The 142,366-nt window shown below is 52.6% G+C and overlaps 2 protein-coding genes and 1 long non-coding RNA gene across 3 annotated transcripts; 1 reads left to right on the forward strand and 2 right to left on the reverse strand.

Moving 5' to 3' along the window:
- Positions 1 to 2,329: 2,329 nt before the first annotated feature.
- On the reverse strand, positions 2,330 to 17,487 carry KCTD15 (potassium channel tetramerization domain containing 15). The gene is made up of 7 exons (XM_060083562.1): positions 17,337 to 17,487; positions 15,621 to 15,716; positions 13,975 to 14,067; positions 13,147 to 13,322; positions 7,958 to 8,102; positions 4,976 to 5,281; positions 2,330 to 3,873 (listed from the first exon to the last, which is right to left on the reverse strand). Exons 3-7 carry the CDS (start codon positions 14,038 to 14,040, stop codon positions 3,715 to 3,717), a joined length of 852 nt encoding a protein of 283 aa, XP_059939545.1. The 5' UTR covers positions 14,041 to 14,067; positions 15,621 to 15,716; positions 17,337 to 17,487; the 3' UTR covers positions 2,330 to 3,714.
- Positions 17,488 to 21,585: 4,098 nt separating this feature from the next.
- On the forward strand, positions 21,586 to 23,233 carry LOC132480953 (uncharacterized). The gene is made up of 3 exons (XR_009530713.1): positions 21,586 to 21,810; positions 22,522 to 22,580; positions 23,120 to 23,233. It is a non-coding gene; the product is annotated as an uncharacterized LOC132480953 (long non-coding RNA).
- Positions 23,234 to 45,395: 22,162 nt separating this feature from the next.
- Positions 45,396 to 112,490, reverse strand: CHST8 (carbohydrate sulfotransferase 8). The gene is made up of 3 exons (XM_060085081.1): positions 112,361 to 112,490; positions 47,061 to 47,098; positions 45,396 to 46,502 (listed from the first exon to the last, which is right to left on the reverse strand). Exons 1-3 carry the CDS (start codon positions 112,488 to 112,490, stop codon positions 45,396 to 45,398), a joined length of 1,275 nt encoding a protein of 424 aa, XP_059941064.1.
- Between the last annotated feature and the right edge of the window lie 29,876 nt (positions 112,491 to 142,366).

Raw genomic sequence — 142,366 nt, forward strand, 5'->3', positions numbered from 1 at the left:
CCGCCTCCTTTGGGTGGCATGGGGGTGAGCAGAAAGAGGGTCAGCCATGTCCTCCTCACATCTGAGCCAAGGCCAGCGTTATGTGGCTGTCTTTGTGCTAAACACATTTGCCCACCCACCTTAAAGTCAACAGAAGTCGAGACCATCAAACTGTGACATCACAGTTCTTACAACATCCCTCATCAGCCCAGATATCAGGCTCAAGGGCAGCAGCTGTGCTCTCCAGCTCTGTCTAGAACTCCCCATTGGCTTGAACCAAGTGCCCTGCCTCGAACTGAAAATCCTCTGGCAGCTTCTGCATTTGAATGTTCCATCTTGTCATCCACTTAGGAGGAACTCCAACCTTGTGGGTCCTCCAGGGCCACCGCAGCTGTCATCCTGTCTCTGGGGAGTCAGGGGGGTGGACAGGGCCTGATGGGATGGGGCCATCTTGGCAGGTAGCTTTCTCCAGAGAACTCAGGTCTGCCTCCTGGATGGGAAAAAGGGTAATCTCCAACCCCGTGCTCTAATTAGGCTTTGCTGGACTCAACCAAATTGGTCTTCCCTTGGTCAGGGGCTCAATGGAGCCATTTCTCACATCCATGCTTCTCTGCCCCTTTGTCAAATGTGTTAGTGGTTTGGTTTACATATACACGTGCTCAAAATGAATATAGTACAAAAGGGCCCAACCCTCCACGGCAACTCCTCACCTAGATCAGGAAGATTCAGTATTTGGGACTAGGGCTACTCAAGGTGCTTATTCAGTGGACAAGCCAAGTCCCAAGTGTGGGGAGCAGTGGCTCAAGAGTCACTCAAGCCAGAGCACCTTCTTGTGGCTGCCTCGGTAGATTAGAAACGAAGTGCTAGAGCTGGGTGTATAATTTATAAAATATCCTTTATTTATTCTATGGAACACAGTCAAGTGGTAGCTTTAAAAAAAAAAAAAAAAGCTTTTTAAAAGATATTAGTGTCGTGACCCGACTTTGAGCTCCGTGTCATTAGGACAGTGGCCAAAGCCACCTGCTGTAGCTTTGCAGCGTTCTCTTCTGCACGGGCAGAGGTCTGGTGGGGAACAGGGAAGTGTTGGCACAGCTATTTGTCCAGTTGCTTATAATCAAGAATAATTTATGAAAAGCAGAAGTAACACTTATATCGCTGGCAACTGATCAAGAGATTACTTACAATATAGTATATTCATTCCAGGAAGCATAAAAATGTTTGTACTTATTGTTTATGGGGCCTATCTTAGAATTTTAGCATCACTTTGGGAACATGGTACTTCTCTACAAATTTAGAAATTCCCTAAATCATACTTCCTGGTTTGTCTTAATTAGTAAGGAGATAAGAGTAACATCCAGTAAGGTAGTTACTCTTTTTTTTTTTTTTTTTTTTTTTTTAGCACAATGGTTTAATCAAAATGATAGTTTGCTTGAAAATGTTAAGGAATCTCCACCGACCGGCAACCATGCTGGCTATCATACTATAAAAATCCATAAACACACGCGGCACTGAGCTGTTTCCACAAGACTTCCTTTCTAATAAACACAACACTCTCTCCTCTCAGATGTGAACCTCAGATGCCAAAATGCCCATGTGCTAACTGTAGGCATGTTGCTGAGCAAAGGAGAAGGCTGGCAAGTCTGTCCAGCAAATTCGATTGTACAGTGGGATGGCGACTGCTTTGCGGCCTCAGACAGCACGTGGCTGTGGCCCGTCCCCCAGGCAGGGAGAGCCTGGTGGCCCTTACTGGCATGGGAAAGGGTCCTGGTCAGTTAGAACATAAGGACTTTGAGGAAAAATACAAAAAGGCTCATTAAAATTGGAGGCCTGCGTAAGTACATTCAAAGTCCTTGGAAAGAGACGCATTGAGGTCTTGTGCTGAGCTAGGGTGACCTGTCCTCATGCGAAGGGCTGCGTGTTCCCTGGCTGGCCTGAGCCATGCATGGACCACCTGCCACCTTCTACTGCTCTGCGGGGCTCTAAAGAGGACGTCAACCTCAACCAAAAACCAGAGGGAGGGAAAAATCACAAACATTGAAGACTGGGTTCAAAAGCCCCTGGACACTTTGGGTCTGCCTTTCCCCAGCTTGCATCTGGTCAGGGGCTGTGAATCAGAATTCCGAATCTGTGCTGCCCAGGGGGCACAGGCACAGCCGTGAGGAAACACCCAAATACAATTAACAACAGCAAGCTCAGGACCCTTGTCCCTGCCCCACCCCCAGTTACCGCTGCTGGTTCTTCCTCATCTGAACTGAAGGAACCGAGGGAGGAATCCCATCCTCAAACCTCCCTGCACAGCACGGAATGCTGGAAGCTGGCTGCCGCTTCTGCACAGGATGGAGCCTCAGTCTTTCGCTTTATAGCATCATTTATGGCATGAACTAGGAACATAATGTGTTTACACAAACACGTGACAATTGTACATCAGCATCTTTACAATATTAAAGGAGTCATATACAAGTCTACAGGCATCGTACAAGGGGCAGTGCTGGCCAGGACGCCCCGCCCACCCAGCAGTTCTCTGCGGTTTCTCCAACCCGGGAAAGAGCCATCTCAGGAGGGGAGGGGAACTGTGACAAGGCAGGCGGTATCCATCTTTGGGCCTGTCACCTGAGTGGCAGCAGGTCTGTGAGGACCCCTCAGAGGCAGCCCTCATTGGAATCCAGGGCCAAGAACCCAAGGTATGACTCTGTCCGGGTCTTACTGGCAAGCTAGTGTAACAACAGTCTAATTAAAATTCAGTGTGCATGTGAGTGTGGGAAAATCAGAGTGGGGGACGGCTTCCTGAGCTGGGGACCCAGAGGATGCTGCTGACAGATGGGCCCCTTCACCATGGGGCCCATTCCTGAGGTAAGGATGTGGCGTGGCCCCGTGGCTGGTCCTGATGGGGAGATGACTTCTCTGGGAGCCCAGGTGTGTGCACGCACAGATAGGAATCGAAGGCCCTGGGCATTAGTTGGTCAGGTGGCTCTCAAGTGTGGCCTGTGCCCCAGGCAGCAGCAAAGGTAGGGTCTCAAGTGGTTCCACAGCTATCCATCCCCCACGCCTGTACCACCCTCCTCCCAGCAGCACAACCCCGTGGGAGCCCAGTTTCAGCCCCTGTGGCACTGCCATCCCTGCATCTGCCCCTAGAGCAGAGACCAGAAGTCTCCAAGCCCTGCTCTGCGGGCACCTGGGCCCGAGTGTCCGGCAGCTCTTCCACCCCCTCATGCAGACATGCTGCGCGTCCGACTGAGCTGAGCACCAGATAAAGAAGCATTGGTCCTTGTCGGCCTCTCTGACTTGTGCACTTACAGTTACTTCCGACTTAAATACTGTAGAAAAATAAGTCATCTCTGACGCAAGGAGACCCACTGGAGTCTGCTGTGTGGTGAAGGATGGACAGCTCCTCAGTGTGCACTGGGGAGGCCTCTGCTGACCCTGCCTTGGCACATGTGGAGCCTCGAGGACCGGACTGGGAGCCGAGGGGCCCAGACAACTGGTGGCCGAGTTCTCCCACCTCGGCATCTTTGGGTCACATCAACAGTCCTTCAGTGGACATGCCTCCAGCATCCCACATTCTGTTGCCATGACACATGGGGCCTTGGGGCTCTCTGGGCAGGCTTTGGACCCTCCAGCCCCACCCTCAGTCTCATGGCCACCGCTAAGCAGGCATAGGTAGAACTCTAGCACTGTTTCCTGGTCCCTGGGGGGTCCCCAGGGCCCAGAGGCCTCAGGTGGGCACTGAGGCAGGGCCTAGTCCAGGGGCTCCTGCTTTATTCGGACAGCAGTGGGCGTGGGCTGCGGTCGTCGTTCCTCCCGGCACAGCACATATTCACTGAACTGGGATGAGTCCACGCCACCCCCGCAGGATGCAGCCATGCTGAAACCCCTCTGGAACAGCCTCTCCAGGACCTGCCGGGGAAGAAACAGGGGTCAGTCCTGCCCAGCTGCAAGAGTCTGCCTGCCCTGCCTGGTGGGCAAGCGGGCACTAGTCAGGGCAAGCTACCTTCTCCTGTTAAGACATGTCTTGCTTGCTGACAGAGGTCCCTGCAGTGGGCCAGCCACAGAAGGGACAGGGGGCAGCCAAACCTGGATGGGCGACCACCCTGCTGCCCTCAGGGGTCCACAACCTTGATTGGGCCCCTCTCTCTCCAGACACATGGTCCCAGGTTCCCCTCCCTCACTGAGGCCCCAGTAATAGAGACCCTGCCCCCAGCCTCTGGGCAGCCACCTGCTTCCCTGAGCTGCGAGTCCCAGATGGTTTGTTGCCTGGGGGCCCATCAGCTCAAGGGAGCTTGGGGTGGAGAGGAGGCATCCTCCTGATGTTTGAGTCTCTGCAGGTCTCCGTGTCCACGTGGGCGGGCTTGCGCCTCTGTGAGGGCAGGGCCCGGTCACTGTGTGTGACACCTGGATCCTGCAACTAGCAAGTTCTGACGGACAGCTTGCGGAATTTCCCCCACAAAGTCCACTCTGTCCCAAGCCTGAAATAGGAGTCTGCTCTTGGGTCTGGAAGTGCTGATGGAAAATAGGGCTCCACTCCATGTGGGGCTTCCCAGCTCTTAGACCCATCTGGGGAAAGCCAGCCCAAACAGGCACTGGGCGGCTGTTTGGGTGCTGGTGGCCCCGGGCAGCATGATGAGGAGGGGGGCTCCAGGCCGCCGCCACTCTCAGCCTCTGACCTGCTGCTCCCACTGCCTGGGTTTAATTTGAATCCAAAGTCAGACTCTGGGTGTCAAATGAAGCACACTTTGTTGAAAATACTCTAGGCCATTTTTAGAGAACATCTTTTCAGGAAAAAAAAAAAGCATAGATCAATTTTTTTAAGTCCACCCCCCAGGCGCCATCATTTAATTATGAGCGGGACATAAATTATGCATCGACACATTGTTGCCTTTTCTGTTAAGATGGCACTGGAGGGCCTCGCCATTGCCGGGACCGAGCCTCCCTCCACCTCCCTCTGCCGCCGGAGGGCGCCGGCGAGGCACGGGGGAGGCAGCGGCCGGCCAGCCCTCACCTGCACCGAGTTGAGCCGGCAGTAGCCGTTGAGCGGGAAGCGGATGACGTGCGTGGGGTCCTGGTTCCAGCCGGCGTTGACCGAGTTGCACATGACGTCCCCAGTCTCAGGGAAGACCTCCTCGATGAGAGCCTTCTCGCCGCTGAGCGCGATCCGCTCACCCAGGTCCGGCGTGACTCGCACCACCAGGCAGTCGCAGGCCCGGCTGCGGCGCCGCTGCGCCTGCTCCTGCTGCCAGCGCTCCAGCTCGCGCACCATGGGCTGCAGCTGGTAGTAGCGCGCCTCCTCGTACAGCAGGCTGAAGTCCTGCGGGCACGCGCACACGGCTGGGGGAGGTGGGGATCTGCCCTGCCGGCTACAGGGGGCGCCCGTCTCACAACCCGCACCCCCAGGGCACAGTGTGGTCTGGGATGGTTTGTCCCCATTGTAGGGATGGGGAAAACGAGGCTCGGCTGAATGTGTGCCCCCCAAAAAAGGTCTTGCCTCCATCCAGGCAGCGGCTGGTGTGCACCTGTCCCAAGACCCCCTGAGCTCTTCCATCTGGCCCCAAGCACTGGGGGTGGCTTCATCCCCCTGAAGCAGAGAGAAGCCTCTGGATAGACCCGGAGGTTAGAGGAGCCAGAGGCTGTGCGGATGCCTGGAAACCTGCTGATTTGTCAGCAAGGCACTGGGCAGCCCCGTCCTCACCTGCCCTGGAGGAGCTCACCGCGGGGCAGGGAGGCGAAACAGACCTGTCTGGGTTGGATTTTCGGCATCATTATCTACCAGACCTTCTCTGAGCCTCAGTTTCCTCATCTACAAAATGGATGTAAACACCCAGCTCAAAGAGGGGGTGGAGCTTAAAGGACAACAAGATCGGCCCCTGCGCTCGCAGGCAGTGTGAGGAGGTGTCTGGGGGGACACCCCCCTCTCACCAGCAGCCCACTCCCGGGCTGGCAGGCTCGCACCAACCACCCCTCAGGCCCTGATGATCAGACCACTGCCCCGGTCAAACACATGTCCACCCACACCCACCCCAGCCCTGAGTAGCTGAGGACCCATGACCACCCCACTCAGCTTAAGTCCGGCTGGTGAGCCTGAGGACCCCTGGGGGGAGGCAAGGAAGCCCAACCCGCAAAGCCGGGCCCACCCCACTGTCCCTAAGTCCGTTCCTCCTGCTGACTGACCCCAGCTTTCGGAGTCACCCCAAGGGAAGCCTCCCCAGGCCTGTCATCAGTCAAGAATGCATCCTGTGGAGCTAGAGACTGTCATACAGAGTGAAGTAAGTCAGAGAGAGAAAAACAAATATTGTATATTAACACATGTATGTGGAACCTAGAAAAATGGTACAGGTGAACCGGTCTGCAGGGCAGAAATAGAGACACAGATGTAGAGAACAAACGTATGGACACCAAGGGGGGAAAGTGGCGGGGGGTGGGTGGGGATGGTGGTGGGATGAATTGGGAAATTGGGATTGACATGTGTACACTAATATGTATAAAATAGGTAACTAATAAGAACTGCTGTATAAAAAATAAATAAAATAAAATTCAAAAATTTAAAAGAACCCATCCTGTCCCTCCACAGGGGTTCCTCAGGGCACCATGCCGGGCCTCTGCTCTCATCCACGCAAGGTTTGAAATGATGTCTGCAAACCAACAACCCCACTTCCTTCCTCACAGCCCAGAACATCTCCCCCAGATGCCCCACCAGCTCTTCCACACAGGAGTGCGGTGCCTGTTCCCTGTTGTGCGGTGCGGTGCCCCCAACCTGTTCTACCCTGGGCCTCCACACATCCACTCAGGACTGAAGCTGCAGGCCAGAGGCACCCTCGAGAGCCCCCGACCCTCACCATCCACACCCGTGGCTTCTGCATCTTCTTCCTAAGCAGTGAATCTAATCTACCACTCTGTTCCACCTTCACTGCCTCTACCCTCCTGCTCCCCTCCGCATCCTTTTCCACACAACAGATCTGATGGTCATGCCCCTACTCACAACCCTTCCACTGCATTCAGGGTAAAAAGCCAAATGCTGAGCCAGCCACCAAGGTCCTGACACCAAGCAGCAGCCTTCCTTCCTGCTCTTCCCTTCCCAGTTCATATGGTCCCAGGCTGCCACCTATCCAGCTCCCTGCCCTCCCCTCTCCCCTCCCCACCAAGGCCCTCACACCTGTCTGAACCCATTCCTCCGCCATGACCCAGAGAAATAGCCTTGCCTCCAAACCCACCCAGGCCCCCTTTCCGCATGGTTCACCCTCACAATACTCTCTGCTTCTCTGAAGTGTTTGCCCCTGTGGAATTCAGGTGTTTCTTTGTTCATCATCTGTCTTCCCACTGGACCGTAACCACTATGGGGACAGGACCCATGTCTGCCTTGTCTTTCACTGCATTTTCAGCCCGAGTTCGGCTGTTGGTACCCAGGAACTGAATTGAATGAAGGAGAAAACAGCCCCAGGGCCACTGGGTCCTCTGGGTGCCAGCAGGAAGAAAGAAAGGAAGGACATTTGCTGGTTGGAGCTGGGGTAGCCCAGGCATGGGCTTCCTGCCTCCGGGATCCCCGTGCCGTGAGGGGCCTGGCACCGGGGGCAGGACTCTCAGAACCAGGTCGGCTGCCGCAGACAGGCTCGCCCGGAGACCTGGGGGCAACCTTTTGTTTAAGGGTGTTTGGTTTGGATCAGTTTTCCCCCTGCCAAGTGCCTACAAGGAACAGATCTGGGAACCTCTAACTCCTGTAACTCCGGCACATGACAGTCGTTCAACACGACAAACGTGGAACCAGGGTAAGCGCCACTGCCGCTGCTTAATTGTTGTTACACCCTGATAAATAAGCTAAAAATGTGAGAAAACAAAATTAGTTTAGAAAAACTGATTTAGCCCTCGGCTTCATTGTTTAAGTTTTTATGGTTGCCATGACAACCGTGGGTCCGTTTATTAAGTCACAGCCTACCCTGTGTAATGCCACCGCACAGGCAGGGTGCCGTGCAGCTGCCGGCTGCGGACTTACCTTGAAGTCATCTGGGAGCAGCAGTTTTGACGTCCGCAGGAAGCTCAGGACATAGCGGAAAATCTCCCCATCCCGGTCGATGAAATAATGTTGCTTCAAACTGTCCAGGACGATGGGCTCGGTGCCATTGAAGAGGCGGCTTATTCTGGGAGAGATGGGGGCGGAGATGTGGGATGGAAGGGCGGGTCCACCTGCCCCACCCCGACTCCTTAGAGCTCTCCCTGCTGGAGGGGCCAGGGGCCTTACATGGTGACTCTGGGCCGCGCCAGGACTGCAAAGGATGTCTGCACACGCCAGCGGCAGCCAGGCCACAGTCAGCCGGGACACCAGCGCGGCAACCAGCACGTGCACACGCCCCGCCTACACTCACAAGCCACAGCCAGAGAGAGGCACACCCAGCTCTGTACACCCGCCCGCCCGCTGACACAGGTTACAGGCCTGGAAAACTACAGTGAGACACAGACACGGCCACCTCGTCCCAAGCACACAAACCCTTGCCAGACAGAACTGCCCAGAAAACCCCCACTGACCACCAGACATGCCGGCTCACAGCCGCCCGCCCAGTGAACACATGTAAGTAAACCAGCTGCCACGCTCCCGGATCACACACGTCCATCTCGCCCACCCGCGTGAACGAGCAGTGGACAGGACACACCTGGGCAGCAGGCACGACATCACATGGTCCCCTCCCTCACAACACGCAAATCACAGGCAGACCCAGACACATCCCGGTGAGGGACACACCAGGCAGCTACGTACGCTCAACAAACTCACAGACGAACCACCCACAGCCCTGCGCTCAGGGAACCCTAGGGGAGAACAGAGGCAGGCACCGGGGAGAGCACGTGTGTGTGCAGCTACAGTGCACGCACGTACACACACACACATGCATACCCCAGTGTGTACACACATACCAGTGTGGATGCACACAGAACAGTGCACACACGTTCTCCAATGCGTGCACATGTGCTACAGCGTGTGCGCACCGGGGAGGGGACCGCGAGGAGAGGCCAGGTCCCAGCACCCCACCTTCTGAAGGGCAGTGGCTCTGACGGAAGCACAGGAGGCTCTTGGGGCGCCCTGATGCCTGGCCCTCTCCACTCCAGGGAGGAGGAACCGGGCCTCCCCACTTCCCAGGGCGGCAGGCTCTGGTTTGGCTAACTTCCCCTGCAGACCTCAGGCCCCGGTGGGGAGAGTTAGGATACCCCGAAGAGGGGTGGGGACAGCCAAGAGCTTGACTCGGGAACCACAGGGAGGTCGGCAGGGTCTCCCCAGGGGCAGCACCTCCAGACATCCTTCGGCAGACAGGCAGGGCCGCACACACGTCCCCAGCTGGACCCTGCACAGCCCGGGAGAAGGGTGGCCCCGACCTGGGCCCCAGGCCTTCCAGCCCAACCTGTACAAGCTGAGGCTTAGCCCCCTCACTCTCTCCCTGCACCAGCAAGACCTCCCAGGAGGGCTCCCCTCTCCCTCAGGAACCCCCTCCTCCATCTGCTTCAGGTCACCGCTCCGCAGGCCCTGCCCCACTCCGGCCACTGTGCGCCAGGGCAATGAGCTGGGGGGTCACGGCACCCAAAGCCTCTCTCGGGTCCTCCAGTCACTCTGGTGGCCTGGTACACTTCACATTGACACCAGCCACTCTGGTGGCCTGGTATACTTCAGGCATTGGCCAGGAGGGTCTGCTCAGGGGTACAGTGACTAACCTGTTCTCACTGTGGGGACATGGCCCAGCAGGGCCGTATAAAGGGTAAGGCTGCCTTGTAGATGGGCATGAGCAGGCCAGGGCCCACGGGGAGGTGTGGAGAGGCCCAAGCCTGCGGAACCAGTGCTACGGTCACCCAGATACAACTCATCTCAGAGCTCCAAAGGCCATGGAGCCCTATCAAGCCCCAGGCCTGATGACAGTGACACTGGGGAACACAGCCCCGCTGGAAAGCTCTGTGGGCTCCATGGCCTATTCCAGGCCTCAAGCAACCCCAAGACCTAACCTCAGCAGAGCTTGGGCATCCAGATGTCAGAATAAGGGCCACCCAGCAGCCCTGGAGACACACAGGACCGAGCGAGGCTGCCAGGTGCCATGGGCAGTCATCAGCAGACTGCTGAGGGACCCCACGTGGCACCAGCAGGGAGAAGTCAGAGCCATTTCCATAGGTTAGCCAGCAAGTGTGAAGCCTCAGCTTCCCTGCAGAATTTTCTCCACCCTTCTTGGTTGAGCTCACGCTCTCTGTGCAGCCAGCAATGTTACACGGCTGTTTGTGTTGCAAACCCTCCTGACATCAGGCTGTGAAGCTCCAGACCTGTTGGTCTAGAGGACTCCCAATCTACCACATTCCAGGGCTTCCTGGGTTCTAGGTTGTCTTATTGGTCCAAGGCTAGAAGGCTCTCAGTTTGCCTTATTTCAGGACTGGCTGGTTCTAGGTCTTTCCACGGGTTCAGTGTCTCTTCACAGACTAAGGCCTTTCATGCCCTCAGGGTCTGAAGCTATCAAGGACATGAGCAGCTTGAGGGAAGGTTAGGACAGTCACTTCAAAGGGAGCTCCCGACAGTGTGTGTGTGTGTCTGTGTGTGTGTGTGTGCATGCGTGCGCGCGCGCGTGTGTCTGTGTGTGTGTGTGTGTGTGTCTGTGGTCTTAAGGGTCCATTCCCACCCCAGGCCACTCTCTGAGGGAGGCCGCAGGTTCGGGGTACCAACTTCAGAAGTCTTCCACAGAATAAGCTGGCCAGTTCTGACCCCAGCTGATAGGGGTTGTCTTCTTTTTCTTCTTCTTTCTTTCTTTCTTTTTTTTTTTTTAAGCTTTGGCTCCAATTTCCTGCATGTTTCAGAGGCAGGTTTTATTAGTTCTAAAGTTCCTGGACATCTTAATTTGTTGCTTCCCACAGCAAGGATGAACGCAAGCGTGGGGCTGCCGTGGCAGGAGCTAAACGCGGTGGCAGACACAGGAGTCCACTCCCAGCCCCGGGCAGCTGGGCGGGGCCGGCTCTGGGTGAGGACCCGTTGGCGCTCCCTGCCTTGCCAAGAACCAGAAGCCCAGGCATAGCTCTGTGGGCACCGGGACCTGAGGGGCTGGTGGGGCTCCTGGCATTGCCCAGGGTGGGACTTTGCTGACATTCAGAACCCCGTCCACCCCGGGTGACCTTAACACAATTCTCCATCTCTAGGTGACTTACACATCGGTGACCCTGGGTGAGGGATTGATCTTTGTTTCCAGCATTAGTGAAAAACAGTTTTTTTATTTTAATAATTTACTCAAAGAAGGACGAGAGAGATCTGAGGGGCTCTGGCCAGCAGAGCTGCCCAACCCACTTCTCAGGCCTGGCCTGACCCACTGTCCTGACTGTCCTACAGGTCACACCACCCTCCCCTGGCCTCTAGGCCAAAGCTTCAGGCTTGAGGAGCAGCTCTCCTGTGAGCCAGAAGCCATCCAGGCAGAACAACAGATTCATCCTGAGGCCCAGCCCCAGGAAAGAATGCAGACAGCCACCCGCTCTGGGCACATCCTGCTGGCCCGAGGGTCCCACAGGTCATGGGCCGACAAGATGGCCCGCCCCATGTCAGAGCAGGACAATGGGTGAGGATGGGCTTTGGGTCTGGGAGGGGAGGCCCACCCCCTGCCCGCCCTGTTCCAGGCAGTAGCCTGGAGACAGAATGAGGAGGCTGTTCCCCGCGGGCCTGGGCCATGATTACTCCAGAAAGGCAAGTGTCTGATTTCGGGACACACTCTTCAGAGAGGTTGTGGGCAAGGGTTTTGTGAATTTCACTCGCAAACGTCGTCAACCGATTAAGGGATGATCTATCTCAAACAACGCGCGAATGCCGCAGAAGGCAAAATTGAAATTAAATAAGCAGAATCCATCTCCCATCCTAGACAGGGCTCTGCCAGAGAGTGCCAGGCCGACATAGCTGACGTGGCCTCCTGGATGCTGCCCACTCCGAGACCCGCAGGTCACAACTGCCCCAGGCCTAGCCTCTGTCTGCTGAGGGAGTGAAGCTCCAACCGCCACCTGCACCCGATTTCCCAGATTCTGAACGACACGCTGCATCCACCTCCAGCACTGCCCCCTGGAGGGCGCCACCCTGGCCTCCAACGAGCTCCCAAAGCGGCCACTTCCACACACTATGAATCCTCCGTGCTCTGAGCAGCCACACCAGCGACGAGGCAGCCTGATCAGAAAGCTTCCCAGAGCCGATCCCCCTCGGTGTCTGGGGGATTAATTAACTCCTCTTTTTATTTTAAATGTCTAAAACAGAGGTGATGCCCTGCAGCCGTGGCCCTCCCGCCGCCAGCCCTCAGTGGTGGCCGCCTCACTGTACCAGGAGCAAGCAGTCCCAGGCTCAGCAAGCAGCATGCAGCAGCATCTCCAGGGGATGCTCAGAGACCCATCCCACCTCTGGTCAGCCCTGCTGTTAGAGGGGGAAACCAGGTCTGCCCCTAGGAGAGAAATGCCTGAGAGGCAAAAGCAGGAGAGTCAGCAGTGCCCGGCGCCTCCCACAGAAGGAGTCAGGAGCACCGGGGAGCTGGGCAGAGTGTAAAGCTCCCTGTAGGGAGGGTCCTGGTCAGAGACGCTTTGCCCGCTGATGGCGGCATGTGGCTCATGCTTATCCATAGCTGTGGATATCCCCGAACATCATGGAATTCCTAGCCAGTCACTGCAACCCCCCCAAATCCAAGGGAGCCTGCTGCTAGCCCTTAGGGTCCAGCCGTGGCCACCCAAACAGGCAAAGATGACAAATTGCAGCTCCCCCTCACCCTTCCCCTTATGCTCTATCCCAAGGGTTAGACTCGGACATAGGATGAACTATTTCTCCCCAGCATGACCCCAAGAAGTACGCAGCATTGCTCACGAATGGTCCCCTGCAAAGGCCAGGCTTGAGTCTCACTCAAGAGTAACCTGAAGAAACATGAGATTCCCCAGCCAGCTGCTGGCCAGCTGCAGGTGGGGCTGGCTCTGAAAAGTGGCCTCTGCCAGTGAGTCAGGAACTCCCCCTAACACTACCAATGCCACCAGCTCAGGGTCACAAGTCCCTGTGCAAAGCAGCCACTGACAGGGGCACTCTGCTTCCTAAACCCTAGTTCCCCAGGTCTAGGAGCAGGGGGGCCTTGGAGAGCCCTGCGTGTTGGCTGGTAGCAGGTTACAGATGCTGCCTGTCACCACTGCACGCCCCGGTGCCATGAGGGGCTTGGCTCTTACCTGGAGTCAGGGTACTTGGTGAGCGTGGCCAGGCTGCTGGTGTACATGTGGCCGCCCACGTCGATGTGCACAGGCGCGTTGGACTTAGTGAGCTGGGCTGGCAGTGGGATCCCCTGGGCGGCCAGGGGAGACACAGGCGACCGGGTGAGAGACAACCGAGACATGCTTCCTCCCTCCTGGAGATGGAAACAAGGCACAAAACAAGGGTTTCTCCACGACGGAGCTCTGCACTCCTTTTATTGCCAATGTGATCACAGATCTAATCAGATCACTTCTGCCTGTGCCTGATCACATATTCAGCTGACAAATTATGGCCACCACTGTAATTAAGTGTATTTGCATCATTTTCTTCAAAGTACCAGAGGGAAAAAAGAAAGATGCTTATTAGCAATAAGAAATCAAGAAAAAAAAATTTTTTTCAAGGTGTCAGCCTCCAGGGGCATAAAACAAACTGCAAAATTCTAATTAAAGGTCGTGGGCTTATGTGTTAGATGTGAAATATCCCCTGACAAACGAATCACCAATTTGTGAATTGGGATTCAGGGGTTTTTGCAAGTTTGTCTCAGTAACGAGACACCTCTAAATTAGTGACTTCCTCAGCACCTAAGGCGTTGAGTTTTATACATGTAGTAAATTTCACATCAAATTAAGAGCATGTTTGTTTCAAAAAAAAAATACATAATCGTACGGCCAGTCAACAGCCATCTCTTGAATGCCACAGCTATGGCTGCGGCTGCGAGGAGGGGCAGCCAGTGAGCTGGCGCTTGGGAAGAGGGCAAAGAGGGGGACACCAGCCCTTGACCCAGCCCCCACCCTGCCGGCTCTCACCGCGGTGCCAGTGCTGCCGTGGGCGTGAAGCGAGGACCCGCTCGGCCGCTCCTTGCGGTGAGGCATCTAGGCTTCCATCGCTGCCCAGAGTATCTGTGGGAAGCAGCAACACAACCAGACAGGACTTACTCCTCAGTGGTCCTGGGCGCCACGTCTCCCAGTCAAAGATGCTTACAATCCTGCTTTATGAACATGCGTCCCAGGACCCCATGCCCTACCACACTGCCCGCTACTATCCTGTCCCCACACCCCAAAGCAAGCCTCCGGGCCATAGGAGATTACTTACACAGACACACACAGACACACACACACACACTCACTCACTCACTCACACATGTGTTTTCAGGGCAGCTCCATGTCTGCTAATTCAGCTAATGACAGAACTGAAACATATGCTCACCATTATTGCCCCCAAAATGTTTCAGAACAAATCCGATTTTCTTGGTATTTTGGTTTCAAGACACGTTACCAAGCATGTCTCCTCTTGCTTCAGAGGGAACCCTGGGAACCACAGCTCAGAGAGGATCCCCCCCCACCCTCCATGGGCTGGGGAGCCCCAGGACCTCTTTGAACACCATCTCTGCAGTGTTAAGATGCAGTTTGCAACTGGCTGGACACAGAGAAGCCAGGGAAGAGTGAAAGTCACTTAGGAAGCCACCGCTCCCCCTGTGGCTCCTTAGAGAAGAAAACTTGTCTTTGTTTGCCCAGCCTGCACCTCTGCAGTTTCTCCCCAGACCCCGGGAGTGGTCTTATCTGTGCCTAATACATGCCAGATCCCTTTGGGATCACAGCCCCAAGGCATTAGAAAGCTGGCCAGAAGGAAACAGCAGCTCAGCTAATGAACTCTCTCCTGCCTCTCCTCTGAGCCGCAACCACCTGAAATAAGACTGTCCCACAGTCTCTAGAAGTTGTCTGAGAACACTTTGCAGGCCCTATGCTGGAGAAGAGCAGGTTTAAGCAGACCCTTCCACTGACCTGGGGCTGGGGGAGACGTGCACAGTGACTGTCATCCCCCCCGCCCCCACTGGCTTCCATATACCTAAACCTGGACTTATCCGTTGCAGGGGTAACCCGAACCTCTCTCAAGGATTGACTTTGTGCCTTGAAATTCAACATCCAGTTTTAATACATGAACCAAGGTCCAATGAGAATCAAATCCTGCAAATTTAAGCCGGGTCACTCTCCCAGGATTTGTCCTGCCCTCGGTGTCCTGGCAAGTCCTCTGACAGGAAACCGGTGGGGGTGGCTATTAGCAGACAGTAATGTTTAACGTCTAGCTGTCCGGGGTCTGCTGCTTTGGGCATTCCCGAGTTCCCGCAAGCTTCAAAAAGAAAACCAGGTCACTTATCTCAAGGAGGTTCTGAGAAACCAAAACATATCTCAGGAATGGGCTATCCTGCCCTGGGAGGCTCTGCTAGGGAGGAGTCAGAAGGAAAGCCACGCTGAGGATAAACTGTGCTGGAAGGAATTCCGATGGAACGTCTATCAAAGCAGTCTGCACAATGCCGGCCCTACTGCCAGGACACTACTCAGAAGTGACATTTAACACCAAGAACCCGTCACAAAAGCTGCTCCATCCTGTTCTCACCCAGACTTTTCCATCGCAAGCACTACTACCTGATGTTCATGGCACACCAGAAACTCACCATTGGAAGCCCCAGGCTGTACGCCTTGCCGCGAACCTCCACTGCTCCCTCTGACAAACGCATCTGTGCTGGACAACGACCCTTTCCCCGAGACCACTGCCAAGGTCAGAAGCATAAAGTGGGTGCAGGAAGAGACACAAGTTCATTCCGCCAGCACCAGCATCAAACCCATGACCGGCCCCAGCTCGCCACGCCCCTCCCGAGGCTCAGCCAAACCGCCTGTTGCAGGGGCCTCGGCGGTAGTGTGCTGCACGGCCCGCGGGTCTCCAAACTGGCTGGGTATTGACCCGCTTCTCCAAGCTGCGTAGGGAGCCCGGGGTCCCGCGCCCGCCCGCCACCGAGCCCCGCCCGCCCGAGCAGAGGGAAGCGAGCAGAATGCCATGCTCATTTACACACAAAATGATTTTGTGTCCCATTGTGCTCGCAGTTGTTCAGCTCTCTGGGGGTGATTAAACTGGATGAGCTGCGGCAGCTTGAGACGATTTCACTAAATCGCTTCTTCGTGAAGTCGCTTCTTTGCTAAGCTGTTATTTTAACCATAAAAGGTAAACAGAAGGCGGCTCGAGAACTCCCTTCAGGTCTGCGCCCAGGGCGCCAGCCCCGGGCAAGAGGGCCAGGGGCCTGCAGAATTGTCCAGGGGGCGGGCCGGAAGGGAGGCAGGCGGGCCACCTGGCGCGCGCCAGCCCGGCCGCGGAGCCCGCCGGCCGGTGTGAACTTCGTTCGGGGCGGCCGGAGCCGGCTGGGTGCAGGCCGGCGGCGCCGCGGGCGGCGGTGGCCGCGGCACCCAAAGCGCCTGGCAGGACCGCGAGGGTGTGCGGCACGGGCGGGGCGGAAGACAAAGTTAAATCAAGAAGCAGACACTTAGAGACCACAGATGGGAAGGTCGCCTAATTAAGGACGTAAAAGCGCTTTTGTTCTCAAAGTTTATTGTTGCCGGGATTTAAAAAAAATTAATTGAAACTAATGCTGTTATTCACTCGTGCACTTAAATTCCTTCATGCACATTTGAGACGCAGAGTGAAAACTTGAAGCTGATCTTTATGCAGTCGGAGGTGGGGGGAGCGGGAGGACTGAAACGCGCTCCAGCTACGGGAGAGGGGGGCTGTTTGAGAGTGTGCCGGTGCGCGCGTCCAGGTCAAGGGGTACCGGCGGGAATCGGGGATCCGGAGGCGGCGATCGCATCTCCGCGCGGCCCGCCTGGGGCTCTAGACCACCAGACCGCCAGCCCCTCCCGCTCCGTTTCGGACTCGCGGGTGGGCGTCAGAGGACGCACATCTGTCCCGTTGGAGACTTTTTCTCTCTCTGATTTGGACACCAAGCCGGGCCCAGTCAGCCGAAGCCCCGGCTGCGTGAGCCGGGTTCTGACCCCGGAAACACGCCGGCCCTGCAGGGCGCTCGGCCCGGCACTGAGGCCCGAGTGCCGGGACGTGAACACCCCCTCACCCCCACCTCCCCGTGCGGCAGGAAGCTCGGTGCCCGCCCGCGTGGGGAGGGTCCACCCGGTGCCAGGGCCGGCCCACGTGGGCAGTCCCCCCCTCCCGCACCAGGCCTTTGTGCTGGGTGCCCCCGTGCCGCCAGCCCCCGCCGCCCTGCACCGGGACAAAGAAGCCGCCCCTCCCACGTCCGAATCACGGCCGGGCGACTTTCTGGCGATCGCAGCCACTTTAGGGACAGGGGTGCGCGTCGCTGAGCGGTGGCCGCCCGCGCGAGGCTTACCTCGGAGCCGGAGCGGCGGATCGGACTCGGGCGCAGCCCCCGCCCCGCGCAGCCGCTGGTCTCGGGCGCCGGGCGCAGCCTCGTCGCCTCCGCTCGCTGCGCGGGTCGCTCCGGTCTCGTCCTGGAGTTACTTTCTCTCTCGCCCCCAACCCTCCCCCCACCCACCCCTCCCGCCCCGGCCCCCGCTTCGCGCGGCCCCTCGCGGCGCGGCGCGCCGGGGCCTCCCCTCCCCGCCCTCCCCTCGCCTCCTCCCCTCCTCGCGGCGGCCGCCGCCGCCTCCTCCTCGCGCCGCTCTCCGGCTGCCCTCCCGCCGTTCCCACCTCCTCTCCTCCCTCCTCTCTCTCCAGCGGCCTTCCCCGATTGCTGGCGAGAAAACCAGCCCCCCACCTTAGCCCGTAGCCCGCGCCCCGTCGCGGCCGAGCCCGGACGCAAAGGGCAGCGATCCGGCTCCAAATTACCCAGCGCTGCGAGCGCGAGCGGGAGCGCGCGGCGACTCCTGGCTCGGGGCTCGGCTGCGCCGCGGGGCAGAGGATTAGAGTCGCAATTAGCTCCGCGCGCCCGCGCCTGCCGCGCTCGGCGACAAAAATGCGCCGTTTCCCTTCCTTTAGCCGGGCGATCACCACCCGCCTCCCCCGGAGTCCGCGCCTTCCCGTCGGGGCCTCCGCCAGGACCCTCCCGGGAGCGGTGCGCCCAGGCCCCCGCGCCCTCCGCCGCCCAGCCCCCCGCCCCCCGCCGGCCAGCCACGCGGCGCCCGGGCCTCCTCCGGGCTCGGGAGGGGGCGGGGGAGAAGCTGATTTTAATCATTGTCATTTCATCTGATGTAATATTTCCCCGGGCGCTTTCAGCTGGGCATAAATTTTCGGCTCCCAAATAAGTAACACAGGGCACGTTTCTCACATTTCTTGACTCCTCGGTTACAAAGAGGAGAGCAGCCGCCGCCGCGGCGCCCGGGGGTAGGGGCGGGACTCGGGAAGAAACTGGGCTGCGAGTCGGCCGGGGCTGCAGAGGAGCCGGGGGCCGGTGCCGCCCCTCCCCCTCCCCCTCCCTGGCCTTCCTCCCCGGGTCTCTGCCCCGGCTGCCCCTCTACCGGGGAGCAGCGCCGCCCGTGACGTCTGCGGACACGCGGTCGGCCACCGCGGGGGAGGGGCACACGGGGGGCGCCCAGCCGGCCCCCCGCCGCCAGACGCGCCATTTCCTTTACGCGCGCGGCGCGATGGAGACGTCTACCGCCAAGACTCCCCGCGGCGCTGAGGCCTGCGCCCGGGGCGTCCCTCCTGGTCCTCGAGTCGGCTGCCCCTTCCTCCTCCTCTTCTACCTCCTCCTCCCCTTCCTCTTTCTCCTGTTTCCCTTGCGCCCCGCCCGTCCCCCCTCCTCCTCCTGGACCATTTCCCGGCTCCTAGGAAACGGAGCGCGGAGCCTCCGGTGCAGTGCGTCCGGCCTGCACTGCGCCCCCGTCCGGCTCCGGGGACGCCCGGGCCAGAGCCAGGCTCGAGCTGGAGGACCGGTGCGCTCCGGCCGGGAACGGCGCCGGGGCCCCCACCCCGAGCTCCAGCCGGACCTGGACGCCCTCTAGCGGCTTCACTCACGGGAGGGGCGCTGGTGAAAAGAGGACAAGGTGGGGGCCTTCCTCCCTTGACCAGGAGACCTCGCGCGTGGAAAGAGGGCCCGCACCGCCGTTCTGTAACTTCTCCACGCGGGAATAAGGAGAAACTTTCCTCCTAAGGGAAGGTTTTATTTATTTATTTACTTTAGAGCTCGAACTACAGGAGAAGGGGGAAATTTTCTCATTAAAGTTACATCCCTGCAGTTAGTTCAATTACTTGATATATGCAGAAGATGTTGTTAATTTATAGATTTAAATAGCTTACAAAGATGCCGCAGGCCCCATCAGTTAATTTCCTTAATTTATGGATTCTTCGCTGCTCCTTGAAGAGAAAGGGGCCCAGGAAGTAGGTCAGGGATCTGTGCAGCGGCTCCCGCACGGCCCATGGGCTGCCCACTGCTCCCCACGCCCTGGCGCTCCCGGGCTTCTGGCTCCCAGCTCGGGCCTGACAGCACCACTGTCTGCTCTCTACATCTCGGCCAGGCCCAGCAGATCTGCTTTGCTCCTTGGTGGCTGCCCCAGTCTCTCCAGGGCTACGCAAGGCCAAGGAGCAGCAAAGCCCCCCTCTACACACACCCCACCCGGCACTGAAGGGATGGGCCCAAATAAGAAGTGAAACAAGTATCCAAATACTTTGATCTCCTGTGTCCTCTCTTAAATGCTGGCTGGGATCACAAATGGAGAAAGGCGCGTGTGGATACCCCAGACTTCTTCAGGGAAAGAAACTTCCCCCTTCTCAAGCCTTGGAGTGCTTGGCGGGGGAGGGGGGGGGGAGGGAAGCATGAGGAAGAATGCTCCAAGCTCCCGTTTGAGGAGCAGAGACCCACTGAAAACTTGCTTGTCATGGGGCCACCCCTGTGACCCCATCGCCCCTCACCCCTCACCCGCTAGGTGCCTGCTAGAGCTTCTTTGTTTTGTGTTCAATATGGATGAATATGTACAAATAAATTAATACTTAGAAGATGAGTATAAACTAAACTGTTTTAGGAAGCCACATGGCGATGTGATTAGTATTGGTATTCATGATTTAACATTTCTTTTCCCACTAGATGAAGTTTCTAAGATTTGCAAGGTACATGTCAAGGACGGGTGTATAAATGGATTTTTATTTATTCACAACTCCAAGACTAATTGCTTCTCTTTGCCTCAAGGCCATGAGATTGGTTTTAATATGACACTTCAAAAGTATTCATGGAACTACAGAGATACTAAGTGTCATTGTTTAAGAGACAAATCTCACTGTGGTACTGGTGACCCTGCAAAGAGGATGATGTTCCATTTCATTTTAAATTCCTCGATGTTTTTTTAAGAGTTTCACTTTATACCAACTATATTAAAAATGCACAATTTAATTGAAACAAGAACTGACCATTTTGAAAGACCTTTATTTCCTTAATATTGCTGGGAACTTTGTTTTCATATTCCTGAATCCTTTTATTAAAGAGCTGAACTTTATACGTGTCATTAAGAAGAGTAAGTTTGGGCCATAATTTATTCTCAAGTGTTTTAAAAGTTCCCGGCTAAATGTCAACCATCTTTTACATTGAGAAACTTGGACGTGGGCTGTGATAGGCATTTAATGATCTGTGGTATATAATGCAGTGGTGAGGTTTTGTTTTTTTTAATTGAAGATGTATAATTAGGACTGAAAACATACTGCAACATCTTGTGAAATACATCGTGTTTCATTACTATAGTCCAAGAGATGAAATTGGATGTGAGTCTAATCAGAATGGAACTTGCTTTATCAGTAGATTTGACTAGCACTTGAGCCATTATGGTTCACATATTTTAAAAAGTGGGTTCAAACCTGAGCTTGCTTTGAGGCTGCTCTGCATGAGCTCACATGAAGCTGAGGCGGGTCAGGCCCTGCATCAAGGTGTTGTGGACAAGACCTCCGTCTCCGGATGTTTCAAAGTGGCTTCCAGTGTGACTTTGTATTTTGTTGTTGCTGTGTGCAGACTATATTTTAAGGTCAAGACCTTAATGAGAAGATGAGGTCCCAAAGTCTGCTGAACTCAACCTTCTCAGGAAGTCTGTGACCAGATAGCAGATGTACAGGCTGAGACACAGCTGCTGCCGTCCGAGAGGGGAGAGTGTGAGGGTAGGGGGATGGGGAGAGGCTGGGGTGTTAGGGCTGTCTGCTCCGCCACCCCCAGGCTCTCTGGGGTGAAAGCCAGGCCCTCCCAGGTCTGCGCCCACCTCCAGACTCAGAGCTGGCCCTGACCAGGCTAGGACAAAGCCAGCCTGGCCCAGAGATCACAGTCTGACATCCACTTGGCCTCTGTCTCCATTCCAGGAATCCCCCAGTCTTCCCTGTAGGACCCCAGTGAATCTGGAAACTAAAGGGAGTGATAAAATGTGGGGCTGTTAGCTCCGCGCCCTGCAAACAGGGCCTCCTGACTGTCAGCCAGGTGACCGGCTCCCTGGAGAACAGCGGTCCAAACCTGACTGAGGGATGGCAGGTGGGGGCCAACTGCCTGTCCTTGAAGTTAATAAAACAAGACCAGCCGGCTCTCACGGAGCTCGGCTCAGTCCCCAGCACTGTGCTCAGTGGGATTTCTGGTTTCTGATGGGAGGGAAAGCAGGGCCTCTCTCCAGGGGCTACAGACCACCCCCTCCTTCTTGCCTTCTGCCTGCAGCCCAGGTGTGCTGCTCAGAACCAAACCAGCCTGCCCTCCCCGGGAGCCAGCATCAGGGTGACAGCGATGAGACAAGACTGCGATCTCCTGACCAGGAATCCGAACATGGTGGTGGCCTGTGGATGACCTCGGGGGGACCAGGACCCCCTCCCCCAACTTGATCAATACTCTGCATCTGAGCCTTCTTCCCAAGAGAAGTTTCAGCATGTTTACCAGATTTTCAGAGACGGTGAGTTTGGGTGCAAGTAACAAAACCTACCTCACAATGGGCTGCATGATAAGGAAAGTGGATTCTTTTGCATAATGGCAAGTGGGAGGCAGAGTGGTCCTGGAGTCCATTCAGAGACTCAGCGGAGGATTCAAGGGCCCGGGCTCTCTCCACTTTCCCCTGCCATCCTCTGCATGTTCTCCTGTCCTTACGCCAGGTCCTCTCTGGTCTCAAGATATTGTAGCTCAAACCTTGCTATCTCCCTGGACATGCGTGGAGAACAGGGAAGTGATCCAGTGGGCCTCACAGCCCTCTTTGGTGCACCATTGGCCAACTTGCAAGCCAGTCCCAGGGAAAGCGTGGACCAATCAGGTCTAGTCCTGGCCTGCGAGGGGCTGGGGTTGCTGCCCTGGGCTGTAGGGTGGAAGGTAGACCCTGCGCACAGTCAAGATCTGCCTTGGGGGAAGGAGGAGAGGATGGGCTTTGTGCTGGGGGCCCCAAAGGTGAAGAGCTGTTGACCAGAACCCTGAGCTGGAAGGAAGGTAGAAGCTATAAACAGGAAAGAGAATCCCCAAAGGGCACCTCCAGAGAGGCTGCAACAGAGATGATGCTCCAGATCCTTCTAGGGTCCCAGGAGACACCCGACCTGGCAGAGTATGGCTGCCCCCAGGCAACCAAGCCAGGCCACTGACCCCAGGCCCTCTGACCTCCTCACCTCTGGCTTTTTCTCAGGGCTCCTTCTCTCGAGCTGCATCAGTGAAGTCCCAAGGTCCTCCCAGCAGCCCTTCAAGGTATGGAGACGAGGCTGTTCCCTGCAAAAGCACCTGGCATTCATCAGGGCAATCAACATGTGTTGCTCTCTCCATGCAACACACAGAAAAGAATTCCAGAAAGATGAGGCTATTGCAGTTGCTGGGGGCCGGTGAGGCCCTCTCTAGTGTCCTCCAGGCTCTCAATCAATGTCAGGCTGGCTCGGATCCCTGGGAGAACAGCCTTCAATACCAAGTCCTGTCCTTAAATGACTTGGTGTGGCTGCCACTCTGGCTCCAGGTGACCATCAAAGTGGCCCTGGGGTCACAGGACTAGGGGCCCTGCAGATGCATTTATGTGGGCCTGAGGGAAAGCAAGAGTTGAGACAGTGAGGCAGCCTTTGATCAGTCATCAACCCTGTCCAGGGCTCCTTCCTCTGGCCAAAGCTCCATACACTGACCTTCTTCCACGTCACAGGCAATTCATTCGCCTTGGGCCTAGGCTTTAGGGAGACAGTCTATGCATGGCATGAACTTGGAAGTCTGAGTACAACTGGGTGACCTTGGGTTTCATCTCGCAGAGTCCCAGTATCCTCCCGTGTAACCTGAGAATAGCGATGATGAGGAGCTGATGCCCTTGCTGGGAGGATTCATGGTGAGAGCAGAGGCAGAGAACTCGGCTCAGGCCAGTGTAAGAGCTCTTGGAAGGGTAATGGTTGCTTCCTCTTCCAACTGACCTTCCTAGAATCTCTGGTGGGGCTGTAGTTACACCCCCGGATCCTACTCCAGGTGCTGTTGGCCCAACACCCACCTACAGGAGACACACAGAAGCTGGGGAAAATGAGAGAGACGGAGGCCCCTCGAGTCCAAGATTTGGGGATTGAAACCTTGTGATTGTATAATTAAGATAAACATGTATACGTTAAAGGGGAGAATGTAAAAGTTGCCTAACATTTAAAGACAAAACACAAAACTTCAGAGAAATCTCATGCTTGCTTTGGGCCATGCCTCTGGGGTGGGGCTAGGAAGTGTCCTCAGGCTCCTCTAAGCTCAGGGCGCTTGGGGGTGGATGGAATCACAGGTTGGGACCCAGGGGGCAAAGAGGAGCCCCAGAGGCCAACAAGGGTCTGCTGATAAATTCTTCTCATTTTTCAAACTGTGAAACTCTTTACTGTCTTTTTAAAAGTAATTTTAAGTTTCAGTAAACACTGCATGATCATTGTAGAACACACACACACACACACACACACACACACACACACACACACAGTGAAATGTACAAAGGAGAAACAGAAATTAGTTTCTCCTTCCCTGAGAGCAATGAGTCAGTAATTTGGTGTTTGTCCAGCCATTCGTCTTCCTGTTCATGTACACACACAGACACACAATTACACAGACTAGCACAGATATGCACACACATACACACACTCAAGGACACACAAACACAATCACAGACACATACAGCCACAGATACACATACAGTTGCACAGAGACACACACGCGGATATGCAGGTACACACACGATCACATGCAAGTGGCAAACACAAAGGGACACGCAGCATGCACACATACATAATGTTGCACAGGCACAGATACACATGGAGTCTCATAGAACCACAGACACGTCGTGTGCACACCATCCAAGCAGGTATGCAAACATGCACATGTGCACATGGTTTTTAAACCATGGCATCAAACTACTCATACTAATCCGCAGTCTGTCTTCCCCCTTCTGTGTATTTCAAAATATAGAAAATAATCTAACAAATACCTATACACCCACCACCCAGGCATGGCAAATATTAACAGCTCAAATATTTGCTTCAGATTCCTATTTTAAAATCAGATGAAACGATACAGACCAGTTAAAACCCCTCCCTTCTTCCCCCACCCTGTAATTGCTACCCAGAAGTTGCCACATTCCTGCGCACCTTTTTATACTTTTTGCGACACATGAATGTATTCATAAACAATGATGACCTTTGTGTCTGCTTTAAACTTTCACATAAGGGGTGCCTCCTCTTGCATTGTGTTTTGGCCACTTGCTCTTCTCACATCTCTGGGCCTGGTAGGTGCCCCCCCCGCCTTGCTGCCCCTTTGATCCATGCAGTGGCCTCTGCCTCCTGCCCTGGCCCCCATTCCTCAGCCAGCTCTTCTGTGTATATAGGCCAAGGGCCCCCAAAGGCCTCTCCCGTTGGAATTGGGTCTTTGATGCGTTTGCTGAAAACAGTGGTTTCTGGCCACTGTGGTGTCAGAGGTAAGGAACGGCCCCACCTCCACCTCCCACCTCCCAGCAGGCTGCTTCTGGAAGAGGTGTTTGGATGGGTGTGGTCCACTCCTCCCCTCCTCCTCCTCTCCCCCTCCTCCCTTTCCCCATCCTCCTCCTCCCTCTCTCCTCTCCCCCCTCTTCTCCCCCTCCCTCCACCTCTCTCTCTCCCTCTCTCCCTCCATCTCCTTCCACCTCTAGGCGATGCAAGCCTCTGGCTGAAAAGCTGGAAGGTCACCCAAGGAAGTGCAAAAAGAAAAGGCATCTTGATATATCTCAAAATATTATCTCCAGACTAATTCTGACAGTTCTGTTTCTGCATTTAGGTCTCTTACCCTTTTAGAATTAACTTTTGTTTGTGGTTTGAGGTCAGGATCTAAAAAAGAATTTGTTTTTCAAAATGTCTAGCCAGTCTTTCGGGTGAATCAACTAGTAAAAATTTTATATTAGGCTTTTGTCTGGGACTGGGGAGAATCAAGGTCTTATTTTTGCTTTCTAATAGAGGAATGTGGGTTTACAGGTAAATTGTAAGAAATTAAAACATTTGTTATTTTAGTAATTAGAATTAGTTACAAATTAGCCCCCCTCCCCTCCACACACACCCTGGCAATCTCATATTCCTCTTCCTAGGGAACCTCAGTTTGGCATGTGATAGATTAAATTATTGATACCAATTTTTCCCTGCCCTGTAGTGGCTTTAGACATCTATGCCCTTGCCATGCTCGGCAGAACGCACTCCACTCCCCAATCCTGGGTTTCACCAAAGGGAAGTTAGCAGGTGCAACACAAGGAGCAGAGGCTTGAAGTTGATTCCTGTAGCTGAGCTTGCCTCTCGAGCTTCTGCCATTGCAGTAGGAAGAAAATGCCCCAGGCAACTGCTGACCCTCCAGGTTGAGCCCCAGAATGAGACACGTGGGGTGGGGCTGCACCAGCAACCATCACACATGAGAAATAAATGCTTATTGTTGTATGCCACTGATATTGTGTGTTTGTCACACAGCAAAAGCTGACTGATACAAACTGTATGCTTTTGTGTGTGTGTGTGTGTGTGTACAATCTCAATCCAATCTGAGTGGGAATGTATATACTATATGTATATATGATACATTTTATTCTATGATTTATAATTATATATTTATTATAGATTATATATAACATAGAGAGTATATAAAATTATATAAGTGTGTATATTATATATGTTTGTTTATTTATTATACACCTTGGCCCACCCCTAACATTTGCAGGACCAGAACAAGAGCATAAATGGAGATCCACCTTTTTTATTAATTTTATTAATTTTTTATTAGAGAATAGTTGATTTAAAATGTTGTGTTAGTTTCTGCTGTACAGCAAAGTGAATCAGTTATACATGTACGCATATCCATTCTTTCTTAGATTTTTTTCCCATATAGGTCATTACAGAGTTTTGAGTAGAGTTCCCTGTGCTATACAGTAGGTTCTTATTAGTTATCTATTTTATATATAGTAGTGTGTATTTGTCAATCCCAATCTCTCAATGTATCCCCCCCCTTACCCCCGGTAATCATAAGTTTGTTTTCTACACCTGTGATTCTATTTCTGTTTTGTAAATAAGTTCATTTGTACCATTTTTTTAGATTCCACATACAAGCGATAACATATGGTATTTGTCTTTCTCTGTCTGACTTACTTCAGTTAGTATGATAATCTCTAGGTCCATCCATGTTGCTGCAAACAGCATTATTTCATTCTTTTTTATGGCTGAGTAATATTCCATTGTATGTATGTACCACATCTTCTTTACCCATTCATCCATCTATGGACATTTAGGTTGCTTCCATGTTTTGGCTATTGTAAACAGCACTGCAATGAACATTGGGATGCATGTATCTTTTCGGATTATGGTTTTCTCCAGATATATGCCCAGGAGTGGGATGCTTCTGGCCTTTAATCCCTTAAAGCCTTAAAGCTCTTTCTCAGGTCACCAAAGACCTACATCACCTCCATTTCTCAGCCCTCACGTTACTCCACCTCTCAGCAGCCTTTGGCTCAGCCAGCCACACCTCCCCTTCCTCAGCTTGATGGTGATCTGTGCCGCCCGAGAGCTCCCAGCTCTCTTCCTCTGTGAACTCCCTCCCTGCCTCCTCTGAGGTTAGGGGAGGCCCCCAAAATGCGAGACAAGCCTGAGGAGCTGTGTGCCACACCACACGCCTTCCCTGCCTGGGCAGTTGTGGAAGCTGGTTTTGAGATGGAGCCTCTATCAACCCAGTTCCCAAGTGACCATGATGAGAAGAGACCCTGCTAACCCACGTTGGCCCCAAAGAGTGAGGGAGAAATAAACTTTAGTCTTTTTCAGCCTTTGAGATTTTAGGGATATTCGTTTATGCAGCATCACTGCCCCTGGACTGGCTGCTGCACTTGACATCTGCAGAGCAAACCTCGCACCTGTTTCTTTCCCCTCTTACTCAGCCCACTGCTTTTCAGTTTTGTTTGCTGGCTCAGCACCCCTATCTGGCCATTCCCAGGCCTCCTTCTCCTCTCCTCTCACCTGTTATCCCTCCAGAATCTCACTCACAGCAGTTCTGCATGACAATGACTCACAGATTTACACCTCCTCCCACCTGCAGGTCCCGCTGCCTGCCCACCTGATGCCTCCTGGGGGATGTCCCAGAGGTTCCTCAGACTCAACATATCCTGACTCAGACTCATGATCTTGCCCCCGCTTCAAAGCTGGCCTCTCCCTGGTTTCCCCATCTTCCCCTCCCACTCACTTGTGCAAGCCAGAACCTGGGAGTCATCCAGGAACCTCCTTCTCCTTGACCCTCTTCTCCATTTCCCATCTCCGTCCATCACCAGGGTCTCTCAAATTACCCACCCACGTTTCTCTATCACCACCTGCACCACCCTGGTCCAGCTGCCTTCTCCTCTCATCTGGATGCTGGAAGGACTATCCTGTCCTCATTGCTGTCAATCTTGCCCTCACAATTTATTGTCCTCATGCCAGCCAGAAGGATCTTTTCAAAAGATCGTGTAACTGCTTGCTTAAACCTTGCCAAGACTTCCCTTGCTCTAAGAGAAGATAACACCACCCTCAGTGGTGCACGCGGACTGGCCCACCTCAGGGCCCCACTTCCCTGCTCCCCCTCAGGGAGGGCTCCTCCCTGGAAGCAGGCTCGGAGGTGGAGATTATCAAAGGAGGTTCCTTACAGAGTGCTTTTGCATCAACATTTGTGCAAGGGAGGGCAAGGAAGCAGTGGGCAGAGGGAGAAGTTGAGCTCTTATCAGTCTCCTCAGAGGTCTCAGCTGACCCCACAAGGAGCGCAGAGTTGTCCCCCACATGGGGCAAGTGTGCTGTGCTTCTGTGCCGCCATATTGGTGGCTGGATGTGTCTTTGGATGTGGGGTGTAACCTTGGGCAAGGCGTCTCTCTTCCCCCGAGGCATTCTCTGAAGGGAGCTGATGGCTAAAGGCTTTCTACAGGCAACGCTCCCAGAAGTTGGGGGAGTAAGTTCTTTCGTACTGAAGGGGGATTTGGTGGTGCAAGAAATGTCCGACACAGTCCATCCCTTGCATGACCAGGCTCTACTTTTTCAAAAACATGCAGGGAGCAGCTCCTCCAGGATTCTGGTGTGCCTCTGCCTGGGGGAATTTAGAAGAGAGGGTTAGTGAGATTAACTACAACCTCCACTGCTGCAGTTGGTCTTGAGGCTACAATCGATACTCATCTTCCCTTGCCTTCGTTATCAGTTCTGGATTCCCCCCACGACTGTTCTGGTCTTAATGACTTACCTGGTGGAGTAGCCAGACCCTCATCCCTGAGGGGTCTGAGACCCTGGCAAGTATGACCTTCTCAGGCCAGAGTTGCTGCCCTTGTCCATTGACTGTCAAAACTGGGCTGGGAAATACCAACAAGCAACTGGGCTAACCAGGCACCAAATCTATCTCTCCCTGCTCCCTACTGTATAACAAAAATGCTACCTCTTTCTGATGATCAGGGTCCATTACCCCTGCCAAGCTGGTGAATCTTCTTTCTTGCTGGTCCCTTGGCACAAGGAGCCTCAAGTGTCCAGGCAGCATCTATAGCCATAATTCACAGAACTCTTACTGTGGTCCTTGACAGAAGCATTCTTTATTAGAACCAGGCTCTCTAAGCCCTTAGAGCCCAAGACCGTGGGAAGTACACATTTCCCAAGTGTGAGGCTAGGAGTGGTGGCAAGCAGGACACTCTTACTTCCACTCCTTGGTTCCCAGACCCACCTTACCTGCAACGTAGTGTATTCATTTCCAGTTGCTGTTGTAATAAATTACCCCAAACTTGGTGAGTTAGAACAAAATAAATTTATTATCTTACAGTTCAGGATGTCAGAGCCTGAAACGTATCTCACTAGGCTAAAAATCAAGCTGCGTTCTTTCTGGAGGTTCTAGGGGAAAAGCCATCTCTTTGCCTTTTCCAGCCCCTAGAGCCTGGCTCATTCCTAGTCTCATGGCTCTTTCCATTATCGAAGCCAGCTGTGGCTGGCTGAATCTTCCTCACACGGCATCGCTCTGACGCTCTCTTGCTTCCCTCTTTCACTTAGAAGCACATTGTCCCCACCCAGATAATTCAGGATAATCTCCCCATCTCAAGATCCTTAATTTAATCACACCGGCAAAGTCCCTTTTGCCAAGTAAAGGGAACATATACACAGGTTCTGGGAATTAGGACATGGACGTCTCTGGGGGAACGGGTTGTTATTCTGCCGACCACACACAAGTAGACCCGTGTCGACCTACTGTTGATTTAAAGTGTACGCTTTGCTCTGGAAAATGGCACCCCATCTTTGCAAAATATTAACTCCGAGCTGGTGCTTTAGCTGTGCTTGTAACAGGCCCTTCCATTGCTTTATCAGATTGTCAGATTCAGGGTGATATAGGAAGCGTTATGACCAGTGCAAATGACAGTCGTTTGCCTCCCCTCATACCTCCATTGCTGACGCAATGTTTTGTGGGACCCTGTGTGGGTGCATCAAATACTCTGTAAGCCCTTGTATAGTCGTCTGGCTTAGGCCCTGTGGGCAGGAAAAGCAAATCTGTACCCAGAATATATGTTTACTCCTAAGAAAATGAACCACTGCTCCTTTCAGGATGAAAGGGATGCAGTGTGGTCAACTTGGATCTGTAGGTTGGTGTCCTCAAGGAATGGCACTGTGTGTAGGACTTAGCTTTGGCCTCTGTTGCTGGAAGATTGAACATTCAGCAGCAGCAGCAGCTGGATCAGCCTTGCTGGGTGAGATCCCCTGCTGTTAGACTTCTTCATAGCCTCCACCCTGCCACTTGTGCCGGCAGTGAAGAGGTCAATGACAGGAGCTGGTTGATGTCACTTGGCCAAATCATTCTGTTGACTTGGTTGTTTAGTGCCTCTTCCATGATGGATGCTCTCCAGTGAGAAAGAAAGCTTCACACTTTGTGCCATGTCCCATCCACATGATTGCCCCAGATAGCCTAGCTTCTAGTCAATCTCCTTCTAGTCTCCCAACTAGAAACCCTATTAGGTTTCTATTGAGCTTCTATTTCCATCAAAGAGGATCACAGGTGCTCTGCCCAAAGGTCTACAGCTCTACCCACTGGGAAGATTTCAGTCTACCATGCTCTCTCAAGGTCAATCCTGAGTGGGGCTGCAGTGCAGGCACCACTTATTTTTTTTACTTGCTTCCACATACCATGCCAACACCTCTGTGAACAAAGCTGGTCTTTCATCAGCTGGTCATACCCCTCATCATGTGGCCATAGGTGTGAATCAATGGAGAGGACTTGGTGCAACAGTGGTGGATAACAAGGTAGTCTAGGCTACCTGCTCGCACACCTTGCTTATGGCTTCTCCTCCTGCTCATACTTGGTCTTAGATGTTCCACTTCTGTCTTATGATGGATGCTGCTGGGTCCACTTGACCTTCTGACTTGGTGGGTCTGACAGAACTCAGCTCATGATGGGCAGCGCTACAGTCTGAATGTTTATGTCCCGCTAAATTCATATGTTGAAACCTTGACCCCAAAATATGATGTCATCAAGAGGTGGGACCTCTGGGAGATTCTTAAGTCATAAGGGTGGGGCCCTCACGAATGAGATTAGTGCCTTATAAAAGAGGCTCCAGAAAGATCCCTGGCCCCTTCCACCGCATAAGGACATGGTGAGAAAATGCTGGTTATGAACTAGAAAGAGTGCCTTCACCCAGGCATGCTGGTGCCATGATCTTGGACTTCCCAGCCTCTAGAACTGTGAGAAATAAATATTTGCTGTTTATAAACTATCCAGTTTATGGTATTTTATTATAGCAACCCAGACAGACTAAGACAGGCAGTTATGGCTGCATTTTCACTTGGTGTCCCATGGTCAGTCTATACCAGGGTCCATAGCATGCTAGGAACTGCTTTTCAAAGGATTTATAATTTTCCATATGGCATGGCCTTGTGACAGAACCTTAAGAGTCTGCATTGTAATCCTCCCCTTGGGGCTTGCCAAAAACTCTACATGGTATCTTTTCCCAGTGCTGATACCTCCAATACCATAGGATCCTCTGGGTCGTACAGCCTGAGTTGGCACCTCTTGCATCATAGCCAGACCTGCTGCAAATTCCTTTCCATCTCTGAACTGAATCAAAGCCAGCAGCTTTTCATGTCTCCTGGTATGTGGTCTGGAGTAGTCCAGACCACATGTATGTGGACGGTGCCTTCAGAACCCAAGGAGGCCTACCAAGCATTATACTTCCTTCGTTGAGGTGGAAGGTGCAAGATGCCATTATTTGTCCTAGGCTTTGGTTGCCCTGGCATGCTCCAGACCATTGCAGCTCCTAAAAGTTTTACTGTTACGACAGGCCCCTCAAACCTCACTGGGTTCACCCTCCTAATCTTTGGAGTGCATGGGTCTTACTTAGGCCCACAATGTACTAGCCACTTCTTGTTCATTCATTCTGATGAGCACAAGGTTATTGATATGGCAGACCAATATGATATTTTGCAGGATGTGGGGCCAATCCAGATCTTTGGGGCCTATAATTGGACAGAGGCCTGGAGAGTTAATGTATTTCTGGGGCAAGACTGTGAATGTACACTGTTATCCGTTCCAACTGTCTCATTTTTGCAGGGGCAAACTGGTCAGTTCAACAGAGCTATAATGAGGACCACTACCCTTAGATCCTTTAGCTTTTAAAAGGTAGCACCATGGGAATTCCCTGGTGGTCCAGTGGTTAGGACTCTGCGCTTTCACTTTCGAGGGCCTGGGTTCAATCCCTAGTCATGGAACTCTTGCAAGCCCCACAGTGTGGCCAAAAAAAGGTAGCTCCAATATCTGCCACCACCCTCCCCCTCCCCCAATTGGGATGCAATATTGTTTTTTGCTTTTTTTAACATCATTATTGGAGTATAGTTGCTTTACAATGGTGTGTTAGTTTCTGCTGTATAACAAAGTGAATCAGCTATACATAAACATGTATCCCCATATCTCCTCCCTCTTGCATGCAATACTGTTTTTTATATACTGTCTTGGAAGCAGACAGAGGGCAGTTTCAGAGGCTTCCTCTTTGCAGGCCCCACTACAAAAGCTCTCACCCCACAGGCCAAGGAGTCAAAGTGGGGCTTGTGACAATTACTAAGTCTCTAATTACACTTTGGGGAGTGGGGAAATGACCACTGGGTGAATCTGTGGACCCAGTGGATCCACTGTAAGCCAGGCTTGGGCCAGCATTCCATCTGTTACCTGGCCTGTATGTCCCCACTCTAATGGAGGGCCGCCATGACACATCAGAGCTCAGCATATCTATATCAAGTTGGACCCTGTCCAATGTCTTAGACTTACTTGGGTAGCCTATTTCCCCAGGATATCTTTGGAGAAGGACTGGGGGTATGATTACTAGATATTCTTGCTTTTTGTTACAGGCTCATCCTGGAGGCTTGATTTCTCCTTCAGTCATCGGGTTCCTGGTCTGAAAACTGACTTACCTCCAGAAACTGGGCAAGGAATCATGACATTTTTTTTGGTTGGGAGGATTGCCCTGAGGCCCCTGATTATCCATTCTTTTTTTTTTTTTTTTTTTTTTTTTTTTTTTTTTGTGGTACGCAGGCCTCTCACTGTTGTGGCCTCTCCCATTGTGGAGCACAGGCTCCGGACACGCAGGCTCAGCGGCCATGGCTCACGGGCCCAGCTGCTCCGCGGCATGTGGGATCTTCCCAGACCGGGGCATGAACCCGTGTCCCCTGCATCGGCAGGCGGACTCTCAACCACTGCGCCACCAGGAAAGCCCCTGATTATCCATTCTTGATTTCTTTGATTGTACAGATTGAGTGTAACATTTGTTGGCTGCCCACCTATTTTGCCTCCAGGGAACACCTTGTTCTCGAGGACCTGCTATAGGCCAGGTCACCTGGGGCCACTCTGACCGGACCACCCATTATAACAAGTGCATCCACCTCTCTTCAGATGGGTAAATGTCACCACTAGACCTCTATCTTTTTTGGGTTCTCTTGCCCTCATTGCTGTCAGTGACCCTTGTGTCACAAGAGCTGATCCTACCAGCAGCCCAGCGCCCAGAGGGGAGCCGTCACCCATCATCTCAGTGATGCTGGCGCTCCTCTCACGCACACATTCCCTGCTGCTTGGGTAAGTGGTGTGTCCGCCCCTTACCCAACATAGTCCTCCACCGGTTTTCCCTGCCTTGGGGCTTTAGCACATTCACTCTAGCTCGCCCACTTTGCAGAGCCCTTTAAGTCCCCTTTCCACCATGACTTTTTCCATGCTTCTAGCAGAATTTTTGCACCATCTCTCGTGGTCCTTGCTAGGGAATCTTGCATCCCAGGAAAGTGCTCTCACATTGATAAGCCCTCCAATCATTCCAACCTTACGTGTCTCTCCCTGCTCCTCCGTGGACTTTGGATGACGCACTTTCAAAATCCAGTCCCACCTGTGCTCTCCTGGCTCCTGCCAGGACCCAAGGGCTATAGTTCCTTTCCTTCTTTATCAAGTCCAGCACTGCCTTGGCCCAGTCATGGTGTGACTTGACCCCTAATTAATAGGTCTAGTGGCCAGAAGGGGAGGTGGGGGCAGATCCTGGAGGGGCTGTATAATGTCTTGCAGAGCAGAGATCTCTGCATTTCTTCAAGGAATAGTGGAGCATTAGTTCTTAATAGGGAAGAATGGGTCACTTCTGCAGGCTCAGAGGGTTCAAGACAATCTAGGGATTTCAGATTTGGGGTGCATCAACTCAGAAGTCCCATCTGAAACGTCAGGGTGCCATCCTCTCCCCATCAGAGTATGATCTTGACACAGAGCTACTTAGGTTGAGTTTAATCTTCTTTGCTGTAGCCTTGATCATTTCAAGGCTCTTTTGTTTTGGTGGCGCCGTGCGGCTTGTGGGATCCTAGTTCCCCAACCAGGGATCAACCGGGGATCGAACCCGGGCCCTTGGCAGTGAAAGCGCGGAGTCCTAACCACTGGATCGCCAGGGAATTCCCTAAGTTTAATCTTCTTTGGAACTTGGCTGCTCTGAGATTATCCACCTTGTCTGCCCTCCTGCTACAGGCCTCAGGGACCTCCTTTCGGCACATTGTAAATCAACTATACTTCAATTATTTCACACTTAACTCTTAATTGCTCTCAGCCTTTGGTTATCTTTTTTCAAAGAGTTAGTCAAGTTTGGCAATAGCCACCTAATTCCACCGATTTTGCTTTCCCCTGATATTTCTCAGGTGTCTGAATAGTTGCCCTCAGCAGTTGCATTTCTTTCCACAGGTAAACGATCTCAATTCATGAAAGGTGAAAGTGATAATTGCACCGTCACCTTGTTGTAAGAGGAGCTACCCACCTACCACTGTCACCAGGCAGGCGAGATGGGTGAATCTGCTCCTGAATCCCACCCCAGCACCTGCTTTCTCAGCCTCCTCAGCCCTTGCTGCTGTAGGTGGGGTTCTCCGGGAAGCAGAACTCATTAGCATGCAAGAGGTTTATAAGGGAGAGTTCCTGGGATCAGCGCTTGTGGAATGGAGGGGAAGAAAGCAGGATTAGATGGAGGGAGAAGTTGCGCTCTCACGCTGTGTCAGTTTCCTGTTGCTGTTATAAGAAATTGCCACAAATATTGTGCCTTAAAGCAACACAAAGGTATTATCTTACAGTTCCAGAGTTCAGAAGTTGAAAATGGGTCAACAGGGCTGTATTCCTTCTGTAGGCTTTAGGAAGTGTGTGTTTCCTCACCTTTCCCAGTTTCTGGAGGCTTCCTGCGTTCCTCGGTTTGTGGTTTCTTCCTTCCATCGCTCTGACCACTGATTCCATCGTTTTCTCTCCTCCCTGACTCTGACCCTCTGACTCACTTCATAAGGACACTTGTGCCCACCTGGATGAGCCAGGATCTTCTCCCCATCTCGTGATCCTTAACCGTAGTGGAAAAAATCCCTTTTGCCCTGTAAACTACCATATTCACAAGTTCTGGGGATTACCATGTGGACATCTTTGGGGGCTGTTATTCCATCCAGGCATGTGGAGCTTTGAGTCTGGATGACCCTTCAGAATTGTTGGGTGAGGACGCTGGGCCTTCCTATTTCCATGTTGATTAGATATTGGGTGTGCTGTGACCTCAGGCAAGCAGCTGTCTTTAGCCTAGACAATCCCTTAAGAGGACTGCCTGCCAGCAGCACTGCTGACACTGGAGGGTCTTTACTCCTGAAGGGGATCTGGGGGGCTCATCATGGCATCCACCACAGCCCCTTTGCTCCAGCCCCAGCAACCGTCTTCCCTCCCTCACCTGGCCACACAATCTTCACCCCAGGACATTTGCACATGCTCTTTCCTTGCTCCGCCACCTGTCTTGATCTTGGCTCCATCACCACTTCCTCCAGGAAGCCTTCCCTGACTTCTCTGTCTAGGTCATCTCCACCGTAGCCCTCTGAAGCTCGTGACGCTACACCTGCAGCATTCCTCCTTCGTTAGCATCAGACTCCCCAGGCAGAGCAAGCTCTGCAAGGCAAGGATGGGGTTTGCTTTTGCTCACTATTGTGTCCCCTTCACTGAGCACAGTGGGCCTCACATAACAAGTGCTCAGAAGGTATTTATTGAATAGGTGAATGAGAGGACCTACTGCTTTCTTCATTAGGTGGATCCGTCATATTTGGCAACACGAGTGGATCGCATTTGGTCCTTCTACTTCCCTACTGATGAAGATTCAGGCTGTTTCCAGTCCTTTGATAGTTCACATCATGCTGCAATGAACATTTTTCACGCATATTCTCATCTCCCTGCCTGGAGTTTCTGCAGGACAGATCTCTAGAGATGGAACTGCTGGGCCCATCAGAGTGTCCCTGAGGCTGGGACTGGGAGTCAAGGGGCCTGTCCCTCCCTGGGCAGCAGTCCCTCCCCTGGAGAGTTCCCTGCTTGAGTTTCTGCCATGGGCACAGAAAGAGCAGGGGAAGTGGGTTCACAATGGGACAGAGAAGCATGAAACAGCCCACCGAGGGAGTGGAGGTAAGCCCGATAGCAAGAGCCTTGGTGGCACTCAGGGCCCCAGGCCCTGGGCTTCTGCAGCCCTGCTGTTAAGTCCCCGTCTTACTGGACCCTTCATCAGGTCCTCCTTCACCTGAAATTGGTGCCAACAGATTTCTTATACTTGCTACGAAAAGGTCCCAGCTGTTATAAGTGCCAATTCTTGTCATTGCTGTCTAAATATGTGGCTTTTACATTTTACATTCCTTTCTTGGGAAATGAGGGGTGTGTGTGTGTGTGTGTGTGTGTGTGTGTGTGAGAGAGAGAGAGAGAGAGAGAGAGAGAGAGAGAGAGGGCGGGGGTGGGGATGGAGGGATCTGTGATAAACTTTTGTATATATTCCAGAGGTCTCTGAAAAGATGATGCATTCTCTGGGGGGTGCAAAGTTATATTTATGCTAACTATAAGCATGTCAGCGTGAGCCCCTTGTTGGCCCTGGTAGGGGGCCGGGCTGGGTCTCTGGGCCTGGCTCTGGGTCAGAGGGTGGAAAGAGGGTGACATGGCCAAGCACACTCTCAGACCTGGTGCCAGATCCTGTGTGCAGGGCCTGCGGTGTCAGCGGCTACAGCGGGGTAGGGTGGGGGATCGCTGCACCAAGGGGCCTGGGGTGAGGGGCTGAGGGGGAGCAACATCAGAGTCTGAGCAGCTTCTGGGGTTTGTGGCAGGGGCTGGCAGCAGGCTGGTCTGGGATATTCTTTTGTGCCCCGTGGGCCGCCCCCCCGCAGTGTTCCTGCAGGGGCAGCGGAAGCTCGAGTGACCCGTCTGAGTGGCCAAGGATCTATGAGGGGATCCCCACTCCCACTGTCATCCCACATGCTGGGCCCTGGTTCCGGGCGGGAGCACATGGGTGCCATCACCACGTGTCCCTAGCACGGCGCCTGGCACGTGACCATTCAGGAAACGTGGAGTGGATGGGCGCCGACGGCCTTGGCCTTATCATGGATCTGTTTTTGACATAGAAAACCTGTCGCATCTCCCTGTCTCAAAGCCTGGCTCCCCGTTGTTTCCAGCACAAAACCCAAATCTCCTTCTCGCGGCCAAGAGGTTCTGCCCTCCGCACCCGCACACGTGCTGAAGGCGTACACCCTGCCCGGACTCAAGCGCTCTCTGCCTCGGGGGTGGCCCCAATTCCTGTCCTTGGGGGCAGCCCTGCGGGGTCACATGCCCTCTCAGCCCTCGGGCTCCAGAGGCCTGTGATTGCGCCCCCTGGGGCCGGGCCCTCAGCCCCACCCTGACCCCTCCCACCTCAGTTCACTCCGCACAGACCCCCATCAGGCCGGCAACCCTGGCTGCAATCCCACGGAAAGCCCAAGCCCTGAAAAATGATGGCGAGCTTTGTCCCTGTGCCATTAATTTTCCTGTGACTGAGGCCTCCCCTCAGGGTGGGTGCGGGGCTGGGGGACGGATGGCACCTGCTCGGCCTGCCAGGACTTTGCCAGTGGGTGGTGTGGATGGCGTTTCCCAAGTGAAATGCCGCGTGGAGATGAATGACCCCTGAGCTGTGGGCTCTGGGCGCACAAGGCCTGGGTGGAGCTGGCGGGGGTGCTCCGTGGCCTGGACACCCCCCTTCCCCACCCCGCCCCCCGCCCGCCCCTTCAAGGAGGAGGGCTGCGGGCTCTTCACCGTCACCCAGGTTCCCAGGATCTCCCAGAAATGCTTGCCTCGGCTTCATGCCTGAAACCTCAAACACAAATAATTTCCAATTTGCCTGAGAGTTCAATCGCACAATCCAATGTTAAATAATAGATTAGATGCCTTGGGGAGAGAAACAGGATTTAAACAGAAGAAGTAAATAAAAGGAAAAGTAAAATTCAGCACATCGGCTCGGAGGGAGAGAACGCGAGCTTCCCCTGCTGACCTGCATCCGCTGCCCTGGCCTTTCCTGCCAGGCTGGGTCCTCTTCCCTGCGTCTGCCAGGACTGCCCTTGGCGCGCCTGCGTCTCCCCACGAGCTGGTGCTGGCTCCGCCCCTCAACAGCCTCTCCCACCAGCTCCCCCAATAGAGGCCCGGCTCATAGCCCAGGCAACTGCCACGTAGCCCGCGGTCACGCGATGGGGCTGGGTGCAGACACCCGTGTGGAAGGGTGGCATCTTTAGACCCAAGAGGAGGCTGAGGAAGGTATGTCTACGGGACAGGACTTGTTTACAAGCTCGGGGACTGAGGTCGCGTCTGTCCGGCAACCTTTCCTTCTGCCCACTCTGCCCTCCACACACCTCCTGCCACAGTCTGTCCCTGTCACACAGAAACCGCACCGTCCCCAAGGTTACAGATCCCCAGCTCCCACCTTACTTCCTCCACAGACCCTCCCACCTTCCCTCTGCCATCAGCCCTTCTTGTCCTCATGTCCCTCCTTGTCCACCCCAGATCCCTTGGGCCACTGTTTCTCTGTCCCCTCCCCTCTTTCCACCCCACGTGCCTAGGAGGAGCCCAGCTCTAACCTTTTCTGTGCTGCTAGAGAAGCGAGACACCACACTGGGGGACACCAGGGCCAAAATGCCGGGGTTTGAATCCTGGAACATCCTTTTAATAACTGTGTGAGCTTGAGCAAATTACTTAACCTCTCTGTGTGTCACTTGTCTCTTCTGTAAAAAAGGGGAGGATAATGACTGTATCTACATTATAGGGTTGTAGTGAGGATTACATAAGCTAGTATATACGAAATACATAAGCTAGTATATACGAAATACATAAGCTAGTGTATACGAAATACATAAGCTAGTATATATGAAATACATAAGCTAGTATATACGAAATACATAAGCTAGTATATACGAAATACATAAGCTAGTATATACGAAATACATAAGCTAGTATATACGAAATGCTTAGAGCAATCCCCGGTAAAGCAGTAAAACCAGAATTCTTAATGTTGCTCAGGGGCCTAGGAGGGAGAGAAGCGGCTTGGATTAAGATGAAGGCACTGGACAGAGAGCGAAGTACACAGATTGAGGACATGCTTAGGGGACAGAGAGAATGACACGTGTGAAAAGGAGGAGTCCAGGGCCGATCGGGAGAGATGGGAGGCTTGGTGGGGATGTGAGACGTGAGGTGCCCTGAGATATGCCGACAGAGGTGCGGTGTGGGGTCTGAGGTCAGGGCTGGAGGTGCAGGTTTGGGTGCCAGCTGTACAGCGGAGTGCAGCTGGCTGAGCTGGCCCAGGGAGTGTGTCGATCAAGGGGTGTCTGTCGAATTCAGAACGTGGGGTAGTCGGAGACTCCGAAGCGACCCATTTCCATGGGGGACGGGGCACTGGAAGGCAGACCACGGTGGGCTCAAGAGCAAAAGGCTGGGGAAGGAGGGGACAGAAATGGGCAAGGGCTGGAGGGGATGTGAAGTTTTGAAGAGGGAGCTGAAGCCTGAGGAGCCGGCAGAGAGAGGGCCTGTCTCTGAGGAGGAGACAAAGGGCTGGGATCCAAGAGGCGGTGGAGGGCTGACCCTGGTCGGGCAGCGGGGAGTGAGAAGCGGGGTCAGTGCACACAGAGCATCAATTGGACTTGAGATAGTGAAGGCCTTTCTGGTCCTCGCCTTTCCTTTCACTGCAGTAAGAGGCACACCGTGAGCTGTGCACATTTCTGTGTGTGTGTGTGTGCGTGCGTGTGCATGTCTGTGTAAGTGTGTGGATGTGTATCTCTCTGTGTCCCTGTGCACCTGGGTCTCTGTGCATGCTTGTATGTCTGTGTGTGTGTCTGCATGTGTGTTTGTACCTATGCCTCTGCGGATGTGTCCCCAGGTCTGGATGTGTATGTATTTGTGAGAAGGGGTGTGTGTGTGTGTGTGCATGTCTGTGTATGTCTGTGCCCATGTGAGCATGTGTGTGTGATGCAGTCACAGAAGGCCTGCGTCACCCTCATGGAGAGTGGAGGACAAATGCCGGCAGGTTTTTGGTGGCCCTGAGAGCTCTGTGACGGTGAGTGTGAGGACAGCCCAGTGAGCCCTCTCCTCCTGCAGTGGAGGGGGGTGGCTGGAGGGGGGTGGCTGCTCTGGGGTTTGCCAGGGGCAGGAGATGGGTCAGGATGTACCCCAAATCTAAGCTTGCCAAAGGAGGGAGTGAATCCAGCAGGGGTGATGGCAGACCCCCGCGCCAACACTCCTGGTGACACTTGGCCCTTCTGCTCTCTGTGTCCTTCGTGTTGACCAGTCTGTGCTTTCCAGGGCCTCCTGAAACCTTCTGGCCCCATTAGGCCCAGGAGGGGCGCTGGGGATGTTTGGTGTTAGGGCAGCTGTGTCTTCTGGAGCTGGAGGGTTGGAGATTGACCTCCAGGGTCTGCCCGGAGACAGACCTGGAGAGGCAGGGTCCCCGTGACCCTATAGATGAGAGGGACAGAGGGCAGAAGAGCGACGCGGTCTCCAGTGGTTCTGGGGGATGCTGCGACCCGCGTGAGCTGCACACAATCGGGGTGTTGCTGCCACCTCGTGGGCCTGCCGGGGATGCTCAGGCCTCTGCTCAGGAGTGAGCGCTTAGCGCCCTCTGGTGGCCCAGTACTGTCTCTGCTTGAGAAGATGTGCGCCCTCCCGCGCTCCCCCACTCCTTAACAGTATAGACGCCCAGGGGCGGGGCGGTAGGCGGGCCCAAAAGTGAGGGGTCTCAGCCTGACTGCTTGGGTGGGATTTCAGCTCCAGGTCCTGCCGCTGCGCAACTCTGGGCAGGCCTCTCTGTGCCTCAGTCTCCTCACCTATAAAGTAGGGTAAGGCATGGTCAGGGCTGCTGGGAGGGTATATCAGGCAGCCCATGGGAGAGGGCATCACGGCACTGGCCCATCAGGAGCGCTTGATTCGCGGTGGCAAACCCTAGGCCCCATGGTTTGGAATTACTTCTGACCTCTGACACCTGACCCTTGCCCTAGGCTTCAAGTGAGCTTGGGAGCAGACCTCCAGCCCACTCTCTCCACCTCCCCTCCTGGAGGTCGGCCCAGAGACAGGGAGGGGGCAGGAGCGTCTGTTCCCACGTGGCCCCAACCCCAGCGGCTCCCTTGGCCATCCTCTGCTGTCTTCTTACAGCCGAGCCTCCTGTGCAAAGGGCCCTTCTGGGCAGCATGAAGAGTCAGGGAGCAGCGCAGGCCTCACCGCCAGGCCAGGCTGCCCGGAAGAACCAAAGCTCAGGGCTGTCACGTGCCCTCCCCTGAGCCTGGGCCCGTGGACCACGGAGCCCCCTCCATCCAGCAAGATTAGCCAGGGCTAGCACACTCCCCATGCCAGGGGCAGCTCCCCCAGCCTTATCCAGGGTCATTGTACCCACCAGCATGGGGCCCGGAGATGGGGGTAGGATTATTTCAGCCCTGCTCAGCCCCAGACTGCCCACCCCCAGTTCCTGGATACCACCCTGGTCCACTCCTGGGTCCATAGGTCAGCAGTAATCCCCTTGTGCCCAGCTCTGGGTGAGATCGGGGGAGATACCAGGACAAAATTCCCATGGTTAGCCATGGGTGCTCCCCAGAGAGGAAAGGGCTACGAGGATGGGGAGAGTGAGGGGAGACCACCTTCTGCCCTCAGGGCTCTCCTGGGGCTCCCATTCCCCCACCGAGGGGTCTTAACCCTGAGAATGAAATTGGTAAACAGGCCCTGCCTGGGAGGGGATAGGGGTTTGGATGACTGTCCCTCCATCCACTGCCTGCCCACCCCTGTCTTGAGCCCTTTTGTGGGTGGCCTGGCCCATGGTGACAGCAGATAGGATGGTTTGGTCATGTCTGGGAGGCCAGAGGTAACTGAGACTCATGTCTGACCATCTGGCTGGACCTCACATCTCATCTCCCCAGGGGACTCTGGGGCTTTTGGGGATGTTTATTCTCTTCACCACTTAGAGAGCAGGTCTCATGCCTAGGGAGGTCTCAGCTGCAGGGACTTCACTGTGGGCTGCCCCAGAGAGGGCCTATTTGGAGGGCCAAGCTGGCAAAGGGCACTGGGAGATCAGTGGTTATTTTCCCAACTTGATGGGCCGGGTTGGCCCCTGGGAGGAGGCTGTGACCCCTTCTTGGGTCCCTGACCCAGAGGGCCCCCTCCTTCACCACGAAGTGGTAAACAGGTTAAATGGGGCAGGGAGGGGCCGGGGAGGGGCAGCACACGATGGTCCCAGAGAGGAGGGAGGAAGGTCCACATTCCCCCCATCCTCCCAACACATATACGGGCTCACACACGTGTACACACCCCCTCACCCCAGACACAGATGCCCATAAGACACCTACCACACCACTCACACACACTTATACACGTACACATAGACTCACATGCTCACCATGCGCCCCCCAGAAACACACACACACACACACACACACACACACACACACACTTTCCTTTGTTGGCAGTTAAGTCCACTGTCCTTAGGGCTATATGAGGCTGGGCCTGGGGGCTGGAGCTGGGTCCAGCACCATCTCAGTGGATTCAGGGTGAGGTCTCAGGGCTGGGCTTCTGGAGCTCATACTGGGGACCATCAAGCGGTGATCATGGTCATTGCCTGGACTGTGCTTCTGGCATGGCCACCCAGAAGGAAAGCCCCTCTTTGATGGATGTGTTTGTGTGTACATCTGCCCAACCCAGGCCTGGTTGTCTCTGAGAGATGACACAAGATGTCTTTTCCTACCCTCAAGTACACACACACACACACACACACACACACACACACAGTCATTCAAACCATGGAAGGATGGTCCCTGGGCAATCCTGATCGCCTCCAAGCAGCAGCAGTGGGTGAAGGTGCCCTGCAGGCTGCCCCAGCTGGGCTTCTGGGTGTCTTCTTGCTGAGTAGAAGACCAGTGACACTGCCACAGTCTTCGCCAAATGCATCCTAGAGCAGAGGCACTGTTTCTGCATTAGGAATTCCACCTCACTTTGTGAGCACCGCAGCCTAGGGGCAGCTGTTTCTGGGTCATGGTCAGCCAGGCCCCTCCCTGCCTCCTCTCACATTGACCTGGCCCTGGCTGAGGTGTTGAGGCATCTCTGAGCCTCTCACCATCTGCCTTCCTGCCTTCCACACCTGTGAATCCCTCAGGCCCTGACCCCAGCCTCCTCCCTGCCCCTCTGGATTCCTTCTGTCCGATGGCCCAGGCCACTTTCAGCTGGAACCCGAGTGGAGGCCTCACCCTGCTCAGGGTTCTTGGACACATGTGGCCCTGAGCAGGTAGTTGGCAGCCTCAACCCCCTTGTTCTGCCGTTATACCTTTCCAGAGCCCAGAAAGAAAGATGGAGCCAATCATGCTAGTGTGAACCTGGCTGGGATGTCCCACCTCGGGGAGCAGCAGCGCCCCTTCAGGGTCTGGCAGCATCTCCCTTAGCAAGTGGGAGCAGACTGAGAGCAAGCTCTGGGGCGAGAAAGGCCACAGAAAGATTCAGGGGGCATGCAGCAAACTGCGGGCAGACAGGCCGACAGAGAGATGAGACCCAACGGCGGCAGACAGACAAGCCCCTAGAAACAGCCAGGCAGCACTTCCCATTACAAACATGACCCCCAAACAGCCACAGTCATACCCAAACTCAAAGCTCCAACAAAGACTTTCTCTGAGTCTTTTCAAGAATCACCCTGGGGCTTCCCTGGTGGCGCAGTGGTTGAGAGTCCGCCTGCCGAAGCAGGGGACACGGGTTCGTGCCCCAGTCCGGGAAGATCCCACATGCCGCGGAGTGGCTGGGCCCGTGAGCCATGGCCGCTGAGCCTGCACGTCCGGAGCCTGTGCTCCGCAACGGGAGAGGCCACAACAGTGAGAGGCCTGTGTACCGCAAAAAAAAAAAAAAAAAAAAAAGAATCACCCTGCCTTTTGACAATTTCAGACCATTTCTGCGTGTGAAAATGTATGGTTTTGGGGGGAGAAGTTTGCTCTACAGCTCCCCCACCGCCCCAGCTGGTTCACAAGTGGGCAGGCAATCCTGGTAGCTTTGAAGTGGTTCTGTCAGGGATCAAGGCTAGGTCAGGGGGTCTGCAGATGACATCTTCTGGCCAAAGCCCTGCTTATCCCAGGGTTCAGAAAGCCAAGGATGGCATCACTCCCTGCCTGGAAATGCCACACCCCCTGAGACCCATGTGCAGTGTCCCATTGACCCCAGGGGCAGCCCCCAAATAGCAGCTTGCCCAGAGAGCTTGTCACTGCTCTGGCAGTCCCCAGAGGGCCCCCCACAAAGTGCACTGACAAAAAGGGACCTTGATGGTCCTCCACGGGGACAGGTCTATCTTCTTCTTTTTTTTTTTTTGCAGTACGCGGGCCTCTCACTGTTGTGGCCTCTCCCGTTGCAGAACACAGACTCCGGATGCATAGGCTCAGCGGCCATGGCTCACGGGCCAGCTGCTCCGCGGTATGTGGGATCCTCCCGGACCAGGGCACGAACCCGTGTCCCCTGCATCGGCAGGCGGACTCCCAACCACTGCGCCACCAGGGAAGCCCTAGGTCTTTCTTCTTTGGGGATGAACGTGCCGGTACCAAGACGGGAGGACCCTACTGATGGAGACCTGGCCCTGGGAGCCTGAGGCGAGACGCTTCTGGCCTCCTGCAGGTGAGCTGCTGGGTGTGCTGCTCCTTCTGCTTGTGCCCTGCGCTTGCCTGGGTGGGGTCTGCAGGCGCGGGGCTCAAGCTGTCCTCAGGAGAGAGAAGGAGCCCCAGAAAGCACGGGGAAGGGCCCCTGTGTTTCCACACCAACGCACAGAGTATGGACACGGCTGCTCTGGAAACCATGTGCTTTATTTGGAACCTCATTCCAAGGGAACCTCCCCCCTGGGTCATAGAAAAGCTGCAAACCCTGTGGTTTGGTACAAGGCAATGGCTAAGGGATGCGGGAAATCCCTTACAGCCGGGGCCTTTGTCATCTGGGCCTCAGACTTCCCTGGTCATCCTGACTCTTGGCAGAGCTGGGTATGGGCAGCTTGGACTGCTGGGGTGTCCAGCTCACCCCCCCAGCATCTTCCTTATTTGAGGAGTATGGAAGTGGGTATGGGACAGCGGCCAGGGTCCCCATCCAAGGCCTGGGCCTCTGTGCCCCCCTGAAGGGCCTGCACCACCCAGCAGGCAGGGCTCCTCAGAGCCTTGTTGCTCTGGATACATCTCAGCTCCCAGGTGAGAACCCACGGAGCGTGGGATGCCCCTGTGGGACAGGTGAGTGGGTGGGGCCGGGCCGCCCACGGCAGGTTGGCCCCGCCCCTCAGTACAGGTCTGCGAAGGGCTTGGAGTAGTTGAACATCAGGTAGTCCATATAGTAGAAGTCGTAGGTGCGCTGCCGCTGCGGGGTCGAGAGCTGGGCGAAGTACTGGTGGGCGATCTGTGCGGTGGTCCGCGCCTCTTGCGAGTGCCGGTCCTTGAACCGCGGGAAGGTCAGGTTCCGCGGCGCGCGGATGAGGCTCAGGAAGAAGTCGGCATCATCCTCCATGCTCTCAAACTTGCCCACAAAGTCATAGTCGATGAGGCAGGGGCTGCACAGCCGGCTGACGTGGTCCCAGTGGATGTCCATACCCACGGGCCGGTGCACGTCCAGCAGGTACTGGATGAACTCGGGGAACCGCACGCCGGAGCCCGTCCTCAGGGCTTCCCGAGAGGCGTTGGCCCGGTATCGGGCCAGGATGGCCTTGCCGAAGACGGGGTGATAGTAGCTATTGGGGTGCTCAAACTTGTCGCGGAAGGCAGAGACCAGCCTCTCGAAGGGCTCGCGGACGAAGAGCATCTTGGTGTAGGTGCTGAGACGGTGAAGGATGCCCTGGCGGTCGAAGGTGTCCAGCCGCTTGAGGGCGCTGCCGTAGTGGACGGTGTTGTGCTGGATGTCGGTGGTGGACGAGGCCAGCCCGGCCAACACCATGAGCACCCGCTTCCAGTTGGAGCAGCCTGCCTTGGGCACCTCGCAGTACAGCACGCGGTGGCGGTCCTCCACGAAGATGCGGGACACGTGGCGGGGTGTGACCGCCCTGCGGCTGCTGCTCGCCCGGTACTTGGCGCACGCCTCCCGCATCACCCGCTTGCGCTCCTGCTGGCTCTGGTGAAGGCTGACCCAACGGCCGTCCAGGGCCCGGGGTGCAGGCCGGACGAACGTACCAGCCGAGCTGTTGGCCGGGATGGCCGCCGCAGCTGGCATTTTCTTGATAAGCAGTCGCCGGCGGCGCTGCCGGGGTTGCAGACGGGCCCCCACGTTTAGGTGGGCTTGAGGCTGCTGGGACACCTGTAGGTTCAGGCCCCTCGGGGCCCCGCTGGACAAGTCTCGGGTGATCCTCTCTGTGGGTGCCTTAAAGTCACCATCCTGGGAACTGCCTGATGGGAGGTCCTGGGGCAAGAAGAGAACTGGTTAGCAGGGTGGGCAGGTCAGCTGGGCACTGAGGGTCACACAGGTCAGGCCCTCGCCACGGCCGGGGTCCCTGACCCCTCTGTAGACTGCGTTTGTTCCAAGGTGATGGAGAGGGGGACAGGCTGGCCCTGCAGGACGCGATCCCTTTGGTCTGAGGCCCCATAACAGCCCCCACAATCCCCTCTCCCCTCAAGAGGCCGTGGTGTGAGGTGCAAGTGTCATTTAGGCCACAAGATGGCGCAGGTCTCCCAGGAATAGCCTCCTGGTGACGAGGGGCACGGGGAGCTGGTGGCCTGGGGGAGCCAGGTTCAGAGGTAATGCTTTTTTCTATCAGCACAGGCCAAAGCCGCCATCCAACGGGAAAGGGAAATTCATGGGGCCAAGGTCCCAGGCTTTGTTCCCAAGCCTCCTGGGAAAGACAGGACACATTTTTCTTTCCAAGAATGGATTTACTGTGATCTCTGGATTTTCTTCCCTGCCCTCCCCAACTTTCCCCAGGTTGCCCATGCTGAGATTCATCAGACTCTCAGAACTCACGCTGTGGGGCTCCTGTGGCCTGATGTTGAACTTTATTCCTGAAAAGCAAACAGAGAGGATAGTGTTAGCAGTGGAAGTATCATGTGGTCCACAGGGACCTGCTTACAGGCTCTTGACTGTGGGTGCCTGGGCTGGAAAAGGCAGTTCGGGGGGGTGGGAGGAGAGGCATGGCATGGCGCAAGTGCCCCTCCACTCTCCTACCCATGCAGAGAGTGGGAGTACAGCAGAGACTTGGTCCCACTGGCCCAGCTGATGCTCGCTGCTGGGTGTCCCACCTCCTGATGTGACCATCACGAGGGTCCAGAAGGCACCCTGCCCAAGGGTGCCCACATACCTCCCCAGTGGAGCACCCAGGAACCTCACAGCCTGCCCCCACCTCACACTTTCATTAAGTCATGGGGAAGGGCCCTTCGGGAAGATCTGTCCGTCTTCTCTTTATACCCTGTCCTAGCTCTAGCCTTTCTGTGCCTGAAGAGGACACATTTGTACCCATACCTTGGCACACAGGCCTGGGAGTGGAACACACTCTTTCCCCTCCGACTTGGGCCTCCCCACTGGCTCCAGAAAGTTCCTTCACCTTGGCATCTGCTTTGCGGTTTTGGCCATCTCAGCTGGTCTTGGGGTTCCGGGCTGAGCTGGCTTCATCCTGCTCACCCTGATTTCCTCCAAGGGGCTGAAGAGAGGCCCACACAGTGACTGATTGCCTGGTGAGCCTTTATTGGCGACTAGGGGGAGAATGGAGAGAGATCAGTGCATCACTGGCCACACTCCAGACTGTTCGCTCTGCCCACCAAGGAGGTGCTTTGCCTGCGCTTATTTGCCTGCGCTTATCACTCAGGATAAGCTCTGGGGAGTCGAATCTTTGACCCGAGGAGAGGGCTTTGCTTTGGTCCGTTTGGTCCCAGTTTGGTCCTTTTCAGGGGAAGTCCTAGGAGAACAAGAGGATTTCCTTTGGGGGAGCCTATTTAGGAGTCTTGGCTTCCTTCCCCATCCCAGCCTGGCCTCTGAGGCATCGGGGTTCTTCCTGCCCCTGTGCCAGGTGAGTGGACATTTCTGCTCTGAGGCTTTGCCAAAAGCCACAGTCACAGTCAGAACTGGCCATCCTTTAAACAAGTGGAAAGCTCCAACTTCCAGCCGGCACAATGGGGCTCCGTGCTGACCACACCTGACTGAGTTCTGGCTGCTGCTGGGGGTGGGGATTGTTCTGAAGGCACTTCCCCTGCTGTTTCTGTGTACACGGCAGAGGTCCAGTGGCTGGAGCCCAGCTGGCGAGGGGACATCCAGGTCCTCTGTCCCTGACGCAGGGACTCCACTGATTCCTTGTGAGGTCCATGTTTACAGGTTCAGCCACTGCTATGACCCTGGCCTTACACTGGTCAGTCTGACAATTCTCCTTCATTCTTCTGCAAGTGAGAGTGGGGGAACGTGAGGTCACCCCTGGGCTGGAAAACCTAAATTCCCTGAGCCTGCCTGGAGCTTTTCTGAGTCCCAAAAGAGGTGGAGGTGAAGGCACAACTTATGTTGCATCTTTCTTCTCTGCAATACTATTCTTTGACCTCTTTGCCCAGAGGATGACCCTTCCCTGGGCAAAGGGCAGAGTGTCCACACCTTCCTGGGCATCCCCCAGCTTCTGTGCATTATGTGTGTGTGCATGTGGCTGAGCCCTGAAACAGGCCTTCCAGACTCTTCCATGGAGAGGGGGAAGCTCCATGTAGAACTGGCTGCACCCCTCAGGGGGTGGGGTGTCAGCAGCGGGTGCCTGACCTTGAGGCAGGAACCTCTTAGAATTAAGCCCCTCAAAGGGTCCCCCTCTCAGCCCAGAGCCTCCTTCCCTCTGCCGCACTCCCTCCCCGCGCCCTTCCACATCTCTCCAGGTGGCAGTCCCCAGCATGAGCTTCCTGAGCTCATTTCCCTCTGATACGTGCAAGTTCTCTCTTGCAGCCAATGATCACAGATCCCTTCACCAGAAGGGACCCTCTGCACACGCACTTTTCCTTCATGCTGCCGGGTTTCCTTAATTATTTTCTGATGGCAGCTGGCTCTGCTAAATCACCTTTCCTCCTCAGAGCCTCAGACACAGGAATTTACTCTGCTTGTCAATCCTGTCAACTTGTCAAGGTGCGATGGTGCTTATTTATATTCCTTTTCTGGAGCAAATGAGTTGTGTCAGATTTGGCCAAGAACGGGGTGGAGGAGCCACTTACAAAAGGCATCTTGCCGGGCTTCCCTGGTGGCGCAGTGGTTGAGCGTCCGCCTGCCGGTGCAGGGGATACGGGTTCGTGCCCTGGTCCGGGAAGATCCCACATGCCGCGGAGCGGCTGGGCCCGTGAGCCATGGCCGCTGAGCCTGCGCGTCCGGAGCCTGTGCTCCTCAACGGGAGAGGCCACAATAGTGAGAGGCCCGCATACCGCAAAAAAAAAAAAAAAAAAAAAAGCATCTTGCCAGCAGGTGAAGTCAGATGAGGATGTGCTTACAGAGTCACAGCCCCTACGGCTGCAACCACCCATCAGCTCTATCCCCACAGCCTGGAGGGTGGTGGGCTGTGAGGTCTGACCCGTTTTCATCTGTGGACAGGAGGGCTCTGAGCCTGAAGGGTTTCCAAGGTAGGCCAGGCCAGAGCTCTGAGCACAGCCTGGAGAGAAAGTCCTTGCTGGACAGTCTCCTGAGCTCTTGGCCACTTTTGCCCAAAAAAGCCAACCTGGTTGCAACTGTCCCCTTTGAAAAAAACAATTATCTAGTGGAAAACCCAACAACAGATCTTATGTGGAGCCTGAGTTGGCCACCAGTTGCATGTTCGCGACCCTTAAACTTATGGCAGCTTGTTTGCAGACTGTGAGCCTATCCCACAGGGCCACTTTGGAATAAAGAAACTTAAGGAAGGAAATGTAACAGAAATGGCCGGAAATGGCCCTGCTGGCCAGGGTCCCGGTGTCCCTACTTTTTCTTGGAGGAAGCTGCTCTTTCACACACTGTTCAGATAAAGGCTGAAGCAGAGACCACCCCCAGCTCTGAGCATGTGACGGCCCGGAGGAGCCTTGGGCATCTTGAGCCTGGGGCCTGCGCATTCCCTAGAGAGCTGCACTTCAGGACCCTGGACAGCTCTGGGGAGCAGCCCGGGAAGGGCCCTGCCTCTGCTGCACCACCAGGAAGGTAATGTCCCCAGGAGCCCCCGGAACTCGTGCCACAGGGGACTTGGCCTCAACATAACACCACCTGCCCAGCCCCCAAATAAGTCCAAGAGGTAGATAAAAGCCATGCCCCCAGCCTTCTCTTCCATCCAGTATCACCATGCTGCGTCCCACCTCGCCTGTCTCCCTCACGCCTACCCTGCGACAGAAACCCCCGATGCCAGTCATGCACAGCCTCTGCTTTCAGAGTCTGAGTCACCTGTCCTCTCCCTTCAGCATAAAATTAATAACCTGTAAGGGAGCCCTATCCCCCTGCACGGAAAGAAATAAACGACCACTTTCTATCTCTGGACAGAGGAGATTCGCAGAGTGGTTGAAACACATGCAGTATGATAGCAGTGAGCGTTGGGGAGAGGAAACAAGGTGTGAGCTGTTGGGGCTGCCAAGTGCCCTCCACACTGTGAGCCCTTCATTGGCTGAAGGTTTTCTTCTGAGCGTTTGGCTGAAGAAGCTTCCTGGCTGCCTGCCAAGGGGATGCAGAGACTGATGAGGATGAAGCCAGCCCTATAATTAGGCCATGCAGCCTGGGTCTGCAGCAGAGCTGGGGAGGGGGAGTCACTGGCATGTGGGCTGTTGGGGAGGACGGTCCCTAGCCCACCACTCCTCTCTGAATCACAGGAGGGAGACCTGCTGTGTTCAGTTCAGAAGTCCCAATCCTGGATGCCCAGGACCCACTGGGGGTGGGGACTAGGGACCAGCCTTTTGGTCTGGCTGTGTAGACAGGTGACACTGACGTGGGTCAAAATAGGACTCAAATGCCTAGAAAGGGCTGCCTCATGAGCCCTTGACCTCTTAGCCCCAGGTTGGTCATTTGAGGAGAGTGACTGCTGTTCTGGCTGCTCAAATTCCAGCCCTAGGCCCTGGTGGGCAGTGGGGAGAGGGTCCTGCCACTCTAAACACTGCAGCCTTGGGGAAGGCATGGCTGTCCTGAAGGAGTCAGACCCACAAAGAGGGACAGAGATGGGAGAGAACTGGAGGGGCCAGGAGGGGCCACAGGCTATGAGTGCAAGTGCAAGGTCCCTGCCCTGTCCGAAGTTTCAGACTCGTGGTCCTTGGAGTCCCCAGAGTTTCCTGCATTGAGCTGGGTTTCCTTGGCTCCTTTTCCACAGCCTGGCTCTTCTGGCGGCTGAGTCTGCATGATGGACGTCCCCACACCCAACTGTGCTGTCCATCAGGCCAGGAAACTCCAGGGGTTCCAGGCTGGGCGGAGCCAGGAGAGACACCAAAGGCAAGTCCCCCACTGCACCCTGGTTGCCCCAAGTGCAAGATCCTGCATCCAAGCATCAGTCCCACCCCAGATTCCCTGGCAGTTGCATCTGGTGGGATGAACACCGTTGCCCTGCTCTGCTGTTTCCATATCCCAATTAGAAATAAGTTGATCCTGTACCTACCATGTGCACTGGGAGAAAGGCCTCATGCCCTGGGGCAGCCCTGCCTGGCTGGCCAGTGTGCAGGACCTCATGCGAGCGGTGATGAGCTACAAGGTATGAGACTGGAATGCTGGCAGGAGAAACGGCAGCCAGGGTGCATGTGCTGGCTGCTCAGGTCAGGGGAGGGACCCTGAGGGAGTTGCGAGGCCCCACCCTGCAGGGAGTCTGAAAGGTTTCTGAATGAGGGTCCCCCAGAGAAACCACCAATAGGATATATATATGTGGAGGAGGGTTTAGTTGAAGCAATTGGCTCTTGCAGTTGTGGAGGATGGGTGAAATCTGCAGGGCAGGCCACGGCCTAGAGACCCAGGGAAGAACTGATGGTGCAGCTCGGGTCTGAGGGCCGCCTGGAGGCAGAATTCTTTCCTTCTTTTCTCCTAAGGCCTTCACCTGATTGGATGAGGCCCACCCACAGTATGGAGGGTAATCTCTTTACTCAAAGTCTATTGATGCAAAGGTAATCATATCTAGGGACTTCCCTGGCGGTCCAGTGGTTAAAGACTTCACCTTCCGATGCAGGGGATGGTGTGGGTTCGATCCCTGGTCGGAGAGCTAAGATCCCACATGCCTCGGGGCCAAGAAACCAAAAACATAAAACAGAAGCAATACTGTAACAAAAAATCAATAAAGCCTTTTAAAAAGGGTCCACATCAAAAAATAAAAAAATAAAGGTAATCACATCTAAAAAATACCTTCACAGTAACATCTAGACTGGTGTTTGACCAAACATCTGGGCACCACAGCCTAGTCAAGCTGACATATACACTTAACCCTCACAGAGGGTGTAGTAGTTTCCTAGGGCTGCTGTAACAGAGTACCACAATACGGGCTGATGTCAAAATAACAAAAATTTATTCTCTCACAGTTCTGGAGGCCAGATGTCTGAAATGAAGGCGTCAGCAGGGCCCTGCTCCCTCTGGAGCCTCAAGGGGAGGATCCTTCCTTGCCTCGTTTAGCTTCTGGCTGCCTCAGATGTTCCTTGGCCGTGGCAATTCAGATCCAACCTCTGCCTCTGTCTTCACATGGCTCTGTCTTATGTACCTGTCCCTTCTCGTCTGGTCGTTTTGAATTCGGGCCCACCCTAATGACCTCATCTTGATGACATCTGCAAAGAGCCTATAATATGGTCACATTCACAGGTACTAGAGGCTGAGACTTCCACCTATTGGGGGGGGCGCATAATTCAATTCATAACGGGGGAAGCGACTTCAGAGGGCTTTCAGAGCACTGGGCAGGGATAACCTGGAGGAGGTGAGAAAACACTTCCCTTGCTGGGTTGGGTGGTCCAATCAGTAATGAAGGATTGTGTTAGTTCTCCGTGTTCTTGGGGCAGAAACTGTGTCAGACAGAGTCTGGCACAAGGTCTGGCACACAGCAGGAGCTCAGTAGATGCTTGTGAACGAGCCGAGGCTGCCTGGACTGAGAGCTGGCCCTGGAGCGGGGACGGGTGTTGGGCTTCTCTCTGCAGCCCAGGGTTCCGGCTGGAGTCCACCAACCCCTGGCTGCGCTTCTCCAGCTCGGCCTGGAAGCCTGAGAAGCGTCTGTGTGTCTGGGCGGCAGGTGCCAGCCGAGTAGCCGGATGCAGACAGGAGCTGCGCTGGCTGAGGGTTTGTCCACCCGACCCCGGCTGTGTGGGGTCTGTGTGGTCGGAACTAGGACACACCCAGCTGGCGCCCTCCCATTGCCACCTGGGGGGCACCTGGCCAGGGCCTGCTCCTGGGTCCTCACAGTGGCTGTATCCCCTCTGGCTCTTCTCCCACCAGCTCAGGCTCTGCCCTTTTGAGGGCCAAGCCCTCCTGACCGCCCCCTCGGCCTCTGTCTGCCTCATTGTGAGCTGCTCCCTTCCTCTGGGCGGATTGTTAATTTATGCAGATTTGATGCAAAACTCAGCAATTAGAGGGCAGCCTGGACTCAAGGCACAGAATTCAGATGGAAGAAGCCTCACCAAAGGGCCTTAAATTCTCACTTGTGTTCACTGGAAAATTCAACTCATTAAATTCTCTGCTAGGGACTCAGCTCACAGCCATGCCACCTCTGCTGCCCCCAGGGCCCAGGGCAGGCAAATGGGGCTCCAGGCAGCTGGGGGCCCCAGACGAAGGTGCCGGCTGCTCCTGGAACCAAAAGGTGGCTCTGTAGTCAGTGTGGACCTTGGGGAAAGGTGGGGGTCAGGCCACACATGCTCCTGGGCGGGACAGCAGGTGGCCCTGCAGGGCTCTGTCCTTTTGCCTCAGCCTCTGCGGAGTGGGGAGAAGTTCTTCAAGTTGTTCTGAGACAACCAAACTCACAGTGGGGTCACCTTTGGCCCCAGACCAGAGCAAGGGCTTCCTCTCCCTTCACCTAGAGACTCCACTCTGAGTCATAGTTTTTAACAAGGGGTCAGCATATTTAAAAAGAAGGAAAAAAGAAAACGAGAACACTGCTGTGTGACCTTGACCTCACTAAACTTTAGTCTCCTCACCAGGAAGATGGGATAAAAATACCCATCTCCCAGTTCCACAAACGTGTAAATGAAACGATGCACAGTGGTGGGCATAGAGAGAGTACACAGGATAGAAGCCACCGGCCCCTGCTATTCCCATCAAATGGATACCTTCGCCCCGGCTGAGTTTCCCTGAGCACAGCTGCCGCCCGATCACAGGACCTCTGGGACGTGTCTGCGGGGGAGGGAAGCGGGAATCTTCCCGTCTTGGGCTGATGGGCACCTGACAGCTCAGACCGCTACTTGTCTTGTTTAGCGATTCCATTCCCTCGCCTCTGAGATTAGGATCCACATTTCAACTGGGTCGTTCCTTGTCTGCTCAGCCTTGGCTGTGAATCCCCTTGGAGCTGTCAGAGTGGAGCACTGGAGCCGCCTGTCAGTCAACCAGCCAGTTAGAGGGTCTGCAAAGCCAACAGCTGTCCTGCCGTTCCACCCCTACCCATCTGCCCATCACTTGGTTGGGTGGGGGGTGTCCCTGAGCATCCTCCGTGTGCCCGCCTGTCCACAGGGGAGGGGTCCTCAGCTCCCACTTCGAGGCTTTCCTGTGTCAGAGCCTGGGGGTGACTCCACCATGTTCAGGGGGTGTGTGTGGCCCCAGCACATGTGCCACGCACTACTCTGTGCCCTCACATATGCACGTTGCACGGAACAGGACCTGGTACGTCGTGCTGCTACACCGTGTGTGCCAAGGGGATGCATCACACCACATCTCTGTGCCGCACACACGTGTGCTTCCTGCTGTGTGCTGTGGCCTGTGCTGGGCGGGGAGGCTATGTTCATGTCCATGTATGGTTTTTGCGAGCACGTGGCACATGCTTCAGAGCAAGCCATGCCTTTCCTTCCCTTTATGTATTCCTTCAACACACATAGGCCTTTCCAGGATAAGCAGGAGCTAGTGAATGCTGCTGCAGATGAGAAAGAAGCAAGCTCGTGACACTCGCCGGCAAAGTCACGGTGCCCCCGGTGGCACCTGCAGCGTGGGGGCTGGTGGCAGAACACGGTCACGCAGGCCACCACGGTCTGTCCATTCACTCCACACTGACTGAGCACTGTATGTGCCAGGCAGCGTCTTAGGCACCAGTCACGGCATCTTGGCCGTGAAGGGGACAGTCGTGGCCCTGCCCTCATGGAGTTTACAGGAGGTGACAGTGGGTCCATGAGTGATGGCAGTCACGGAGGACGTGGCAGGCAGCAAGTGGTGGGGACACCAGCAAGTCCAGGGCGTCAGGTGAGGTCTCCCTTAGGTAGTGACAATTAATTGACACCTGAAGGTAATGAGGGCATTCCTGGCAGAGGTCGATGGCCTTGACCATGACCGCAGGGCTCATGGAATGCAGAGATGCAGAGACTGAAGGGTGTCCAGGAATGGCAGGACCGTGGTGGCTGCAGGGAGGACCAGCAAGAAAGGGGCCGTCTGGTCCCGACAAAGGTAGCAGATCCTTAACTTCTCTCCTGAGGCCCCAAGGGGAGCCTAGAAGGGCTTAAAGCTGTTATCTTGAATTCGAGTGATTCTGAGATGAAGAGCTGCAGACAGAGCAGAAAGGCTGGTCCGTGGATGTTGCCATTGTCCGGGCAGGACATGTCTGAGGCCTGGCCCCAGGTGATGATGGTAGAAAGTGGGGAAACGTGCGAAGAATATTTCAGGAGGAACAGTCAGCAGTAGGAGGTGTGCTGGTAAATGTTTAACATCTGGCTCCGTGGGCGGTGGGGTTGGGGAGGAGCCTCACTTGTAGTGTCTGCTGATTTCTGTGGTGTAAATACTCCTACCGTGGCTGATTCCAAGCTGCTGATGTAACTGTGGAGTTGGGCCCTCGTGGACTAGCACCAGTGGGGCCCCTGGATCAGCAGGACCTGGGCGCTGACTGGGACCCTGGCTTCTCGCTTGAGCAGTAGGGGTGTGCTGGTGGCATTTCCTGCGAAGGGGGCCAGATCCTCACTGAGTCTGAGACTGAGACGCCTGTGGGTCTCCCAAGTGCAGATGTCCGTAGGGCAGCTGAAGTAGGGACGATAGGGGCATGTGTACGAGCTGGGGCACATTCCATGGCCTGTGGTTCTCTGGGGTCGGTGATGGTGTGGGACCAGCACTTTCCAGAGGACAGAAAGCAGGGCAGATGCAGCCAATTACCTGAAGCACAGGCCGTGGGCCTGGCCTGAGTCCTGCCTTTGTCCACAGCCCGTGGGGAGCCACGGCTCCGGCTCTGAGTCACTGTGAGCAGGTTAAATGGGATGGATGTAACGTTCCTTCCGTTTGGCTGTCAGGGGCCCCTGGTGACTGCTCTGCAGCCAGCTCTGCAGGGAGGGGCCTAATTTGGCTTGAATATTGGTGAGTTCCTGCTGGGGGTTGCCAGAAAATAAAAACGAGTGAGTCATGCTGGAGCCTGAGGCTGAGATGGCCCCACTGAGGGGCTGCCTGTTTTCAGGGAAAATGCCAACAACACCGACTGGCCCAGGCCTGTGACAGACTCTCCTTCCGGCGGGGCAGCCTCATTACTGCGATGGCCTGGCCACAAGATAATGATCAGGCCGGCTCAAGCCGGCTTAAGGATGTGACTTTCTGGCCGCGGCATCAATTACTGAGCTGGCCTGTGGCTGTCAGATCCGTCACAGCTGCTGCCTGCGATACCCTGAAGAGCCACAACAGTAAATCCGTCCTAGCTGATGGTTCCTTGAAGGGCCCCCCACGTGCTGCAGGGGCCGCTCGGTGAGGGAGACATCCCAGGTTCCCAGGGGGGAGTCGGGCTCCTGCAATCAAAGGGCTGCCCAGGGGCTCAGGGATGGATGCGCTGATCCTCAGAGGGCCGCCCCAGATGGCCGTGCATCGGCAGTCACGCTGTCCAATGATCGTGCCCGGAGGGGCCCCTGGCCCCGACTCCAGCACCTCCCAGGCCCATCCTCTCTCCAGTGTCTCCTCCAGCACCACTGGGACCCCCCACCCCGCCTCCCCGAGGGGCAGTGGCATTTCAGGGATCATCCTGTGTGCCCCTGAGCAGAACTGAGCCCCTGGTGACTCACAGATGGCAAGGGCAGGGCAGGGGGCCCTGGCAGTCAATCCAGCTGTCCTCTGCCATGGGTCTGGAGAGCTGCAGTCCACAGCTAACCCTAACCCCAAGGCAGGGCCTTGAAAGTGGAGTCGGTCCAGCCAAGGACCGGGTCACCAGCAGCTCAGGAAGTCTTCGGCCTGAGGACTTGGCCGGGTCCTCCAAGAGGTAAGGCATTAATCCTGGCCTTGGCAGTGGCTGGCTGTGGAGACGTCACCTTCCCTGGACAGCTGGCTAAGACCCACCCACTCTCCCTTCTGTCTGGCCAGCTCTTGGCTCTGCCCAGCTCATCACCCTGGGGTCCAGCCAGCAGTGGACCTGGCTGGCTGGGGGCTGACCATGGCATCCCCAGCCACCCTGGGGAGCACAGAAAACCTGTCCTCCCACTGCTCCCTCACAGCATGCTGTGATGTGGGCTCTACAGCCACAACACACAATCATGCAAAGATCCGCAGGCCCTGTGTCCCCGGCCCCCAGCTCACGAAAGGTAACCAATCCTGGGGCACTGACTGCATGGCTGAGAAAAAAGAGGAGGGCAGAGGGGCCCTGCGGGCTGCAAGTTCAAAGGTCTTTCTGGAGGCGACTGGGGAATGGCCTGCAGAAACCGGAGGCCTAAAGGAAGAGGAAAAACTGATCAGGATTCTTAAACCCTAATGTAGATGAGCAATGCTGGGCCTGAACGCAGGCAGGGCAGGGAGATGAAAGGGGAGGGTAGATTCTGGAGAACCGCCAGGTGGGAGGGCTGGCGGGCTTGGTGAGTCAGGGGTATGAGGGCTGAGGATGAGGGAAGTGTCTGGGGTGCCCCGTATAATGCTATCCGGGGGAGGTCCAGGGGGAGGGAGGAGCCAGCGGGGGAAGACAACACCCTGGGTTTGTTCATCTTGAACCAGAGACCCAAGACTTGAGTAAGGCCTGCAGATAGAAGCTGGAGACAGTGTCTAGACACAACCCAGCCCAAACTTCCAACATCCTTGAAACACGAGCCAACATAACACTGCATAACAATACCCTCTTAGCTCTGAGCACAGAATATTAAGTAGAACTACACACTGGAAATATCATCCAGCATTTTCACAATTGTCATGTGTATTTAGAATTTGCCGAAGCAGCAGAGACCCCAGTGTCCCTCCGGCCAGCAGCATTTTGGGGGTGTCACCTTAACTCTGAGAGGCACCCTTCACAGGGAAATGCCTGGGTGGGGCACAGGGGCTGCTGGGTTCCTGGCAGGCACTCTCTGAGGTACCCGAATGTTCCCTTCAAGGCTCAGTTCTCCTCTTAGGCTTGGCCTGCACATTGGCAGCAAAGCTCTGGAAGTGAGACACGCCTGCTTTGCAAATAGAACATGGTCCCTGTGTAATAGCTGCTCACAGGGTGGCGAGGGCCACTGTGAACAGAAAGCTGAAGAAGATATTCTGAGCTGTCTTCCTGCTTCCTTTGAAGTCCAACCAGCAGCTGCTCTCAGGACGATGAGCACGGATCACAGGCACAGACGCAGCCCCTCCCGGCTATGTGCATTTCCTTCGGAATTAAGACTCCTATCTGGATTACTGGGCATGCGTTTTGGGCACCTCTTTGCAGTTGAGAATGTGCAATCCCACAAAACAAAAGCAACCTGGCTCGTGCCTTGTCCTTCTATGCCTGTGTGCGGTGGAGATGAGGGGCTGCCCATGTTGGTGTGTTTGGGGCCATCCTCTCCAGAATGAATGGTTCTCTGGCTGGGTGAGGGCAGCTCAGCCCACTGAGGCTTCTTCTGCAGGATTAAACATCATTCCTTCTAATGACTTGATTTATGTCTGGAGGTTTACAGCTCCAAACAAAATATTGTGATGATGGCAATAAATCACACCAGGGATGTTTACAACGGCGACTAGAGTGTTTTCTGTTTGTTACGGAGGTGATTACAGAATGAGGGGCTGCTGTGTAATAGCTCATGTGGGACAGGGAGTACCCAGGACACACGTGGCATCAGGCAGAGGGAGGCTTGAATGCCTGAGGCTTTTGTGAGAATTTGTGGTTGGAGATGGCAGGGGCTTCAGAAGAGCTGGAAATCCACAGGAAGGCGCTATTCTGGGCGCTGGAGGAGGCTCACGGGTGGTGGACATCCTGAGAATATCACTTCCAGCTTTCAACCACTGTCTCCCCTGCTGCATCCCCGACAGAGGGCACAAGCCGGCTGATGTCAGGGCCCAGGAACCCATGTATGCCGTTCCTCTGTGCACTGGACAGCTTCTGGAGCACACTGGGGCCATTTGCCAGTCTGCAGCCTTGTCTTGGGTGGGGAGAGGACCTGGATGGGCTAGGCTAGAATGGCTGTGCAGGGCTGAGCTTCTGGGAGGAATGAGGACCAATCGGGCTGCAGACGGGTGCCCCTGGGCTGGCGTCTCTCACTCAGATGGTCAACAGAGAGTGATCTCTTTCCCCCGAGACATCACCCTGCAGAGCAGAGCTCAGAGGAACTGAAGTCAACCTCCAGGTTGGCCAAGGATTTAGATAGGACCCCAGCCTGGGCTCAGGAAGAAACCCACAGCCCTGCTTCCCCGGCTCCCGTTGTTTGCTGAAGTCTTCTGTCAGAGACGCTGTCACCCATGCCCCCAATGGCTGGGAGTGGCTGTCCCTGTGAGGCAGGGCAGAGGCTGGAGTTGGCATGCAAGGAGGACGAACACTTGAGGGGCTGCCACAGAGCCACCTGGACAGTTCCCACCAGACCAGCTGACGCTCCATTCTGGCTGGAAGTCTGTGAGAGTCCAAGCCTTTTTGTTGGTAAAATGAATCCTGTCCCTGGCATCAAACTGGGGGAAAGGCAATGGGAGGAGAAAGGACTGGGGTCAAGTTCTGGGGGGAGGTCTGCTGATCCCACGGGAACACAGCAGCTCTTCTGGCACTCTCTTCCTAGGCAAAGAGGTGCGTTCTCGGAGGAGCCCCATGGCCTTAAATGCCACATCAAAGACAGTGTGCCCACTGGAGGTCATGAGACGGGGTGACTCAGGGATGCTGGGCGCTGGGGGAAAGTGATGCATGACCAGGTATTGGCCCCAGCCGCTGCTCATGGCACATTTAACTGGGAGGTGTGGGTGGGGAAATCAGGGTGGGGGGAGGCTCATGTGGTGCACAGGGGATGTCTTCCACATCAGACGAGATGCAGCACAGGTGATGGTTGGGGAGAGGGCACATGAGTGGCACACTGACAGCACAGAGGATAGTGGGTGGGAAGGGAGGAGGATGGCATGTGGGTGGTGATGGATGGTGGGTAGATGGTTGGTGGATGGGGGTGTGGATGGAAAGTGGATAGTGGATGGATGGGTTGAGGTCCAGGGAAGGGATTTCAAAAAAAAATTTTTTTTAATTGGAGTATAGCTGGTTTACCATATTGTGTTAGTTTCTGCCGTATATCAAAGTGAAAGTTACACATATACATATATTCACTCTTTTTTAGATTCTTTTCCATATAGGTCATTACAGAGTATTGAGTAGAGTTCCCTGTGCTATACAGTAGGTCCTTATTAGTTATCTATTTTATGTATAGTAGTATGTATATGTCAATCAGGGAAGGGATTTGAGATGGATGCTGGGTGAGGACTGGACAGGTGGGTAGCTGGCGGGGTGACGGAGGGATGCGGGGGCTACACAGACACAGGCAGGCTCCAGTCCAGCCCCACTGGCCAAAGATGCAGCCTCTGGTCGTGGCTTCCCTGTGGGCAAGATGGACGGGAATCTCAGTCCCTGACCATCTTTGGCTTCCTTGATGGTCAGGAGGCGGCTTAGGTAACAGCTCCAAATCAAAGGTAAGCCGGCACCCCCTCTGACCCCCCTTGAGCCCTGAGTGTACATCCTGGCCGTTTCAAAAGATGGCACTTCCCTTTCCACCAAATGCTGAGAGCGATCTCCAATATGTCAGAAGACAAAGCTTCTGTCCATCTTTGATTAAAACAAGGGCCTCCCTCCGAAAAAATGTTGTTTGTTTTGTAAAGTCTGGCAGATTTTGATAAGGAAAGCTTCAGAACATATAATACCAAAACTTTTCTAATTCCAGGCAGATAAGGAATAATGGTAACGTATTTCAACTTCAGAAGCAAGAAATAACCTTTTATCACCTAATTTAACAACGTTACTGGGAAAATATGTTAGGAGAATGTAAAAATGCTATTTAAATGATAAAATATGCTGTCTTGGATGGCAAGGATTTTAATTGCCACACTCAGAGTCCAAACACACTTCTATGCCAGCTCTGACAAACACCGCTAATGACATGGTGTCCACAGAGGCGCGGCGGAGAGGGTCAGCATCTCCCCCGGGATCTGCCAAAACCCAACAGCTGTCTGGGCTCTGCAGTGCTCATCAACATCCCTGCCTTGTGAAGTATGAACCGGTTCGGTATTAATATTAATCGGCCAACACATTAATATTAATCAGTTAATATATACTTCCCATGACAACAAGAGATAAAGGAATCTTATTATGTGGGGGATCAGGGAACACGGAATATCTAAGTGGATTTCTTTGGGACGCACAGCATGAAGGAGCCTAAGCCTCTTACATGTGTCGTCTCTGCAGAGAATAGAACTAGGGCGCACTAGCGGGCAGAGTCACGAGCAGGAAATGCCTGGGGCAGGGTGAAGCCTCTCCAGAGGCAGGGAGATGTTTCCCCTAGTTGGCGAGCAGGTTGGTGGGACCGTGGAGGGTGTGGGCGGCCCTCACACCCCTTCCTCTCAGAAGAATAGCCGTTCCAGGGGGAAGCAGGCTGCACAGCCCACAAGGAGAGAACACAATGGCCCTGCCCTCGACCCCCAACCCTCCTGGTCCTGGTGAGAGGGGTCCATTGCTTCTGGAATGAATCATCTGGGACCTGGTGGGTGCTGAGGACCCAAGGGTGTCTCATGCACTTCAGCAGGGGAGGTCTTGCTCCTGTTTTGCATGAATGAGAGCATGAATCTCAGAGAGGTCACGTAGGCTGCCTGCGTCCACACGGCTGGCCCTGTGGGTGGCAGAGCCGGGGTCCAGGCTAGACCTGTCTGACTCTGTGCCCTTGTTCTAATCATTATGCCACACTGCCTGTCTGTGTCTGGGGACAGTGGGCTGGCCAGGCAGGGGGTCACAGCAGGTCTCACAGAGCCATCACGCTGGCATCACGTGGACAGAATGAGCACTTGTGCTGCCCACTCTGGGGTTCCTGGGGAGGCCACCCTGCTGGGCAGTGGCAGGGGGTGTACGGGGGCGGGCCTCTCTCCACCAAGGACTGCCTTCCTGCATGCTCACTTGCAGACAGCTTCCAGAGGCAAAGGCACATCTGAGCACAATTAACATTTTAAGCACTAATTATTTTACTTGGGTGTCTAAGTCTGAGGATCCTTCAATTTCAGTTTAATTGGAGAAAAATGGTCATCAGTTATTGAACAGCGGGAGGGCGGCTCCACGCTTCCCCAGTATCGAGCTTCCCCAATACCGAGCCAAGCTGAGAATCATCCAAACATATGGGTCGCCGTGGCAGCAGCCGTGCCTCTGTGCCAGGCGAGGGTGCGGTGGGCGGGCCTCAGGCACCCTGCCCTGCCGTCCCTGACATCTGCTGGGAAGGTTTTGGGGCCGAGTTACTCGCCTTTTCGTCTTTTCCATTGTTCCATTTTCTGCAACAGCATCTGTTGCAAGAAAACCAACTGCAAGAGGAAATGGGATTCATTATTAAAAGGAGAGCTTATAATGTCCCCTTCACTCCCCCTGGAACTTGATAATAATCTGAGCTCATAATGAAATCCTCAGGCCCTCCCTGGCGTGGCTGGGAGGGTCGGGGGCTGGCAGGGGGTGCACTTACCTGCGGCTGAGGGACATAAGGACTGTCCTGGATGGGAAGCTCAGTCCGAGGGGCTTGGGCCAGTGCCCATGGCTGCCTCTCCCTCCTCTGGGGGTGGGCACCCGGTGTCCAGGGTCTCATAGGAGAACCATGAGGTTTTGGTGCCCACACGTGTGGAAAGCTAAAAGGAATGTTTTATTTTGCTTTGCTTATTTTTTTTCCTTCGGTCCTCTATGAGCAAGCAATTAAGAGAATCAATAGTTCTGGGCCCCTGACAGGGAGCTGAGAAGGTGGGCCCCAGGGGCCTGGCTGCTGGCGGAGTAGGGCTGTGGCACTCTCCTCTGGCAGAGTCTCTGCAGACTGGATGGCCTGGCCCAAGGCTGGGGGAGGGGGCTGTGGAGGGAGGGGTGGCCCAGGTAGCTCTGGAGAGGAATGAACAAGAGACTAAGGAGAAAGGGTCTGTCCCAGTACATGCCCTTGCTGGGGACCAGAGCCCCCGGTGAGGGCATCTAGTTTTGTGTGCAGCTGAGTTCAGCTGTGACCAGCCGTGGACATGTGACAGGTCCCTGCCCAAGAACGCATCCTTCCGACCCCCACTGACCCCACTCGGTAACCTCCCCTAGTCACAGACTCCTTGACCCCATCAGGGTCTCCTTAGTGCCCCCATGCTGTCACCACCCTGCTCAGGATACCCTTCTCAGGCCTCATCTCTCTCTCTCTCAGCTTCCAGACCCCTGGCCTTCCTCCTTGGGGAGAGACCCCACTTCCCAGGCAGGCCTGATAGACCACCCTGGTGCAGGGTCTGGGTCCTTCCAGGCCTGACCCCTCAGGCCTGCGTCTGGGTGCTGTGGCCCCTCAGTCACGTCAGCTGCCTGGGATCACCCTTAATCCAAGCTCTGGCTTCACAGAGGCCCTTGGGCCCTGCAGGACTCAGGCACTGCATCTGAGTGCCTGGCATGGCCCCTCCTCGCCTGATGTGTGCAATGACCCCAAGCTTTTCAAGACCCCAGCACTGTGTGAGCCCACTGCATGTGCCCACCCTCTGCAAGGGGCCCCTGCCTCCCTTCCCTGGAGCTCTGATCCTAGAAGGCTGGGTCTCCCACCTCAGCGGCCCACCCCCCACACCCAGAGACCACCCAGGGAAGAGCCCACTGTACTCCCACACCGACCCTGCTGTCCTTGTCAGTGAGGGTATTTGTTGATTCCAGGTAACTTTGTAGAAGCTCTGGACCCTTACAGAAGCCCACAAGGTCGGTGTTATGTTGACCCAACCTGACCCATGAAGAGACAGAGATGCACACATGTTAAGCCACCCAAGGGCGCACAGCTGGTCAGTGGCTGAGCTGGGATTTAAACCCAGTGGTCCTTGGCCCCAGGGTCTGCTCTCCTCCCCACCTACTGCTTTCTCAGGGTCTTGCTGAGCACGGGACACAGGCTGCCCTTGCTACCTCTCCTCAGCACCCAGCTCCCCCATTCCACTCCCAGTCCGCACAGTCTCTCAGGGGGTTGACACAGCGTGGGGACTTTCCTTGCTGCCTCCCTCCAGCTGCAGCCTGGGCCGTATCTGAAACAGCTTCTGGAACTTCTCTGACACCCTCAGGCATCTGTGTGCAATTGTGGGACATGAGCTTCCCAGCCTGAGTTTCTTCTTTAGACTCTCCCTGGCTGTCTGCCTTCAGTCCTGGCTGCCTCCCCCTGGGCTGTGGTCCCTGCTACCTTACTACACCAGATTCTGCATTAACGAAGGTGGCCTGGCCCTGAGGGTCTGAGCTGTGAGAGTCCCCACGGAGCCCATGAGCAACAGCAGTTCACTGGCCTGCAGGCTCAGTTTCACCAACTCTCTAATGGGACATCAGGGGCTTTGTACCCACAGATGAATGTGTCTCCCAGAGGAAAGGGTGACATGAAGAGCCTGGTGAAGGAGGATGCAGCCACTGTGTTCAGATGGCAGGAGCCCCCGGGTGCCCAGGTGTGGACCAGACCCTCCATCTTCCCCTCCTCAGCTGGGAGCCCCACCCAGGCTGCAAGCAGAAGTGAACCCCGGGGAAGGAAGGCTCTGGTGAAGGGAACCTGGGCTGCTGGAGGGGACAGGGCCACAGCCGCTCAGTGGCACTGGCACCAGAATGCAGGTGGCACCATGTGGCTGCAAAAGCAAGCCCTCCTGCCGGAAGCTGTGGCTTCCACTTTTTGCCTTGCCCGGTTCCAGACTCGCTCCGGTCCTGCATCTCCTCACGTGGAAAATGGGATGATGAGGGGGACTCTGGGGAGGGCGGCAGGGGCTCATCCACAGGAGATGAAAAGCAGAGTGCCAGGGGCCGCTAAGTGCCTGGGGCAAATTCAGATCCGAATGCTAAGTATCACACAGTGGGATGGTCTGGCTCTAATAGCCCCTCCAGGTCAAAAGAAGAACTGAGTTGGGTGCAGGCGCAGATCTAGCCTCAGGCCTGAGGGCAGTATGGCTTGGTCCTCGATGGGGGGAGGTGCTGCACAGGGCCGTTCTGTCCACAGGCCCTCACTCATCTCCTTCTGCTGCCCCTCCTGAGAGAAATGGGAATCTCCCTCCACGGGACCATGCTTAGGGCTTGTCAGGGGTGTAAACTTTGTAGCTGCACCCAGCAGGCAGATGCGGGGAGAGTCAAGACCAGCCTTCAAGCTGTCTCCACAGTCGCTACCAAAAAGCCACGCCTTATGTGTGTAAGTGAAGACGAGTTCAAAGCTTAAAAGGCTTCTTTAGAATTGCTTTTGTCATGAAACATTTCATTCACGCAAAAGAAGATATATAACATATAATGTACACAGTACAAAGAAAAAGAGCACGAACATCCAGGTATCTATGACCAAGCTTAAGAAACAGAGTTTTATCAACAGTATCAGTATCACCCAGACTCCCTCAGCCCCTCTCAGACGTCCCTATCGCACCCGGCCAGGATAACCACTACACTGAATTCTGTGTTTATCATTCCCATGCCTTTTTTTTTTTTTGCGGCCTCTCACTGTTGTGGCCTCTCCCGTTGTGGAGCACAGGCTCCAGACGCGCAGGCTCAGCAGCCATGGCTCACGGGCCCAGCTGCTCCACGGCATGTGGGGTCTTCCCGGACCGGGGCACGAACCCGTGTCCCCTGCATCAGTAGGCAGACTCTCAACCACTGTGCCACCATGGAAGCCCTCCCATGCATTTTAAATGTCATTTTTTTTTGGGGCATGTGCTTACACTCCTAAGCAACTTATTTATTTTTGCAAGGTAGCCTGGAATTGGCCACAATGGGAGTAGTTACACCACAGACATTGGAAACTGCTACAAATCAGGGCTTTTTCGGTTTGTCCCCTGCACCCAAAGCACGTTAACCAGAGTGTCTCTGGTTGTAGGCCACCTCCATGAGGAAGGCATCACCTTCCAGATGAGGCTCCTGTGAGCCCAAGTCGAATCTCTGAATTAAGGGTGCAGCTGTGAGCCGTCAGCAGCCCATGCTTACGGGGGCGGGTGGCGAGTGCATCACTGGGAAAGCAGATCTGGGCGGGGCAAAGAGTTAGAGCAAGATCCAGACTAGAAGTGACCCCACAAATCTGTCCCCTCATTTTTTTATTCTACGGCTCACAATATTTACAGGCCACTCCCTGGAGTCAAGCACATGCTTACCAGAGCTCTTCCCAACCTGAAATTATTTATGACTTGGCATTCAGGGAGGAAAAGCAATTTTCTCGAAATGTCTGATGTCATGATATATAGTCCGTTTGACATGCATGTGCCCAAACCCGTTGCTCTGCAGGTCTGCCCCTCAATTACTATTACCCTGAATTAAAAAGGAGAATTAATATTGCTTGGCAGGACACTAACTCAAGTAGTATCCAAAGAAAGTGCCTAGAGCACCTTCTAGAAAAATACATGCCTTGGAAGAAATTACAAAATGCACCAGTTATTTGGCCAGAGCATTGTTTCCTAGGGCTCTTTGGTTAAGTGATGCTGGAGTGAAGTGACGTCTGGTCTCCTGGCTCATGGAGCCCCCCTCCTAGCTACTCAAGGCTGCACGGCTGTGTAAGGTCACACCCCTTTACTGAACTTCACTAAGGACCGCATTGCCTGTGTCCAGGTATGCCATGACAGTAAACTCTAAGAACATGCCTACCAACAGATGAATGGATAAACAAATTGTGGCATATCCATACAATGGAATGCTACTGTCTGTAAAAAGAAACAAACTACTGATACACATGGCAACATGGGTGAGCTCACAGACCTCACGCTGAACAAAAGAAGCCACACTGTACGTACTGCAGGATTGCACTTACATGAAATTCTACAACAGGCAAAACTAATTTCTAGAGTCAGAATAAGATCGGTGGTTGCCTGGGGGATGGGGACGCGGAGGTTGGGTGAGCAGGCGTATGAAAGCACATTCTGGGATGAAGGAAATGTATATTTCGATTGGGATGATGGTATACATTTGTCAGAACGCACAATGAATGTGTTTTCCTGTGTATAAATTATACCTCAATTAAATTGATAAAAAATTGTGTGAACATATTTTAGAACTCTGAAGTGTCATGTTAAATAAACCTGCCATTTCCGTTTTAGAGATCATGCTTGTATCTCAGGAACCAAATGGCAATTCCTGGAAGGAAAAGGCTTTTATAAAACTGAAAAAAGAAGTGAATTCAGTAACATTAGCTACGGCTAATTTTCAATGATACTTGAGTAAGCAAAGCAATTTGGAAAAACTGCTCCCCGAGTTTCCCTCCAGAGATTACTCCTGGCTGCAGAAAGTCGCCTCACCCAAGGTCGCATCTTCCCTGGGGCTGCCTGCATCCAGTAACTGGCTGATGCAGAGTATGAAGGCTCCAGCTCCTTGCATCAATTCAGGGCCATCCTGCTCCAAAGCTCCACATGGGACTGGCTGACTAAATCACAGTCTGACTTCTTCTTCCTCTGCCCACTCTTGCTTCTCTCCCTTCCTGCACAAGTGTTGATCCGAGAGAACACCTTCCATAACACATGCCCTGCACTTCCTCAGAGTCTGCTCCAAAGGAATCAGACAGTTGGTGCCAGTGGTCTGAGAAAGCAGATGCGAAGATGAAGTGTTAGAGTTGAATCACCTGATGGCCAGCCAGCAAAGAGGACCCCGGACCCGGTGGTAGGTGGAGCAACAGATTGTCCCTGGCAAGAGGCAGTAATACAATTGTTAAAATTTTTACTGGTGGTGAACTAGGATGGCATACCAGTGGAAGGAAATGCTCTGGTATATACAAAAATGTATGAGAAGTTTGAGAAATAGGGGGCAAATAGTAATTTAGGGACAATGCAGTTGGTTGGCTATTGCCTCTTTGGCAGCCTACCAAGAAACTCTCATCTTCTGCAGCAGGAGGACCAGCCCCAGGACTTCATAGTAGGAGCAGCAGAGCTGCAGAGACAGTTCATTCTCAGCAATGCCAGGCACCTGATGGAGAAGGAATTGGAGCCTGAGAAATGGGATGGGGACATCTGGACTGATGTATGTGAGGAGAAAACGGACTCTACTGAGAGAGGTGAAGGATCCATAAAACAGGCACTGGCAGGAGCCAGGAGTATACACAGATTCTGCGGGTGTTAGATAAGAAAGCAGAACATCGTTGGATAAGGAGGAACAATTTATAGGGGAGCGTTCTCTTGGGATACAGGATTTAAGAGTATTGCGAGGACCCCAGGTGATGATGCTAACATGCTGCTAGGATGGCTCTTAGAAACACAGAGAAGGCTATGGCCCACACAAATGAAGCAGAAATGATAGAATTGCTGTGACAGACAGTGATAGAATTGCTGTGACAGACAGTGGAGGAAGAGATCAAAAGGCTCACAGAGGTGATCATGCCAGCTGATCTATGAAAGGCTAAAGAACTCACCACATGACTGAGTTTTGTAGGAGGACCTGAAGGGTACTCTCTTGTCTAAAGCAATAGAGAATGCACTGGTAAGACAGGCACCAGCATCAATGAGAAGCTCAGTGGTGGCTCTCCTGTGTAGGACAGGGCTGAATAAAGAGATGCCATTATAGATCAGGACTCCCTGATATCAATGGGAGACAATAGGCTCCTGAAATAATACAACCCACGTGGCGGTGCTTAGACACCATAAACGAATCTTAATGAGCAGCAATGTCAGAGCGTCAGCCAAGAGAAGCTGGCCTGCAGAAAGCTATGAAGAAGGTTAATAGAACACGTCATCCCAAGGGCAAGAAAGATGGGCAGCCAACAAGGGTAGTGACCAATATATACAACCAAAAGAAACCAAGGATGGACAATCAGGAGGTTGAGGGCCACTGATCCAATAAAATGGCACAATCCCTGGACCAGTTTTCAAATCCAGAACTCAATGATTGAGGGGAGGTTGGGTCCCCAAGAGGAAGAACCTTATGTCATCGTGGCAAGTGTACACAGTAGTCCTTCCTCAAAGTGACTGGTAGCCATTTATTTGGATAAATGTACACTGCAGGGGTTGGGGGGAATGACATCTAGACTTTTCTAGATTTTTGTCTGAGTTGACATTTATACCTAGGGACTTGGCTCTTGGGAACCTGACATATAGCCTTTCAGCTAGAGTGAGGGAATATAGGGACCAGGTAATAAATGGCCCATACCTGGTTCAAGTCAGGTTCACAGACTCCCCCACCCCAGTGATCATTTTCCCCATCTCTGAATGTGCAACTGAAATGGACATATGTGATAGTTGGCAGAGCCCCTATGTCCTTGACCCATGGGATAAAAGCTACCATAGTAAGGAATACCTAGGAAGCCTTTGGAAGTTACCATATCCCCTGAGCCAAGATATTAAATCAAAGGTAATATTTAATTTTCCATTTTGCCATTCCTGGGGAAATGGCAGAGATTAGTGCTACCTTTAAAGACCTAAAAGATGCAGGAGTAGTCAAACCATCAAATCACCGTGTAATTCACTAGTCTAGTCCCTACAAATGACAAATGAGTCCTGGAGGAAGACGGGAGATTGCTGCAAACTCTATCAAGTTGTAGCCCTAATTGTAATCACTGTGTTGTGTGGTATCTGCTAGATTTATGTGGCCTTGGGTACATGGTATATGACCATGGTTTGACAAATAGATTCTTTTCCATCTCTGTCAAAGAAAAGTATCAGAAACAGTTCATATTGACTTGGAATGGACAACAGTAGACGTTTAGTTTGCTCTAAAGCTATTTTAACTCTCCTGTCCTCTGTCATGATATAGTCCCAATAGACTTCCTGCACGTAAATCTCTGTCTCAGAGTCTGCTTTCCCAAGGAACTAAGCATGCAGTAGAATGAAATGGAAATACAGCTTTGCAATCAGAGGCCAAACCCTGGTTCAGGGCCTGGCAAGACTGAAGTCACAGGCAGAGCCGATTCAGACAGGATCACGTCAACAGCTGCAAGGACTGGGAGCATGACTGAAGCAAAAGGCCAGATTCTTGCCAGAATCTAAGCTGCACCAAGAAGCACAGCAACTAGCACTTAGGTGACTGAAATCAGGCTGAGGCCTGGCACTAAGACATTCCTGAAAATGGGACCCTGTGGTGGCAACTCAGCCAACTGGAAGAAGGGTGGCTGTTTTCAGGACCATGGACAGCTCCCAATGCTATTTCGCCTCCAAGGTTTGGCCCCAGGTCGTGGTCTCTGGTCTCTCGTTCCAGGAGCCCCTGGAAATGTACAGTGTGAAGTCTGTCAAAACATCACTATGGATAACCAGGTGAGGTCCTGGCCATCAGCATAATCAAGTGAAATGACTGCAACTGAGTGTCAACACCACGGACAGTTCCTCAAACTCAGAAGCCAAGATTTGCACATGCACATGATACCAGTTCTGGGGGCTGACACAAAAATAAATCATTTATCTCCAGAGGGATTCACTGTCCAGTGGGAAAGACACGTAGGTCAACTTATAATCCCCTTTATGGGTCCTTGAACCTCCTGAGATGAGAGAGAGAGAGAGAGAGAGAGAGAGAGAGAACAAACAGGAGAGGAGAGGAGGAGGGAGGCCCCAAAATGTTAGGATCCACTCCTCTGGCTGAAACTCCATGCTGTGGTTTAATCGTGAGAGTCTAACAGTATGTCTTAAACTGCCAGCCTAGGCCTGTTTCAGAGTGATTCTCCTCTCCCTGGAAAGGGTGTTTCCACTAATTCCCTAAAGTGACATAGTCCAGCAGTGTCTTTGTCCCAGACTCACCTTCCCATGGCACATGGCCACACAGCCTGTGCTGTGTGGGGAAAACCTGTGTATTCTCAGCTTGGTAACTGCTGACTTTGAACTTAGTATGGCACATGGTTTTCATGTTCTGCAAACATACCCTCACCCTTGAGGGTCATTGGAGAGGTCCCTCACCTTCAGAGATTGGGAATTTCTACCAAGGAACCCCACAAACCATTGTGAGACACTCTTGAAGGGAGCTGCGAGAGGTCTGCTCTATGACCTGGTTTGACTTTCTCTACTCAGGGCTCCTGTGGTTTGCTGGATGGTTCCAGCACAGCCTCCTATTTGCATCTAGTTCCAGGACAAGTGGTTGGCATTTATTACAAACTGATTTAGAAAATATTTAAAAGCACATATTCCTTTTAAAAAGTAGTATGGGGCTCCCCTGGTGGCGCAGTGGTTGAGAGTCCGCCTGTCGATGCAGGGGACACGGGTTCGTGCCCTGGTCCGGGAAGATCCCACATGCCGCGGAGCGGCTGGGCCCGTGAGCCATGGCCACTGAGCCTGCGCGTCCGGAGCCTGTGCTCCGCAACAGGAGAGGCCACACAGTGAGAGGCCCGTGTACCGCAAAAAAACCAAAACCAAAACCAAAAAATAGTATGGAAGGACTTATAAGGAAAGTGACAAGGTCCTCATTCTTACCTCTCCTTCTTTCTGAGAGTTTACCTCCTCTAACCAGGCTGCACCTGACCAAAGCCTTGAGCGCGTGGCATCACTTGCCAGGATGTAGGCTTGTCTAGTTCTCTATGGCTCTTTGTTTATCAGCCCCAAATCCCATTAGATCCCTTGACCTTCTCTTTCTGAGAGATGCCCAGAGCCTGGATGTCAGAGAAGAGAGATCTCATTTTCAGCTCTTACCTAAGCATTCAGGGAATATTAGAAGACACAAAAGTGTGTCTGTAAAAATACATAATACATGTGAACTCTTGGGAACAATGTTTTGGGGCTGATGGAATGAGCCCTGAATTCCATTTAACACGCAAGCAGACACAAAATTTCACACCTGTGCATTCACAAATGTAAGTACCACTCGAGTCTCACACTGTGATTTGCAGCAAAAAGTAAATAAATGACTTAATTTCTATTTATTAACCAGCCCTGAGCACACAGGAGAAAACAACAGCGTAATTTGGGATGAACAAGTCCAGACACCGTGTGAGGTGTCTGAGGATGATCAGAGCCCCACGGGAGGAAGACAACTGGTCACCCAGCTCTGAAGGAAGGGGAGGGAAGGCTTTCTGCCTCCATGACTTCTGGGTGGATGGGTGACGTCGGGGTGGGGATAACCTTTCTCTGCTTGTTATTGCTCCATCTTGTGGGAGTGGGAGAAGCATCAGCTCGGGCTGGTAATAGCCATGGCTGGGAGTGGGCTGGGGAAGAGATCAGGTGGTTGGAATGAAAAGTAGACTCTAAATCTCCATGAACTTACATTTTCCTTGCGCTCTCCCTCTCTCTCTGCAGATGGAAATGGAGAGAGGAGAGTCAAGGCACGTCCTGTGAGTTTAAGTGGTAAATGGATTTCTGAAGGGGGCAGGGCTGGGTGGGGAGCTGTGTCCGATCTCCTTGGACACAGCCCATCCCAGGGAGTCTGGCTGGAAGGGAGAGGAGACAGGACTCTCACAGCCTTAATTAATCCTGGCAATTTCCTCTGTGGAACCATCTGTGCCTTTGCTAGAGAACTTGTACCTCATCTCTCCAGATGTCCAAGAGAACTAATATGGACATCAGAATAACAGCACACAGGTCCGTGCTGGCTTTCTGGCTCATTTGTAGTCCACGACTCCCTGCATCTGACAGAACTAGAGTTTTGAAGTAATACGGGAATGTGTTTGGTAGATTCCACTCTGCTACAGCCACCTGGGTTGCGGCGTTTTGCCAAAAGCCGGGGGATGGCAAGCTCAGAACGACCGCAGAATCTTTACAAAGGTTGACACGAGTCCTCCTGCCTCTGCAATTGTGCCATTTCCCCAATTAATTTTAATGACTCGGGGAAGGGCAGAGATCAAATGCTGCCCCAATTTTCCAAACATACATTTTCAGGGCCTTTTGAAGTACCCAGTTCGTGACCCCATCTTCTCACACAGGCTGAGGGTGGCCAGGGGACACAGAGTCCCCAGATCAGTCCTGGGAAATTATAAGCAGGCAGAGACTATGATACATTTATCTAGCAGAATGTTCTCTAGCTGCATGTCATATCCTCATCAAGAATGGGAAAAGGGTAATTGGATTTAAATGTCAAGATGTTCCCAGTGTAGTGTGGAAAGCACATCTCTATTTTCTCAGCTACACTTTTTTCCCCCCTTTGGTCTTATGATAATGAAAACTGCAACCACTTGTTGCTGAAGACGACAGAAAATTCTCCAGGACTCGGGGATAAATGCTGAGTCACAGCCCAGGGGCCAGGTGCGTGGCTATCAAATGCAGAGGTCATGTGACAGGTGGTCAGGGGAAGAGGGAGAACCCAGGATTAGGCAAGGGGATAGGCTGGGCGGGGAACAAACTGGAGAAGGCCCAGGGGGAGCCTCAGGGGAAGAGATGGCTAGGACATCCATCCTGGAAGGAGAGCGTGACAGGCCCAAGCACTCCCTGCTGATAATTCCTTCTTGGAGTTCTGTCCTGTGGCCTTTTTCTGGATCTTGAAAAGCTGACGCTAAGGATCGGATGGCAAGGGGAAGTGAACTGTCTCCCCCATTTGTCTCAGCTCTAATCAAGTCCACCTTTATCCCTGGTCACCAGGCAGTCAATTTCCACTGCAGGGGACAGCTCTGAATGGATGTCCCACTGGCCCTGCACTTGGATGTAGAATGACAATGGCACACCACACATTCGTTCTTTCATGTACGTTGGGGACAGGGTTGTGGGCTGTATCCTACATGGCCACAGACCCCCAACTTCTGTGGTGTGGGGTAAGGAGGTGGGGGGCAGGGTAGTGTGTCTGCTGGTGGTAGACCATCTCTTCAGGAACAGGAAGGGAGTCTGGACAGCCCCAAAGACATGGGACCTCTGCAGTGTCCCAGGTCCCCAAACTGCCCATACACACTTATCTGCCAAGGAAGCGGTCACCCAGGTCGGCCTGGCAGGCACAGACTGTGCATCTAGTCTGAGCTCAAGCAGACCCCACAGAGTGCCTCAGAAGGGTCCTCAGAGGGATGCCTTCTCTGTAAAAGTGAAGCCCCGCTCTCTGGAGGTGGCAGTGCCCAGCTAAAGAAACAGCCAGGTGCAGGGGAGGGGAAGCAGGGGAGCCTAAGTGCCTGTAGGAAGCGCCACCTCCCCACCCCTCACCTTCTGGGAGAGGCCCTTGTGATCCCGATGTGCGTCCAGGGTTGAGAGCCCCGGGTTTGACCAATGCCTCCTCCCCCACCCCCAACCCCATCATGCTTGTAGTTGACGAAGCAAGGCGGTTTCTACCGCAGTTGGGAGTGGAGTCCTGGAGGGCACCCGGGAAGGCAGGCAGGACCCCAGGGCAGTACTGAGTCTGGCTTAATCAGTTCCTGGCTAGTGCTTCACTGCTGGTTTGCAAAAAGCACCTGGACTTTGAAGCACTCTCTAATCCAGCCTCCAGCCTCCTCTCTTGCCCTTGAGGGGTCCAATTCTCAGTTCAGTAAGCACAGCTGATAGGACAGGAATGAAAGCAAATCATTCAGCCTGAGGGCAGAGTTGGGGCTGCTGCTAGGAGCTGAGAGGAACATAGGCTTAGGGATTCCCGAGACCTCCTCCACCCGGAAGGCCTCCAAGACTGTCCCCAGGCTGAGAGCCCATGCAGGGAAGCGAGGCTAGAGGCCTTTCTGAGAGAAGGCTGGGGCTTAGGTGTCTGTCTTGGTCACCACAAGTTCTTGGCTTGGTTGAGCTAAGGTCACTTGTGGCCCCTCAGCAAGGAGCCGTCCTCCTCATTGGTGGTGGGATGGTACCTTTGAAAACGCGCAATCCTTAATTAGAAAGAGGTGGAGGAGACGTTCAATTCCATTCACAGGGGTGAGTGATCCTTCTGGTGGAAGGCAGAGAGTCTGATTTTCTATGGCTGGTGTAGAGCAAAGTGTGTGTGTGTGTGTGTGTGTGTGTGTGTGAGAGAGAGAGAGAGAGAGAGAGAGAGAGAGAGAGAGAGAGAGAGAGAGAGAGAGAGAGGAGGAGGAGGAGGGACGGAGGGAGGGATGGAGGGAGACAGACTAGGTAAGACCCCCTGGCTGTCCATAGGCTGGGGAACCAGGAGGTGGACAGCACTCAGCAGGAGGCAGGCACCGCTCCCTCTCACAGCAACATTCTCACGCTGCCAAGGGCACACTGGGTGTCTTTCCCCATCAGTCTGTGAGTTCTCTTCTCCAGCTCAATTGCTTATTCTGCATGTGAGGTGTTTGAAGCCTCATCTGGATGTGTCCCCTCACCCCCTGCTGAGAAGCAAGGGGCCTCTGTGGTGGGATGAGTGCCAGCGGGGGGAGGGGGCCCAAAGCTGTCCCCGCCTCTCTTCCACTTCTCCCCAGTCAGGCTGTGTCCAGGGATTGTCTTCATCTCTGCCAACTGCTGGGATTTTTCTAAAGGAAAGCCGGGTCCGGTACTGCTGCCGGCCAGAAAGCACATGCCTTTAGAGGCTGCCCTCCTCCCCACCACCCCCCGGCCACAGACTCCCCACCTGAAATTTACCACAGCCTCTAGGCCACGGCTTGGAGGACCCTCGGACAGAGACCCCACCCACCCTCTGCTCAGCTTGATGAGGGGAGCGGAGAATGTTTCGGGGACCAACTTGGGAGGATTCACGGTCGTCACTGGGACCTCATCCCCGACTCACCGTGCAGGGTTTGTACGCACTCCCTCACACCCTGGGCAGGAAGGATACCCTGGGTAAGTCCGAGCTCCCAGAGAGGGGGGCTGGGCATGATGGGAGGGGCAGCTCTGGGAACAGGAAGCTGGGTCCCCACTCCCAGCGGACTCTGCTGCTGGTGTCCCTCCTGCCTGGGCACAAGTGCCCTCCCTCCTTCTCCCCTCACTGAGCTCCTGCAGTTGGGGTGACAAAGGAAGGGCACACTCCTTGGAGTTAGCAGCCTGGGGTCTGGGCTGGCTAGCCACCACGCCCACCCCTTCCTCTCCACCCCACCTGCGGGCAGCACCCCGAGTCACACTCTGGGGGCACAGCCTGCTGCCGTCTGTTCACAGAGCAGTGAGCCTTGACGTGAAGAATGTACAAGATCATCAACTGAAGTCTCAGCAGCAGGCACGAGGGTGGATTGGGGGCCCCCTGAGAACCGTGCTCCTAGATGTCAGGTGTGATACACATAGGAAGTTTCCACTCTTAGGTCACATGTCCTTTTGGAGCTGAAGCTAGAATCAGGGATGATTTCTCTATTCTACTCCATCTTGTGCAGAGAGGGTTGAAGATGGCATACAAGAAATGACAGCATAAATTAAAAGCGGGACTGACAAAGGAAAAACAAGTGAGGGGCTATAAATGGATCCAGAAGCAAAGCTGAGTTGCATTTCACAATGACGTATTCACTTGGGAACAGGCTGTGATATGATAAAGAATATAACCGGTCTTTGTCCTGGGGTTCCTGGCACAGAGCTTCAAACCCCCTTGGAATTTCCTGAGTGGTAGGGGTCTTTGTTGTGCCAATGAGGTGACTCTTGCTGGGCCCCTTAAGAGCTTCAGGATGGGAGCTGGTCATCAGAAAGGTCAGCCACCTGCGGTTAGAGGGTTGGAAATTTCAGCGCCTGATGGAGGGGGGTGGGGGCCTGGAGACTGAGTTCCATCGTTTGGTCAATGATTAATTGATCCTGCCTCTGTTCTGAAACCTCAGTAAAAACTCCGGACACTGAGGTTCAGGGGAGTTCCTAGTTAAACACAATGATGTGCCAGGAGGGTGATATGCCCTGACTCCATGGGGAAGGACATGGAAGCTCTGGGTTCAAGACCCTCCTGGACCTGCTCTATGTGCATTCTTCATAATGAAACTGCAATTGTGAATATAGCACTTCCCTGGGTTCTGTGAGTCTTTCTAACTAGTTATCAAACTTGAGGGGATTGTGGAACCCCTGAATTTGTAGCCCATTGGTGAGCAGTGTGGGTGACCTGGGGACTCCACTTGTGGCTGGTGTCTGCAGGAAGCTCAGTCGTGTGCAGGACTCTGCCCTCCACTTGTGGGGTCTGACACCCAACTCTGGGTGTCAGAGTCAGAACTGTGCTGTAGAACCCACCCCCCTCCTAGTGGCGGGAGAAGCAGAACGTGGGCATGAGCTTCTCAAGAGCCAACACAGGACAAAGATTCTTGTTGACCTCATCCTTAAATTAAAGGCAGTCATGAACTTCAGGGGGCTCTTTTCCAGACCCTCCAAAGAAAGAGGCAGTGTTACAGGGAGCACATCCAGCTGGACTCCCAGGGCAACGCTCAGCGTGGTGGCAGACCTGGCCGGGCTGAAGTGGAGGCTCTGCGGCCCCAGCGTGTGGATGAAGGGCCCCCCACACACCCGCACCCCGATCTCTTCCATGTGATCAAGGTGCTGAGATGCCTCTCCTGGTTCCCTGAGACTGAGAGCTGCTTCAGGTGGAAATGGGGCCTGAGGCAGCCAGCAAGGAAAACAGAACATCCTCACACCTCTCCTCTGCCCAGGGTCTTCTTGGGCAAAGGAGACAATTAGGCCACCCTTGGCTGCACAGGGCCCAGGGCTCCAGGGGAAGAACTTGAACTTGTCTCCAATCATTGTTTGCAGACATCTAGACACATAAAGACACATCCAGTGAGATGAAGGTGAAACCGAGTCCCCCTAAAACTGAGTTCTCCTGCCGGGTTTATGATTCACCTCTCTATCCAAAACTTTATTCCCCTTCTGGTCTTGCACCTGTTCCCCTCCGGATTGAGGAATATCAAAGAAAAGGGGGATTGAAGCTGAGCAAGACACTGCAGGGCCCTCCTGTGTACAGAGGCCTTTCTGTGTCCTCTGTTTCTTGTTTGTAGAAAAAGGCTTTAGTCTCCAAGGCCTTTCCTGAGTTCCAAAGAGCAGATTCAAGCAGTTACTAATTAGGGAAATGAGGGAAGGCAGGAACAAAGGGAAAGCAGTCAAGAAACAACAGTTCAGCAGTAACAGGGTTCTAATTCCTCCTCAAAGGCTATATGGTTGTTCTGCAGGAACTAACCCCCACTCCCTCCCACCAGGTGGAGGGTGGTGACCGCATGCTGAGGACAAGCATGTAGACCCCAGACTGGTTGGAGCCAGAGGTCGATGATTAAGATTTCTGAAACACTACCAACCAATCAGAAGAAATTCATGCCCCTTGCAGCCCTCACCCCCATCACACCTTTAAAAACCATATGCCCTGACCAGCCAGGAAGATGGATTTGAAACAAGCCTATGTCTCCCATCTTCTCAGTTGGTGCTCTCAGTCAAGAAATATTTCTCTCCTCCAAACTCTGATGATTCGGTTTGTTTGGCTTCACTGTGTGTCGGGCACACAAACTTGGGTTCTACAGCAAAGGGGGCAGCAGCAAATGCCCGACCCTGGGAGGGTCAGGGGCAAAAACACGTCCGAAGGAGAAAGATTACACGTCTGCATCGCCCCATGCTGAGCTTGGTCCCCATATTATCTCATTTAATTCTCACAATGACCTGTGAGGAAGGCTCTGTGATTAACCTTACAGCCAATTTACATATAGGGAAACGAATCTCAGAGAAGTAAAGTCTCCCTGCTTCATCCTTGCCCCGTCCCAACTGTTCCTCCACACGGCAGCCAGAGTGATCCTTTATAAAGTAAATCAGAACATGTCATTTTCCTATGAAAGCACCTCCAGACCCCGCGGTGGTACCCAAAGATATCCCTGCCTGGTAACTTCCCTTGCAATCCCCTCTCCCCACATGTGAGAGACCAGCCTCTAACACACAACACACAGGAGACAGCTAATGTGATGGATGTCACTTCTGAGGGTAAGTTACAGAGACAATGAGATACCTGTTTGATCTGCCCTGTCCTGCTTCCTTGCTCTGAAAGAAGCCAGCTCCTGTGTTGTGAGCTGTTCTATGGAGAGGCCCACAAGCAGGGAACTGAGGGAGTTCTCAGGCCTGAGAGGAATAACTCCTGCCAACAGCCATTTGGCTGAGCTTGGAAACAGACCCACCCTTAGCCAAACCTTCAGATGAGACTGCTGCCCCAGCTACACCTTGATTGTGGCCTGTTTCGCTCTGAGCGTCCACTGGATTTCCCTCTAAGCTCCACTGGCAACTGAGGTCTGGAGCTCCTGGGATGCCCACAAAGCAGGGCACTCTGGTACAAAACAGGGTCGGGCCCATCTCCCCTCCATCTCACCCCTGTTAGATGCCAGCAGACCAGTTCCCTGTGCTTTGTCAGCACTTGGTCATTTGCTCTTCTTGCCTGTTCCCAGCCCCTCCCACAGGACAAGATGTGGTCCACAGAGGGTGGGGCCGGAAGTTGGACCAGAGCAGCTGACAGCACGGGTGTGTGAGCTTGTCTCCATCCCGAGCCCTAAGGCTCCCTCAGGGGTCAAGCCTGCCTTAGGATGCATTTTTTTCCCTGGGGGCCCCAGCTCCTCTTGACTTCAGCTCACAGTCCCCCAGGCAGCTGGAAGGGGTGGGGTCTGCCTCCCTCCCTCCCACCCCCCCATTCTATGCTCCCCCACATCTCTCTGCCCAGTGGGCTGCAAGCCTCTTGAGGGCAGGTGCACGTCTGGGTACATGTAGCCAGCCCAGGCATGGCCAGAGGAGAGACCAGGATGCTGATTGAACCAAACCCAAGTATCAGGGAATAGGCTGGGAGCTCTCTCCCTAGACTGCATGAGGCATGGTTATATGAGGTCCAGCACAAATGTGCCCTTTCTTCACCTGGCACCAGTTGGCACTACTTCTCCACCTGCCTTCTTTGGATCTGGCAGCTACTCTGGAGGACATCCATTGTTGGGGACTGTGATGTGTAGTCCTGGGAAAAGCCAGGGGAAGAAGCAGACACTACCCAGAAAGCTGAGGGGCACCACCACCCCTGTAATAGGAGCCACCCCCAAAGCAGCATGTGCGTACGACCAGATGGAGGCCGTAGACACCACCCTTGGCCCGGCCGGAGCCAGGAGAGGTTTCTGAAAGGGATGGGGTCGTGTTTATTATCCCAAATTTGTCCAGGAAATCATGGGTTGGGCTGCATTTATCTGAAAGAGTAGCTAAGCAGTCTGCACGAGGTGGGCTGGGGGATCTAGAACAAAACAATTCAAATCTCTTCTGGAAATAAAGTTCTGCCTGTTAAGACAGAATTTCTGTTGACTGCCACCGGTGGGGCTGTGACCCTGCCATGAGGCTAAGGCTGGCTGGAGCCTCCAGGCTCTGCGCACAGCAGGCCCACATTGGTACTCGGCTGCCCACGGCCCTGACCTTGACCCTTTGAGGTCACACCCATCCATGACCCACCACAGGTGGTAGAGCCTGGCTGGTTTCGGGGCTCAGTGGGGCCAGGGCGGCGAGACTCTGGAAGGAAAGGCAAGGGGAGGCACATAGGTTTTTGCAAACAGCACACAGAGGCTGGCCTGGAATGCAGCCACCAGCCCGCTACAGCGGAAGGCATCCCCAGGGAGCAGATTCACTTGGCACCTGGTCACGGTAATTACAGCTGAACTTTAAAACCTAACGCAGCAAAACCGCAAATATTTAACACGTGCTCCTCCCCCCAGGAGGCACGGAGGAAACAGGAGCAAATGGCCGGATTCACAACATGAACTCCGAGTCTGCTCACAAAATGGGTTCATAAAGAAGCCAGCCGAGACAAGGTGCACGACCCCCAGCAAGCGGCAGCCCCCCGCCCCCAGCGCCGCTCCTCGGGCTGGGGGGCAGGACCACGTGGCACATGCACGTGCACTGATACTCATGTGCATGGATGCACCTGCCCACAGGCCTGCAGGCCCCCAGCCCCACACCCCATCCTTGGGTCTCACAGGCAGGACTCCTCGGGTGGTGCTAAGGGCTGCTATGGGAGCTGGTCCAGCCTCCCAGGTTAGCACGAGACTGTGGTCTGGCCCTGCCTTTCTATCCCAAGCTATGAAGATGGAGGACTTCCAGGAGGGGATGCCCACAGTACCAGGCCTCTCCCCTGGCAGGAACACAGACTCAGCCTCAGAGCAAGGAAACACACGGTTCTGAAGAAAGGGAGGTGATGTGGGAGCGTCATAACTTAGGCGCAGCTGTGGAGCTGGACACTTGGCTGTCAATGGTTCCCACGTGACTCTGGACAGAGTGCATCGTCCCAGCAGGTGCCCATGCTGGGAGGGGGCCCCGTCAGGTCAGGAACAATCGGGGAGTGCGGCCAGGTCTGATGCTGGTGTGGGTTGGGAGCAGTGCTGAGGCTGGGCAGATGGGAGGCCCGAATGCGGGGCCAGCTGTCATTTTTTCTTGCGGCTCCCTTTGCTCACGTCCCTCGGCCCACGTCTCCCTCGCCCCTTGCCAGGGGAGCCCCTCCTTTGTGGCAGCTAGGATGAAGATGCAAACCCAGAGCCGCCCTTGCCAAGAGTGGGGCTGGATGCTGTTGTGCAGAGAGGCAAGTATTTGGTGGGTCTCTCTGCTCTGGGGAAACGGACCCAGCTCCATCCTATTTCCCACCCAGCAGGGAGATCTGAGGCCCGAGACCTTGCCACCACCCCTAGGCTGATGCCTCCCATTTAGGCGGCCCGATGCCCAGTGTGGCCAGGCCCGCGTGACCTGGCTCTGTGCTCTGCCCTACCCACAGCTCCACCCTGCACTCGCAGCGGGCAGCACGGTCATCTCAAGAGATCAGTGGCCTGAGGACCCTCCGCCCAGGTCCACGAAGGCCTCAGGACAGAGTCAGGTCAACTCTAGTCCCCAGCTGACCACCCTCTCTCCCAGGTCCAGGGAGGGAATAAGAGGGATTGTGCAGGATGCCCCCACCCCCTGAGCAGTGACCCTCCTGCCCCATCCCGGCTGCTTCTCTCTGGACTGGCAGGAGAGCAGGACCCCCTGCAGGAGAGAGTCCCGAGGGGCCCCATTCCAAGCGCCCCAAGTGGCAAGTCCAGCTGAGCCCAGGCCCCCGCCAAGACCACCCTGAGCCGAGCCTCCCCAAAGTGTCTACCATGACTGGAAGAGGGGACACAAAGGGACAGGGAATGCTGGGGCCAGAGGTCACCTGTGGCTGGATGCCCCAGCCTGGCTCTCCTGGCGTCTCCTCCCACCTGACCCCTTCCCTGCTCACACCTCTCTACAGAGACCCCCAGAGTCCCAGGTGAGGACCAGGTCGGGGGTCAGGGGCAGGAAGAGCCACAGGAGAAATCCGACCTCTCACTCGTGTGGCATTTGGACAGATGAGGAAGGGAAGGAGAGAAGAGTCACTGCTTTCTACTCAGGAGGACACCAAGGCGCCAGGGTGGAGGAGCTGTCAGAGGAGGGCACGCACTACCTCCAAGGCCCCACCCAGGGCCCAGCAGGGAGACCGGGCTGGCGCAGTGACCAAGGAATGTGCCCATTGGTTTCTAATTTTCACCTTTCACAAATTTCATTACCGAAAATTCCAGGTTTGAAGGATTACAACTTCAGGCTCAGCTCTCAGAATGAGGGTCTCTGAGGAGACCCGACGGCAGCCAGGGGACCGCTCCAGGACGGGACGCCCTGGGGTTGTCTCTGGGGCTTTGAGGGCTCAGCCTGGAGCTAAAGGGAGATGCCCTTCCAGGCTCGGGACCTCCTAGCCCTGATCAAGGCTCTGTGACATGCAGAGCCGTAGACCTAGAGACCCAGCTGCGACCCCTCAGTCACACCCACAGCCTCCCAGCTCCTGACACATCCACACAGTATGACACACCTGCGCACACACACACACACACGCACACACACACACGCTCACGGCCCTTGTAACATCTGCCTCCCCACCCCCGGCACGTCACACGCACAGCTGAGTTGGACGGCTCCCCAGAGCTCGGAGAAGTCACTACCGGCCCCCTTTCCGCACCACCTGCTGGGTCCCTGCTCCAGGGACCTGCCTTGGAGCAGCTGCAGGCTGGCTGTGCTCCAGCCTGGCCCCTAGCTGGGGTTGGCCCAGGTGGGGCCCCTCTCTCTGGGCCCCCTGGAACAGCCGCGGAGAGGAGGGGCTGCTGGGGATGGCCCGGGCCCCTCCCCCTCCCCCTCCCCCAAGCGGCCACTCTGGGCAACTCCAGGCATGCTAGGCCTGCCATAGGCAGCAGGCCCTCATCAGACCCTCTTCTGCCCTGAGGGTTCCAAGGGCGGCAGGCAGGAAGGAGACGGGTGCAGGGGGCAGGCCCAGGCCTGGCCTCCACCCTCTCCAGGGCCATCCCCGGCAGATGGGGCCCACGCAGCAGCACCCTCTGGGCCCGCTCCTGCACGTAGTGAGGGAGGGGCGTCCTCCAGGCTGCAGGCACACATTTTAAGGTGTCTTCAATTATTCATAGACACTTGGAAGAGCTGCCTGCCTGCTGCAACCTGGCAGCCACCCGCGGAGGGCTGCTTCCGGCTCCTCTGGCGGGACGCCAGAGGGGTCCTGGGTGTCTCTATCCAGGATGGGAGGACCACTGGGAAGGTGAGGCCCCCCATGCTGGCCACGGGGAGAGAGGGGCTGGCCCAGCATCTTCCCCTTCTGAAAGGCTGCATGGGGTTAGGGGCCCCACGCCAGGGTGCAGATACTACCTGTGGGTCAGGGTCTCTAGGGAGGAGGGGGAGGCAGCAAAGCAGGAGACAAGTCGGGACCTGGTCAGGGAGTCTGGGGTAGGGTTTGGGTTTCATGGGCAGGAGCCAGTTTAGGGCCTGGGTGGCTGGTAACCAGGGGAACTTGGTCAAGGGCACGTGGCCAAAGGCCAGGGTCATGGAAAACCTGAAGCCAGAGGAGCTGGCCTCACCCAGGGCCCGCAGAGTGGCTGTTGTGAGCCCCCATGAAGGGCTGGGGCACTGAGAAGGAAGGCCCCGTGCCCTTTAGGCTGCACCTGTTCGTGCCCGGGACGCGAGACCTACACCAGGGAGAAAAGTGCCCACATCCTGTTCCTGCCCACCCAGTCTCCCCGTTCCCATCCCGTCAACACCCACTTCATCCCCGCCACACTCTCAGCCCCTGCAGTTTGGATGGGGCAACCCCACACACACCAAGACGGACATGTAATCCAGCTGGACCGACCAGCTTAGTGACAAAGCTAGGTGATAATGGAGGCCTGGAGATGCCAGGGCCACCCCCCTGGGGACAGGCTGCCTGGGAGTGAACCCCATAAGGGGAAAGCAGAGGCGAAGAATGGAGACGCTGAGTTCTGATGACGGAGACAGCACCTGAATACAGCCCTACCTGATGCCGTCCATTTCAACTGAGAGGTCCCTGTCAACCCAGGACCCTTCCCCCTATGGATTCTCCTCCTCTCTCTGGCACCTGCTGACTCCAGCAGGAAAGGTACAATGGGTGAGAACAGAGCTCCAGCCACCACTCCTCCCTTCCAGGCACCAGCTAAGGGGGGCGCGACAATGAGATGGCCCAGGGTAGGGCATCCTGCAGGCACCCCTCGCCCGGAAGGAGGACTCAAAAGGGGTACCCAAGGTGGCTGCAGCCTCTGGCACGTACAGCAACATCCTGATGACAAACAGAGGCACCTGGCACACACCTTCATGTAGACACACACATGCGTAGATACATACACGCACAGACATGGGCTTCTAAACGCCTGTGCATGCACACACACACGGACACTCAAGAGATACGCACATAGACACACACACACATACAGACACACACATTCTCAAACAGATGTTCACAGTCATATGCACACACTTACAGATAAGCCCTCAGGCACACCCCAAAGGCCAGGCATTCACCCTCTAGGCTGCGCACATGCACATGTGTACTCACGAGCCCAGGGCATGCTCACGCTCCCACTAAGCCACGGTGGGATTGCGTGTTGGGAGTGGAAGTGTGACCCCGCTGAGCACTCTCGGCCTGCAGGGCAGTGGGACAGAGCCTGACACTGCCTCCTGGTCTCCAGCAGGCCTCGGAGGAGAGCCGTGGATCTCGGGAAGGCTGAGTGCCAGGTGAAAGATGACTAGCTGTCACTCAGCACTTGGTTGATGCCTCTTGCTCTTGACAAAGAGCTGACACGTTATTGATCCACTTAGTGTACTCATACCAGCAGCCTGAGCTGGGGTGAGCTAAAGAACTCAAGGAGCAGGGCAGGAAAGGGCCGCGTGGGGGCGAGGGGCGGGGTGCTGGGTCAGCAGTTACGCTCGGGTGGGGAACAGTTCTTTCTCCCCAGAAACCTCATCCCAGCAGTCACGCCCCTTCCAGGTTTGTGTCCCAGTCGTGAGGGCCCAGCCCAGGTTGCAGAGGGGAAGGGGCGTAACCAGCGAACAGAGGGAAACTTGATGACAAGACCACAGGAACACTGGGTGTGAGGAAATGTCAGCATTTGGGCCTTTTTCCTGGAGATGCTGGAAAAATGAAGCTTTCTCTCTTTTTCCTGAAAGAATTCAGTCCACAGCCAGGGCTACAGCTTCAGTCTATCAATGAGCCTTTACTGACCTCCCTCTGACTTCCCTCTTACAGTGCATTTACCTATCCATCCATCCATCAGTCTGTCTGTCCATCCATCCATCTATCCACTCACCAACCTGCCCACCCATCCATCCATCCGTTGATCTGTCCATCTGTCCATCCAGTTGTTCATCCATCCACCTACCTGCCCATTTGTCCACCCACCATCTGTCCATCCATCCATAGGTCCTTCCTTCTTCCCTCCCTCCCTCTCCCTTCCTTCCTTCCTTCCTTCTTTCATCTGTCCATCTATCCATCCTTCCATCCATTCAACAGTTATTAAGCACTTAGCAGGTGCTAAGTCCTGCATCCTTTATGGTAATGGGAGGTGAGAAGGTGGCTGGAGGTGGACAGAGACAGGAACAGACCTGGGCCCTGTCCTGAGGGTGCCCAGTCTTGGAGGACAAAAGACCGAGAACTGAGGGTAGACTAGACTGTTGTGAGCAGGCTCAGGGCGCCCTCTGCTGGTGGCAAGGCACATGCACAGCTCTAAAGCCAACGGGGGCCCTAGGGACCTTGGAACTGGGCTTCAGCGGGTGGTCACAGGGCTCCCAGAAAGGGTCCTGAGGGACCACCAGTGTTCCCACAAAGTTTTCATTTGTGGATATGTGGACTTTGGGCTTCCTGGTGCTACCCACCAGTCACATCTGGGACAAATGGCTTTGAACCCGAGGATGACCATAGGCACAGGCCGAGGACAAACAGAACATGTCTGTCCAACCAGGCTTCGGCCGCCCTTGCTTGGGCCAGGTCCAAGCACCTGCGTCCAAGCTCCCTGTGTCCAGGCTGAGCCAGAGCACAGCAACGGCCAGAGCACGGCCATCCCTGTTGTGGGCTCCCCCACTTCTGACCCCAGTTCCCAGGCTAGGCTGACCCTGCAGGGGGAAAGGAACCAAGGGGTGGCATTTAGGATAGGCAGGCAGGGTCCTGGCCCTGCACCCCTTTGCCTGCCCAGCTCCCTGCCTGCTGCATCCTCATGGCTTTGGAGTGGAGACGTTGCTCAGCTCTCATCAGGGCAGGTGCTGCAGTCCACGTGGGAGCCCCAGAGGGTTAAAAGAGGGAAAAGGTCGCCCCCTGCAGCGAGCAGACACCAGGATTGGCAGCAGAGCTTCGGCTGTGCGTGACTTTGGCTGGTAAACCGCAGCCAACGGGATGGAGTGCAGTGTGTATGTATGTGTGTGTGTGATGTGTGTGTGTGGTGTACTGTGTGATGTGGGGTGTGTGTGCGTGTGTACACATGTGGGTGTGTGTGGACCGCAGGGCCCACACGGCTCCTCCCTGCCCCTCCCAAGGTACCAGGAACCTCAGGTCCTTCTCCTCCTCTGTCAGGCCGGTCCTCTGGTCGAGAAGGTCTGGTTGGGAGTTCCCACCGCTCAGAGGGGTAACTCCAGCCTCTGCAGGAGAGAGCCATCGAGGCACACAGCGGGGCTGCCCCACCTCCCAAACGCTGCCCGTGGAGAAACCAGTGCTGAAGCTCTTGCAGTGGGGAAGCCGGAGCCCAGGTGTCTCCTTGTGGCCCTAAGCCTTCCCATCGTCACCCAGCAGCTGACATGCTGAGTGTGCAGTGGCACTGTCACGACACAGGCCGGCAGCCTCTCTCATTGGCTGCAGAGATGTTTGCAGGAGACAGTCACAGGCCATGTAAAGCCCGGCTTGCTGTGAGTGGTTCTGGTCCCCCTGCACAAGTTTCTTTATTTCTTGTAACTCAAAATAAATTGCTCCAGGCCCCACTCTGCTGAGGGGAGGCTCAGGCTCAGCCATGTCTCTCCCCCTCTCTTCCTCTCGAGGGTCCTGAGAAGCCCCCAGGCCTACATAGTCTGGGGTGTCCAGGGAACGCCCTTTGCCTTCTGTTCTCCTTGGTCATTGCAGGCAGGTGGAGGTCTAACCCTCAGGCACCGTCCAGTCTCCTCAGGTGTCCCCCATTGTCCTGCCACTTCCTTGGACCTGTCACCCCCTACCCAGGGAACCCCAAACACCTACCCCTTCCTAGCCTTGGATAAACTCCATTCCTCTCAGCTTTGGACACTGAATCTGCCTTATATCTTTCAAAGACATTCCCCGTTCCTTTTCCCTAGAACAATTCCTCAGTAAGCTCAGGATTTCCAAAACAGAAGCCAAAAGTAGGGGTGGGCGTCTCCTCAGATACAAACCCACTCCCTCACAAGGACACAGAGAGACTCGGAAGGAAAAATTCAACTGGGACTAAACACAGGTGACTGTCACCATGGCTCATCCGGCAACTCAGCACAGCCCCTTCCTGCCTGCCCTGCAGGTCCCCATCCCTCACAGACACAGGGCCCCCTACCCCAGGCCTGTGTCTCCCTCCAAGCCTGTCCTTTTCCCCCGTGGAGAGGCCTTGCTCTGATCCAGCTTCTCCAGTTTAAGGCCCCCCGCCTCCCGACCCACATCCGGCTGACAGAAGGTATTTGCCTTATATCAAGGGAAGTGTAAACGGTTTTAAAAAAACATATTAGCAGCTTCAGCAACAGTTAGGAAAACATGTATTATTTTGGAGGTGTCAGACGCCCCCCTACCCACCGTCTCTGGCTCTAGAGTGTCACACCTGTGACACCACCAGGGCGAGGGGCGTTGGCAGGCAAGGCAGTTCCAGGCCCTGGAACCAAGCCTGGGGTCCAGAGCCCACCATCACGCACAGCAAGAGCTAGGAATCTCCTTCCCTCTCTCCCAGCAGCAACAGGGATTCAGGATTCAAAGGGCAGCTCCATAGGCCTCACCCACAGCCGTGGTGGTCTCACCCCAAACCCACCCCCCCCAAGCCCCAGGTGGCTATAGCTCCTCCTCATTGGGTCCAATGGGGCCAGAGAGCCCTTGGCTGAATCTGTGTTGCTTCTGTGCCCTCCCCTGCAGACCAGGAGGCTTCTGGGTGGACACAGTAGATTGAACGTATACATTTATCTCATTGTCCTCCCAAGATTCTAGTGTAATGACAGCCAAGGAATAAAACAGATAGAGGCCCATGGGAGCAGAGACCTGGAGGGGGACAGCAGCAGATGACAGATTCCAACGGATTTTTGGAAGTTGGAAAGTGGCTGGAGGGTGGTAACAGATTCCACAAGGTGAAGGAGATGTGTAGCTGAGCTTGCAGAGGCGCATGTGGAGGGTTGATCTGTGTCACGGAAGCTAGGACTTGGAGAAGCACAGCTGCCAGGGTTGACGTGTAGGCTTGAAAGCCTAGCAGCCAGGAAAACTGTCCCCTAATCACCACCCGCACCCTGACCCCACCCAGCAGGAGATGGAAGATCTCACCTCTGATGAAACTGCAAAGGGCCTGAGGACTCCAGGCTGGGAGGGGAGCAGGGCAGCTCTGAAATAAGAGGATTAACTGCACATACCAGGGGTCTCCCCCTCAGGCTGGAGATCGCAACTCTCTCTGTTATGGGTTAAGTTGTGTCCTCCCAAAATTCATATGTTGAAGTCCTGACCCTCAGTCCTTCAGAATGTGACTGATAGGGACTTTAAAGAGGCAATGGGGCTTCCCTGGTGGCACAGTGGTTGAGAGTCTGCCTGCCGATGCAGGGGACACGGGTTCGTTCCCCGGTCCGGAAGGATCCCACATGCCGCAGAGCGGCTGGGCCTGTGAGCCATGGCCGCTGAGCCTGCGCGTCTGGAGCCTGTGCTCCGCAATGGGAGAGGCCTCAACAGTGAGAGGCCCGCATACCGCCAAAAAAAAAAAAGAGGCAATGAAGTTAAAATGAGGTCATGTGGGTAGATTCTAATCCGATATAATTGGTGTCCTTATAAGAAGGAGACATTCAAATACAGATAAAGACAGATCATGTGAAGACACAGGGAGGAGACGGCCATCTGCAAGCCAAGGAGAGAGACCTCAGAAGAAAGCAATCCTGCTGACACCTTGATCTTGGACTTCTAACCTCCAAGACTGTGATAGAATAAACTTCTGTTGCTTACGCCCCCCAGTCTGTGGTAGTTTGTGGCAACCCTAGCAGATAAGACACTCTCCCTTGGAAGGCTCCAGTTAGATGGCTGATTCCTCCCCACACTTCATGAAGTAAAGCCCTGCCCCCGACCTTACTTCAAACAATCAGGTGTTTGGTGACCTGCTCTCAATTATGAATCGATATCTAAGGGTCATCAAGCATCTGAGGACAGCCTCCAACACGAGAGAGACCAAAAGAAGCAAACAGATAAAGATGACCCTAGAGGAAACAGAAATAATTCATGAACCAGCCAAAAACTGCGAACACCTTAAACAAAAATCAGGGGGGAGCTGGTTAAATAAATCAGTGGTACCTCTTTACAATGAATACCATAAGGCTGTTACAAAGGGTGAAAATAATCTTTATGTGTCTATGTGGAAAGAGGTCCACCATGTAGCATTAGGTGAAAGAAAATAGATTACAGTGTGCAGAATGTGACTGCGTTTATGCAAATTACACGTACCTAAGAAGGGCCTGGCAGAGGGTGGTAGGCAGGCTTGCAGTGTTTATGGGTTGAGAATATCTTCTAAATGGACTCACACATGTGATAGTAAAAAAGTGTCTATGGCTTTCCTGACCTCCAGGCTTGCCCAGTTACCTCTGGACCCATAGAGGCATTCGTGTTTGACCTGGAGGCCCAGGAACTCATATACCTGCCTGAAGAGGCCAGCATGAGGCCAGGCACAGAGCAGACGCTCAGTGACTACTTACTGGATAAACAGATGGATGGATGGATGGGAGGGTGGCTGGCTGGTTGGACACGGTCACATGATCATGCAGGTAGCTAGATGACAACTGAGGTCAGCTAACCCAGCAAGGAGGTGAGGGGCATCCTGGGCACTGAGCTGTCTGCCTGCTGAAGACCTGCACACCTCTAGGACTCCTGTCACCTCCCGTCTGAGCAGACAGCGATGCCCAGAAAAGAGGTTGAACCTGTTGAGTTGCCAAGGCAACCAGAAGCATGCTGGATGCAGAGCTGACAGTCCCAGGAAGTCTGATCTTCCATTTCTTAAATCACAGCCCTATCAGCCCTACCTCAAGGCCTGTCTCTATCAGTTCAGAAACCAGCCCTCTGGGTCTGCTTTCCCTCCCTGACCCCAGTTCCAGGAGAAGTTGCAAGACGCCAGCCAAGACCCCTAGGTTCCCCACCCCTGGGAATGGGAGTCCCAGCTCCTGAAAGAGCTCAGATCATGCAGGGGACAAGGCACGGGATGGCACAGCCAGAGAGTGAATTGGGAGCTGCAGGCCATTCACAGAACACCCATGGCTTGGACCAAACAGCAGCCCTGGGAGAGTGAGGAAGGGGAGGACCAAGGGTGAGCTAGTGACTTGTTTGAAGACAGGGCTGGAGTTCTATTTTTTTTTTTTTTTTTTTTTTTTTGCGGTACACGGGCCTCTCACTGCCGTGGCCTCTCCCATTGTGGAGCACAGGCTCCGGACACGCAGGCTCAGCGGCCGTGGCTCACGGGCCCAGCCGCTCCGCGGCATGTGGGATCTTCCCGGACCGGGGCACAAACCTGTGTCCCCTGCATCGGCAGGCGGACTCTCAACCACTGCGCCACCAGGGAAGCCCAGGGCTGGAGTTCTTTACTGGCTGCAGCAGAGGGGCAGCTCAGATGGCAACAGGGCAAACATGGAAACAGCAGGGCAAGCATCCTGGACAAGCCGTCTAGAGAGGAGCGGGTGTGTGGGAGAAGGTGGCAGCCGGCGTCTTTGGCGCTGGGGTTAGGGGCCTGTGGAGGGAGGGGCTGGCTGGGTTTGCAGGGAGGGTGCAGTGGGGACACTGTGTTGAAGAGAGTGCTGTGTGCCAGCAGGCTGTGCCTTCCTCCTGATGGGCAAGGCTGCTCTGCGAAGCTGGAGCCAAAGTTCTGAGGCTTCGGGCAGTGTAAGCAAGCCTGGCATCAGGATCCCACCCCAGGCGGGATAGGGAAGGAGGGGCTGGAGCAGGGGGCATGGGGAAGGCAAAGGGAGGGACACAGCCAGCTGGGTCAGGTCCCAGAGGAGGAGAGCAAGAGATGAAAGAGCTGTCAAGATTCTGGAAGGACCCAAGCCTGGGCTTTGTCATCTGATGACGAAGAGATGTTTGCCTGTGACCTCTGATGAGGCCTGGAAGCAGCCTGCCCCTCTCTCTAAGCCTTGCTGGGCCACAAAAGTCTCCTAAACCAGTGTGTCTCAACCTCAAAGCGCATTCAAACCACCTGGGAATCTTATCAAAATGCAGATTCTAATTCAGTAGATCTGGTGGCAGGCCCTAGAGTCTGCATCTTTAGGAAGCTCCCAAGCTTTGCGGATGCTGCCGATCCACAGCCACACTTTAAGTAGCACGATTCCAATTATGAACCTTTGCTGCTAGCAATGCAGAATCTTGGGCCCCGCCTAGACCCAGAGAACCAGAATCTGCATTTTAACAGGCTGTCCAAATGATCTGTAGTCATGTTAAATTCTGAGAAACACTATTCTGAATCCAATGGCTTTCAAAATCGCTTGCACAGCGGAGTTGCCTGGGGAGCTCTGAAAACTTCCGCTGCTTGGGTCTCTTCCCCCAGAGATTCAGATTTGATTGGCCTTAGGCATGAGGAAGCTCGGGCATCGGCTTTTTAACATCAACACAGGTAACTCTAACACGGAGCCCAGGCTGAGAACTGTTATTCTACGTTGTGGCTGCCCCTCCCGGTGCCAAGGTAGGTGGAAGCTGTGGCATGCAGGCTGCTCTCACCCAGCCCTGCAGTCCTCAGCCAGGCTCTGCCTGGAACCCGTGGCTCAAGAAACCTGGCAGATTCAAAACCCCAATCTCATCGTCTCCAGAAATAACAGTTTGAAATGCTCAGGTTTTGCCTGGTAGCTACATGCCTCAAAGAATGAAGACCTTGGGGAGGGAAAGAGGGTTGTGCTGGTGAGTGTGCCTCGGTGGCATTTGAGATGGTGCCTCAAAGACAGCTGAGGAGGGAGCCTGTCACTTCACTACGGCTGCAACGGTACCTGCCAGGGTCACCAATCCTTGTTCTTCTGCTTGGAGAGAAGATACCGGAAGATGTGGCACCTCCACAGATCCCCGTGGACTGGGAGAAGCCACAGGTGGCAAGTGGAACCTCATTTCACCCACCCACTGAGCTACGCTGGTTCCTGAAACACCAGCGAGCATGGCCAGGCTACAGACCCTTCACGTGTGTCAGGGATGGAGGGACCTGCGCCAGGTGATGCTGGGGTTACCTATGGCAGGTAGGGGCTGTGAGTACCAGAAACTCCAGTGCTGGGCTCAGGGCCTCATTGCTGGTGACTGGCTGCTGTCCATGGGGTGAGGGCCCACACTGGTTGGACAGTCTCTATCTACATCATTTCTGAAGGAATCACAAACTAGGGGGCTATGGGGTTCTATAGCATGTTCCTATAAATGAGGTTGGAGAGATGGTGGAGAGAGAGATGGATATACAGATAGGCAGGATGCAAGGGCAGAGGGTGACCAGGGCAGGAGCTAAGCAGGGTTCCAGCACCTTAGCTGGGGTGAGGGGAGTCCTGAGACTACAGCAAGGAAGCCCTCTCTCCAGCTTTTGGCTCAGGGCTGCCCCCACTCAGGGTGAGGTGTTTCCACTCTTAGGCTTCTGTGGGACAATCTGCCTAAAGTAAGGTCTAAAATTAAGGCCCAATATCACATGCTGCCTTGACACCTAGTGAAATCAGGAGGGCCTCCAATGGCCCAACTGCAAGTCCCCTCCCCACTCTGCTCCTGCAGATGAGGTCCGCTAGCTAAACCACCACCTATCAAGGGGACCAGGCACAGTTTCTGCTTTCCCTGAGTAGCAGGTTTCAGTGCCCTACCAGCCCATGGAATTATTCAAGCAAATCAATGACATCCTCCCATGGGAACCAGGGGGCACCCCACCCTCTTGATACTACTAGCTTGCCTCCCACAGCCCCTGCTTGTTCTCTCTCCATGTGACCATAGGGGAAAGGCATGCAGTGTCCTTCTTCCCCAGGCTGTGAGTGACTAATCAATGGCTGTTGAGCTCATCTGTCCAGTGTTGAGGGTTCACCATTCCCATAACCATAGGCTGGGAATCCTCTTTTACCAATGGGTAAACAGGAGGTGATTAAACAGGTGCCCAGCTCTAACAGTGGGGATACACTGAGAGGGGCCAGTGCAGAGACTCAGAAGATATACATTATACTTCCAGGGCTGAGCCGCATTTGAAAATAAAGCCCAAAGTTTATTACTATCCCTATTTTCCTCCCTAACAAAATTAAGAGCTTAGAATGTTTAAATCCAATTACTGTCCCCATACATACTTCCATGTTATTGCAGTTCCTAAACCTGCAAAATGAGTGTTTATTTTTTTACAGTAAATATTTATTTACATTTATCTACATACCTACAACTTATTTCCTTACCATTATTTCTTGCATCCCATTCTTTCTGGTTAAATTTTCTTCTTACAGAATTACACTTACACAGTGACTTATCATCAAAATAAAGCCACTTCTGGGAGTGAGGGGAGTGCTGATGATAATTACACCAGGCCACAGGTATAAATCGGGGCTGTCCCAAGCAAACTGGACCCATGGGGAGAGGGTTTGATGCCTTTTGAGGGTGCTGTTTATAGAGAGGCTGCACTCCAGCTCAGCACCTTAGTCAGGCCAGAGACCTCAGCTCCTGTCTTTGTAGATATCAAGACCCCAGTCCTGAAGGTGGGACGTCTAGAATGACTGAGTGAGGAGCTTGGCAAATTCCTTCCACCAAAGAATGACAGAACAGGAAAAAAAAAAAAATCAAAACAACTGTTTAAGAACTCTGGAAATTGACCAACGATATACAACATATTAGGAAACATTTATTCAAGAACTTCTACTGAACTCTAGGAAGAATAAGGTAAGCCTATGGCATTTTAGCCTGGGGCTGCTTCCATCACCCCGACTCAGTTCCCTGGTGGTTGAAGTTCTACCAAGGTAGAGCAGGCCAAGAAGATTGAAACATTCCATGCCCAGGAATGTTGCTGAAAATAATAATTCCAAATTGTCAGCTAGCCCAAGGTTGTGATACGGGTTGAGGGAAGCAATAGACCATGCAGAAATTTAAAGTGAGATCTAGGAAATGAGACAACTAAAGTGGACTACAGATAAAACCATGCTTAGAGGGAAATTTATAGGTGCAATATCTATATTAGAAAAGAAGGATCTCAAATTAATGACCTAAGCTTCTGCCTTAAGAAACCAGAAAAAGAAAAGAAGGGCAAATTGAACTCAAAGCAAGGAGAAAAAAGGAAATAATAAATATCGGAGTAGAAATCAATGAAATAGAAAACAGAAAAAAAAAAAAGACAAAAACAGTGAAACTAAAAGCTGGTTCTTTGAAAAGATCTACAAAATTGACAATCAGGAACAAAAGAGGGGCCATCACTAACGAATATAAAGAAATACTATCAACATTTTTATGCTAACAAATGAGACAACTTGAGTGAAATAAACAAAGCCCTAGAAAGACATAAATTACTGAAGCTGACTCAAGAAGAAACAGAAAATCTGAATAGACCTATAGCAAAGAAATTGAATTAGTAATTTAAAAATCTTCCAGCTCCAGATGGCTTCATTAGCAAATTCTTCTAAACATTTAAAAAAGAAATAATGCCAATCCTTCACAAACTCTTCCAGAAAAATAAAGGAGAAGGAGGAAATACTCTCAACTAATTCTAAGATCTATGTTAATCCAATACCAAAGCCAGACAAAAAACATCACAAGAAAAGAAAACTACGGACAACTAGCCCTTAAAAAATTCCACAACACAGGGATTTCCCTGGTGATCCAGTGGCTAAGACTCTGCACTCCCGATGCAGGGGGCCCAGGTTCAATCCCAGGTCAGGGAACTAGATCCCACATGCTACAATGAAAAGATCTCGCATGCTGCAACTAAAGATCCCGCACGCGGCAAAGAAGATCCCACACACCACAACTAAGACCCAGTGCAGCCAAATAAATAAGTATTAAAAAAAAATTTCACAACACAATCCTAGCAAAATGAATCCAGTAACAAATAAAAAAGATTATGTACTATGACTAAGAGGGATTTACCTTAGGAATGCAAAGTTGATGTATTAATGTAATATATTATATTTACAGAATAAAGGATAAAAGCATAAAACATCTCAATAGATGTAGAACAAGCATTTGACAAAATCCAACACCCATTTAGGGTAAAAAAATTTTTTTTCAACAAACTAGCAATAGAAGGAAACTTCCTCAAACTGGTAAAGGTGATCTATAAAAATCCTACAGCTACCATTATACTTAATGGTCAAAGGCTGAATGAACGCCTTTAAATATCAGGAATAAGGCAAAGATGTTCACTTTCACCACTTCTATTTCATATTGTACTAGAGGTTCTAGCCAGTACAATCAGGCATGGAAAAAAAAAGGCATTTAGATTGGAAATGAAGTAAAATGCTCTTTATTTGCAGACAACATGGCCCTGTATTTAGTAAATTCCAGGGAATTTTCACAAAAAGAACTAGAATTAATCACCAAGTTGCAAGGTACAAGATCAATATAGAAAAATCAATTTTATCTCTCTATATTAGTGATGAACAGCCCAGAAATGAAATTAAGAAAAACAATTTCAGGGACTTCCCTGGTGGCACAGTGGTTAAGAGTCCGCCTGCCAATTGCAGGGGACACGAGTTTGAGCCCTGGTCCGGGAGGATCCCACATGCCGCAGAGCAACTAAGCCCATGCACCACAACTACAGAAGCCCACGTGCTCTAGGGCCCACGAGCCACAACTACTGAGCCCATGTGCCACAACTACTGAAGCCCGCATGCCTAGAGCCCATGCTCTGTAACAAGAGAAGCCACCACAAGGAGAAGCCCGCCCACTGCAATGAATTGTAGCCCCCGCTCGCCGCAACTAGAGAAAGCCCACGCACAGCAACTAAGACCCAACGCAGCCCCCCCAAAAAAGAAAAGAAAAACAATTTCATTCACTATAGCATCAAAAAGAATAAAATACTTAAGAATAAATTTAATAAAAGAAGGGTAACACTTGTATACTGAAAGCTATAGAATATTGCTAAAAGGAACTAAAGAAGATCTAAATAAATGGAGAGGCATTCCACATTCACGGATTGGAAGACTCAATATTGCTAAGGGTGCAGTTCTTCCCAAGTTGACTGTTGGATTCAATGCAATACCTATCAAAATCTCAGCAGGCTTTTTGTTGGCAGGATCCTAAAATTTACATGGGAACTTACACTGTCTTTACAGAGACTCAGAATAGTCAAAACAATCTTGAAAAAGATGAACAAAGCTGGAGGACTTATACTTCCTGATTTCACAACTTATTACAAACCCATAGTAATTAAAACATTGTCCTGGTGGTGTAAGGATCAACCAATAGATCAACGGAATAGAATTAAGACACCAGAAACAAACCTTTACATTCAAGGCCAATTTATTTTGACCAGAGTGGCAAAGTAATTCAATGGGGAAAAGATAGCCTTCAATAAACAGTGCTGGGACAATTGGGTATCCACGTGCAAAAGACCATTACCTCAGACAAAACACAAAAATTAACTCAAAATGGATCATGGACATAGATGGAAGAGCTAAAACTATAAAACTTTTAAAGGAAAACATCGGGGAAAATCTTTATGACTTTAAGTTAAGCAGAGATTTCTTAGATACGTGAAAAGAATGATCCATAAAAGAAAAAAAAATGAACTGTAGTTCTTCAAAGTTAAAAACTTTTGCACTTTAAAAGACACCACTAAGAAAATGAAGACAAACCACAGATGGGAGAAATTATTTGCAAATCTAATAAGTACTTGTATCTACAAAATAAGAATAACAACTCAATAAAAAGACAACTCAATTTAAAAGATGGGCAAAAGATCTGAATAGATATTTCACTAAAGAATATATTCAAATGACTATTAAGCACATGAAAATATGCTCAATAGCACTAGTCATTAGAGAATGCAAATTAAAACCACAATGAGATACCACTGCACACTCACTAGAAGGCCTATAATTAAAAAGACAGATAATAACAAGTGTTGATGAGAATGTTGAGAAATTGGAACCCTCGTACATTGTTGGCAGGGATGTTAACAGTGTAGCCAGTTTGGCAACAGTGTCTTTAAAAATTCAACATAAAGTTACCAGACAATCTAGCACAATCTAGCAATTCGACTCCTAAGTATCTGCCCAAGAGAAATAAAACACCCGCATGTGATTGTTCATAGCACTATTATTCATAACAGCCCAAAAGGATAAACAATCCAAGTGTCCGTCAACTGGTGAATGGGTAAACCAAGAATCCATGGAATGGAATACTACTGAACAAACAATAAAGAGGGATGAACTACTGATGCAGGCTACATGACGACAAGTGACCACAAACCTGATGCTAAGTCAAAGAAGCCAGATGTAAAAGACCACATATTGTATGATTACATTTATGGGCAAATCTATAAAGACAGAAAGTAGATTAGTGGTTGCCTGGGGCAACAGGGAGTGACTGCAAAGCGCCTGAGAGATTTGGGATGGAAATTGGGGGCGGGGCGGAGGACAGTGGAAATATCCTAAAATTGGATTGTGGTGATTACAGAGCTCTGTAAATTTATTAAAAACCACTGAAGTGTACACTTAAAATACGTGAATTTTATGGCATGTAAATTATACCTGAATAAAGCTGTTTTGTAAAAAAGGCTCTAGCCACAGGCTCGGCGGCAGGGGACCCCTGGCACTCACTGCTTCTTCGCTAATCCATCTCATTTTCTGGCTCCTGGGATTTCCCTTTCCTTCTGGAGTTTTAAGGAAGTTGTAGGTTCTGTTTTACCCAGGGTGGGTGGGCACATCACCTCTGTCAGCCACACTACCGATATTTGCTTTCTTGGGATTCTGGCATTTTCTACTCCCTGAGGAGGGCTGTGTGTTCCTCTCAGTGAAGCAAATGGAAGAAATGAGAAACGGGCTTGGGGGAGGGATGTTCCAGCCTGGGTGTGAGCTCCAACTGACCTCCGGTGTTGGATCTGGCTCCCTTATCCCTCTCTCTAGGACACAGGATGGGTCAGATGGGGGTCATGCCACGCTAATGCCCCTCCTTTCTCTTTCTCTGGTGCGTGGAAATTTTAGGATCAGCCTATCCTGCCAACAAAAAGCCTGCTGAGATTTTGATAGGTATTGCATTGAATCCAACAGTCAACTTGGGAAGAACTGCACCCTTAGCAATACTGAGTCTTCCAATCCGTGAAGTTCAGCCTCAGACCCTAATTTACAGGTCCCCAAGTGGAAGGAGGCAGTTCTCGACATCACAGGGCTCCTGGGACCAGCCTGCTTGGGAAGGAGGTGGGAGTCGGGTGGGGAACACCAGGAATTCCCCATCATCCTACTCACTGTTGAGTTCCATGAGCGCAGGGACCTCATGGTCCTGTTCGCTGCAGAATCTCAGTGCCCGGCCACATTGGGACTCAACATTTCTCATATGAATGAATGAAAGTGGAAAAGTGCCCCCTGCAGTAAGAACCCACCTCCTTCTGGGCCAGTTGCCTTCCTGATCTCCCCGACTTTCATCCCAGTCCCCAGGAAGGGACAAGGCCCACACACATCTTGCAAGCCCTGTATATTGTACCTGTTTGACGAGCAGACTTGGTTTAAGCCCAGAAAATCCTTTAATTACTGCTGCTACTTCTGGCTGGGTTCTGGGAAGGAACTAATTCGAGCAGCAGTCACTCGACCTGACCTATTAAGAATGTAATTTCATTTTTTGGTCTGCCCCGGTCGCGGGCAGGGGGTTACAATTACTGGTTTTGCCAAGTTCCTGCTGGAATGGCAATTCATTCCTCACCCACTGCTGTGGTGACAACCCACAGACAACTCCCACCCTGGTGCCCAAGTCACTTGCCCCAGCCCAGGCCCTGACTGTGTGTGTCCCACGCCTGCTTGTGGCAGGTGGGAACGTCAGTGTGCACTCCAAGGAGGTGGCCCCAAACTTCAGTGGGAAGCATTCCCCATGTGAGCTATGAGCCCGAGGCGGGCACACACCTCATGGTTGTGCACATACACACTTGTACACAGGATCGCAGATGAGAGCCAGGCACACGCACGTTCGCAGAGGTCCCCGTCCTTCACCAGCAGATCTAGGCACAAACCAGAACGTGTCTGCAATACACAGGAATGAAGTTCACCCCACACGTCAGCGTGGCACTGTGTGCAGCCTCCCAGGCTGGTCCTCCAACAGTGCGTGTCTCAGCTCTGAGTGGCTGTCAGAGTCACCCATAAGACCCTGTGTCTTTGGGGTCCAAAGACCCAGGTTCTAGTTTAGGCACTGCTACTTCCTGGCTGTGTAACCTTGGGCAAGTGACCTGGCCTCTCTGTGCTTCAGTTTCCCTGTCTATAAAATGGAGACAAGTAGCTGTGAGGCTTCAGTGTGAAAATATCTATAAAGCAGGTAAAGTGCAGTGCCTGGGACACAGGGGGCACCTGGCACTCATACCATCATCACTGCCCAGAACACACCCCCAGGCGCCACCTCCCTGGGTGCTATTGGGACTCTCAGGTCCCGCTCACAGCCCCAGTGCCATTGCCACTCCCTGGCCCTTGCCTCCCTGACACCTCTGCTACCCAGTCATCTTCTGGGCCCCCCAGGTCCCAGGCCTGAATGGTGAACAGTGATCTGGCAGGGCTCCTGGCCTGGGCAGGGGCCCCTTGGGCTCTGGGAAGCCACCGTTGGTCAGTAGACACCTGGAGAAGCTCTGCCCAGCACTCGCTTGGGGCCTGGCTTGAAGTGAGTCCTGCCGGGGCTGGAAAGGTAACAAGTTCCCTGCCCACCAGGGAGACCCACTACCTCTCTGTCCTGGGGCGGGGGTGGTCGGGGGAGTAGCTAGGGAGGGTGGGAGGAGGCAAGTCTCAGCCTGAGGGAGGGCGGGAGAGTGGACACGGCCTCTCCTTCCAGCCCATCCAACCAACAGGCGGTGAGAAGCATGACCAACTAACTCTGAAAACACCTTCTAAGGTTTGAGCTGCCACTTAAAAACCAGAAGAAATGATATAATTATATGCTACAGATTCCTTGTTTCTTTGAAAAACTAAAAAATAAAAAGGAGGATCTGGCCACGCTGGGCCCGCATTTCACACAGCGCTCCTGGCTGAGGCTGAGCGACGGCCCTGCCCCAGGAGCCAGGGACCATCTGTTCCCCCCTCCCCTCCCCCACCCCGCTCCCTGGGGTCTCCCGGCCCTGGCAGCTCTGCGCTGATACATTTTCTGATGGGCCTGGTGACCCAACACCATTTTTTTAAAGTGACGTTCCCCCTCATCCCTTCCTCTCTCCTATCTCCCTCCCTGCGGGGCAGGCCCAGACCCTGAGGGCAAAGGGTTGAAAGCACCCACAGATGTTTGTAGCCTTTGGAGAGGTAGGGTGGGGGTCCCAGACTCCTTCCAGGCTGCCTTTTCTTCCCAGGACCTAAGCACATTCAGACACACAACCAAAACATGGTGAGGGGTTCACAGATCACCCCCTCGGTCCAACCTAGCTTGGAAACCACCTGGGCTGAGAACCACTGGCCAGGAAATGGACCCTTGACCTGCTTTGAGGACAACCAAGCTGGGGTGAGCAGGTAGCTTGGATGGGGAGAGCCTGCTCTATAGGTGGCCGGTCTTCAGGACTGCTGAGGAGGGCTGGGAAATGCCATGGCTAGGCCGCAGGGCTTGGTAAGAGGCAGCCCCCAGCTTCCTGCCTGGACCGCAGGCGGAGAATGGGAAGACCCCCCCGGGGCTCTTCACCCCTTCATCAGGAGCCAGCCGGCTGTGCAGGGGCTCCGGAGCAGCAGCTGTTGGGGATAATGGAACCCATTTAAGTTCAGCTATTTTTCCCAGATAAATAAAAAATTTTAAAAGTGAGAATTGTCCACTGAGTTCTACCATGATTCAAGTTAAAACCGTAGAGCCATAAATCCTGGGAGATAAGCTTTACAATGCAAATATCAGCAGACACGTAACAATGAGCTTCTGGCTTACATGGGATCTGCCTGAGCACCCAACTTTCTGCAAAGATTTCGGGAAGGAGACCCACACTGACCCGAAAGCTACAAGAAAGGCATCATCATAATAGGAGGGGCCAGCATGCCCACCCAGCAGGCAGTCAGTGCCCAGGTGAGAGCTCCACTTGGCCTGGCCCGAGGGCATCCCTGATCGGCCCACCTCCCAATGGACCCGCATCGGCCTCCAGAATCAGCCTCCAGCACTTCTGTTGTCATAACTACAACCATGACATTTTTGGGGTTTAAAAAAACAAGAACCAGCTACGGAGAAGGATGACAATCGTAGCAACAGCCTTGTCCTTAGACCAGGTTCTGGCAGAGAACCATTCCTCTGCTGCCCACGTTAGCAACCTAGGACTTCTGGAAGGTTAGCAGGGCCTAGATAAGCACATGTTAGGACCCTTCCCCAAGCTGGCAGTGAGATTCACTGTCTCCCTAGCCTCTCTCCCAGAGCCCTGAGACTGCAGACCAAGCGGGGCTGAGTGGGGAGGCAAGCCAGGCAGGAGGCCACCCCCAGAGCCCTGTGCCACTTTGGGATTGAAGTCTCGCCCTGCCCTCCTGCTCTCCCTGGCAGAGCTCCTGGGCTGAGTGGGGGGCTTGGCTCTGATGTCAGGTGACTGATTCCCCCTCCATCCCCCCACTGAAGATGCCTGGTTGGTGCATGGGCACAGAGGTGGGGAGGTACGGGGTGCATGTCCCTGCTAATGCCGGCCCAGGTGCGTTCCCCACGGTGGCCCAGACGAGGTACTTCTGGGGCATCTCACACACAGATCTTGAGCCCTCCTCCTCCTCCCTGGATCCCTCCTATTCATTCTGGGCCGGGCAGATGGGAAAGGGGTCACCCCACACCTGAGCCCCGCTCTGGGCTCACGTAGTAGTGACTCACATCGCGGGTGAACAGAGCCTGATTCACCTCCCAGGTGGGGGCTTGGTGGGGGGGGAACAATCAGCTGCTGTGGAGACACAACCTGAAACCGGGGCTTCCGGGGTCGGCATGAGCATCGGAACCGCCAGCCCAGCTCAGCCGCTCAGCCCCGCCCAGACCCGGACACAATGGGAGCCCCAGTTTCCCAGCTGCACTGTAATTTCAGAAGGTGTCTTTGTGTGGGTTTTATTAACCAAGACGCCAGAGGAGCCTTGGGGTTGGGGCAGGGAGTCTGGCTGCCAAGAAATCTGCTGGGTGTCGGCAAGAAATGCCCTTTGAGGAGATGGTGGAAAAACAGAAAATACAGGAACTGCTGACCGTGACATTTACCAGCAGCAACAGGTGAGGAGGGCAAAGTGAGCCTCGGAAGGGCTTTGAAAGCAGGCAAATCTGGGTTCGAATCCCAGCTCCGGCCACTCGGGCTGTGGGACTTTCGGCAACTGACCTAACCCCTCTGAATGTAAGTTGAGGACAATGATGCCTGCGTCTCACTGGGTGAAGGAAGATGAAATAAAGGCACCTGAGACAGTGCCTGGCGCCAATACACGATAACTATTACTAGGTTTCATGCACACTTTGAAGCTTAATTACATTGTCTCATTTAAAAAATTATCATCGTACACGTGTGTGGAGCTCTGTGGTTTTCAAAGGCGTCTTTGTCCATTACCTCATGACAGCCTCACAGTGATCCTGTATTCTATTTTTAGCATTTTACTTTAGTTCCTTTAAAACATGTCTTCCTCTTATTGGATACGATTGTCCCCATTTTCTGTTCTGCTCTCCTTTTTAATGTCCCCACCCCTAGGAACATTTAGCATAACAATGCTGGGACCATTTTCTATTAATATCAGTTTTCAGATTATAGTGATAAGATGTCTGTTTCCTAATTTAATTAGGTGATTCCTGTTATTAGCTCCTACATGCTCATTATTGTTCACTTAGCATATCCTAACGCACCCAAGGAAAAGTGAGGCTCCAGCTAGAGACCTCCAGGGCGTCTTCTGCAGTGGGGAGGGAGGAACCCAGGAAATGGGGGCCACAGCACAGAAGCAGATGCTGGGGGGCTGCAGGCCGGGGTGGTGTCTCAGGTGAGAGAGGATGGGGGCAGAGAAACTTCCACTGAAGACGGGCCCGCAGTGGACACTCCTGAGGTCAGGGCGTCCCAGGGAGGGCTCTGTGAGGGTCCTCCCCCGAAAGCAGACTTCAGAGAAGCCTCCAAAACCAGCACCCCCGGGGCCTTCCAGCCCCCCTGGGCTCTGGTGCCCACACTTGAGGGCTGCGTGTTCTGACATGGCCCCCCTTTCTGGCACTCGTTGTCCGATTGCCGTGGAGGTCGCATGTCTGCCCCCCCATCAGTACTGTCCTCTGCACAACTCCAGGGGGCGCCCTTCTCACCACAGTTGAAATCAACCCTACCCTGGAATTAGCAGAGAACACAGTGTGAGTAGTGCCCTCGAAATGTGCAGGCCCTGCCTGAACGCTCCCACCCGACCAAGGCAGGGCTCAGCCATCGTGCCATGGGCTCTAGCCACCCCTGGTCCCCAACCCTCCAATTGTCCACACTGACCCCACCGTGCCTTCCCTAGGCTGGCACAGTGATGGCTGGGCTGGCCCAGCTCACTGCCCACCCTGTGGCACCAGAAAGAACCCCCCACAAAGCCACTCTGGAGTAGAGGAAAAGGGGGACAGGAAGCCCCAGGGCCACGCTTGGAAGGAGCACTGCTACAAGCATCCTGACCGCAGCCCTGACTTTGAGAACCCAGTGCGTTCTGTGACAAGGAGTGGGCATTCCAGAGAACCGAAAACTCAGTGGGTGGCTTTAACCAGAGTTAAATTTTCTTTGCTGTGGTCATAGAAAGGCGAGGCGAGGCAGGTGAGGCAGCCTTTGTGAGCCCTGGGCGGCGTTTGGTGAAGAGAGTTTGAACACACACGCTTGCAGGTGCGTTGTTTAGAAACACTGGGTTCTGAGAATCCCAGCCCTGCTGATTTTGCAATGATATATTGCCAGCTACTTAACAGGATGGATCACTACAATTACATGTCACTTCTGATATTCACAGTCACAACAAGGTGGTGTCAGTTTCACAAGGGTTGTAGGAAATATATATGATGTTCCACAATGCTGTTAGAAAAAGGTTTCCGGAGACAGACTCGAGAGGATTCTAGTAGAACCCACCTGCCGGGGCAAAGCAGACAGCTCCATGGAAACGAGGGGCTGGCTCCCCTGGCCGGGGAAGGAGTGTGGACTTAGGCACACCAGCTCCAACAGGCTGCCCCTACCCCAAGGCCACCTTGCCCAGAGAAGGGGGAGGAGGGACGGCCACCGCGCTTCCGGTTACTCCATCACCCTCACGTGGGTGAGCTGTTGAGAGCCTCTCAGCAGTTACCCCTGTGGCCCTGGCTCACCCAGGGCTTTTGGCCTGGTGGTGTCTCAGGGCTACAAGGGGTCACACCTGGACAAAGACAGTCATTGTAGGAACAAGACAAACCCTCTGACATTGACCCCTGCACATTGGCACAGGCAGGGTCATGTGTCCCTGGTAACCATGGAGCCGAGAGTGAGGGCCACGCTTTCTCCAGCCAACACAGCCCTGCCTCCAGGGGACCAAAGCAGGAGCCCTGTCAATTTCTGAGTCAATTCTGGCTCTGTTAATTTCTAACTGCGAGATATTGGGCACGATACTTAGCATCCTGCACTCTGGAGAGAGAGCACCGGCTCCCACTGAGTCTCATCCAAATCCACTTCACCGCTTCTGCTGGAGGTCAGCATCTTGTCACCTCTTGTGCCCTGGAGAAGGCCAACAAGCAATCCACAACTCCCCTCCTCCAGGAAGCCCTCCCGACTCCTCCAGCCAGGACCTTGCCCTCGGGTGTGTGAGAGCGAAGGCGTGAGTGGGTGGGTGACCTGTGTGAATGAAGATGCAGGTGGAGGAGGGATGGGCAGGGTGGGAGCTTCCTGCTTTTCTCGCCTGTTCTTGTGGTCTGTGAGTCTGGAACCCTGGGTGGAGGAGTCACAGTGCAACTCCACACACCCTGCCCAGCATCTCAGATGCCATCTGCCCAAAATAGAACATGTGGTCTCCAGCTCCCTCCTCTGACCACTCCCTGTCTGAAGTGTCTGCCTCGGTGAGTGGCACCCTAACCCCCATCTACCAGAGACAGACACTCTGAGCTACAGTCACCCTGAACCCTGATGGCTGCCCTCCTCACCCTCCTCATCCTCTCATCCATTCTCTCACCAACTCTGGGGTTGCCGACCCCATGATGGCCCTGACCCACCCTCTCCCGTCCCTGCCTGCCTGCCTGCCCCAGGCCTTGCCATCTCTTCCAGTCTCACTCAACCCCTCCCAGCCACTCTCCTTCTACCTGTGGTCTCTTCCTCTGCCCACAGGTCCACGACATGCAGTCACTGGAGTGAGCTCTCTGATGGCCACTGCACCCTCAGGATCCCCAGAGCTTTCCTGCTGAGCCTGCAGCAAAGGCTCGCTTCTCACAGTGCTCCAAGGGCTCAGGGGGCCCAGCGCCTGGCTGTGTCTTCAGCCACTAGTCTGGATCCCTGGGTCTCACTCCAGCCCCTAATGCACTGGGAGCTCTTTGCACGTACATTCTCTCATGCCTCTTTGATCCACGCTCTTCTCTCTGCCAGGTTCTGCTCTGGGACCAGACAGGCCAGACCGAATGAGCATCACTGCTGTTGGGAAGGCGGTAGGTGCCACGGGCAACAGCCGGCTGCCTAAGGATGAATCCGGGCTCTGAAGCCCAAAGTTTTATGGCCCTGGGCACAGCTCATAACCTCTCTTACCTCAGGAGTCTTGTCTGTCAAATGGTGTAATAGTACTTAACTCAGGGGGTTCCGAAAGTATTAAATGAGTGCTAAGTACTTGTGAAGTGTTTGTCTTAGTGGTGGGCATGCAGTGAGTGGCTGAGAGTGTTAGCCCCCATCAGTGTTTTCTGCGTGTCCATCCTGTAAGGCTCAGGACCTCATTTATTATAAGAATGACATGCATTAAAACATGTAAAGGGCTTAGTACAAGACCTGGCACATGGTAAACTTTTGTTATTATTATTATTCCTGGATGCCCTGGAAGGAATGCCCTGGGGCCTGGCTATGGACCAAGTCATCAGAGGCTGTCCTGTCTGCACTCGGGGCCACTGAGCCATCACTGTGGCTGCCTTTTTCCGTCGGCACCCCAGCACTGGCCTCAGTCCCCAGAGACCCCTCCCATCACAACTACATGGCTTTGGGGAAAGTAAAGAGCTACTTCACTAAAACGTGGGGTGGCTCACTCTAAGAAAATCCACTCTGCCAAAATCAAACATTAAAAAAAAAACCCAAAAAACCTATTTGTAGTGCCAGCAACAGAATCTGTATCATAAGGTCACATTTTTAAAGTATATCAATGAATAAGCCAATCAATCCACTGTTCACTTTGGCTTCATGGGTCACTAACAATGCTTCGCCTTACCCCATTAAAACAAAATCCATCCCACTTAAAAGAATGAAGAAGGAATGATAATAATTAGAACATCACAGGGGAGGGGGCTGGGGGACAGATGGAGTGGGAGGTTGGGGTTAGCAGATGTAAGCTTTTATGTACAGAATGGTCCTCCTGTATAGCACAGAGAACTATATTCAATATCCTATAATAAACCATAATGGAAAAGAATATTTTTTTTTTTTTTCTTTTTGCGGTATGTGGGCCTCTCACTGTTGTGGCCTCTCCCGTTGCGGTGCACAGGCTCCGGATGCGCAGGCCCAGCGGCCACGGCTCACGGGCCCAGCCGCTCCGCGGCATATGGGATCCTCCCAGACCGGGGCACGAACCCGCATCCCCTGCATCGGCAGGCGGACTCTCAACCACTTGCGCCACCAGGGAGGCCCGGAAAAGAATATTTTTAAAAAAGAATGTATATATATGTATAACTGAATCACTTTGTTGTTCAGCAGTAATTAACATAACATTGTAAATCAACTATACTTCAATTTAAAGAAATAAATTAAAATCAACTATATTTCAATTTAAAGAAATAAATTAAAAAAAAAAAAGAACATCACTGGACTTGCCTAGTGGCGCAGTGGTTAAGAATCCACCTACCCATGCAGGGGACACGGGTTCGATACCTGGTCCAGGAAGATCCCACATGCCGCGGAGCAACTAAGTCCGTGCGCCACAACTACTGAGCCTGTGCTCTAGAGCCCGTGAGCCACAACTACTGAGCCCATGTGCCACAACTACTGAAGCCTGCGCGCCTAGAGCCCGTGCTCCGCAACAAGAGAAGCCACCATAATGAGAAGCCCGTGCACCACAATGAACGAAGAGCAGCCCCAATTCCCCACAACTAGAGAAAGCCCGCGCGCAGCAACAAAGACCCAACACAGCCAAAAATAAATAAATACTTAAAAAAAAAAGAACATCGCATTGTACAGCCCCAAATGAATGGACGGTCTAGGCACAGGGTCAGTGGCTAACTGACATACCAAAAGAAAGCCGGGCAGATGTGCGTCTCCCAACGGAAGAACATAGGACCACACGTGAATTCTTGCCAAAAAAAAAAAAAAAAGAAAAAGAAACCAAACCTGCATCTGATCAAGCTGCTAAATTTACTTAATTTATAGGGAATACAAAGAGCAGAAGGCTGTGCTGAGCTATACCAGACAGGCACAATCAGCAAAAATCCCAGCTGTGGGAAACTTACAGGACCTGCGACCCAGTTTCCTCCAATAAACAGCAAGAGAGAAATAAAGATGTGCAGGCTCTCTTATAGACTGAGAGAGACTTAAACGACTCATCCACCAACTGTGACATGTGGGCCTTATCTGGATACTGGATAAAACAAATTGGATATAAAGGTATTTATGATATTTGTGGGACAACTAGAAATGTGAACACTGGTCATTTGGTGAGATTAAAGAACTGTTGCTGAATGTTAAAAAAAAAGAGTTCTTATCTTTTAAACTGAGAAATATATTGAAATATTTATGGCTTTATGGTTACCAGGGGGTAAAGCGGGGCAAGGGGGGAGGGATAAATTGGGAGATTGGGATTGACATATACACACTACTATATATAAAGTAGATAAAATAAGAACCTACTGTATGGCACAGGGAACTCTACTCAATACTCTGTAATGACCTACGTGGGAAAAGAATCTAAAAAAGAGTGGATAGGGACCTCCCTGGTGGTCCAGTGGTTAAGACTCTGTGCTTCCACTGCAGGGGGCACGAGTTCGATCCCTGGTTGGGGAACTACGATCCCGCGTGAGGTGTGGCGTGGCCAAAAATAATTAAAAAAAAAAAAGAAAGACTGGCTATATGTGTATGTGTATAACTGATTCACTTTACCGTACAGCAGAAACGAACACTACATTGTAAATCAACTATACTCCAATAGAAATTTTTTTAAAAATTGATGGCTGAATTGAGAGGCCATATGGTATATGCTTCAAAAGGAGAGAAGTGGATGGGGCTGTGAATGGGGCCCTCTTGAGGCTACTGGGTGTTGGGTGCATGGGGTTCATTGCACTATGCTAACCTACCTTTGTGTGTGTTCCAAGCTCTCCATAATACAAAGTTCATAATAAAGACAGGCAGCTCATAAAAAGTCAGTGTGCCCAAACGCACACATGGAGTGTACCTTCTGTACCCTCAGGGCCAGCACATTGGGATGTGTTATTCCCGGTTCTGGTCTGCTCTCTTCCACTTAAGGAAGGGGCAAGTGTAGTCTCCTGGGTCAAGAAGTGAGTTTCCTGAGGCCTCAGGGCCTGGCAATATTGGAGACTGAAAAATAGTAGGATAGGTGGATTCTCTGATACCCAGGAAAATCTAATCTTAGAATGAAGGTAGGTTAACCGGCAGTGATTTATGTTCCAGGAGGTTTGATTTAAAATATAGCAAATGTTTTGGAAAATATCGCTTGGTTTACAAAAGTTGGCAGCCCCATAGGATTGCATCTAATGCACAAACCAGGTGAGATTTGCTGACTGGTGTCTGAGAAGTTCAGGTGCTTTTAACAGCTGGTAGCTGCATGGGAGAAATCTGAAGGACACCCCAACCCCAAGGGACCACAAACAACTAAAGGCTCTGCCTGCCTTCTCAAGCTTGTTTCTGGATTTTCACCTGCCCACCCTCCCCCTTCCACCTTGATCAGTGCCACCAACAGCGGAAAGCAGACACTCCATTCCCAGGGAAGTTTCTGCTGCTGCGAAAGCCAGAGTAGCCTGTGTGGAATTTCCTCTGAAGGTGCCCCGCACCATCGGCCTTGCCTGATCCGGATGACAGGGTAGACCCCACACATCCACACCTCCCGCGGGTAGAAATCCTGACTTGTCCAGGGTCCTTGGGGCCACCCACCCATGCAACTGGATACATACACTTTGTAAGTACTGTTTTTCAACAGATAAATGTAATCAAGGTTTATATGCTCAAAGAACCCAACAGGATGGGACTGTTTCACTTGAAAGATCAGAAGAAAATTGTAACTAATGTTGTGGAAAATTACTTTGATATTGCTTTCTTGGTACCGAATCACAATTAGGCTGCTGTGAGAAGTACAGGGAAGGAATAAATGAATAGCAACAAATCAACACAAACAGCCTGTGTCAGGAACACTTTGCTCAGGGAAAGTAATGTAAGCATTACTTAAGGTTTTATGACTGTGTTTGATGTGATTTCCGTAGAACGTCCAGGTTGCCCATCACCTGGCATGTGGCGAGGGTGTGGTCCAGCTCCACCTACAGCCCGAGGAAGGGAGCTCAAGACCCAAGTGTGCACCTTGCCTGGGTTTGCCAGGCCTTTGCCATCCCCGGCTGCAGTGGGAGGGGAACCTCAGCTTCCTGCCATCCTACACGGCCTGCCAGCTGAGGCTCCATGCTCCTCTCCTGCTCACCACTCCAGCCCACCCCAGAAACCCCAGCCATCCGGTGGGCTCCCACCCCACCAGTAATCAAGGAGATCCGCACGTGTGTGCACTGGGGCAGCTGTGCAAGGCAGTGCTGGCTGGTGGGAGGGACAGGAAGCCACGTCTGCAGAAGAATGAGAGGCAAGGGCTCTGCGTTGCCAGCTGCTACAGCACGTTGGGATGTGTGTGTCGTGGCCACCAGACCCCGAGCCCACCCAGAAAAACAACACCTGTCTCCGGAGGACACCACGGATGGGATACCCAGGTGGACACCACAGACACACTCATGCCTTCTCTCCCAGCTCGTCCCATAGGACGCAGATCCTCTGCCCACGTGTGCTCCAACCACACATACTCACCAAGACCTGTGCCCAGGATACATGGTGCCATGAACCCCAAGCCCTGTCTCAGGGCCCTTTTTTTGGGAGCTCGCTTCTGCATATATAACCCACAACTGCAGAGACCAACTCTTAGTGCCCCTGCTGGCGCTGCCTGTGGAGTCCGGTTCTGCTGACACAGTGAGCCGGACACTCTGGGGCTCACGTGAGGCCGCAAAGTCTCCACAGAGGACCAACTCGGTCATGGGCCCCTGCTTTTGCTTCTCCAGAAGCCAGGAAGCAGCCAGACCACCTTCGACAGCCACCCCCTAGGAGGGTCCGGCCCAAGCGTGAGTCAGCCCCCCTGACTCACCCACTGTCTCCTGGAGACCCAGCGCCTGGGCTGCCTCTAGCTGACTCTCTGTGATGAGAGAATCAACTCATCAGCCTCTCCCACCGGGGCCTCTGATAGCAGCTGCCAGGCCCAGGGCCCCAGCTCTGGCCTCCTCGTGCTTCTACTGCCTTTCCATGTGTTGCCTACAGGCCCCCAGTCTGAGCCTGGGTGCAGGCTGCCCTGAGCGTGTGAGTCATGGCTGAGGGGGTGCTGGGGGGGAGGCTGCGGGCCTGAGAGCCCTCCGCACTCAGGGCCAGGGGCCCCTGTGCCATGTCCCGCACTCCTGTGCTATGGGCTGCGGGCAGGGATGGCACAGGAATCCCTCTACCTAACTCCCCAGCCTCCACACCTCTTTCATTCTGTTCGTGTCCTAGAGCAGAGGGCTGTCATCACGGACCCTCCCCTCACAAGGCCTCCGGGACCCCTGCTGGGAAATGCTGGTGCTCGGGCCTGGCAACCACGCTTTCCTCTCACCCTAGAGCAGAGTGATCCCTGGCCTTGGCCCCGAGCCGGATGCCCTCCAGCCCTGCCATGCTCTCTGTGTCCCAGCAGGAGGGGCCTGGCCTGAGCTCCCCTCTCCACATCCTGTCCCCGCCGAGGCTCCAGAACCATCCTTCCTGCTCTCCCCTCACTGCCACCCAACCTCTGAGTCAGGGAGGGTACTTCCCTCCAGTGTGTTAGGAGGGAGCAGGTGGGGGGCCAGCAGGAGCCGCCTCAGCTTCACAAAGCCAGGAGGTACCCCGACCTCCCTGACCAGCTGGAGAGGCTGAATTCGAGGGGTCCCCAGGGCTGGGCAGAGAATCAGAGTCCCATTTGGGAGGCCTGGGCTCAGGGAGAAGGCATTCATCTTCGGATGTCCGAGACCATGTGGAAGAGGCCCCGAGAGGTGGCAGAATCCTCCTTAAATCTGGGTTTCACCAAGGCAGTGACCAGCTGAGTGATGGGAAGCCTGGCTGTCCTTCCCCAGAAGAGTGCACAGGCCAGAGGCCAGAACCCTGAGGCTGGTCATCTGACAACAGACACTGTGCTCCCACACTGAGGCTGAGGACCACCAGGAGGAGGCCAGGGCCCCTGCCTTGGCACCAGAGCAGCGTGGAGACCTGCACCTCGGGTGGGAAAGCCGGGGCCAGCAGACGGCGGGGCGGAGAGTGAGGGCTCACCTGGCACCTGCTGGAGGGTGAGCTCCGTGGGGTCCTGCAGGCTGAGGAAGAGGAGGAGGCCTGCGGCTCCAAACAGCAGGATGGACGAGAACATGCAGGCCAGCCGCATCGTTCCTGCTCGCGGGGTCATCCAGGGCTCGCTCAGGGGTCACCTCTCGGGTGTGGGAGGCACGTTCTTCCCTCATCGTCCACACCAGGTGTCCATCAGGCCACGGTCTATGGAGCAGCAGAGGAGAAAGACGGTCCATCACTGAGGCCCAGGGCCCCAGTCACTGCACTTGACCAGCATAATCCTGGATCGCTCCACCCTTACTCAGGTGTGTCCCTTTCACGTTTTCAAGGCCAAGGAGGTGAAGGGAAGCCCGGTCACCACCTGTGGCCAAGACACCAGCTTCCTGCCAGGGTCTCCTGTATCTGCACCCCTAGAAAAACCATGGAGAGAGACACTGCCCAGCTCCTGCCCAGGGGAGCCCAGGGTGGAGCCCCATCACCCACAGCCGGGCACAGCGGCCACCCCCCTGCAATGTCCAGGCAGGAATCTGGGTCCTTCTCCCTCGCAACTGGCCTGGTGGACAGAGAAGCTCTTGGGTCTCTCTCTGCCCTGGCTCCTGTTTACAGGGTGTTGGGGACAAGGGTCTCCACGGAACTGGAGGCTTTGAGAAGGAGCCTCCCAGGCCCAGAGGATGTCAGGGACTGAGTGACTCCCCACCCCCACCAGCCAGAGCTTTCCCTCCCTGACAGACTGAAGGATGGGCTGGTGCGATCGAGGCTCCACTGGATAGTCACACCTGCAGGAGCTGAAGCTCTGGCCAGATCACGGTTGTCCCTGCTCTCAAAGCCCCGGGGCCTGGAGCTGAGACAGGGCAGCCAGACCCAGATCTGACAGACCCCAGGCTCAGAGGCTGTGTCCCTGCAGATGGACCCCCACTGCTCTGGCCGCTGCAGACCCAGAGCATGCCTGCGTGGCTTGTCCCAACCCTCCTTCCTCCTGAAGTAGAAGAAATTGCAAATACACCAGTACCAACCAAGTGACATCGGTTGGGCCAGGCTGTGGGTCAAGATGGGGGTACCCCAGGACTTCCCTTGTGGTGCAGTGGTTAAGACTCCGCGCCTCCACTGCAGGGGGCGTGGGTTCGATCCCTGGCCCAGGGAATTAGGATCCCACATGCCACGCGGTTTGGCCAGAAAAAAAAAAAAAGATGGGGGTGCCCCAAGGCCATCTGCCCAAGGGAAGGATGTAAGTTTCTACAGTGGGGCGGGGCTTGGTGCGGTGGGACAGGTGCAGAAGGGGAATCCGCCCAGTAAGCTGTCACTGGGTCCCCTTACCTTCACTGGGTCCTGCCCGCCCAGGCCCAGGGATACCACCCTCTTTCCACCCAAGGAGCCCTTGGGAACTTGCCCCTCCCTGGCACAGGGCAGCGCCCGAGGGAGGCTGAGTGCAGGTGGGCAGCTCCCAGCAGCCTCCAAGAGCACAGCTGGGTGGCTGATGGGGCCCCAGACCAGATGTGCCGCTCGGCACAAGGATGGTCCCTGCCCGGGGTCTCCGTGGTGCGATACCTTGGTCAGGGAACCCATCTCCGACCTGGCACCCAGGTGCTGGGGGAGGAAACCCTACCTTTTTTCCCTCTGCATCCAACCTGGGGGGCGCGAAGCAGGAAGTGATACCAAGAGAAGCCCCTCCCTCCTCTGCCCAGACAAAGATTCCCAAGGACTAGACAGTTCTCAGCAAAGCTCTGAGGCTGAGGAGAGTTTAATTGCAGGTTTAGGTTTCTCCCCTCTACAGTCTCTGTAATTATTTTTTCACTCAGTTAACTTTAATTAACCTGCTCCAGGCCTTCACGCACGGGAACGCGCGGGAATGCTGGGCTCTCTGGGCTGACCTGAGCAGGGGTTTCCCACAGCCTCCCAGCTTTTATGTTTGGGAGGCAGTGCTGAGCAGGGCTCAGTTTGCCTCTGGAGTTGGCTCTGGGCTTCCAGCTGGCCCTGACCTCGCTGCCGTGGTCCCCTGCCACAGAGAAAGATGGCTGTTTCCTGCCATCACCAGGGACACTCCCACCCTGGGCTTGCGGTGGGTGAAAATGGGTAGCCACGTGTCCCCCAAGGCTCAGACCCTGAAGCCCCTCATGAAGGGCTGTGGCCTCCCCCTCCATGGCTGCCCCAGATGGGACTGTCCTGGGGACCTGGCTCATCATCCTGCAAAAACACAGATGCAAGAGTGCAGGCCCCAGGCTCCGGGAAAGGACGAGGCCACTCTCAGCGCTGCCCACAGCATGCCCGGCACCCTGTGGTCTCCCAGGCCCTTCCCTCAGTGATGACAGGCCCTGAGTGCGGGACCCACAGGGTAAGCCTATAAGCAAGGCCGCAGCTGTAAGGCCACCCAGCTTATGCTGGCCATGGTGTTGGCACATCTCCTGCAGCCACACCGGCCTGCAGAGTCAGACACGAGGCCAGGAGGCTGATCTGATCTAAGGAGGGGGAGAGGGAAGGAGAGAGGAAGGCGGCACGAAAGGATGGCAAACTGATGGGCAGCGTACACAGCTGCCCGGTTAAACAGCTAATAAAGAGCTGCCTGATCTCGACCCAGAGACTCTATTGGATGAGAAAAGGGGACTCAGATGCACATATGATCATCATCGCACTGTCTGTACAGTGGCTGGCCCTTCAGAAGTGAGTACAGAGAGCTGGTCAGCCCCTTTATCTTCCTAATCTGTCACACTGTCGCCGTTCAAGCCAGTATTGATTCCCCTCGTCCTGCAGGCACGACCTGTCCTCACTTGTTTCTGAACCTGCCCAAACCAAGCCCACCCAGTGGAGCCAGGCTCCAGCAGCCCATGTGCCTGGAGCCGGGATGAGGACCACATCCCTGCCCCCAGATCTGGGGGAGAAGAGAACACAGCCCCAGGACCTGCACCTTCACTGCGGCAGAAGTGTCAACCGTTCAAGTGTCTCATTTCAGTGACTCTTTTCTTGGTTGGCCCCCAAGAGAATATAAGCCCCTTCCCCACCAGCCCAGGGAAGCTGGTGTTAGAGCCGTGCGTGGCTTCCCCTGCCCAGACCCAGCCCTTAAGCCTCAGACCCCAGCCTTCCCCCGCTGCGACCCTCCTCCCAGTGGGGGCTCACACTGAGAGACCATCTGATTGGCTAACTCCCTGCTCCACGTAAATAAGAATCAAAGGTTAGCATGCCTCCCCTCCTAGGAGGCTGGTTTGCAGTCTGGCTGGGTCTTCAGTGCCCCAGGAGGGGGCCAACATCACATTATCCGTAGGAGCCTCCTTCCTTTAAAGGGAGGTAGCTGAGAGGTCACCAGCAGACCACCAGACACTCCACAGGGTATGCACATCTGATCCCCTACTGTTCCCGTGAGGGTCCTTGTCTTCAAAGTCACACGTTATTTTCAAGGCCGTGGGGAGAGCTGTCCAAAGGCTGTCTCCCTCTCCTGGGAGTTGAGCTGCTGCCTGGGAAGGGGACACCACACTCTATCACAGGCTGGGGCCGGGCTGCACAGGGGCCCATCAACACATTCACAGACCTCCGCCCCCAGCTGGGAGGATTGGTGCATCCTCAGCACACACGTCACCCTCCGCCCGATGACAAGTGGAAAACCCTCCCTTACCTCCCTGCTTCCCTTCCAAGGCCAACAGACAATAAGAAAATTCAGATAACTGGGGGTGGAAGGGGGAGGGGTGAGGCAAGAAAAATAAACAGCCCACTGAGTTTTCAGAAGGTCCTGCCTTCCTCACAATTCCCGGTGCTCCCAGCGGCTTCTCTCCCTGAGGCCTGAATGGCATCACCAATTTTTACAGTAAGAAAAAGAAATCCAATGAATCTTGTAAACACCTCCTGGGACACAGGGCAGGGCCAAGGATTTCTCCTATTTCCTTATTTATCTGATTTAAAAATTCGTCTCTAGAAAATTCACTTCAGGGCACAAGCAAGGACTTGGGAATTCAGCCAACAAAACACACGCACCTCCAGTGGCGAAGGGCCGGCAGGCAGACGGACGGACGGCTCCAAGGACACACTTGGCTGTGGATGCTCCAAGGCCCAGACACTCACCCCAGTCACCCAGAGGACTCTGTGCCCCACTGGAGGCAGCCGGATGCATCCAGCCACGTGCCCACTGGGTGCACTCACTTGGTGTGCAGACCCCGGGCCCAGGAAAGTTCTCTGTGTAGTCAGTCTCCTCCTCTAACCGGCAGGAGTGAAGCAGGAGCGGAGAATGACGTGCCTCCCGGCTGAGGGCTCCAGGAGAAGCTGCTCGTCGGGAGAGAGGCTGCTATGGCAACTTGAGGAGCCTGGAGCCAGGCACTGCCGTCACCTCGAATCCGGCCCCGAGCGTTCTGCCAGGGCGGCGGAGGGGGCCGTGCCTCCAGCTCTGCCCCGCACCGAGGCCGGCGCTGGGGCTGACCTCCCGGCTTCCCTCCTCAGCCTCCTGGCCTCAGTAACTCATTTGCTCTTTGCTGAAACAAAGCACACGGCCCAGTCCCCTGAGAACACCACCTCCATCTGTTTTGTCAGACGAGTTCTTCCGTGTGTGTGGCTCCTGCTTACTTCTGAGATGGGATTCTTCTTGATTTCAACTCCTTAAAATCCTGCAGCTAATTAAAACTGCTTTAACGGCAGTGGTGGGAGCAGCAGCAAACTCTGGGACGAGACCCTCCAGTTTTTATGCCTAGGCGTAAAGGTGCAATGCACCGCGAGGATGATGAATGGCTGCAAGCGCTGAGACTCTGAGGCGGGGCTGCAGACTCCTGCCCCACCGCTGACACGGGGGTGTGTGTGTGTGTGTACGTGCTGACCTGGGTCCTGAAATGGCCAGGGCCCAGCCTTGGCACACCCAAGTAGGCATGACAGCACCCCATTCCTGGGGGAAGCAATTCACTTGATATGCATTCCCCTGTTACAAGGCAGGGAGTCCTTCCAATCCCCTGTGCTCTCTGCAGGGGGAGAGAAAGGGGACGCTAAGGTGAAGGCCGAGGCATAAATCAGGCTCAAACAGTCCCAAGCCACATCCTCACGGCCCCACTAGGAACACCACAGCCCAGCTTCCCACCACTGCGCATACAAAGAGGATGAACGGAAGCCGGCAAACACACAGCCACAGCAAGAGGGTCTTGAGAGCCTGGGAAGGTGTCACAGGCTGCAGTGCCTTCCACTGCTACTGTGAGTATCATCTCTGCCCAGAACGTCTTATATTTTCAGGGTGTTTTATGACAATGGAACAGGGTTGTGGAATAGTAATTCTACAGGTAGAAAAACTGAGTCCCTCCCCACCCCTGCCCAGGCTGTACCTCCAATCTTGTGAGCATGTGCACCTCAGTTACAGCCCTTCCCCCACTGTGTGGAGAGCATTCACATGCCTGTTTCAGACTCTTTGCTCATCTCTGTACTCCCCGCACTTAGCACAGTGGCTGGCACAGGTGATCGATAAACTTCGTTGCATGTTGAATGAGCATGAGTTAATAGACAGAGGTGACTGGGCCATCTGGAGAGAGACACTCCATGAACCTGGAATTTTAGAAAGGTCACTTATGTTTCAGGGAGCTGTGGGTTTGTTTTGATCAGGTCTGGGTTGGAATCAGGTCCAATGAGTAGTCCAATCCTATGACTGAAGAAGAGACAAGGAACTGAGCTCCACCAGGGAGCCCAGTGGAACCTGACAGCTCCCAAATGCCCAAGGCACACTCACCACCAGGATGCCACTTTTGTATCCTCGTGTTGGTAGGGCAGATTTCAAATCACGGGGCTTGAAGACTAGTATACTTGTAGAGGTAAATGACGACTCTATTTCTATATATATACACGTATATTAACACACATAACACATGCACAAACAAATATACAAGTAATTGAGATGCTGTAAAACGGATGATTCCCAAACCTTTAAAATATAGTATGATGACAGGAAACTCCCAAACAAAATTGGAGGTTGAATGTGTTGATCAAAAACCAATGAAAGCTTAGAGAAATGCAAATCAAAACTACAATGAGATATCATCTCACACCAGTCAGAATGGCCATCATCAAAAAATCTAGAAACAATAAATGCTGGACAGGGTGTGGAGAAAAGGGAACACTCTTGCACTGCTGGTGGGAATGTGAATTGGTACAGCCACTGTGGAGAACAGTATGGAGGTTCCCTAAAAAACTACAAATAGAACTACCATATGACCCAGCAATCCCACTACTGGGCATATACCCTGAGAAAACCATAATTCAAAAAGAGTCATGTAGGGCTTCCCTGGTGGTGCAGTGGTTAGGAGTCCGCCTGCCGACGCAGGGGACACGGGTTCATGCCCCGGTCCGGGAAGATCCCACATGCCACAGAGTGGCTGGGCCCGTGAGCCATGGCCGCTGAGCCTGCGCGTCCAGAGCCTGTGCTCCGCAACGGGAGAGGCCACAACAGTGAGAGGCCTGCATACCGCAAAAAAAAAAAAAAAAAAAGAGTCATGTACCCCAGTGTTCATTGCAGCTCTATTTACAATAGCACGGAGATGGAAACAACCTAAGTGTCCATCATCGGATGAATGGATAAAGAAGATGTGGCACATATATACAATGGAATATTACTCAACCATAAAAAGAAACGAAATTGAGCTATTTGTAATGAGGTGGATAGACCTAGAGTCTGTCATACAGAGTGAAGCAAGTCAGAAAGAGAAAGACAAATACCGTATGCTAACACATATATAAGGAATTTAAGAAAAAAAATGTCATGAAGAACCTAGGGGTAAGACAGGAATAAAGACACAGTCCTACTAGAGAATGGACTTGAGGATATGGGGAGGGGGAAGGGTAAGCTGTGACAAAGTGAGAGAGTGGCATGGACATATATACACTACCAAACGTAAAATAGATAGCTAGTGGGAAGCAGCCGCATAGCACAGGGAGATCAGCTTGGTGCTTTGTGACCACCTAGAGGGGTGGCATAGGGAGGAGGGTGGGAGGGAGACACAAGAGGGAGGGGATATGGGGATATATGTATATGTATAGCTGATTCACTTTGTTATAAAGCAGAAACTAACACACCACTGTAAAGCAATTATACTCCAATAAAGATGTAAAAAAAAAAAAAAACAATGAAAGCAACACATGGTGTAACATGGATGAACCCTGAGGCCATTATGCTATGTGAAAGAAGCCAGTGACAATAGGACAAATACTGTATGATTCCATGTAGTCAAATTCAGAGACAGGAAGTAGAATAGTGGTTACTAGGGGCTGCAGGGGAGGGAGGGAGGAATGGGGCATTATTAATTAATGGCTACAGACTTTCAGTTGGGAAAGATGAAAAAAGCTCTGGAGATGCATAGTGGTGATGGCTACACAACAAAGTGAACGTAGTTAATGCCTCTGGACTTAAAAATGGTTAAAATGGTAAATTTTATATTATTTATATAAATAATAGTAATGATAGTAATTTTACTGCAATAAAAAAAATCAATGAAAGCAAACTGAGCAGAAATCACCATGTTATCATTTTGCTCATCCCACAGGTGACTGGGTGTGGGCCCAGAAGCTGAGGAGGACCAGAACGGTCAAGTTCATGCCTGTGTGAAACATGACCAGGACACAGAGGAACTAAGTTTATGAACCCAGGCAGTCCCCCCAAAAGCGACCAGATGTCATGGGATGGACACAAGGCTTAGAGTGGAGCTCAGGTTCTGGCCCTGGCTGCCCCTCCAATTAACTGTTGACCCTCAGGGTTTGATTTTCCTAACCTTGAAATCAAGATGCATCCAGAATATGAGCTATAGGTGAGTTTCCAAATTCCTTGCAGCTCTGGTGTGAGACAAGCACCTATCTTGGAGAACAGAAAGGCACCTTGTGAATTTTATTTGCGTGAGGCCACTTTCAGGGCCCTCAACCACACCTGCTGACTATCCCTTGCCACAAATCTGGGTCAATGCTGTGCCCCTATGGACCAAAGCTGCCAAGCTGTTTCTCTTCAAGATAACTCTGTCCTTATTTGAGGGGGCAAGGGACCCTGATGCAAGTGTCAAACTGAAAAATGTGTTCTCAAGTTCTTTCTGATCTACCCCTGAGGCCTGTGTGGTTGAGGCGAGTCTCTCCTGGGTCCACTCTCTACCTAGGTTACCACTGCTCTATGTTTGAACCCACTGAGCCCAGTTGGGACAGTGTTTCACCTAATGATAAAAATCATTTTAAGGCAGAAATCTAAACAGGACTAATGATTTGAATCCCACTGTATCCATGGTCAACTTTGTCATTTAAAAATCTTTAGTTCTTAAACAATGTAAAAGGGCAGCATGAGGCGTCCTTGTGGTGATGGAAATGTCCTCTGTCTTGACTGTATCAATGTCAATGTTCTCACTGTGATATTGGACTGTAGTTTTACAAGATGTTACTATTGGGGAAACAGGATAAAGGGTACACAGTATTTCTCTGTATTACTTCTTACAACTGTATGTTAATCTATAATTATTTTGAAATAAGAAGTTTAATTTAAAAAATCAAGAACTTGAAAAGAAAAGTTACTGGCCTTTCAGCTCATGCATAATGGAAGCACATTCTAATGTTGTGCACATAAATGACAGATAACCATTTTCATGGATTAGCACCATCCTCTGTTGAATAAGAAACATTTTAAAGGTAAGGGACTATGCCTTTAACAGGAAAATTTGATGTGTTAGCAACTACTGGTTGATCTTTGTGTATTTTTCAATTGCAAATTGCACTTTAAAAATGCAAACAATTATTAATATTGATTTGGACTAAAACAATATTGAATTTCAACGTATTTCTGGCTCTTTCATGAATTTCCCCGTGGATAATACTCTTTTATCATAATCAATGATAAAGGAGTATTTGCATGCTCGATTTCTTTTCAGTGAGGGACCTTGAAGAGGGCTGATGTGATCCATGGATAATGAACTTCACAGGGACAAGGCTGGCTCCAGAATCCTCTGCCAGGCTCTCAAACTTAGCAGCTGGGACAAACTTTCAGGGCCACCTTCCCCTCTGGTCTTTATCCAAACCTATATTACAGAGCACAGGCTACGAACAAATGCTCAAGGCCTGGAATGGGACTTAGTGTCACAGTTTTTAGGGGAAAAGGAAAAGGAATAGATATTTGTCACGCTTTGTTAACGTTCCAGGCACTATGCTGGATACCACATAAACATCCCATTTAGCTTTCACACAATAACCTCTTGAAGTGACAGTCTTTATCCCTATTTCTCACAGGTTTGGTTTTCTATAAAGAGATGCTGTGATGGAGTCTGGGGTACCAGATGTGTATCAAGGCTCAACATCTATGAAGGGAAAAGGGAGGAAGGGGAAGTGAGCAGGAGACGTCGGTCAGGGATTCAGGTCCAACAAAGCCTGGATGGGAACTCTGGAGTAGGTGTTGGCTGTCAGAGCACCCTGCAGCAGGCAGAAATGGCTCCGCCTCTATGCCTCTACCTTTCTCAGTAGCTGGATGTGGGGTGCCCAGGGAAGGGCATGACCTGGGATAAGGCAGTTGGCTGCAGATCCCTAGGGAGCGGACAGCTGACCACCTGTCCCGTGGGTGCTCAGTGAGTCCTTCCCGGAAGGGGATCCAGGCAGCATATCTTCAAGTCCACTGCTCTGTTTTACAGATGATAAAATTAAGACCCAGAGAGGCTGTCAAGGTTACACGGTAAATAAGCCGTCCCAGATCTCTTTGCCTCGCTTCTTCCAAACAAAAGCGTAGATCAGATTATCCTGACCTTCAATTACTGAGGCACGAAGGTTTGAAAGTCTCCAGAGGAACACGCAGAAAGTTTGACTGCGTAAGCAGATACCTTTGTTTTGCCTGCAACGCGCACTACTAACATCCCTGCAACATGCATGCATGTGTCTGTGTGCACACACACGCTTACTTCTTGGCAATGAACTCATTGCTAATGGTAGGCGGGGACGTGGATTATTTGGGTTAAAAGTTCCCCTGACAGTACAGCCTGGAGAGCATCTCCCCACAGTAGAACCGCTGGATCTTGCGAAGAGCAGCAGACGATGTACGAAGCTGCACAGCCTCCTTTCACTTTTAGAAAGCACCGAGCTACTCACATTTTCCAGCTGCTTTGAAATCCACAGCCACAGCAGGGAAAATTACAGGGAGGAAACAATTGCATATTTACTCCTCAAGATGGAAAGTTGGGGTATAATATGAACAGAAAGGAGTGTATGAGTAAACCCAGAATGCCCTGGTCCCTGGCAGAGTGCAGCTGCCTGCAAGTTGCAAACTGAATCCACAGGCTCCAGAGTAGAGAATGGCAAGGAGCTTTGGCTTCCTTCCAGGGAATCCCTCTCCCTGCGGCTGGCGCAAGGAGGCCCCAGAGGACTTGCCTTTGTGCTCCCAGCTGCCAACAGTGCCTGGCGCAGAGGAGGTATTCGGGCAATGTGTAGTGAGTGATGAAAGGCTAGGAGGAGGCGGGAGGAAGGGAAGGGATGCTTGTACACTAAGGCCAGCTGGGAGCTTTGAGTTGAGGTCATGTGGAGCCCAGCAGGTGTGCCCTGTGGGAGTGGGCTGGCCTTTCTAAGCTGACGCCAAGGCTGACCGCCACATTCCTGATTCCTACTAGTCCAGCATGATTTTCCCTGGAGCTCTTCTCAGAACAGGCTGGTTCCTTCCAATCTAAGGGCTCAAAGACTAAGGATATGGCAGAATAACCAAGACTATTGTCTCTGTCCTGACTGTTCCGTGGAGAAGTGGGTCTCTCTCAGGCTATCAGGATGGGGCCAAGGCTGTGAGTGACCTGGAAGTCCTAACGAGCAGCTATGCATGAGGTAGGAGCCTGCCTTCTTCATGAGACTCTGCTTCATGTCTCCTTCCACTTGACTTCCTGTATTTCAAGTCTCCTCCCCCTCAATGCCTTCCCCCTTTTGCACCACAGAGTGTTGGAAAGACATAAATTTAGACATAAATTCCCCTCCCTTCCCTCTCCCCTGACATCCAACCGTACACTTGGTCCGCTGCTCCTGTCCTGTCTATCTTTTCCAGCCCCTCAGTGTGGCTGATTCAGCACCGGGGGCCTGGACAGCTCCCCACCTCCACACCACTTCCGGCAGTGCATTTGCTGTCCCTCCCTGTTCAAAACCGTCTGAGGGCACCCCGTTGCCGAACAGTCCAAGTTTAAATGTCTCAGCATGTCCCACAAGGCAAGTGAGTATCCGGTCTCATCTCTCACCATTCCCTGACAGCCCCCAGGCCGGGTGAGAGGCATCCAAAGAGCCCCTGGGCTTTCCTCCAACACAAGAGTGAGAAGTTAGTGTAGAGAAAAGACCACTGGGCTCTGAGTGTGTGCTACTCTCAGCACTAAATTTTCTCCCTGGGAGACTTTGGGGATCATCATTTTATATCTCTGAGCTTCAGTTTTCCCAACCAGTCAGTCAGTCCCAGGGGGACTGATACCACAGGGCTATTTGTGAAGAAGATTCCTGCTGTGATGGGATGCTGTCCTGGGGTGGAGGAAAGAGACTCAGGGCAGGTGGGGTGAGCCTCTGAGTCCCAGTCCCTTCCCTGTGGGGCACGTGCTCTGCATGGCTGGTCTTGCCCTTCTCTCCAGTTCTGCTGACTTCTCTGCTTACCCTGAACAACATACAAGGCAGGGGGAGGGGTTCTGGTTTTTCTCTCCCTGAGCCTGCAGCCTCTTTTCTGCTGCCCTGCGTCCTGGATGTTCTCATCTTTCAGCTTCAAGGACACAGGTAGACAAGGGGCTAAACCTTTAGGATCCCCGGACATGGCACTCTATGGCATGTCTGCCAGGATGCAGTGGTGGGCAAACCCCAGTGAGCGGGGAGCATCTGAAAACAGAATGGCATCAACACAGGCCCCACGCTGTGCCCTATACCACTCTGCATGCAAAGGGTCACTTGAGCCCTGACTTTTTATATGGTTGCTGAAAACAGGAAGACACAGGTGCAAATACACATTTTTATGACGAGACTCAGACTGGCCAATCGATGGCCTTCAGTGAACACTTGTTTAAAGCAGCCCTTTCCTATAATAACCATAAGACATTTTAATATGAAAATTCTTTTAAAGTAACCCTTGGTAGCAGATCCAGGCCTTCAGATATTCTGGTTTGAAAACCTGGATTTTTAACTTGATATTTCCTGATTCTCAAATTGGCAAGTAATGTACATTTTAAAAACCGACTTGACCCAATAAAAACTCATGTCCAAGATGGATTTGGCCCGGGGTCCACCCATTGCCAGTCCTGCCATGAAAAGCATAGCCTGGATTGGGGAAAAGCACCCAACCTCTGGATAAAAATGATGCCTAACAGTTCAAGGAATTTTTGTGCAAAATCATCTGAGGGGAGAGAAAGCTTGTGAGTCAGCTGCAGTGGAGTGAAACTGCAGCAGCCTTGCTGGTCAGGAGCTGCTTCCTACAGCTCTGTAACCAGATGGCACTCACGCAGAAACAGGGGCTTGCAGCCCAGGGCATCTGTCTCCACCTGGAGGACAGTCACTCTGATAGGACAGGGGAGTAGTGACACAGTATCCCAACCCAGCAATGACACACATACACACACACACACACAGACTCACACTTGAATGTGCTTGTTATGCATTGAATTGTGTCCCCTCAAATTCATATGTTGGAGCCCTAATCCCCAGTACCTCAAAATGTGACCTTACTTGGAAACAGGGTCATTGCAGGGGTAATTAATTAAGAGGAGGTCACACTGGAGTAAGGTGAGCCCCTCATCTAATAGGACTGATGTTCTTATGAAAAGGGGAAATCTGGACACAGACATGCACACAAGGAGAATGCCCTGGGAGGATAAAGGCAGAGATCTACAAGTCAAGAGATGCCAAAGACTCGGGGAGAGGTCTGGAACAGATTCTCCTTCACCTCGCCCGGAAGTAACCAACCCTGCAAATACCTTGATCTCAGACGTCTACACTCCAGAATGGTGAGACAATATTTTTCGGTTGTTTAAGTGCACCCCCTCATCTGTGGTATTGTTATGGCAGCCTTGGCAAAGGAATACAGCTCCTGTGGCAGAAGGCTCAGCCCCCACCTATAGGGCAGCGTCCTCGGTGGGACAGGAAGGAGCTGGGGTGTTGCCAGGAGACCAGCCCTTGCCTGGTTCGGTGGTTGCCATCCATTGTGTGCAGTGTCAGGCTAAGCATTTGCCACGAGCCGTGTGACAACCAGCATGTGTTTGGAGGTGAGTAATAGGAAACCCAGCTCGGTGGGAATCCCGAAGTTTCACGGTGTCACCAGGACCCAGGTCCGCTCCACTCCTCTGTCCTCAGGCAGGTTTTATCCTCAGATGGCTCCTTCATGGTTGTACGATGGCTGAGCCGCAGTCCAGCGTACAGGCATCCGCGTTACATCCAGCAGGACAGAGGGAGCCCTGTCCCCAACTGGGCCCCGAGCCAATGGCACCTCGGGGGCTGGGGGAATGCCCTCTGTTGGCGGATGCAGGCCTGGGTTACTGGAGCCAGTGGGATGGAACTGGCCTCGCTGGAGCTGAGGGTGGGGTCAATCCCTCCCAAACCCAAAGACTAGGGTACGAGCTGGGGAGGGGTGACCCAGAGCTGGCCACTGAGTTCACTGCACAATTATCTCCTTTGCTTCATATAAAAGCCACATGAACAAGCATAACCCCCATTTTACAGATGAGGAAACAGACATAGAGAGGCTGAATAAGTTACCCAAGGCCACACTGCTAGGAAGTGGTGGAGGCAGATTTGAATTCAGGTCTAAGTCCAAAGGACGTGCTCCCCACCACTCCTCCTGTTGAGCCCTGGAACTAACCCTGCCTGTGACCGAGGAAGCCATATGCCAGGCACACGGCAGCACAGACCTGTGTCGGTCAGTGGAGAGGTGGTCAGGGCTGCTCTGCCGCTCCCGGGAGCCCTCTCTAAGCCACACCCTGCCTGCAGCACTGGCCTACTGCAGACATTGGCCTTGGTGAGAGCTTGAGGGACAGTGAGAGCAAGGAAGGTCCTAAGAGGGCCCTCGGCTCATGCGTGAAAGCGTCTGTAACTACATGTGTGCACACATATGTGTGAGCATGCAGACGTGCCTGTGTGACTCCATCCTGTGGATGGAGTGGGTGAAGGGCCGGGTATGTGTGCCTGGGTGAGCGTGTGTGTAAGTGGACATGTGTGTGTGAGTGGATGCGTGTGCGTGTGTGTGCCCGTGAGTGGCGGTTCCAGAACCTCCCACCCCTCTGCCCTGTGACCACCAGCAGGGAGCAGGGAGCAGTCCAGCTGCAGCCCAGGCCGTTCCCAGCTCCTGGCCACCAGGACACAGACCACAGCGGCCCTCGCTCCCAGCTCAGCGGTGCTCCCGCACCCCCAGCTGCTGCCTAGGGTCAGGCCTCCTTCCTGGCAGAGGAGAACAAGGCTCCCTTTTCTGCAGGGCCTGGAGGGAAGGTGGCGGGAGGGTGGGCTGCGGGGGGCAGTGCTCAGGGGTGGCAGCCCAGAAAGGCCATCTGCCATCTGTGCTGTGCCTCCCGCTCTCCCCACTCCGTCCCTTTCCGCCTCAGGGTGCGTCACTCTGGCGACCCCTGGGAACTGGAAGCTAATTTTCCACGATCATTAGCAATGGAAAGACCTCAGGTTCTGCCTTTAATTAAAGTCAAACGTGGGGCTGAGGAGAAGCGCTGCATGCAGGCATCCTCTCCTCACTTGTAAAAGCCATACGCAAATAATTAAGCCAGGCATGGAAGCCGTAATTAAAAATTTCACAAACCCCCTCATTAGCTGAGCAGCCTGCACAGAGAAGCGGAACTGAGCCCCTCCCTCATGTTGGTAGCAGCTCCTACAGATGGTTAATTGGGGCTGGGAGAGGGGGTAGGCTGCACCTAGCTGACCGTGCACCTGGCAATGAGCTGACAAGACTCCTGACCTCCCAGGCCAGCAGTGATGACCTCTCACCTCTATCTAGGAAGCTTCTAGCCAAGGGCTAGGGCTCCCAGAGTGTAACGGGTGGATCCATGTCCATCCCCCCACACCCCCACCCCCAGGTCAAGGAGGATAGGACCACAACATAGGACCCTGGTCCCAAATCTCACAGTCTCCCTGGCTCGGGTCCCATCTGTGCAGGGCGGGGTGCACTGATGGAGCAGGAGAAGGGTCTCAGCTAGAGATTAGAGATGGCGCCAGTCGGACATCCTCAAGCCCCCACTACCCCCCAGTGTGCCCAGGAGGGAAGCGGGACCCTCGGATGGAGGCAGGCTCAGCAGATCCCTTCTCTCTCCCAGCAACTGTGTGTCCTGAGGCCCTTCAACTCCTGCCATGCACACAGATGTTGCCAGGCCTGGTGGCCGCTGTGCAGCAAGTGACCCACCTGAAGACAAAGGCCCGAGACAGGATACCTCCACACACCCCAGGAACATTCCATCAGCCCCAGCTTCAGTCAGCTTTCAGACAGCTGTGAGTGGGGTGACATGGCAGTCTCGCTGGTCCAGACATTCTCTGGCCCCCTCTCCCCCCACCCGAGTCTCAGCCCCTGTAGACATCTGGTCCACCTCTTGTCCTGAATCGATCCTGCCCTGCCGGTCACCGCAAGCATAATCTCCACGTGCCCTCTAACACTGCCAAATGAATATTCACTTGTCCCGATCGCTGCCACTTGTTTTCCGTCTGGCCTGATCAATGGAGCTCCTCTGAAGGAACTGTTCTCGCCAGAAGCATTGATTGACATCTGGGAAGCTGCCTGACGTGCGTAGGGACAAGATGTGTCCTCCCGGCTATGACCAGCTCACCTCACCTGCAGACCACTGGCCCTGGGCTGGGCCAGGGCGTCCACACAGCCAAAACTGGCTCTCAGCACTGGCTCTCCTTTTGTGGATTTGGGGATCTTATGGGGCCACAGGAAGTCATGGAGCCGAGATCTGAGTTCAGTCTCCACCCAGAGGAGCTCCCATCTGAGCCTTCTACCAGGTCCCCGAGCTGAGCCCTTTCCACCTTCCTCGTGGTTCAGGAAATGTCATTTCTCTTCTGTCTCTTCTCTGGCAAACAGAAGGGATGCGAGTCCTTCTGCCAAGGGTCATCACACACATCCCTCACCGCCCTCCCCCCTACCCTGCCCCCAGCATGCTGTTCTCGGAAGCTGACCCAGGGCAGCTGTGCTGTTGTTCCTCATCTGTTCTCAACATGTTTTGACGGTCAGCTCTGCAAGTCAGCTCAGGGATCCCTTCATTTCATTCACCCTCCAAGCCAAGCTGACCTGACGGTCAGAGCCCTCGCCCCACTTTCTCTTACTGTCCCTCCACATTTCCTGCTTCCAAATGCAACTGCCTAAGAACTTGCACTTTCAGCCACTGACACAGGATAGTACACAAAAGTGAGCCAATACATTTGGGCGGGGAAGGGGACTGTCCTACAAACATATATAAATACATATGTTTGATACAAACCATATATAAATATATAAATATATATACATATAAATCTTACTTTTTGACCCAATTTGATGTTTTGTTTTTTTTTTTTTTTTTTTGCTGTACGCGGGCCTCTCACTGCTGTGGCCTCTCCCGTTGCGGAGCACAGGCTCCGGACACACAGGCTCCGCGGCCATGGCTCGCGGGCCCAGCCGCTCCGCGGCATGTGGGATCCTCCGGGATCGGGGCACGAACCCGTGTCCCCTGCATCGGCAGGCGGACTCTCAACCACTGCGCCACCAGGGAGGCCCCAATTTGATGTTTTAAAAATAAATATATTTATTTATTTACTTTTGGGCTGCGTTGGGTCTTCGTTGCTGCACGCGGGCTTTCTCTAGTTGTGGCGAGCGGGGGCTACTCTTTGTTTCGGTGCACGGGCTTCTCATTGTGGTGGCTTCTCTTGTTGCGGAGTACGGGCTCTAGGCTCACAGGCTTCAGTAGTTGTGGCTCGCGGGCTCTAGAGTGCAGGCTCAGTAGTTGTGGCGCACGGGCTTAGCTGCTCCGTGGCATGTGGGATCTTCCCCGACCAGGGCTCAAACCCTGTGTCCCCTTCATTGGCAGGTGGATTCTTAATCACTGTGCCACCAGGGAAGTCCCTCCCAGTTTGATTCTTTAAAATTCATTGTGAAACATTTCAGATAGACAAAAAAATATTAAAATAATATAAGGAACAACCAGTGCACTTACCCTTAGCTTAAAGAATAAAACAATTACCAATATTTGGAGTCTCTTTTGTACCCCTTCCTACTACTTAACCCCTCCCTCCCCCCTAGAGGTAACCACATGGGTTAAATATTTAATGAGCATCTACTATGTGCCTGGCACTGTTCTAGGCAATTAGGATCTACTGGTGAACAAAACAAACAAAGATCCTGCCCTTGTAGAATTATATTCCAACCAGGAGAGAGACAGTGCTACAAACATGATAAATGAATAAATTACAAATAACACTAGAGAGTGATAAATGCTACGGAGAAAAGAATAACAGCTGGGTGATGGGGATGGGAGAGCTGGAGGCTAGAGGCAGTCTCAAGACCTAAGCATGTGGGAGGAGGCCTCATTGAGAAGTGACATTTGAACCATGTGGGTATCTAGAGAACAGCCTGTGCAAAGGCCCTGGAGTGGGAGCATTCCTGACTCCCAGCATGTTGCAAAGAAGTGAACATAAGGAAGATGAAATGAGATAAGGTAAAAGAAGTAATGAGGGGCCAATCATGTGGGCTGTTGAAAGGATGTTGGCTTTGACTCTGAGTGAGACGGGGGACAGTGGAAGGATATTATGACTTGGATTTCAGCAGGATCCCTCTGGCCATGTAGATAGGCAAGGGCAGAAGCAGGCGGGTCAGGGACCAGGCAACCATAATAATCCAGGTGAGAAATTTCGGCTATAACATGAAAATCTGCATCTGCCATTCTCATGAGAATTGGCGCTCTTAGAAGAGGGCTTTATTATGATGTTGAAAATTATATGTTTTTACTTTGATGCTCTGATATCAATGTGTATCTCAGGTCCACTTGCTGAGCTTTTCTCATGTAAATATTCTGGATCCTGAGAAAACTGTAAGTTACTCTTCATGTCAAGCCTGGCCCTCCCAGCTGGTTTTCATACCTAGAAGTGCAGGAAACTCAGTTGCCTGGTATATGTGAATGAAATGGAAATGAGATAATGAGACACATAGTGATGACTGGAAGGAGGGCGATGGAGTGGCCAGGCTGCTTGGGTCCAAATCCCAGCTCCATCACTTACCAACTGTGTAGCCCTGAGCAAGTGACTTAAGCTCTATGTGCCTTGGTTTTCTCATCTGCAAAATGGGGGTAATAATGGTTACCTCCCAAAGTTGTTATAAGGACTAAATGAGAAGTGTCTGGCACACAGGGAGTGCTCCCATGTTAGCGGCTGCTTTGGGGAAGATGAACAGGGCTCCCCAAAGTGTTCCTCTCTCAGGCAAATCCATCAACCTGGACCTGGAGAAACAACTCCCTCTAGCAAAGCCTGAATGACAGCAAGAAATGGGAGTTGTGGAAGCTTCCAACAGGGGTCTCCGAGAAATGTCTCAGGGACTCAGACTAATAGGCAGACCCACAGAAAAATGTGACACTCCTGGAAAGGGCTTCCATGAAACTGGCCCTTGAGCACTTCATCAAGAAGGGAAAATGAGCAGCCGTTCCAAGCACTCTGCCTCTGCAGCCAGCACTGGCCTTGGGCTACCTCTACTGCGTGTGTCATGACAAGCAATGGGGTTGGTATTTATTTCAAAGTACCGTGTTTGCAAAACTGTTTCAATCAGGTCTGCTGAGTATGCCAAACACTTCAGAATGATCAATTTCAACGTTTGATGCAGTTGGTCTTTTCCCTGATGATTAAAAGCATGGTAACGTCTACCTTCAGCCTGTTTACTCACCAAGCACTTTTGACAATTTCAGTTCAGACCAAGAGAACCCAGAGAATTAAGAGAACAGCGTGGCATCCAATGCATTGGGTTTGGGTGGGTGGGTGTTTTTGGTTGTTGTGAGGTGTTTTGTTTTTACATAATTATTTTACTAGCAAGGTTGAAGTCTTCTAAAAAAAACTGGCAAACGCTGAAGCTTGGCAGGGAATGATGGAGTACATTCTGAAAATATTTGTGAGGTTTTCCCTTGTATTCACACACACACAGACACACACACACACACACACACACAGACAGACACACAGAGTCCTTGTCTTGAATTTGGCATTGCAAAAACACCCTTAATGGAAGTCTAATATTATTTTCCAATTCAGCTCATTTACTTCGAAGAAATTTGACTCCAGTTCAGAGACATAATCAATTCTATTGGTAATCTCCAAGGCTTAGGAAAACAGCATTTCCTCTCTGATCACCTCCTGAGCCACGGATCACACACACCTAGGTAGCTATGCATGGTTTCCTTTATCACCCATTCATCACAGCTAATAGCCAAATAATAGATCTGACCTTTTGCAAAACTTTTAGCCTGCCACCCTCGTAATGAATTCCTCCGGGCTATGTTCTCAGTTTCTTCACTAAGGCAAGGTTTGGCTGCCGTCAATGTAGTTTTCATGGGAATTTCCAGTAAGGTGAGAATCTGTATCCTTTAGGATTGCAAGAGTTTTGCACAGACTGGTGACAAGATCCTGATGATGCTAGTTTCTTTCATGTGAAGTAGAGAATGACGTTTTGAAGGAAAAAAAAATTAGACCCACAGGTTTTAGAGTAAATTTCATGTGACCTTGGTCCAGCATATTTTAAGATATGAGGGTGGTTTGGCATTGACTGCCCAGATTTTCCAGTGCCTCAAGGAAGGTGACCCCATCTTTGCAAGAGACATAAATCTACCCTTGATACCAGCCTCATGTGTCATCATCGTCAGCTACATCAAAAGGGACAAAGAAAGCAAAACCTGAGTCCTGATGCTCAATTTGATTTGCAGATGGCAGTGGGACCTCCATGGCCAGCAGCCAGAGGGTAGTGGGGCAGGCCCGGCATCCATCCACACCCAGGCTCCAAGAAGCAGGAACGTGGCTGTGGGTTTGTTTCACATAAAAAGTCGTGAGCACAGTGTACTGGCGCCTGTGGTGATGGAAATGATCTTACTTTGATTTCCAGCTTGTGTAGTGTTAGGACCAACTTCAACTCTTGGAAAGGATAAAACTGAAGAAGTAACAAGCTCACAGTCCCTTTTCTGTGCTACTCTCTAGTAAATACAAAAATCAAAACTTTTCCTCAAAACATATCCTTACTTTAAACCAGAAAATGCTTCTGTTTATGACATGTCATGGGAACCACAGTGCACATGGCAACATAAGCACACAATGACAGTCCACAATATACACAAGTGTCACAGAGCAAAATCTCTTTTGTTCAAAATTCTGCAGAGCCCCACCCACCAGAAGAATTGTGAAAAGCTTTCCTTTCTATAGTTTGATTATGAAAATATAATTTTATACTTTGAACCCTCCCCACAAAACACCTCTCCAATTATGAAATATTCTTTTTCAAGCATTTCAAATCCTCCTCTCCCTCCCCGGATCCTGATACACCTGCCAGAGCTTCATCTGCCTGTCCCTCTTCCTCCCATCTCCCTGGAGAAGTGCTGCTGTCCACGACGACCTCTGGGGAAGGTGGTGAAACAACGCCACTTGTTTTCCAAGCCCTAATTGCTCAGAGACTTTCTTTCCCTCCCCACAAAGCCACAATACCTCTTCCCATCTTGGTTAGGACCAAGCCCCAACACCCAGCACGGTGGAGGGTGGAGTTCCCCGAGGCTGTGTGTTCTCCCAGCCCCATGATGAAGACCAGTGAAGGTTCTCAAAAGGAAGGCAGGGGTTTAAGCAGCATGCCTAGCATGGAAAACCCAGGGCCCCCAAGCTCTAAGCCTCTATCTCTCCCCTGGCAACAATCACTCAGATGCAGTTTAGTTAATTCCCTTCCACACCATCTCTGGGCATGACTCAGCACTCATGGCAGCCTTCCTGCATACAATAGCTGAGGGGGCAGAGTGGTGGGCATGAAGAATCATCCTTTCTCAAGCAGAGATGCTTAAAAAAAACCAAGCGTCAGATTTGCTCTCTGACATGTGCAGCGTTATGGCCACTCTCATGCTTTCCCTCAGGCCCTGTTGTTTTAGGATGATATGAAGTAACTCTAAAAATGGCCAATATTTCTCCCCCGACACAAAGGCATAAATCATTCCATCTTTGGTGCTTTCTCTGTGGTATTGATTCTTCGCAGATCGAAGGCAGATGGTTCCGATATGGCATCATCTAATACTCCCCCAGCTTGATCTATGGATTTCTTTGTGCATTACCTGAACATAAACCCATCTTGCGTTATTTCTTGCACACGTGTCAAATTAAGGTAAGATATTCTTGTTGACCTTTAAACCTAAAAAAATTAAATGTGCCTGAGACATCTTCCAGCAAGCATAAAAATGAGCTGGGTCCTCAGATGCCAATTAAGAGGATGTAATTATGAAGGGGATAGTTGTCTGTGCCTTGGGTGATGATTTAATTTTAGTTTTAATGTGTTCACTCAATGGAGGAAAAGAAAATAAGCCGGTTACGAATAACCTCGTGAAAGAGACGAGAACAATTTGGCACGATCTGTCCCTTAATTTACCAAAATGGGAAGGAGCTGGGGGAGCTTGGCACCCCAGCCTTCCAGAAGGAAGGAACGCTTCTTGAAAGGTGCAGAGAGAAGCAGCAGTGGCAGGAACGGAAATAGAGACAAGGAGGCCGTTTGCTGGGATGTTACCAAACAGAGTCAGCACCAGCCTTCAGGCTGTGCGAGGGTGTGAATTGGATCTAACTTCCAGCAGGGGAGGAAATTCCGTTTGGGCGCTGCATGAAGGCTTTCTCCTACGTTGCTTTTCCCTCTGCCCTTCCCACAACCAGGCCCAGACCCAGGAAAAGGGTCTCTGGGCAACATCCACATGGGGCTGACTATTGTCTGCCAGGACACAGATAAAATCAATGCAACGTTCACCCTCCTTCTACAAACGCTACTCTTCAAGGCTGAATGATGTTGGCTGCACCTATGTGGTCTAGCCTCGGTACGTACAAACCTAGGAGTGCACACACGTGCACACACACACACCTGTGACCACATAGGGCCTAGCCCATATGAGGCTGGCTTTGGCATGCCTGAAGTCCCTTTCAGAAAAATACCCACTTTAATCCCTTACGAAGATAGTATGAAGGTTAAAAGACAAGAGTAGTAAAAATAACTATGATTACAACAATTAGTTAAGGGATATACCAGATAAAAAGATGTAAAATGTGACATCAAAATCATAAAACATGGGGGATGGGGGGGTAATAATGTTGAGCTTTACAATGGGATCAAAATTAAGTTGTTATCAACTTAAAATAGACCATTATAGATATAAGTTGTTATGTGTAAGCCTCGTGGTAACCACAAAGCAAAAACCTATAGTGAATACACAAAGAGAAAGAGAAAGGAATATAAGCATACCTGTAAAGAAAGACATCAAATCACAAATGAAGAAAGCAAGAGAAGATAGGAGCAGAGAGGAGCTATAAAAACAGCCAGAAAATGATTAATAAGCACATATCTATCAATAATTGCTTTAAGTGTAGATGGACCAAATTCTCCAATCATAGAAAGGTGGTAGATAAAAAAAACAAGACCCTATGCTGCCTACAAGAGACTCACTTTAGATGTAAGTACACACACAGACTGAAAGTGAAGGGTGGAAAAAGATATTCCATACAAATGGAAACCAAAAGAAAGCTGGAGTAGCTATACTTATATCAGACAAAATAGACTTTAAAACAAAGACGGTAATAAGAGACAAAGAAGGGCATTACAGACAAAGGGGTCAATCAAACAAGAAGACGTAACATTTGTAAGCATTAATGCACCCAACGTAGAAGCAGCTAAATATATAAAGCAAATATTAACAGACCTAAAGAGAGAAATAGACAGCAATACAATAATAGTAGGGGACTTCAACACCCTACTTTCGTCAATGGATATATCATCCAGACAGAAAATCAAAAAGGAAACATTGGCCTTAAATGACACATTAGATTATATGGACTTTGTTAAGTATGCTTACAGAACATTCCATCCAAAAGCAACAGATTATACATTCTTCTCAAGTGCTTATGAACATTTTCCAAGATAGATCATATGTTGGGCCACAAAACAAGTCTTAATAAAAATAAGAGGATAGGGCTTCCCTGGTGGCGCAGTGGTTGAGGGTCCACCTGCCGATGCAGGGGACGCGGGTTTGTGCCCCGGTCCGGGAGGATCCCACGTGCCGCGGAGCGGCTGGGCCCGTGAGCATTGGCCACTGAACCTGTGCGTCCGGAGCCTGTGCTCTGCAGCGGGAGAGGCCCCGGCAGTGAGAGGCCCGCGTACGGCCAAAAAAATAATAATAATAATAAGAGGATTAAAATCATATCAAGTATCTTTTCTCACCATCATGGTATGAAAATAGAAATTCATTACATGAAGAAAACTGAAAAATTCACAAATGTATGAAGATTAAACAACATGCTACTGAACAACCAAAGGGTCAAAGAAAAACGTCAAAAAGAAATAAAAAATACTTGAGACAAATGAAAATGGAAATGTAACACATCAAAATTTATGGGATGCCCGAAAACAGTTCTAAGAGGGAAGTTCATAGCAATAAATGCCTACTCAAGAATAAAGAAAAGTCTCAAATCAGCAACCTAACTTCACACCTCAAGGAACTAGAAAAAGAACAAATTAAACCCAAAATTAGTAGAGGGAAGGAGATAGGAAAGATTAGAGCAGAAATAAATGAAATAGAGACTAAAAGGACAATAGAAAAGGTCAATGAAACTAAGAGCTAGTTCTTTGAAAAGATAAACAAAATTGACAAACCTTTAGCTAGATTTACCAAGAAAAAGAGAGAAGACTCAAATAAATAAAATCAGAAATGAAAGAGGAAACATTACAACTGATACCACAGAAATACAAAGGGTCAGAAGTGACTATTATGAACAATTACACATCAACAAATTTGACAACCTAGGAAAAAAATGGATAAATTTCTAGAAATATACAACCTATCAAGACTGAATAATGATGAAACAGAAAACCTAAACAGACTAATTATTAGTAAGGAGATTGAACCAGTAATCAAAAACCTCCTGACAAACAAGAGTCCAGGACAAGACACCCTCACTGGTGAATTCTACCAAACATTCAAAGAAGAATTAATACCAATGCTTCTCAAACTCTTCCAAAAGACAGAAGAGGAAGGAACTCTTCCAAACTCATTTTACAAGGCCAGCATTACCCTGATACAAAAACCAGACATGGATGCCACAAGAAAAAAAAACTACAGGCCAATATCTCTGATGAACATAGATGCAAATATCCTCAACAAAACATTAGCATACCAAATTCAACAATACATTAAAAGAATCATATACCATAATCAAATGGGGTTTATTCCAGGGATGCAAGGATGTTTCAACATCTGCAAATTAGTGTGATATACCACATTAACAAAATTAAGGATAAAAATCATATGATCATCTCAATAGATGAAAAAGCATTTGACAAAATTCAGCATCCATTTATGACAAAAACGTTCAACAAAGTGAGTATAGAGGGAACATACCTCAACATAATAAAGGCCATATATGACAAGCCCACAGCTAACATCAGACTTAATGGTGAAAAGCTGAAAGCTTTTCCTCTAAGATCAGGAAAAAGACAAGGATGCCCATTCTCGCTACTTTTATTCAACATAGTATTAAGTCCTAGCCACAGCAATTAGGCAAGAAAAATAAATAAATAAGAGGCATCCAAACTGGAAAGGAAGAAGTAAAACTGTCAGTATTTACAGATGACATTATTACATAGAAAACCCTAAAGACCCCATCAAAAAACTGTTGGAACTAAAAAACAAATTCAGCAGAGTTGCAGAATACAAAATCAATATTCAAAAATCTGTTGCATTTCTATACACTAATAATGAACAATCAGAAAGAGAAATTAAGAAAAACAATCCTATACAAATACCTCAAAAATAGAATAAGAATAAATTTCATCAAAGAGGTGAAAGACCTGTATATTGAAAACTTATAAGATATTAATGAAAGAAATTGAAAAAGACAGGAAAAAATGGAAAGATATACCATGTTCACGTATTGGAAGAATTAATACTGTTAAAATACTACCCAAAGCAATCTACAGATTCCAGGCAATCCCTATTAAAATTCCAATGACACTTTTTCACAGAAATAGAATTATCCTAAAATTTGTATGGCACCATAAAAGATAACAAATAGACAAAGCAATCTTAAGAAAGCACAGCAAAGCTGGAGGTACCATGACCCCTGATTTCAAGCTATATTACAAAGCTATAGTAATTAAAACAGTGTGGGGTTGGCAGAAGAACAGACACATGGATCAATGGAACAGAATAGAGAGCCCAGAAATAAACCCATGCATACTTGGTCAATTAATTTATTACAAAGAAGCCAATAAGATATAATGGGGAAAGGAGAGTCCCTTCAGTAAATGGTGTCAAGAAAATCAGACAGCCACACGTAAAAAAAATGAAACTGGACCACTATCTTACACCATACACAAAAATTAACTCAAAATGAATTAAAGACCGTAAGACCTAAAACCATAAAACTAGAAGAAAACATAAGTTGTAAGCTCCTTGACATAGGTCTTGGCAATGATCTTTTGAAACTGACACTGAAAGCCAAAGCAACAAAAGTAAAATCACAAATACAGATAACAGATGGGTGGTTGCCAGAGGCAGGGGGTGGGGGATGGGAGAAATAGTGAACTGTTTTGTGGGTTTTTTTTTTTTTAGTTTAAATAAATTGAATTTTAAAAATATCCACTTAGGGACTTCCCTGGTGGTGCAGTGGTTAAGAATCCGCCTGCCAATGCAGGGGACACGGGTTCGAGCCCTGGTCCGGGAAGATCCCACATGCCGTGGAGCAACTAAGCCCTTGCACCACAACTACTGAGCCTGTGCTCTAGAGCCCGCGAGCCAGAACTACTGAAGCCTGCACACCTAGAGCCCGTGCTGTGCAACAAGAGAAGCCACTGCAATGAGAAGCCTGTGCACCGCAAGAAGAATAGCCCCCGCCTGCTGCAACTAGAGAAAGCCTGCGTGCAGCAACAAAGACCCAACACAGCCAAAAATAAATACATTTATAAAAAAAAATACTCACTTTACAACCAACCTCTAATTAAATCTATCCCCAAAGCTCACTAAGATAACAAAGGGATCCCATTGGTAACGCCCAGCTGCCTGTTAGAGCCCTCCGTCCCCATCCTGCTTCGGTACCTTGCGTGTATGCACACCAGCTGTCCCTGTCCCTCTCCTCCCCCTGCCCAAATGCCCCAAACCCCTTCTCTCCTCACACCCACCTCTGAGCTCCATAGCCCACCCAGCCCCTCTCACCCTCCACTCCCTTCTTTTCTTTGCTGTGGTAACTCTGCTCTTTCCTGGGTAACCCTGTTCCCTCTTCCTTCCAGGACCAATGGGATCTGTCTTTCTTCTTCTCATTACCCTGACTACACAGAGGCATGGGAAACACCAGGAAGACAGAATTCTCCTTATGAGGCTGGGAGGAGGGGATGCTCAAGTGCTCGCCTGTTAGAGATTGTTTCCCAGCCACACCCCTCTGCAGGCGTCTGCATGTGTATGTGCAGGGACACACGCACATACACGTGCTCACTTACCATGAAGGAGAGGAGACACACATACTCTTGGGTCCCATGGGGTGTAAGGTGCTCAGTCCCAGAAACAAGTGCTCCAGCTTAAGCCACGTGTCTAATAAACGTGGCCTACGTAGCTGGGCGCTAATAGGTCCTTCCTGTCCTGCAGCCCATGGCGCTTAACCTCAGCCCCCTGGCCCGGGAGAAAGCCGGGTGAGGGAGAGGGGCTCTGATGCCCCAGCCAGGAGGACCGAGGTGGTCCAGGGGCTTATCTGCCCCAATCTGACCCTGTCCACCACCTCCCCAGGGCTGGGTAGGCCACTCAGAGTCCTCTTCAGGCAAACAAAGCTTACTGAGTGCAACCGTGTGCAAGTTCAGGCCCCTCCCAGACCAGCACAGGGTCGGGAAGCACCTCTCAGAGGGTCTGCTTCCCCCAGAGCCACAGAGGAGAAGTCCTGCCTCTCCTTCCTGGGCTCCGGCAGCCTAGCTTCACCCTGGAAGAGGCTGTAGGACTGTGCTTAAGAAAAGCAATGTTTTTTTCTTTTTCCTTCAGTTTTGCAGATGCCCAAACAATTCTTTCGATATGATGGTTCTGATTAGATGCCTAAAATATTTCCATTTGATATTTTTCTCTACTTTCATACCCATCTGTGTCTTAAACCCCTAAGAGTCAGCCAACCACGGCTCACAGGCCCAAACCCACCGGTAACCTGTTTCCTTAAATAAAGTTTTATTGGAACACAGACATGCTCATTTGTTTTCCTATTATCTATGGCTGCTTCATGTTATGATTGCAGAGCTGAATGGTTTCAGCAGAGACCTTTCGGCCCACAGAACCTAAAATATTTGCTACCTGGTCCTTTAAGAAAAAGTCTGCTGACCTCTGACCTGAACTGCAAATATAATTCACTTATAAATCAGCAGTCAAATAAGCTTTTGGGATGTCCAATAAACTTTGAGTAAGCCATTCAACACCATCACTCAAAGATATAAAAATGAAAATCCCAGAAGCTCAGGGTAAACCATATAGAATCTCAATTCTAAATCCATACATCTCTTAAAATGACACATACACACAGGAATATATTCTCATAGGAAAAAACTTCAAACAGTACAATTAAAGATCCCTTTGAAAGTCACCCCAATCCAATCCACTCCACACTGGGATAATTTGGCATAATTCCTTCCAGACTTCTTTCTAGCTATGTATTTACAATTATGTAAATAGAGAATATACAGTTGTGGCTTTTTTTTGCATGCACATATTTTTAAGCCATAAATGGTAATATAAGTATACATTGTTCACAGTCTGCTTTTTAATTTCACAATACATTTTGGACATTTTTCCAAGGCAGTACATACATGCTTTTTAACCATCTAGGATATTTGAAGGTTGGGTGTTGCAAACTCTAATCTCAATGCACACAAACATCTGGAGTGGCCGCTGAGCTTAGCATAACCAGCTATCCCTCTTCCCAGGAAAGAGGAGCCTGGGAAGAGGAGCCAACATCCTAGGGTCAGAAAGCAACCTTTCAGTTGATGCACTGCAGGCCCCTGGCACACACCCCACCCCATCTATTTGAAGGCACTCCCCACTCCCGGAGGCCCTGGTCCTTGTCTACAACTTGTGCCCCCTCAAGGAGTCTTTGCATGACCCTCAGCCCCTCCTGGCAGAATCCCTAAGAACCATGACTCCAAAAACACCACTCGAACGAGCTATTTGAAAGGAGAATCACTGTGAATTTAAATGACTTTCTCAGAAGCTTGACTTTTAAAAAAGGAAGATGAATCTGGCCCTTGCAAATAAAAAACAGATTGAGAAGCTGAGCTTCGCGGAGTGACTTAAACAGGCATTCAGAGCTGGCACCCACTGGGAACAGTGCAGCAAAGGCGGGCGTTGGGAACAGGCAGAGCCTGGAACTTGACTCATGAGCACCTCCCCCCGCCTTTGTATCTCCTCCTCTTTGCCCCCTGCCTTCATCATCCCCCCCACCTTTATCTCCTCCCTTTGTTCCACAAACCCTCACTGAGCACTGCACCCACTATGTGCCAGCTTGTATATACTGCCCTCAAAGAGTTCCCAGTGATGCCAAGACAGTCCTGAGGCAAGGGACCATGGCATGTGGCTCTGGCCTGGGCAAAAGGATGTGCAAGGTGCGAACTGAAGGAGGAGCGGGGCAGGTAAGGGATGGGGGAGGGGTATGAACCTCTCCCACCAAATATGTGCGATTTTCTCTTTAAGAAGACCCACTCCGGCTGCTGATGGAGAACAGACCTGTGGGAGGGAGTTGCTCCACCCACCCAAGGGCAGCCTGAGTGGCGCTGGGTAAACATTGGCCAAAGGAGCAGGGGTCCCACACACACTGTGCAGGGGCTGTGCAGGCTGCAGGGAAGATTGTGGCTGGGAGGTGGGTACCGCCTCTCTCCTGAAGGTCCAGCCGTGATGGTCCAATGGGGCGCCAGACTGACCCTTCCTTGGGGAAGGAGAGAGGGGCTCCAGGGGGTGCTGAGCCCTCTCCAGCTGAAATTCATGAAGCAGCCAGGAATAGAGGACCCGGGTGAAAATCCCACTGGACTACTGACCGGCTGGATGACCACACACATGGGGCTCAACCGTGGGTCCCTTTTCATTCATTGATTGGAATCAAGACAAGGCTGCCAGCTCCACACAGCTTCCGTGCCCTCACGTGGGGCTGGGATGTTTGTTAGAAACCTTCCTTCCTGCCATGAACACATGTATAGATGGACACCTGAGGGTGCTGGGGCTAAGGAAGGTGGTCAAGCTGAGTAAGGAAAGCACATTCATGCCTGGAAAAGCAGTTGTCGGAAGGAAAGGGACTTCTGTGTTAAGGATGACACCAAACACCATTTGTCTAACTTCTTTTCTTTCAAGCTTACTTTGAAAGAATCAAATAAATATAGAAATGGGCAGGGTGGGGGTGTGCAGCCTGTATCCATGGAGGAAAGTTGGTCAGGTCATGGGGCAGGAAATCAGGCACAGCCAGGAATTCTAGCAAGCCTAGTGCAGCGGGCACAGGACGGGTGACAGGTCAGCCTCTGGGAGGTCAGGGTGCCTGGCAGAGCCCAAGAGCCACAAAGGAGGTTCACGAAAGCTTCAGGGGGACGCCAAGGGTCAGCCCCATGGAGTGACCTCCACAGATGGGCGCCAATACATCTCACAACACAGCTTCAGAGTCTATAAAGCAAATGATTAAAGGCAAAAGGAGACTTGACAAATAGCCAGTCATAAAGATTTTAACACTTTTTAAATGAATAAATTATGCAAACAAAATTAAGCGAGAATATTAAAGACTTGACTAATAAAATCTGGCGTTCTCTCTCACAGCTTTGTGCTCAGCAAACAGTATACAGTTCTCTCAATCACTCTTAGAATTTAGAAATTTAGAAATTTAGAAATA

The sequence above is a fragment of the Mesoplodon densirostris genome, chromosome 19, assembly GCF_025265405.1.
Source record: "Mesoplodon densirostris isolate mMesDen1 chromosome 19, mMesDen1 primary haplotype, whole genome shotgun sequence".
Lineage (NCBI taxonomy): Eukaryota > Metazoa > Chordata > Mammalia > Artiodactyla > Ziphiidae > Mesoplodon > Mesoplodon densirostris.

What these genes read in the sequence shown, in the direction of transcription:
- KCTD15 (XM_060083562.1), bottom strand. Translation starts at nt 14,040, where the DNA reads ATGCCTCACCGCAAGGAGCGGCCGAGCGGGTCCTCGCTTCACGCCCAC. An exon ending in ACGGCAGCACTGGCACCGCG is followed by an intron (nt 13,323 to 13,974) that starts GTGAGAGCCGGC and finishes TTCCATCTCCAG; the next exon opens with GAGGGAGGAAGCATGTCTCG. An exon ending in ACCAAGTACCCTGACTCCAG is followed by an intron (nt 8,103 to 13,146) that starts GTAAGAGCCAAG and finishes CATCTCTCCCAG; the next exon opens with AATAAGCCGCCTCTTCAATG.
- CHST8 (XM_060085081.1), bottom strand. Translation starts at nt 112,490, where the DNA reads ATGACCCCGCGAGCAGGAACGATGCGGCTGGCCTGCATGTTCTCGTCC. An exon ending in CACCCTCCAGCAGGTGCCAG is followed by an intron (nt 47,099 to 112,360) that starts GTGAGCCCTCAC and finishes TTTGCTTTTCAG; the next exon opens with GAATAAAGTTCAACATCAGG. An exon ending in GGCCACAGGAGCCCCACAGC is followed by an intron (nt 46,503 to 47,060) that starts GTGAGTTCTGAG and finishes TTCTTGCCCCAG; the next exon opens with GACCTCCCATCAGGCAGTTC.